The sequence below is a fragment of the Hippocampus zosterae genome, chromosome 17, assembly GCF_025434085.1.
Source record: "Hippocampus zosterae strain Florida chromosome 17, ASM2543408v3, whole genome shotgun sequence".
Taxonomy (NCBI): Eukaryota; Metazoa; Chordata; class Actinopteri; order Syngnathiformes; family Syngnathidae; genus Hippocampus; species Hippocampus zosterae.
In genome coordinates, this window is record NC_067467.1 from 6,491,387 (window position 1) to 6,601,758 (window position 110,372).

Consider the following 110,372-nt stretch of genomic DNA (forward strand, 5'->3'; position numbering starts at 1 on the left):
ATTTAATAAATGGTTTCATCTTCGTCACCCATGTGGAAATACATTCTCACATTCGGAGGAATGAAAAATCACAAGTGACGTTTCATAAGGGCCAATGTGTGGACCATCATCATTGGATCTTTTTTTTTTCTTCAAGCTCCACTAATTCCTCGTTGCAAACTCCCAACTGATGTTTTTCTGAACCAAACTAACAACTGCTCGCTCACAAACTCCCCTGTTGGTGCTTTCTGTCATGCCCTTAGATGCAGTCGAAAGTGTTGCCCAGCAGCTGCTCGCCAGCTCGATTCGACAGTCAGCGAGGCGCCTCGGTAAATGTCTTAAGATGATGCAGAAAAAGGTCGGGATCGCTGTCAATTCATTTTCTTTCTACACATTCTTGCACTTCCAGTACATGCATCCATTTTCAACACCGCTTATCATGAACAGAATCGCGGGGAGTAGCTGCAGCCTATCCCAGCTGACTTTGGGCAGAAGGCAGACTACACACTGAACTGGTCGTCAATCAGTCACAGGGCACAAAGAGGGACAAACAGCCCTCCCATACCCTCCCCCCAAAAAACCTGCACAAAAGGCAGGTGAGTGTACCACTCCACCATCAGCGACTACTTTCAGTACATTTTTGTTTCCAAATCAAATAATCTGTCAGGATTGTAAGAATGTATAAATAAAAAAATAAACAAACTCAGTCAGTAGTACTCCACAGGTGCCTGTTCATATCTTCATCTCCAGGAAAAAAAACTAACAAACAAGAAAAATTATTTAGTTTGACTTCAGATTTTATTTATCACCGACTACACACATCATTGACCACTTGACCCGTAATTTTCTCATGTTACACTTCAAATAAGTTCTTGTACTTGACATTAAACACCAAGAAATGTGAGTTACTTGTAAATATTTTGACCATGATTTTTTTCCTCTACGTTTATGGCTGTATCGTATTCACCTTTGTAGCTGTGATATGTGGCCAAGAACGGTGAAAGAAAAGGCTTTGGATTCGAAGCCTTCCCTGATGTTGTTTCTTTAGTTTTGTAGCGTTACAGAAAAATGTAAACACATTTTGCAAACAAACAAACAAACAAATAAATACATAACTTTAACCAATCTGAAAGACTGAGAATAAACATGTAACAATCTATTTCAATAACTATGTTAAGTTACAACGTTATCACAACATAAATGCAAAGTGAACAGAGGTTTCTGCATTTGCCGTTAAACACACCAGGAAGCTGCCAAAAAACATGTTGTTTGCACTTTTGGTAAGTACAGATTTATTATTATTATTATTTTTTTTTTTAACCAGCCAAAACAGTATTCAATGCTGAATGAGAAATAAACCGTGATATCCCACAGGGGTCCGTCCTCAGCCCATAATTATTGCCTCTAATAATGATGATTTTAGAGCATTAATAGGAACCAATCTTGCACTTTTCAATCCTGCAGCTTTCCACATCTTATTGTTCGGGTTGACTCGGGCTTGATTAGACCTCGATTCACGCGGTGATTTCCCATGGTGCACTGAGCTCTACCTGTTGACGTTGCGACCCGATTAATACTGTACATGACACAAACTCATAACACGACTTGTCTCCAGTGACATTTTGACTGAAGTGCAACAATGCTTCATCAAATCTCATTTGTTTAGTTACGACTGTTACCTTTCATGTTTTGGCCTGCTGATATAATTAACTTGGATTGGTGTGTGGTGAACAATATGGTAGAGCTGAATTGATTGTACAGTGATATGTACAGTATATATATATATACATGATTAAATGTAAAAAAACAAATACATTAAAATGACAAAAAGAATTGAACTTTATGCACCATAGTCACATAGAATAAAGTAGGCTTTTGTAGCATTTTTTTTTTCTTACAGTTATTGACCTTTCGCTAAGACCCATTCCGCCTTGGTAACCGTTGCTAGCATCAAGCTCTGGAAACTGACATTGTCTGCACTCCCTGGAGGAGCATTATCAAATTTTGGGGGTGGGGAAAAAAAATGACATTTTAGACTGAAACAGAAGGCAGAAGGGTGCGCAGTGCTTTATCAGCAGCTTGCAATTTGTCTGGGTTAGTCTGGGGTTTTGGAAGCTGAACTATTAAAAAAAATAATATATAAAAAAATATAAAATATAAATATAATAATATAATTAAAAAAAGGTTCAAATAAATAAAAATGTGGTCAAAATTTTATTCTACACAGTACGGTGGCCTAGTGGGTGATCTGCCTTTCAGTTCTGAGGTCGGGGTTGTGTGCATTCTTAGGGAGAGGCACAACTTGTTTGATTGGCTGGCAACCAGTCCGGGGTTATTAGGCTCCACCTTGAGAAGGATGAATGGATTGTGTTTGTGCCTTTTTTTAGGGGGTTGTGACTTAACAAAAGGTCAACTGCAATCCCCGCAGACTTTTGACATTCACAAAGTGACGGCGATGCCTCAGTCGTAGCGTCCTCTCATTTGGGTGATCTTAGCAGCCAGCAGTAGAAGCAGGCCGGCAGCCAGCTCCAAAGCGAAGGAGATCCAAGTCATGGTGAAGGACCAACCGAATGACACCTTCACATAAGCGAGCTCTTTTGGGTCCACGACGCGCTGGAACTCCTCCATGGCCTTGTTGGAGTATTCGATGTAGAGGCTTACCCCAGTCACGGTGAAGAGACCTGGACAGATGACACATGAACGATGGGACTCAACAGTACACTGCATTCCGTACAATAAACCCCTGCCAATTTGCACTTCATTCTTTTTTTTTTTTTTTTTTTAGTGTGAAAAATCACCTCTTCACATGTTCCCACCCTACTAATTGGTGTGATAAGACAATATTCAACCCCCAATCCTTTCCTGCTACATAAAATGCTGTGAATTGGGAATTTCTCCATTGCGAGACTAATAAAGGTATAATTATATAAAAAAAAGCTGCGCTGATCTAAAATCCAAAGCGCCATCTAGAGGGATCTGTGAATCATTACACTGGTTTTAAATGTCAGAAACAAGCCGGGGTGATTCGTCCATGCCTTGAACAGCATTCTTGACGAATCCTCCAGGACAGCAAACAGTTGGATCCCAGTTGGATGAATATAAATAAAAAAAACTTGTTTTTTTCTTCTCATTTTGCATTGATTATTCACAGTTTGCCAAATAGCAATTAGCCTATGATTACCCTTTCTTGAAAAACAAAACAAAACAAAAAACATATTAAGCCTATCTGTCCTCAATTGCAGGCTAATGCAAAACAAAAAGTGCCGCATTCATTATATGAGTGATTAGCTTTTCCATTAAGTCTGTCGTTTATCAGCGTAATATTGTCTCTGACCTCTTTTGATGGCTCAATTGTCTTGCGTGACAAATGAAGGTTGGCTTGAATGCAGAGTTAAAACTATTCTTTTCAATTTGCCATTAGGGGGCTATTTCATGTGCAGTGGAGTTGTAGGCAAATCATTCTGATGTAGCGCGTGCTTCTTGATTAAATTATAAAAATCAAGGAAAGCGATGATTATGGCCTCTCTGAAGGAGATAGAAAGCAAAATTTGATTGCGGTCAGATTCTAATGCAGCTCCTTCAGTTTAAGATGTTTTTCTATTTTTTTTTTTCAATTCCCTTTCAAAATACCTTCATGCAATTTCTTCATCCCGGGGGCTACTGACATCTATGAAATTAATTTTCACCAAGTACGAGACTCAAGGCTGCCTCGACTTGCAAAACGAAACGGTCTTGGTGACGAAGGCTACAATGACTCAGAAATACTTTCAAAGAGCTTTGGAGCCCGGATAAAAAAACAGATTCCGACAACAACGGACACAATAGATATAAGGTTTTTCATGACTATATTAGTAAACCCAATCAAGCGATCCTTACCAAATTTGAACCCTTTCGGGGACATGTTATCAAGGTTACAAGTTATAATTCATGGTGCATGAAAGGGTGAAAAGGCTTGCAGTCTTTTTGGTGCACGCTGTTCGAGATGTGCAGAGCACAGGCAAATGGGTGCTTTGTATGAAATGAAGTGTTTGTGCGCCGGAAGATGGCCAAGTGAAAAAAGCTTCTCTCTCTGACTGATTTGTGCATCTATGTGCAGTCATTCCCTCTCTCCCTCCCAACAGCCATTTCTCTTGAGTTCCTTTCTGAACAGTGTCTATACCATCCTACTCCGCCGCCGCATGAAGCCTTGCCAGAAGAAAGAAAGAAAAAAAATGGTTGATTGCTGTGGGAAACTCATTATTATATGACCATTTAGCAGCACGGCAGTCCTCGTTACCGTGTTTTGTTGTTCCGATTTTGCTTTTCCTCCAGTCGAGCCATAGGGCCCCCCAGCAAGAGCCAATCCTTTCATCAAAGATATTTATTTTGAATAGTCTGAGCAGGGCTGGGTGATCACTTTTAGTGATTAACTCAAATTTGTCAAGACACTTATGAATAAATAAATAAATAAATAAATACATAAATAAATACAAATTTTAGCGATGCTGATTACAAATGAATAAATAAATAAATGCAATTTGGGTGATCTCTCTCTCTATATATATATACGTATATAAAAACCTATGTTTGCTCAATCCAGCAATATAACACGATTATCGTTGTGAATGAGAGCGTGAATTGTTGCGATGTATATTTGCTCTGCTATTGCACGGAAACCACTTCAAGTCAGCTGAGATAAACGCTAGCTCACCTGCAATCCAAAAAGGGGCAAGCGCTATAGGAAAAAAAAAAAACAACAACTAAACACACGGATGGAGATTTCGATTATCATGTCAACCGAAATATACTTGGATGTATTAAAATGAAACCGGCATGCAATAAGTCAAGTCCAGTTGCCGTGTTTAGTGTTTGCAAACACAGATCGCGCTGTTGCCAAAGTGATTTAGTGACTCAATGCCTCAGTCAACCTGAATATACGCCACTTGTTCACGTTCACTCTGCCTGTAGAACGTACAGACTTTAGTGGGGGGGTATTGACAGGGCTGAAACGAGACTCTTGCAACCGCCTCAAGGAGAAAAAAAAGAAAATGACACCGTAGTGCAGCGCCGATGGTGGATTGTGAAGGTTCTTCACGTGTAGAAGCATTCGCCTCAGCCCATGCATTACAGTGCTAACGCTGGCTCAGAAGAGAAGAAAAACGAATCTGGCGTGTGGACGTACTGCAGATGAGAAAGTAGAATGCAGTTCCGGTCAGTAGCTTCGGGCTGCAGGCCAACGAACTGACGAGCCCGAAAATCCAACCAAACACCAGCAGCACCAAGCCCAGTGGCAATATGATGACCACCGCCTTGTGCAGCTCTGAAAACACACAATCACAACAGCACGGGAGTCCAATTTGCTCTCGGTGTGCAATCTGAATCATCGGGCTGTTTTTTTTAATGCTAATAATAGACACAATATGAACGCTCGAAGCAGAAAATGTGATTTCAATGGTCCAGTCACCCACTCTTTCATTTAATTACCTCTGATGGGAGTGCGAGGGTGAGAGCTCTGCTTTGAATGTCTTTTGTGGCATTTCGGTTTATAGTCAGTAGTTTTGTGCTGGTTTCCACAAAAGTAGTTGTGCGCTACTGTGATTGGTGAGGAGGGGAATGAACAAGCTCACATCTGAAATGATTTTTTGTCATTACAGTTCACTTGAATCAAGGCCAAATGTCGGCAGTGACTGACCACTTCCAGCAGGGGGAGCTAAGTAGAGCAGTACGGTAAATTGAGAGGGGCTGGGCCACATTATTTGGTGCCTCTGGCGTTCTCATCAGATTTACTCAGTCACCATGAAAATACAGCAGAAAAATAAATAAGGAGATGTTAATAGGAGCGGCAAACAAATAAAAAAAATAAATGCAGTCTCTTGGATCTTAAAATCATTCATTCATTCATTCATTCATCTTCCTAACCGCTTGATCCTCACTAGGGTCGCGGGGGGTGCTGGAGCCTATCCCAGCTGTCTCCGGGCAGTAGGCGGGGGACACCCTGAATCGGTTGCCAGCCAATCGCAGGGCACACATAGAAGAACAACCATCCACGCTCACACTCACACCTAGGGACAATGTAGAGTGTTCAATCAGCCTGCCACGCATGTTTTTGGAATGTGGGAGGAAACCGGAGCACCCGGAGAAAACCCACGCAGGCCCGGGGAGAACATGCAAACTCCACACAGGGAGGCCGGAGCTGGAATCGAACCCGGTACCTCTGCACTGTGAAGCCGACGTGCTAACCACTGGACTACCGGGCCGCCCTATTAAAATCATAAATAAAAAATATCCCTTGGGATGTTGGCCACCTCTGCTAAAATCAGCTACATCTTTCGCAAAAAACATAATTCAAGTCTACACCAGAAATGTACTTGTTCATAAATATAATAAGGATTGGGTTCAGTTTTTCATGAGAAAACAAAAAATGACCAGTTTGGAGGATGATGATATGTTTTCTTTCCTTTACATAATTTCATTCAATTTGCTCTGCAAACTACAGCATGTGGATGAAGGGCTTAAATTGTACTTTTTTTTTATGTCCACAAAAAGATACTTGACAAATTGAAAATTTTTGAACACTGTATATTCTATTCTCATCATCATATTGAATAGTTTTCACTTCTTTGAGATTGCTGTCCATCCAGTCATAACAGGGTAACTGGCCCTCGAACAAACCCTTGCACGTTTTTAGTGACAGAATTTTGTATTTCTCCCCCCCCCCCCCCTCCCTCCATTTTGTCTGCTTGCCAACAAAAAAATTGAAAACAAACAAAAAAGAAACATGAGCACTCACTGAGAAGGTGCCTCTCCACTTCAGACAGGGCGGACATGTTTGCCGTAAAGGAAGGGATGATCGAACTCTTGTTTGACCCTGAAAATGTTCCAAGGAGAATGCATTTATCGCATCAGCGATTGTGAGAGCCCAACGCAGCAAATGATATTGCTTCAATGGCTTCAATCGCTATCATTACGAAGAACATTGCCCAGGGGAGAAAAAAACAAAACAGATTTTTGTACGTTTAAGGCGACCTTGATGACGTCGATTCATGGTTCAAGCACCTATTGTGAATTTCAGCTCCTTGTTAGTGAACTTCAGTTGCGGTGTGAAAAAAGCTTTCAAGGTGAAAGGTGACAGAATGTTCTCCTGAAATTTTGTCCGAAAAGCCAGCGATCCCAAACATTATTGGGCATCGCATATTTTAACAAAATGAATCCGATATCGACATAATGATGATGAATAATTGACTTTTTAATGGCTTGTGTGCAAATGCTTGGCGTCTCGAGCCACCCATTGATTGGGTGTGACTGTATGAAATTGAACAACCAACCAAGAAATAAATAATAATTAATATATATTTTGCTCTATGGCCATTTATTTTCGTGCATCCACAAGTGAGATATATGAATTTTACCGGACTGTGACCTAAGATCGAATTCACATGATACCGCCCCCGACACTGGATTTCTCTGCTCATGACTTAGCAGCTAGACTTGGTGAAGCGATGCCACTTTCAAGTGACTGCCCACGTGGAAGCTCCATCGTGTCAGACTTAAACGGAAAGCAGAGCTGCAGCGTGAATGTTCAGTAAAGTTGGTGTTTGCTGCACTCATTGACAAGTGTCATTTTTTAAAATATCGTTTATATTTCTCCGATTGTCCACAATTTGTGGAGGAAAAAAAAAGTATGGCTCCTTAAAAGGCTTGGCTTGGATGATAAAATGGCTGTCTTTTAACCTGAAGGTTGCGACATGGAGACACAGATCATAACGTCGATAGACCGTATCCTGGAGCGAGACACTTAGCGCCTGATTTTTCTCGATGCTGTGTGATGAGTGTGTGTATGGGCTTGCATTTTCACGACAAAGTGTCTGCTTCTTCGGTGTGCTTCGAATTCATGAAGGATGAAAAGCGCTGTACAAAGTGATGTCCATTTAAAAGAAACAAAAACCCTGCATTCAAGGTTGTCGTCATGATATTCACTCATTCACTTTCTAAACCGCTTGTCCTCACTCGGGTCGCAGTTGGCACTTGACACGTTTTCTGGTAACGCTCTCAACCACAATGAAGTTTTTGCAGCCCATTTCATTTTGTAGTTGTGTTGGCAATTTCTTACTAGGATTCCTGTGGCGTTCGCACAATTGAGGAGGACCTGTAAGGCGAGATTAGTGATTTTCCATTGTTTGTTTTCGTCTTTAGCTGTGCCTTATTTTGATCAAAAACAATATTTGAAAAGCCACTGTTGTACACTGCCCCCATCCTACACATATAAGACACGAGTTTTTTGGGGTAGGAGGGGGGGATTGACATCCTGTTTTTAAGGTAGATGCCCCTCCTGACTCCAACATTCTGTATTTGTCTGAGTCTGGCCATCTTTCCCTCACAGGGGCTTTGGTCTTGCATCCAAGTACTGATCACAATTCAACTGTTTTCTTTCCGATCAAAACCAAATCAAGGATTTACATTAAAGCAACCCCCAATACAAAAACTGCTATTTTTAAAAACTTTAAAAGAAGGTGGGGTTTTTTTCTGACATGCTTTATTGCAGCAATCAATACGTGCACGTACCTTCATTAATTCTCCACAGTCCAGAGTAGGAACTCAGCTCCGCGGAGTCAGTGTAGTTAGGTTTATTCACATCGATAATGTACCAATAATCAGTTCCGATTGAAACGGCGAGGAAGCAAAAGCTGAGCAAACCCGAACAGCCGGCAGAGAGGACCACCAACTCGTACCCCATCGCGAAGATGACAATTATTCTAATACTCAGCACATTTTCTGCATTTGTTTAAAAAAAAATCAAACGCGTAGAAGCTCTCCACACCGCCCGTTCCTTATATCACTGTTAGTCCGTCTCGATCGCTCTTGAGTTTATCGCAGAATATTCGAAAGAAAATAATACTTTATGGTCACTTTCTCCGCTAAAAGATAACAACTGGAGATGCTTGTGTAAGTGATGAAGACACTGACGGGTGATTCACCCGCAGGCAGGGTGAACAAGCGCATGGGTAGAGACTTGTCAAGTGCTCCGAAAAAAGAAAACTCGCTTCCGGCTCTGCATTTCAAAATATAAGTCTATGTATGGTTTAGTAGTGTCATTTATTTTTGTACCTCCCGCTTCCGGTTTCGATGTACGCCATCTAACAATTCAAACGTAATCGTTGTTGAAAACGGAGTGTTTCTTGAAACGGCTTCCTTGCGATATGACGTGACTAATATAAACGAAGCAAACCCCACCATACACCCATCATAGTGCTTTTTAATCACACTTTTTTTTTTACCCGTTATACATGCCAACGGTGACGTAGCTTGCCAAGTCGTTTTCGGTTTCCAAAACTCACCACCTTGATTAGTCAATGTACCGGTAGGTTTTGTGTTTTTTGTAACGCACGCACCCGGTCCACTTGTTTGTTATATATGTACATAGTCTTATTTCTGTTGTTTTTGTTTTCCCGAGACAAAGCTAAGGCAAAGGATGGTGTAACACTGCTTTGTACGAGCAAGTGAAAAGAGGAGTAAATAGTGTAAATAATGCACATCACAATTAAACTACATGTCAATTGGCGGAACTCTGATAATCTATGAGGTGAGTGCAGATTTTTAACATGAAACAATGTAGCAGTACCAAAGTAGTGTCTTTTCACCTAAGTGACGTTGTGTATATTGACTCCCAATGTAGAAAGTAAGGGAGTAAGAGGAAGTCAATTGTTGGGAGAGGAAAGTGAGCGGGAGGAATTGAACAAACACGTCTCCAGTTGCGGGGTAACTTAAATGCACCTTTTAAATCAGTATTTTACAACAAAAGCCCAAGGATCTTGTATTGATGTGAGCAGGAGGAAAGAGAAAGTCTTATTTGTTTTCCCTTCCAAAAGGAAGACATCCGCCTAATGAGCAGTGCCAGTGCCTTTGGAGACCATTACAATCTTTTGTGTGCGTGTTTTGAACTCATAAGTTCCGACCACTTATCCAAAGAAGTGTTCCTCAGTGAGAGAAGAGACATTTTCAGAACAACCGGGCCATTACTTGAGGATATTTTGAACCCATTCAAATGTATTTCTTATGGAGCTCATGCAGGGAAATGAAAACCTTCCCTGCCAAATGGTTTTCTCATGCTGCTTTCTCACTTTTGAAGAAGAGTGGTGTGGAGAAAAAAGAGAAGAGTTGTTTTAGGAAATATGCATTCTGCTGTGAACGAAAGTGTTAATCCTGTTAAAGAAAAAAAAGACAAAGGAGCAAGCTTTTTGCCAGTCAGCGTGTTGGCGTTTAGAAAATTGTGGCCCTATGACCAGTCACTCAAACATGGACTTGCAAACAGGAGAGAAATGCTGCACTCTGGGGGAAGAGGGAAAAAGATGGCGATGCTGCAATTAAGCACACTGCGGTGCACATAGACAGTGAAATGACGGGAGGTTTTCTCGAGCTGTGTCCTGATTCCTCACCCATAGCGGGTCTTTTAAAATAAACTTTCTTCATCTTGGCAGGTTAGGTCTGGCGGACGCAACACGAGCAACAGCTCCTTGTTTAATTTGGGAGTCATGCATGATTTATCCTCCATTTTAAGCTGGCTTCCAAATTCTGGGTTTGACTGAGCCGTATATTCTTCTGCACAAATCACATGCTTGGGTTTTACCATTTTAGCAAGCAAACAAAAACAAGAAACTAGACCTGCACGGCTCCTTTTTTGTTCTTGTAAATTTAACCCGGGCCAATTTGCGGTTTTCGAACTAAAACTGCTGAAAAAAAAAAGTCTATTCACAACTGTTCACATTTTTGTGCCCTTGATGTTATGCCCTAGGTCCCTGATGTCAACCTCTTTTAAGCTGCCAGTCAAGGCTCCTTGTGGCGCTGATACCAGAGAACAACATGACCTTTGAACAACCTTTGAATGCCATGCAAAGAGAGGTCCTGGTGGCTGTTGGGAGTGGTGCTGTTAATGGCTGCCAGTGCCACCCAAGGTAAAATCTATTTTTTGTTTGTATTTAAAAAAAAAAGAAAGAAAAGAAGAGAGTATGTGTTATTTAGTTAAAATTGTAATCAAATGAAAAGTAATAATATGGTATTTTTAGGAGGTTGAGAAAAGCATATAAATATTTTTTATGCTTATTACAGTGCAGGCAATTTCATTAAAAAAATAAAAATAAAGTGCTGTAAGAGGAGAAAAAACGGTCGGAGTGTTTTGTTTTTGGAGTTGTTTCTTCATGATAGCATAGAAATCTGCAAATCGAACAAAATTCTTGGAAAAAGCACGCCTTGTATTGTCATATAATATGTGATGGCAGATGACCGGACCCCATTTCAGTCAGCATCAAATGATTCGGGAGCTGCCGAATTGGCACTTGATTTCCTTAACGCCGCAATCATTATGTTTTCCGCTCGGTCCGACTCGTTGTTGACCGCAGGCATTCGGGATTGGAGACTGTAGAAATTGAACAGATTGCTATTTATATTTGTTGGTCTCCTATCATTTTCCGAGCAGATCATTTCTTCTCGACACACCCCAGACCGGATGATCAGGTTCATCCTTCTAAAACATCCGGCCATCGCGAATACGCCCAAATTTGCCGGAGTCGTTCCCTCGCCTCGTTGGTAATCGATGACTTTATCATCACAGTCAAGAAATCTGCGGCTCGGCCCAACAATGGTTGGATTATTTTTTTCTTCACTTCTGCTTATACTTGTCCAAAAAATTCCTTTATAAATGTTGACAGTGGCGATTCATGATTGGACTCTAAAGCAATTACGCCCCCCCCCCAAAAAAAAAAATTAACCCCAATGGGAAGTGTTGTGTTGAATGCTGATGCATTGGGGTGACCTTTGAGGTTGCACTTTGTCACGATTCTTGCATTCAATTTGTCCATGGTGCGTATTTTTTGGCTTTACCGTATAAATTTAAAACCGCAGCCGTTTCAAGGACGTTCAAATCCCCTCAGTGCATCCGCTTCCACACCGCTCTGCCTGTTGTCGACGTATTTGTCGCTTGTGTGCTCTGTCAATATGTCAGGGCTGAGTTTGAGAGTTGATCGAAAAGATTTACGCGCCGGAATGGCTGTTTGCCTCCAGTCAACAATCCAGTTGACAATTTGGCTTGGGAGAAAGGTTTCTCTCAACAGTGAAGAGTTGTGCAAGGGCTACCTTTTTGCCCTTCTTTCAAAAGTATTTTGTAAGGATATCGTTTTGCACTTGAGGTAGCGGTGAGGAGGAGTTGTGTGGCGCCAGATGACCGGGCTTGGGGGTGGGAGGGCAGTGAGCGTGCTGAGATTCTCAACGATGCTGGAAATCATGCGGTGGAGGCTTGTCTCAGTCTTTGGAACCAAACTGTGTATGTGTGTGTGTGAATTGACTAAACTCGAGAAGGCACACACTGCCCCCCAGTGTATGTAATGGATATAAATCTTAGAAAAGGTTGCACACATACAGACAGGGCCTACGGAGGATTGTCTGTCACCCCGGAAAAAGAGCTGTAGAGAGCAGTAATGACATCCAGAAATAGTTCGTAGACACATTTAGATTTTATTCTGGGTACCTTGATTCCAAGAAAATAGTTTGATGGACAGTCTGCTCGTGGACATGAATGCACGCGTTCACCGTGATCGAATCTGTTGAACGCTACGCCCTCGAGTGTCACTTTTCAACTACAGTGCCAACTCCAGGAGGGGAAGATGAAAACGGTGTTCCACTTCACGGACGCTGCCGTTGTGCCATTATATCACTCTCTACTCACAAATGCATTTTTGCAATTTTTTTTTTTTTTTACCTACTACGAAGCCGTGAACATCTGAAAGTGCTATACAATGATCAGAATTTCTGATTGGTTTGGGGTGATTGGATTTTAGCAAGCTATTGACCATCCTTGAGCGTCGTCACTGTAGGCGTTAGGAAACTCTGCAATGATCGATTTGTGATTTTGTAAATTCGATGCTCCACTGTGAATGCACAATCCTTATTAGCATTCACAGAGATCGCCATTGTCTACCCAACACAATCAACCTCTCTCTCACAGTGCGGCATGGGCCCTTGTCGAAATCTCTCGAATCTCCTCAGGGGAAAAGCGAACGATGAATTTGTTGTTTTAACTTTTCATCGGCATGTTCTGAGCAACCCTTTTGGCGCTGCTGTTGCATCGAACGGAGAGGCGCCCCATCGGGAGTCTGCGATAACAGCGGGACGTCATGTCGGTCTTCTTCAGACCACAAACTCGACTCGGTCAACAGTGGCTCTTCTGGTTGGCGCCAAATTGCGTTCGGTATACTCCCTTTTCGCCTCAGTTCCTTCGAGATGTGATTCCTCAACAATGAAATGCAAATTTCGCCCATGCCGACGAGAAAACACTCTCCCTCATCAGCACCCGAACGCTGCCTATCCCTAACCTGCTCTAATTAGTCATAAAACCCTAAAGTGATTTACCGTGGAATGCAGTATAAGGCCCCAATGCAGAAACTTTATCCACTAGACACACACGCAATGCTTTACCTCTGCCTCATTTCATATGTTGCTGTTTGATATTTCTTCCCAAACTTTGTCCCGCACGTTTGGTATTTGCCCCACATCCCCCTCCCTCCCTCCCCACGATACCGCCAAGTTTGCTTTACTGTACACCGCTCGGCAATACAACTATACAGTCCATTTGCGCAAGTCCACTTCATTTGTGTCATACCGTGTTTTATGGAAGCTATAAATGGCCCATTAAAATAAATGAAAACTCCTTTGGCAATTGCCCGTCTGTCTTTAAAAACAACGGGGCATGACCAATTGCTCGGAGTGACGTTTAGGGGGCCACGCCTTGCCTTTGGAGCATACTCATGAAAAGCATTGGGCAAAAATAAAGGACTGTAAACAAGGGTGGGGGGCGGACTTTAATGCAAGGGTCGGCGAAACTAAAATCGTGTCTGTTTCAATATTGCGATGGCATTGGTTCATCACTTGGCTTTTACAAATAATATTTGGATGGCATTCAATACGAACTAGACAGCACTCGTAATCAGGATGTTTTCGTTGTGGGCGTCTGCTTGGACATGATGTACTTTTGCTGGCCTCGATTGAAAGAACATATTTGGATGAGCTATGATTATTCTTTTTTCTTTTCGCGCTCACATTGGCAATTACGTGGTCATTTGAAAGAGGAAACAACAAAATGAGGAAGCAAAGCTCTTCCGAAACGTCTCAATTTAAAAATGCGATTGGGCGTCTGGCTGCTGATATAAAACATGGCATGAAAATGTTAGCCAGCCAATCCACTTTGTGTGAGCTGACAGCAGCAGCTTCTTCATCTCATTATCGTCTTGCACCGCGTTAGGACACACAGACTCGATGAGGTTTTAGTACTCCCAAAGAGAAGATGCATCAACTAAAGTGCGATCGCCCATGAGCGTGCCTCCCTGGTCTCCTCGAAGGTACTTGCCGTTGAAACCTTTGATAGCTATCCGCCCGTGTTCCAGGAACTCCAAGAAAAAATCTTCAGCTTTTTCGCCATCTGAGCACACGAGGCCATTACTGGAGACGTACCAGAATTTTCCATTCACACCTGCCAAAACACGACAGCCGGTTCAAAAACAATCGTCCGTGGCGATCGAGCGATCGTCCGGTCGATTTTTCCGCCAACACTGACTTTTAATGTTGTAGGCGCCGTCGTTGAATAGCAGTGAGAAAATGTCGTAGACCGATCGGTTGGCATTGAGAGTGTTGGAGTTCTTGTGGTGACACACAAAGCCATTCTCCCCGCGGAGGATCAGCATGGGTCGGTTGATGAGCTTCATCAGGAACAATTCATCCTCCCCTCCAAGACCAGGACATAGCATACGGTTAGATCTCGACGTCCCGCAATCTAGTTTGAACCAAACTCATAAAAGCACTTACCTACAGCATCGCTCACTGCCGAGAGCTGCCCGTTCTTCTTTGTGCACACATACTTGCCATTGCTGGCCTTGAGAGCCACTCTGTGTCCCCGCCACTCGATATCAAACATTGTATTGATCTCTCTGGAGATATGGGGGGGGGCACAAAAAAAATCACAAACATCTGAAGATGAACTAGCTTCCCTCATTTGACTCTGAACGTCTTTAACTCATTCAGTACCAGCCAATTCTGGACCAAGTCTGAAAAGACGTTTAAGAACGTCTTTGGGAGTGAATGAGTTGAGAAGTGAAATTAAAGGTGTCGAGGAGTCATCCAAGTCGGCATTGGCTTCGGCAACTCACATTGAAAAAAAAAAATGGGCATCCCTCCTCTCACCTCGATTTGGTACTTTCCAGAAGAACGTTTGTTATGGTCCTTGATGTTGGACTCTTGTTTTTGTTCATCCAAAAGGTGTTAAGATGGTTCCGTCAGGGCCAATCGTTTATTTTCTATCTGACTCGTTCAGGGGAGCTGGCACCCAATCTGGACTGCTCGCCAAGTCAGTCACTCCTACTTCTTTTGTCAGCTGAATAAATGTGAGTTACCTGTGACGATCGGTCAAGTTGAATTCGCAGAAAATCTTTGACTCCCTGATGCAAAACTATTTGTAACAACTTTGGATCTTCTTTATCTGACTCTTTGCTATGTACGCGGTCGTGGTGGAAAAGTGAAGGGCCAGCATTGTAATCACCGCGCGAAAAAACTGTGGCTTTTTTTTTGCACAGTGATATAATAGTCTGCTCCAAAAATGAAAACAAACGCACCTCTCAAAAGCTACTTACGCTTCGGATGCAGTGGACTGGATCTCTCCGTGTGTCACAAGAGTCCAGTAGGATCCCCCGTTTGTCCTGAACATGGACTTTTTGCTCTTCTTGTCAATTTCCATCTGGAAAGTCTCCATGTCCGTCTCCGCATCCTGGTTGGCTGAAATGCTCACACCTGGAATCAAGAAAAGAATATTGGCCATCGTGTTGCTGTTTCACACCTGCCTAGGTGTTGCTTCTTCTTGAGGATCATGACTACATCGCCTCCAAATTCACATCCGATGCACCCTGGACTGTGAGTTGTTCTTTCAGCCGTGGGCAATCTTTCGCTCATTGATTTTTGCAAATTCTTGGCAGAGGCCGTTTGTCTTGCAGAGGCATTAAAAACAAAACGTGTCATCGTGTCACCAGTAGTGCACAGCATGCTACAGATACAGAATGTTCCACGTTTTATTTATTTATTTTTGGTCAGTGGGACTTCTAATTTGGAACCGTGTACAAATGGTCATATATGTTCAGGAATTTTAGTTTTTGAGGATAATTATTACTGTATTTTCCGCACTAAAAGGTGCACCTGAAAGCCTTCCATTTTCTTAAAAGCTCGCAGCGCCTTAAAATCCATTGCGCCTTGTGTATGGTCATTACGGTAAAATGTCAACCCCAAAATGGCTCCTTGCTAGAGACATGCTGACAACGCAGAGTTCAAACCTAAGGCGATCGGTTTCGCAGTTGAACACGGAAATAGAGCAGCGGCAAGAGAGTTCGTTAACGAGTCGATGTTATAACTTGCTGTTGGGTCGCTGCTTTATTAAATAAGTTTTATTGATATCTGATCGTCGCCATATAAATCGGGGTGTAGTGTCGTGTCGCGTTCTGTTAGCATTTCCTTGAGCGTAGCTCTCTAGTGGAGACATTGTAGATTGCATCTTATAATGCGTCCAATATATGAAACAATGACAAAACGGGCCATTCATTGAAGGTGCGCCTCATAATCCATTGCACCTTTGAGTGCGGAAAATACGGAACTGTAAGTAATACACATTCCTGTCAGTCAGCCATTGCCCTGGGAGTAGGTGGGGGTGGGTGTTTCCTCACTTGCAGCCAATCCAATGTTATATGCTTAAGCCTCATGAATTAGCTCTGTCTGCTTGGGTGTGTCAGGTGGTGGGGAATACACTGACAGACGCGTATAACTGAACGTTGTCTGCTGCAGGTCAAATTAGATGCCACAGAAATATCCTCCAACCTCTCTCTTAAGCCTGTTACAACCCTAATCCGCCACAGTCACCCCCCTCCGCCCTTCCTGCTCATTCGCTTGCTGTAATTCCTTGAGTGGTGAAATGCAAATCTTCGCTGCAGGGCCCACTAAGCAGCTTTCAGTGCCCTGTTCTTAAAAAAATGTGAAACCGCCGCGAGGACCAACACCACCGTTATAAACTGTCGGTCTTGGCCCGATAAATTAAATGGAGGGGTTATCGAAACATCAACCTTAAAATCTACTCCGGTTAAGATGCTCTTCAGCGATTCTCCCAGTTGTTGTAATTGAGTATGAAGAAACCTTGCGAGGGAAGGCGCCCTTCCATGTGATTTGCATGAGTGATTTTTACAGGAGATGCGATCAGATCACATCGAGCAGGCTGATACGAGCTTGATTTCACAAGGCGCGGCTGTAATTATTTGTTGCGGCCGCACTGTCGTGTTGTAGATCCGCTCTGCGGAACTGAGAGCCCCTCCTCAATGGATGACTGAAGAGCGAGTCGCGTCAAGGTTTAGGTTATTGACCCGTAGAGGACAATTTTGTCACCGCATAATTTCCTCATGGTGTAATCTTCAATGAGGACACAGCAGAGATGACAAAGCCCATTACAACGATTACCTCCACGGTATGGCTGACGACCATTCAGGGGCACGCGCACAAGATAAACTCGGCTTTCTATCATCCGAAATGGCGTCTTGATGTTACTGGCTTGTTTTTTGTTTGTTTTTTTTAAGTCATGTAATGCAACTGTCAGGGTTAGATTAGCCCCCGTGATTGATTGGCTGGCAACCAGTCCAGAGTGTCACCGACCTCTTGCCCCAAGTCAGCTGGTTTAGGCCACACATGACCTCGACCCCCGTAAGGATAAACGGCATGGATGGACGGACGAAGGTTTAATGACAACGAAAACGACGGCCCAAAAAAATAATTTGTGTTTGTATTCTGACAGTCTGGTTTGCTTTTCTCTAATCTTCATAAAACTCTCACAACTGCTCTTCAATGGCGAATTGAAAACGGAGTGTGGCAGGACGGCGAGCCTTAATTACATTGCGTTAACCACAGTCCGTAAAAAAATATCGAGTAGCGGGGAGAAAGTGAAATTTATAGCCAAGTGGACTGTGAAATCAATTGTAAGAAGCACCGTGAGAAATACCTTTTGTACAATCGCCACAAGAGTTCTCGCTCGGGCCGAACATCCGAGTTCAGTGGAACAAATATGGTGGAGCAGAACATACCAGCGTCATTTTCCTGAAAGGTTCTCGTATTCCGTCTTGTGCGGCATGAGGAACATTCAACGTTAGTTTCCACTGCCGTAGGTTGTTTTCAAAATTTAGGGGATTGTCTGGGGCACGTTCGCCATCATGTATACAGAGGAAAATAACCCGAATGCAGTGCGCAAATGTTTTCATGACCAGTCACATCCATAAATCTACCCATTAGTTTGCGTTTCCTTCATCTGATTTGTGTTTAAATTTTTATGTACTGCGTGTGAGCAATTACAGCCATGTCAATAGACCCCTTGTGCTTTTTCACGCAGACTTGAACACAATGCAGCTTAAACAGAATGTATGCGAATGGTGTTTTGGGGGTTGGCCCCGTGGGAGATTTTTGGCTAACATCTTGCAAAGAAATAACGTGTATGTTTCTATTAAACACCTTTTTGGTTTATTTCTCAGTGAATTAACGCCCTGCTTGTTTTTGTTAGTGTCTGCGTGGAACACTTCATGTTCTTGGGGCAGTTTCTGCAGCTTACATCTACAACACGGGCAGCAAGGGCTTGCAAAAGCCAACCAAGACAATAGGCTCTTGTTTTGGGGTTGTGGCCCTTGGAACTCAGATTACCAAAGGATCTGATTTTTATTTTTTATTTTTTAACCGTGGGATGAGTATATTATAAATATCAAAGTTTCACTCTTTTGTTTTGTCGTACTCGTTTTATTTTATAATTGAGCCTTGAGATGTTTTTGTATGGATCCCCCACTTTTGAAAATAATAGTCAAGTGAAAATGCGCTGCAAGTCTATAATGTTCCTTCAACCAGCATATCCAGTGAAACCTTTGAAACGTCAACTATGATATAGAAATACAATTTTGTAAGAACCCCCCACAGATTGTTTGCTTGGTTCATGCTCCACTTGCCCTATACTGACATTGTAATAAAAGCCAACATTCTATAAAAAAACAGTTCAGAGTGGGGTGAAAAAAAACATTCATTCACCCCACATTAAAAAATGATCGAAAGACTTTAGTGCAGAGTGAGTCGCTGGCAGCACTGTACCGCCGAAATGGTGTGAATTTCATTTTCGGGTATCGCGTCGCAGCAGCTACGTGTTGTTTTTCTCGACTGGCGGGCAGGAACGACGTGTCGTTTGTCGATTTACCTTGCTTGACGGAGACAAATCTTTTATTGGCAGCTTGAAAAACGACTTGCGGGTGACTTTCCTCAAGGTCAAAGAGCTCATCTTTCCCCGGCTTGGAACATCGGCCAGATCGCAAAGTTCCCGTGGGACCCACGGGGGTCAGATATTTGCCATCGCAGTCCTTGAAGGCCAGCTTGCCGGATTTCAGCTCCAGAGTGAAGCTCGTGGCGTTGGTGTTCTCCTTCACCAGTTTGCCGTCATTGCTGAGAAAACGGCTGTCGCAGGTTTTCAGGCTGTACTTGCCCTCCTGGTACACCAAAGTGACCAAGGAGTCCACCCCCCAGGGGATGTTGCTGTCCACCGAGATCTCTCCGTCGGAGGCCGACAGGTGGGCGTAGCGTTTCCGCGCCACGCTGAGCAGACTGGCCTGCGGGTGTAGCGCCAAATGGACGGCCCATAACTCCTGCTCGGCAATCACCTGGGCAAAGCAGGACAGGTAGTCGGCTGAGCCTCCAAAGTAACGCAGATAAGGTTCTGATTGCAGCGCCCAGCGACCATCGGACTGGGGCACAATCAGGAACCGGCACTCTGGTTCAGGACTTTCAGCCCCGCATGTGATCTTGCCGTCTTTGTCGGAAGCCAGGTAACGCCCCAAGTGACTGCGGAGGAACACCACCTGGCCGTCGTGTTCGTCTTGCTCCAGGGTCCAGATCTGCTTCTTCTTCATACTGGTGCCTGAAGCGTTCACCTTGAAGCCAAAGGCCTCTGCTGTAAGGTAGCGGTTTTCGTAGTTGATGAGCCCAAACTGGAGCTTGAGGGCTCTGTTAATTCCGTTTGTGGGCATGTTTGACCAAGTCACGCGATGAAATTCCAAGGACAAAGAACGCACAACAGAAAGAAAAGAAAACCCAGCAAGATGCTTAAAACGGGGGATATCAAAAACGGTTCCCCCGCCGTCTCTGAGTCATAGATGGGGTCTACTTATCTCCCTCGATGGATTGTCGAGTACGCCTTCGGTCGGCTGTCACTTTCTCTCGCCGGAGCACTTGCGCAGACACTCGCTCTCGGTTCCTTAATGAGTTCGGATTAAAATCAGCTGGACAAAGCACCTCAATCCAACAAGCTGCTGACGTCACATACTGGTTCCACCAACTGCAAATCTCCCCTTCTCACTCTTCGTCCCCCTTCAGGCCAACAACGTCACTGCACCTTCAAGCACTACGCCTCTCTCATTTCCTCTCCTCTCTTCACAGCCATCGTCATTTGTCCTTCGCGAGCACTTCCCGGCACTCGTTTTCCTTTGGGTGTCGTTCACTTTGTCGGTCCTGCAGCGCCATAACCCCGTCGGATTATCCTTGCTTAGACCTGCTGGCGAGCCGCAGCCTAATTGGAAAATGTCCAACGGGGAGAGGTGCTTACTCTTGATGGCTTCTGTCTCCTGCCATCGCCTTTTTGTTCAGTTGTTCCGATATCTACGACTTATTAATAAGGCATTAAGGCCTTAAAGTTAATACAATGGTTTCTTTATCGGCCACATGCCGTTTCAGCAAGTTTACCCGGCCCGGCTGAATGCCAAGTCTTTAGTTTGTGAGCTTAGCCAAGAAGAATTTGAATGGCACATATCGGAATGCACGCACCTCGCCTATTTGTCGTCGTTGCCGCCGCACTTTCTTTCACCTTGCCGCATTGTCAACTTTTATTCGACGAAATCCCGTCCCGGCACTTCTGTCAGCCATCGGTTGATGATAAACGGATGCGACTCAGTGGATGACCTTTGTCACAGTGCGCACAGAGGACAGCCTTTTGGCGGGGCGCGATCTGCCTTTTGTACTCTTTGCTGGTTCCTCACAGGGCGGGAGATTGATGGCAAGCCAAGGAGAGCCGTATGATTGATATCTTTGGCGTACTAACCCATCCAAAGCCGCGGTCACCGTTGTTTTTGAAACGGAGAACTACCGCTTGCGTACACTTCATGTAAACGGATAAATCTGTGCAAGAGGTTTTTAACACGATCATTTCGACAACATTCTAGGAAATCACAACGTCCCATCACTGCTGAGCTAATTTTAGAGCAGGTGCCACGCCCACGGTGCTTGGGGGGCTACCCGGTAACCCGTAACATAAAATAAGAACCCAGAATCTGTCAGCCATCATTGAGTGCTGATTAATGTTCGACACGGGCATTTTTTCATTAGCCTTCAGAATGAGAGTGATGAGGCCGTTGAAATGGAAATTAAATCGGGACAAAGATGATGTTTGTTCTAACGGTAGCAAATGTTTATTCTCATTCTTTGCACCCATTCACAGCACCATCATTGCATGATTGGGTCATTGACACTTTTTTTTTTGTCTCCACAGTGACTATTTTGTAAACATGATACCCCTTGTGTGCACTGGATGGCAGCATTGCAATACTTCTTCAATTTCACTTCAGTTTTTATTGGTTTTATTTATTTGTATTTATAGAGCATTTGTGGAGTGATAGGGTATTGTGTAATCATTGTTCTGCAGCTGCGGATGTACCCCGTCGCCGAAATAAAGACACTTCACATGAACTCCCAAAGCTCGATGATATTAATTGACGAATACGACAGCAAAGGGTATTTTCTCTCTAACTCCACACCTAGTTGCAGGTAGCTTTGCCCACGTAAGATGTAGTCTAAGCGAGTTTTCATTTTCCTTGGTGCGGACTGCGGAGGCCATCCGCCTCGACCGGTTTGGTCAATATGGAGTGATAGAAAACTTGACAGTGGGCAGAGAGCGAGCAAAAAGGATTGCAAGCCGGGATTAAGAGGCAGTGTGAACGCATGGAACGATGGGTGAACACATGCGCTGCAGATGGCAGTGTTGACCAACAAATATGTCACAGTGATTTCACAGCATGTCTGCATTGGCTGAACTGCTGACAAATGAAAAAAAAACATTTCCAAAAGATGAATGTTTTTCATTTTCTCATCGCTCTTCGGGGAGTTCCTCGTCTGGTTGAACACAAAACAAAAGCTGATTTAATTTGTTTGCGTTTAAAGATGGAGAATAATAACTCCCGGTCTATTTGTCCATGAAGAGGACAATATTTAAACATTTGTACAAGGGGGTGGGGGAGGGGGGGGGGGCTGACAAGAAGCATTTTGGCCGGACGCGCTGCGGTTCGTGTCACGTTATCCCAAACTGACAATGACGTTAATATTCAGCTAATGAGGCCAGCCTTTGCCTTGTCCTTCTGCTGCCCCCACTTCCTTTGCGCGTTGAGGTCGCCTGGCACTCCAGGAACCTTCCGAGCAATAACCTTACATCATTTTTACGGTGGCATTGTAGTGCTCGGTGGCCATTAGATGCCGGATTGCGAATTGTGGCTCAAATGTCTTTTCGCTTGTTCTGTGATTGATTGGCAACCGCACCAGGGTGTACCGCGCCTCTCACCCAAAGTCACGCGGGGCCGCGGACACGATACAGTAAGTGGTAGAACACGGGTTGGATACTTTTTTTAGTGGTTTTGTCTCTTTATTTGTAGAAAAATCGGACACTTTGCTTAAAAAATAAGAAAATGAAAATTCTACACTTTTCGCTGGCAAATACAATGATTGAAAGTGAAGCATACAGGGGTGGGGGTGGGGCATTGGTCACTTGCAAACACACACAGACGTACATATACACACTGTCTGTACACATGTTCACACAAAGCAGAGGTCTCCCCCGGAGGGCATGAGCATGGATTAATGTGCCCGGTCCGATTATTTCATTTGTAACTGTCCTGGGCCTTTCTCAGATAAGACCATTTTTCAAGTTGTCAACCATTAGCACCTTTCCCCGGCATCTATTAGCGCGCTCCGTTTAAAGGGCCAGCAACCGCCTTATGACTATTCCATTGCGAAGAAGAGTCAAAGTTGTCAAATGGCACAATGAACTCGATATAATTGCAAAAGACGACGGTGCGAGCGCTTTGAATAATTACAAACGCGACGATGCATGTAATGGCGTGACATCACCCTCATTGGAAAGCGTACCTTTGTCAACTCCGATGAGGCTAATTTCCAGACGGAAACCAATTATATATAATAGCTGTCTCGAAATTATTACATTGCGAGAAAATAAGAGGTTTTTTTTTCCCTTTCAAACGGTTTCTTAAAATCACACCAGGACACTATGATAGGCACGCCAACTGTTATTGCCCCCCATTCGGTTATCTTTCAAAAAAATAAATAAAAGAAGTCCGTTCTTTGGTCTCCTGTGGCTCTTTGGGACCTTCCAGTTGCCCCCTCTAAAACCCGGCCAAGGAAAACGGGCCATGAGACGCGCAGTAAAAGTAAAGCATAAAATGGCCGCATTGGCTTGGAATCTCCTTCCTCAGCAGCTTGCTGCTCGCTGACCTCATTAATCCAGGTGCTCATTCATCTACTCCATGAACCTCCCTCGGACCGTTAACGCCACAGCCCTCTACTGTGTTTGTCCGGCCTCAATCCCGAATCAACCCAGCGTCTGCTCGCTCACCGCCGCGCTACCCGGCGTAATTGGGACTTTACCGATGAGCCGAGCGTGGTTGGCCATATAAATGAGCCTTGGTAAATGTCATGCCTTTTAATTCTCGCTTGTAATTGCACATTTGTTTTGTTGGCTGTCATTTGTTTTAAGAAACGGCCATACTTGTTAAAGCCACACCCCCTCCCCTACCCCCCGCTTCCCTCGCTCCTCCCTTCCCCTTTCTTTGCGAGTGAAGACACAATATTGGGAGAGAAAAAAAAAGTGACAATGAAAACTGTCACAATTTCTTTTTACTCAATAAAAAACAAAGACTGTCAACGTCTTTCATAAAACGATACCAAAAACAACGATGATACAGATTTATCGGCAGAAACCTCGATATTTGCTGTGATTCATACTTGGTGAATTTCGCCACACCATCTTGACCTTCACGCGTCCATCAGACTCGATTCAGCGCAGACGTACCATTTCTTGCCAGTCATCTTCTCAAAACCATAAATTCAGAATCTGAGGCTTGTCGGCAGCCCCGTGTTGAGTGAGCTTTTCTCTGCAGTGCCAAAGTACGGATGTTGAAAGCCAGTTGAGACGCAGGGAAATTGCACGTTCACATTTTAGTCGCGTTATCCGCAAAGAGAATGTTGTTGAAAACCAGCTTGACCAATTGCGGGTTTAAAAAAAAAAAAAATTGTCTCTTGCTCTCTGCTCCAAAGTCCAGGCTGATGTGCGCTTGCATTCGAGGTAATTTATGCGCAAACGCATCTGGCGTGTCTCCACATGTTGGTTGGGCCACTTCATGGTTACACATGAACTCTGCCCAGCATACTTTGGCGGGGTGTACTGAAATGCTAGTTAATAGTCGGTTGTTGACCCTTCACCAAGGATTAGTTTAGTGACAGTTCTTCTCAAGATTGTGGTCGTGTGCACACTGCAAGCTTTTTTTTTCTGCCTCCCTGCCCTCCCTCCTCTAGATCAGGTTTGGCACTGCCTCATTTGGCCGTAATCTATGCTAACCAACTTTTTTTAACGTTTGACTTCAACCCTGACTCTTTAAAAAAACAGTCCAGACCATGGTAGCTTCAGGTGACAGCAAAAAGAAAAAATGGCGGGAGTGGGAGAGAAAAAACATCCTGCACGCTTCTCCCATTTAGTCGCGTTCAAGCCGTCTGCCTCCATGAACAAATACACGGAGGGATGCCATTTGTCCCAACACAGCCCTCAAACAGACTACCGACGGTTGTCTGAACAAATTGAACACATTTGTTTCATTGGGGAAATTTTCATGGAGCAGCTGGGGACATGTCGACGTCCCCCTGTTGTCTCTCATTCATCCCGCCCCCCCCCCCCCGCCCCCCACCCACCACTCCCACACTCTCCCTAAATGTGGCTTGCGTGTTTACAACAGGAAGTGCCTGGCGCCGTCTCACTTGGCATTGGTCGGTAGCGACTTGGCGGCTGCCGGAAGCACAGCATCATTCACAGTCCCCGTATCTGCTTCGCTTTAATTCATGAGCGACTGGGAGACATCCTTACTGTAATAATGGACTTTTTTTTTTTCTTTTGTCGTCGTTGTCGTTGTTGTTGAAGATTCCATCTGTTTTTGATTACATCCTGGCAGACCATGAGCCATTGGACAATTGAGCTGTAATTCCTATATTTGTTAATGGGCCCCGGGGTCCAGTTTTATATCGGGGTGAACAGCCGGTTGGCAAAGATTCTCAATTGTTGTATGATGACTGCTTCGAAACTGCCATGTAAACATAGTCCGGTTGATTTTGAACTAAATTGCCCCCCCACACCCGCCAAACAAAAGTAGCCAGATTTGCTAATATTCTTTAATGTATCCTCCAAGTCATACCACAATCGAAATTTCGACTGCAATGGAGTTACCTGATAAGCCGAGCTTCTTCTTGGTCTGGGTGCACATTGCCGCATCATCTGCTACTCCGCACGTTACACTTGGCTCTCCTTTTGAACTGCTCCATGTTTCATGTACCTGTCATAAAAAATAAAAAAAATAAAAAATTGCACTTGATGCATCTTCAGACGCTGCAAAACAAAATCTGTGCTCCCTTGGCCCTCAAAGCGGATGTTGCATGATGTGAATAGTGCTAACTTCTGGACGAGCACCCCAATGGTGCTCCGTCAAAGCGCTAAGCCTGCCGGGGCATTTTGTGCCAGTTAAGCTTTTATTTCCTCGAGCACGCACCACCTGTCAGCAAGAAACCCAAGTGCGTATGCATTTGGATTGGAGTGCGTTTACACACTGGTGCACGGCCGTTACAAGCGTGTCAAACGCTTTGACCGCCGGTTCGAGCCATGCGCTGTTCCAACTGAACGGAAAGGGAGCGGCGCTCTCTTATTAAGGAGTTTTCGGATAGTGTAATTGGATTCCCAAAGCGCCGGGGCCTTGTATATGCTCATTTTCGTGAGCGCACATGCAACTTTCCCAAGGGGGCTACCTGATCCTATTACATTATCCGGAGCACATCAAAGGGTTAAGAGCTGTCTGCTTCTATAGTCATTAAGCCCTCTCTTAGCCGCGGTAAATCAACGCTGTGCTGGCAGCAGCTGCTCTGATCACCTATTAAAACTTCCATAATGCGCCGCGCGTTCGGAGTGGGCCCCTTTAAGCCGACGCTGAACGTTGGACCGCAGAGGAAGCCCGACTTGAGTATCTGATTTGGTTCCTCCGGTCAGGATGGCCAAGGAAATCCAGAGATGATCGAAAAGTCCTGCGTTTAACTCATTCAGTACCAGCCAATTCTAGACCAAGTCTGAAAAGACGTTTAAAAACGTCTTTGGGTGTGAATGAGTTGAGTGTCTTGAACTTGTATTGGACGGAAGCTATTCTGCACATTCTTATTTATAGCTCAAGATGCCGCGCGATAAGATACTATCTGTCGTTTTAATTCTTTAAGACGAAATACAGTACCTTTGATGCTAGCCCTTTATACTTGAAGAAATGTTAGCAGATGAGGCTGTTTTTAACTAATCATATTTGAGGAAATTTGAGTTGTATTATTTTGTCCGGTGATCGAGTGGGCAGTGCGTCGACCTCACAGTGCAGAGATACCGGGTTCAATTCCACCTCCGGCCTCCCTGTGTGGAGTTTGCATGTTCTCCCCGGGCCTGCGTGGTTTTTCTCCGAGTACTCCAGTTTCCTCCCACATTCCAAAACCATGCACGGCGGGATGATTGAACGCTCTAAAATTGTCCCTAGGCGTGAGTGGGAGCGCAAAAGGTTGTTCGTCTCCACGTGCCCTGTGATTGGCTGACAACCGGGTCAGGGTGTCCCCTTGCCTACTGCCCGAAAACAGCTGGGATAGGCTCCAGCACACCCCGTGACCCTAGTCAGGATAAAGCGCATCAGAAAATGGATGGATGAATTATTTTGTCACACTCGTGTTCAACTGAGTTGACTGAACTGCTCAGACCAAAGTATGCCGTAGTACACTGCGCAGGTTTTTGGTCGCTTTATAAATGCAGCCCATTTACCTTTTAGTTCCCCGCTGTCCACATCAGTCCAGTTTGACCACCGGCCTGCTTGTGGTCTCGGTCTGGTCAGGAACACCGTGTGGAAATCGGGCCAGTTGGTCAACAGTTTGCCCCCACCGACGCGTGCACTCCGAAAGCCCAGTCTCCATGGAGACACAAACCGTGTATGAGCCTACCCTCAGGTGACTTCACAGTTCGCCCGTGCCTACTGAATTGGTCCATTTCGGTTTCATTTTCTTTCTTGTCCACATCTTTTTCCCTTTTCTTGCCTTTGACCCCTGCTGTTTAGCCGCAGGCTTTGAGGGCCGCCTTTTCTTTCTGCGCGTTTCATTCACTCACCCCGGCTTGATGTCTTCCCCCACTGACAGTTTGCCGGTGCTTAAATTCAAGAGCGGATATAAGCCGAAATTGGTTTTCTGTACATAACTGTTATCACAGGAGAGGGTTCGGGATTGGCCTCTGGCAAGGTTGCAGAGGTGTGTCAGCCGATCTCATCGCATAATACCCATGCATGCTGTTCACTTTCCTTTTCTTACTTTGACCTCACGTGTATGAATCTTCTTTTCAGCTCCTCACGTTGCTATTGAAGACGACATGCGTTTATAGCCGTGCCATGCACCTTAGGGTACACTTGATGCTCGATAAGTTTGTTTGGAATTGGCCCCAATGGATTTGTTTGAAGAAACAGCGCAGTGTCTCCAAAATGTCTGATCAAAGCCCAGCTTAGCAGCCCAGGGGCTTCAACTCATGTTAATAAGTTGTCCAAGTGCCAGTCACAAGGCTTATTAACACCTTGTATCTTAAGAGATTGTGTATTTTTAAAAGTAGTCGAGGCAGTGAATCGAATGAGAAACACAGATGCGTTCTTTTGGCAACTGTCGGAATAAGTCTTGTTGTTTTATAAGTCTTGTGGATACTCTTTAACATGCGGAAGTGTTTCTCAACCACCATCTGCACTTTTATTGTGCGGTTATCATTGACCAAAGGGTTTGGCTAACAAGCACATAGCCACCTCATCCATCCATCCAGACAGCCATTTTCTGGTTGCAACCAAGTCGTGCTTCAAGTTGTATTTTTGATGAATATTTTTCCATATGTAAGCAACAACGTAGAGTAGTGAGCCTGAAAATCCCATCTCCGGCCCAATCATTTATGCGCAGTTTCTTGTCCATGTAGCCACACCGCCTTGCGGCAGTCCACGGGTCGCCTGGGGCAAGGTTTCACTGTCGACTTACTCGGCACCAGCTGCGTTGACCAACAGAACAAAAACAAAACTGTAAAATATCGCATAAAACGACCTCATGACTTTCGTGGTGTGGCTCCAACGTTTAATAGGATTATATATTTCAGGGACATGTATGTAAAAATGACGGAAGCACACTGTATATTCAGTGACATGCAACTGTCGTTTGATAAAGTAGGAGTGTGCCATAGCGTGCCATCGCCCACATGATGACCTCAGGGTGAGAATAGCATGCAGTGTTACCGCGACAAGTGGAAACATGAACTGGTTTCGCGACTCAAGCAAAATCACACCGTCATGGAGCACATCCAGGCGAAGCGAAGCTCCTCACAGCTGGTAATGCGTGCCTCTAAAGTCAACCAATATCCTAAAATATATTGGGATCGTAATTTTGAGGCCGTATCGACCAACCCTACGACAAGAAAAACCTTAGTCCAAAGCAGACCTTGGGTCAGTTTTCATACGGGTTTGACAACCTCCTCTGAGAGTTCCCCTGGCTGACTCTTTATCCCGAATTCTCTCTGGCATTGCTGGAGACGATAAGCTTTATGACTTTTGCATCCGTGCCAGCGGAGGCAGGCAATCATTGCGGTGGCAGCGGTAATGGCTGTTGACGAGAGCCGTGCGGCAGAGCATTGTGGTTGAAGCGCCCGCTCTCCCCCCTATAATGGAACAGCTGTTTGGAGCGCGGCGCACCAGAACGAGTGAGCGCAGAGTAAATAGCAGAGAAGAGCAATGTAAACAGAGATGGGATGGCGAGAGCTCCATCTCGGCGCTCGCGAAAGTGGTTAAACACCCGAGGGAAACGCCAAGGTTTGGTTGTTGTCAACACAAGAATGCACCAAACACAGGGAGGTACGGGAAATAGGTGACATGGTAATTACCAGGACGACTTCCATTTGCAGTTGGAAGTCCTCGTTTTCGAATTATCGCACTGTACGAGTGTGTGGCTTCCGCGGAAAGCTAACGATTGAAGCGCTTGCACAATAGAAGACCTGTCACGATTGCTGTTCCATTTCAGCCGTGTAGGTGTCTTGAGTGTGTGTTTTAAACCATTCTCGAGAGTCAAATCAAATCGAGACAGGGTTGTGTCCTCCGCCCGTAAGCACATAACATTAATGCAGGCGTCAAACTCATTTTCGTCGCGGGCCACTTTGGCGTTACGTCTTCCTTTGGAGGGCCGTTACGAATAAATGTTTATGTAATCATCTCATTATTACTTGTACACAATAAATTGATGGCTTGCTAGTTCTGTAATCACTCAAGTCAATTTCCTGTTTGTTAAATTACATTTAAAGTTTCTTTTATTCGAGACATTAGGTCTCGTTTGGTGAAGAGCAAAACTCTTACCTAGCTGACAGTTTCTGCTGTCACTTCCACCTTCGTTGAACCTCTCACTGCTTCCTTGTGACGCATCTTAAAAAAAACTAGCTACTCATTTGTCGTTTGTTCAATTATCGTTCGAGTGTAAACAGGGTAACAAAATGATAGCTACATTTCAACGTTATCTATGACACAATCGCAATTGGACGTTTTGGTACAGACTTTAGCAAGGATCATAGAAGCAGACACACGAATGGCTTTTGCGGGCCACATAAAATGATGTGGCGGGCCGGATCTGGCCCCTGAGCCTTGATTTTGACACCCGTGCGTTAATGCAAACAACAACATTAACAGCAGAAGGTCAATTTTTGAGTGCGTTAAAGCTCGCGGAATGAAGAGTAGACCCAAGTTTTGAAAAGATAGAAAGTCAAAGCTAACTTGTTAATACGAACCAACAGAAAATCCTAACTTGACTGTACATTTCAGTTGTAACTTTTCACACTTGAGTTGTCAGGAGCACGTTTGATTAAACTGTTGCCGACCTCCAAAACAAATCCAGGCGTGCGCTTGAAATGTTAAAGCAAAATAACGTCACGCCAATGCTGAGTCAAAGCGGACGGTTGACGCGTTTGCCTTGACTTGTTTTAAACCGTTCTCCACTCTCATGGACAAACCAAGGCAACGTTTCAGCCGACTGTGGGCTGAAGGGAATCCTAAATACGCATCGTGATTTGCTTCCCTTTTTACATTCGGATAATACTGAAAACTTGAAGTGACAAGCACCAGCGCTCTTCATCTTACCTAACCGAATCTTTCGTGTAAACTGCGTTCCTTTTGTTTTGGCCCTGCAGTGGTGGAAAAAGTCTCACCGATTAGGAATTCCAGTCGTAACACTGCTTCAACTGTTGGGGCCGACACCATTTCTGACACATGCTGCTCCTTTTCTTTTATAGAGGCACAAGAGTTTATTGTGACACTTGATACATCCTGGCTCTTGTCGTCAGCCCAACTGGGATCTACCTCGCCAGTTTGTACGTATCTCTCTTACAAAGAGCAAAGTCATCTCTGATGAGATATACAGAGTTTCCAGCTGTCCGCCACCTGACCCCCTTTTATGACAGGCTATAACTTCACTTGCCTTCACTCTACTGGGTTATTGGACTGCTGAGATAACAACTGTGGCTGTTGGCACGCCGTCGTTTTTATAACAACGAGATCCAATTGTACACATTAGTTCCAGCCCACTCTTAAAAAGTGTCATAAATGATCAGCAAATGAAGTTATGCGTACTTGTTTGTTTTATCTTCACTTTGACTCATTCTAGAATCACGATAAAGGTTCACATTTGCTGTCTCTTCGTATGTGGAACCTCAGTCATCCCAACAACAGCCCGTGGTATTACATCAGAGTTTGTGATCAGCACATGGTGTGAGAAAACGAATCCAATGTAAAATTGCCAAAATCTCTCTTTTCATAACTGATACAGAATCTTTTCTGGAGACTAAGAACAAATAAAATGCATAATGGGCGATGGCTGGATTTTGGACACTGAAAGCACCAAGATTAAAACTCAGTCACTCCCAAAGACGTTTTTAAACGTCTTTTCAGACTTGGTCTAGAATTGGCTGGTACTGAATGAGTTACGGGTGGTTGCTTATTTCAAAATAAGTCCAACACGATCAGTTCCAGAATGTTGGTCACCCTCCATTTTGTTTGAATTTAGAACCAATTTTCCTTCAAAGCGAAGAATGAAGATTGAATGAAGAAGTGAACTCCGGTCTACGCAAGGATGGGCAACTTAAATGCTCGAACGAGGGCCTCAATTATTCGTCATTGCTACTGGGAGCTCACGTAGCACCCTGCACTTCCTAACCAGAACTATGACAAACGCGTCATTCCAAATACGGACAAAATACGTGGAAGCGTTCCAAATAGATGCTCTTCGTACATTTCCGTTCAATGTTTACTAAGGTAGCGCTGACAATATGGTTAGATTTGTGCTATGACGACTGCCGTGACTTTCGAATTGATACACTTAACAATGAATGAGCAGGGCTTTAGTGCCCTTTAAGAAAAGGGCAGTCAGCGCTTGATTGATATGTTTTTCCTGCTGCGAGAGCCAGCATCTTGTTAAGATCCGGCACCAACTCTTATACACACATCCACACACACTAATGCACACCAGGTTGCCTGTCCCCTTCTCAACCTCAACCCCCTCGCAGTCAGAGGCCAGACAGGGTCAAGCTGAGGGCGAGACATTTATGAGGTGTAGATATTTCTGGAAGAAAGTATTCTTCCCGTTGGCACTCTGCAATGCAGTCTGTGTACTGAGCAAGCTGATCCAGAGAGGAGGTACTTCTATAAAAAAGAAAATAAAATAAAAGGCGTGTTACTATAGGTAACAGTTTAGTGACCTCGGCTTTCCCATGAACATTCGTTGGGCGGTTTGCTTCCCTTATGACCCACATTTTCCAAATTAGATTGCAGACTCTATTCCTGGCTTGACTGTGTATCTCAAAGCACAGGAGGGGTAATGGGGCAAGACCTTTTCCAAACAAAGAAAGTTAACCTCATCATACTCGCACCGGCACTTATCACCCCCTGTCCTCTTCTCCTCTCGTGCCTGCACGCTCCTCAGGCAGCAGAGGGGCACGACTCTCACATGGGGCAGCGGCCATAGTCAACACAAAAAGGTTGTGGTAGCAAACATTCCTGTTTGTGTTCACTGGGCTGTTGTTGGAGATGACTGATGTATCCATTAACCTCTGGTGAGGGCGTTTGGTGGGGGGCCGGGGGGAGTGGCGATGTTGCTCCATGCAGGGCGAAAACACCCGCAGAGAATGCCATTGACCCATATTGTTTCTCCTTCGGGCCCTGTTAGCAGTTCATTTACTCTGTGAACAGAGATAAACGTTGACAAGGCTGATGGGGATGTATGCAAATGTGGATGTGGAAATTCTAACGCTTGTCCAAATTTCAGTTTGACCAAATGTAAAATATTCAAATTTGGGACATTGTCACTCACTGTCGTACTCGGCGTATCACATGAAGGATCAGTGCACCGCAGTATCAAAGTATCTTTATTAAAACTCATTCAGTACCAGCCAATTCTGGACCAAGTCTGAAAAGACGTTTAAAAACGTCTTTGGGAGTGAATGAGTTAAAGCATAAGTATGTTTTGGGGGGCGGAGGGGAACTTTTGCGATTTAAAGATGGCGTAAAGAAAAATCAGAGAACATCCACCGGAAGTTAGCATCAAGTGTCTCCCATTGAGAGCAGAAAATAGCAACTGCCTCAGTGTTGATAGAGGGAGACTGTGGGTTTATTATTGCTCCCAATGTGAAATGTTTAGAAATCAACAATTCAGAACCCAACTCTTAAGATGATGACTCTGTGGTTCCTCCCTTTGTATCAAAAAGCTAAATAGACATTTTTATCCCGTATCTAATGCTTCAACCGTGTCCACTGCCCTGTGTTTAAAACGACCACTTTTTTTGATGAAATGGATTATTTTTTTATATTCTGATTAAAATGTAAAATATCTATATTTGCGATCATGTCCTAAAAAGTGCATACAAAGGATCGCTACCTTTTGCCATAACCTCACATTCTTTTTGAATCTTGGCAAGTGTACGCTCTAGCCCTGAATGACGAAAATGCGCATCAACTGTATCTCTGAATCAGTCGGCATCATATTTACAGAGCTTGGCAGTTAAAGCCAGAAGGCTCTATCTGATGCTGTGACAGATCTGTCTATTTACCGTGGAACTCTACCGCTCGGGCAAACTTAGCTCAGCCCCAGACACTTACACAGAAAGACATAGCACGACAAATAAAATTTGGCAGGCGAAGGTCTTTGCGTCTGATCAGTGTTCTCCAAGTGAATCCGAGCAACCTCAAACTGTTCAGTGTTGTACGCGTGGTGGGTAAGATAAGTTGACGAGGGACAAAACCAAAATAATAGACGTAATTCACAGATATTTGTGGACGAGAACAATCCAGTGTTTTTATTTTGTTTCACTGTTTGGCCTCTAGAAGACCACTTTTATTTAAGAAATGTGAAATGCGACATCACACCGACTTGGAAAAACAGTGTCACATTCTCATAAAGCGCTCTTTGCGTTCAACAAACAGCAACGTTGACATGAAAATAAATAGTGTTGGCGAACAAAAATCCACCTTTGGGAATACAAGAGTCAGGATTGCATATAAAACAAGACTAATGTAGACCAAAGGTACTTGGCACAAATTAAATAAACGTAATTTTCAGATTGAATGAACTTAGTCCATTGCTTTGTGAATCTGATTGTCCTTCACAGTTAGTATCGAGTATGTGCATGTACTGTACAAAATAGACATGATATTCAAACTGAAATAACATTTTTGAATGGTCAGTCTCATATTTTGTCAGTACCTGGACGTTCATGCTCATGCTCCCTGTTTGGCTTTTTGATGTTTTCTTTTTGTTTATTTTTTTTTCTTTTTCACGAGATAAAACCGCGGGTACATGTGCAAGAAGCCATTGTCACGATGCAGAGCCAATACACACAGTGGAGGAGTATTGTAGACGATATCAGTGATTTCTGATTCAAATTCAATACAGGTGCTTTACACATGATAAATTCAAATAAAGATACTAAAGCCACTTTGGTATGTTTTTAGGATGAAGCACATTAAATTACATTGTTAGAAGACCCAGTCTTGTTCTAAATTCATTTGCGTGGACATGATTAGCGATGACACAAATGTCATTCATATCTTAAATTATTACGTATGATTGCAGTCCACTGGGATCTGCCTTAAAAACCAGTTGAGGATAACATAAATAAAAAAATGATAGGTTAAGAAAAATTAAGAACAGTTAAAAAACAGAACATTTACAAAAAAAGCCACTTGACCTCTTTTTTTTTAAACAGGACGACCGCAAATCTCTCCGAGAGCGAGTCTTGCCCTGTTGTACACCAAATCCTTCAATCTTTGTGCTCTGTCTGTTTCGGTCTCAGCAGGGTATACACAGTGCAACAATAACATCTTCAATCATGAGTTCTCAAAGCAAAAGGAAAGAAAGGAGGGGAGAAAACCCAACAACAATCTATACACATATAAAAATAAATCAATTGCAAACATGGAAAGATAATCTCATATATACAATATAATCCTGTATAAAATAGTTTTTATGTACATATCGACAACGGGCAACAATACAATATTCCATCTGTACAATCTGTACACCTGAACAATGAAGACAGGTGAGAGGTACTGAAGTGTATGGCTTGGTTTGGATCAGTTTCAAAATATTTACAGACATCAACTTCACACATTTTTAATTTCCCTGGAATGACGAGGCTTTGGGAGAGTCCTATGTCTCGCTTTCACTTGTTCGTTCTTAATCTAATTGGTCCTTCGAGACCAGTGTGGTCTTTGTGGTACTTGGCCCAGCTCTGTTTTGGTGACTCATGATAGAGGCTGGGCCTCTGGAACCGTTAGACCAATGGAACACCAGTTATTAATGGCTGTGATGCACAAAAAGACCCAGAGTTCAGCCATTCCACTCAAATGGTCCAAGTTTTCGAAGTCTCCTCCTCTTCCACGAAGGTTTAGACATCAATGGTCTCCAGTGTGTAGTCTCAGACAGCCGTAAACCAAGCAACACGTCACTTTACAACCTGGGGGCGTCTTCTATGTAAAGTACTGGACTTTGATATTTCCGACCGAGGAATTCTTCAGTAGTTTCCTCACAGAGGTTCAGCACAAGATTGAAACCCCTTCAGCAGTGACCAGCTGCCCAGTGGTGGGGTCATATGTCCCAGCCAGGTAATAAAGGTCTGACGTGGTACTGTTCGGCTTCGGATTGCGTGCCAGACTCTCATATTCCTCCTGACTCACTACCTGGCACTTATGAGAGATTGTCTGGACATCGTTTTCGTCCTCATGACATGACTGGTAGAGGGCATGCTGGATGGGGAAAGGATTCAAGATCGGTGACATGAAAACCAAGACATTGAGGGAAAATGCCTTATTTGAATGTTCAGTATGCTAGGAACGTCTGCTTACCGTGCCGTCTCGCTGCCGCTTTCCTTGCTTGGTCTCTTCAGGGTGGTAGAACCACTTAACTTTGACCACCATGCTTGATGTCCAAGACTCCCAGAAGTTCTCGATTTTACCAATGTATGGTAGGTTAGGACGTCCTGCTGAGAGGAACACGGCACAGTCTCCCACTTTCACTGCTTCTTTTCCTCTCACGATGGCTTTGTAGAAAAGCTTCTTGGCCTTACCTTTTAGGCCTCGCCTCTGTGGAAATGCAGGTATTTCAACAATCTTCCTTTACGATGACTATGTACCTTTTTCACATCCCCCTAAAATGACTGCGACTGGAAATTATAATATTCTCACCTGTGTCGGGCTGCCAGACCACCTCCACATCTGGCGGCCCACAAGGAATGCAGACATCTTAGGCCTTGGAATACATGAAATGTCATCTGGCAGAATTCTCGGTTTCTTCACAAATTCTCTCGATGACTTAGAAATAGAACCGTTGCAGTCTTTCATCTTAAGAGATTTACTGTTGGAGACCTGTTCATCAGGCGAGCCTTTGGTATTGGAAACAGCCAACGCTTTAGCCACGAATGAATGTTGCCTTGAGGAAGTGGAGGGTTCACTGGGTTGCAGGAGTCCCCGGTGAGGAGACAAGCAGTTCTGTAGCATTAATGTCGAACTTTCCTCATCCTCTGAGCTGTAGGAAGAGTCATTGTCCGAGGAACACAGGCTGGAGCTGGATATTGAGCCTGATGAAGAGGAGCTCGATGAACCAGAAGAAGAGGATGAAACTGAGAGATGAGAGAGGAAATGCCCGGCTGTCCTTAGACCTTGTGAAGCTAACGCAAGTGCAGCCCTTTTCCTCTCCTGCTCTTCTTCCTCTTCATCATCCATATCAGAGTAGGAGCTATGACACTCTCTGTGTGAACTGAAGCCCACGTCTCCATATTCACCGAGATGCAATGAAGGGGACGGCTTTCTTTGGGGTGCCGTTCCTTTCAGGAGTTCGACCCTAGAGTTGTCACCCTTTTTGTTGTCTTTAACAAGGAGGACCGGATGTGAGTAACCCTCCGTCTTGGGCATTGCACTCACACCGGAAGAGCCACCTCGTAGCAACAAAGCCTTGCTGTTCTTGGTCTTTGGGGAAGTTACTCCTTCGTGATCTAACTTGACCAGAAACTCTTGTTCAGACTTCTTTCCCTTAGATGGTACCAACTCCTCTTGTCTGCGTTTCTGCCCATAAACCCCACTTTTCGGACCGACAGATAAATCTGGACGTGATCCTGTGGGCTTGGTACAGAAGGAGGAGTAGCCATTTGCTATGCTACTAAAGGAGTCCACCTCAAAGAAGCTACTGCTGAAAAGCCCTTTGGATTGGGTGGAGACAAGCGGTTGGATCTGAGTCGAGGCAAATGAATCATCCTCCCTCAATCTCAAGGCCTTTCTCGGTGTCCCATTAAACTGAAATAGATTATGGGATGTTCTCTTCCTGCTGCCGGTCAATGAAGGCCATTCCACAAAAAGAGAAGCATTTTTATTGGCATTTTCAGCCAGCTGTTGTTGCTTTTGCTTTTTCCCAGATCCCTTTGGTCTCCCTAGGATGAAAAAAACAAAATTGAAGTATAACTGTATCATGTGTACACTGACGGGGCTGTAGGTATCTGCTATGCAATTTTCTGTTGGCATTATCTAAGTTTCCTTGAAGATTTGGACTAATATGGCGTTTTAGAAACAGGATGAAAAAAAAGACAAAATCTTACCCGGTCTTCTTTTTTGGAGGATTAGCGGTTGTTTGCTTTTGACCATACTAACAGTGTTGAGTCTGTCACTGGATACATAATTGAAACTGGGGCTTTTCTTGGCCTGACTTCCACTAGGTACATACACAGCAGGAGGTGTCTCCTCACCTTAGAAATGATATTTTTAATTAGATTTTTAGCATTTCTTTACAGATAAATATCATGTACAGGAGCATAGCAAGGAAACACCCACAATGTATTTGATATCCCGGTGGCAGTAGGCGAATATTTGGTACTGATATCTTCCCTCGGTCTCCGTCATCAAACTCTACCATTACTCCTGGCTTTGCCTCTTCGGTTGAAATCCCTGCTAGAGACAAACGTGCAATTCACCAGAGAGTGAAGAATTGAGATCCACAGGATACCAATGGGGGTTGATGTCTCACCTCTGCGAACATAGCCTGGGTACAAGCAGCGTGAGCGTTCACTCCAATAAGCGCACACCCTGGTTCCATCATTTAGCATGGCCTCTGACTCTGGGCGTACATCGAGAACCTGACATCCAGACCAAAATGCTATTAGGGTTTATAACAAGCTGTGCAAAAGATCAAACACACGTGTTGAAGCAGTTTGCGTGAACTGCACCCAAGTTCCTGCGCATCCATCGTGCTGCAATTCTAAGCACTGCTTACTGCATGTCATGCCAATGTGCCAGTCAGCGCTGAAAGGAACGGAAGCCTGGATGTAGTAAACCCTGACTTGCTGAGTAATACCAAAGAAGGCCTGAATAGAGAGCTTGTGATTGCTGGTTGCCAGATCCTCCTTCCAACAATGCAGGCAGCCCTAACATCCGCCTCTCACTGGGGGCTCTTTCAGGTTGCTTTCATTTACTGTTGCCATGACGAGAAACCCTTTTGAAAGATGAGGCATGGTTGTGAGTGTGAGCGTGTGTGCGAGAAGGAGCTCGGTGAAAATTGTGGACGATCTCTCTTAAGATCCAACCAAGGATCTTATAGTTAAGTTATCATGGCTACTGTGACGAGAAAAGCGTCCAATCTATGGGCATATTGTTCCTCACCTCTCTCCATATTAATTTGTCGTAAGACAAAGATAATAAACCAAGGAACACAATTATTTACAGGCTGAAGGTGAAGCAATGAATGTTGTATACGAACTCACAGCTTCCCGAAGCAGTTGCTCCAATGAATAGATCTTTGCGCGGTTTCCTCTCTCCCCATCAATCGTAACACTGAATCTGGAAAGAAACAACATGTATGGATTATTTTTAACCTGTTGACTTGCCATTGCTGCTTTTCTTGATATGCTTAGCCTTTATAACTCAATGTTCAACTCAAACAGGCAAAAACCCACTGCTTGTGTAATTCCTTACATATCCGGGAAATCCATGGTGTGGATCCTGGCAGCATAAAGAAGCTCGTCTTCCTTTGAGACCAGTATCTTCAGTCCATCCGTTAAGAGTTCTTTAGCCAAGACGCAATTAGGAACTGCCAACAATAACACAATCATCCCAATAAATATTTGAGCAGCCATAAAAAACAGTTGTGAGATACGGTTTGTAATTTAGTTTACCCTCAGGGTTCTTGTTGCATGAATCACTGTTGTCATCCTCCTCCTCTTCCGAAAAGCTGCTACCATCCATCTGAAATCCCTCATCAGCCGCAAAGCTTTCCAGCAGCCGACTAACCGCTCGACCCTTTGTCTGTGGATCATTGAGTAAAAGATGCCTGAATTCATTATACATTTAAAAAAAAAAATGTGACCGTTCAAATTCTTCCGTCATTGGTACCTGTTGCTCTTTCGCTCTTCTTCCCCTGCTGCTGTCCTCACTCTTTGTCACCTGGGCCCAGCTATTTCTCTGCTAATGGACAAGATGAAGGTGAAAAATTCAGACTGTGCTGCAAATTCCGGTAATAGGACAAAGATTCTGAAAATATATGTCACTCTTAAAGACAACACAAATGATTGCCTATAATATCGACCACCTCCCCAAACTTGCCTTACGTTACCTCTTGAAAAACAAAATCACCTGATCCAAGAATGAGAAACCTATCATGGCATTTGTGAAGACATTAACAAATCCATGCAGCCGAACCCTGAACCTCATTGCTAACTAGATTAGCATTAGTTCCAGACACCATCTGGGCTCGACATCATTAATATTTATCGTCAATGCAGTCTTCCAATACATTTGTTCAGCAAACATGGTATTTTGGTTTGGCTTGCATTTGTTCAAGGGCATCTTTATGGTTTAAAGTCCTTATGCGCGGAAATGTAATGAATCTACATTATTATTATGTCCATCTGTGAATAATTAGTTTGTGCTAACCTTGTTAATTGTTCCTCTCAAGACGGTACTCTTGCGTGTGGCCCTCTTTAACCTCTCGCTGGTTGTTGGAAAGGTAGGCAGCCCCATGCTACGTCGAAAACGGTTGCCCCTTTTGCTGTGGCTTCCCCACCGAGGCTCCTTGGACCTCGGTGTGCACGGTCGGGTCACCCCCTCTGTTTTGTGGTCCACCTGGCGAATTTTGACCGCACTGGCCGGGCTAAGTCTAGCGGGGTTCTTCTTTCGTACTTTGACCTCCCCTTCTGCACCAGAGAGACTGTGAGAGCCTGTGCAGTTCAATTACAGAAACAGACACTGTTAACAAGCCATGACTAGAAACACAAAACAGATGCTTCTCGTGAAGATTTCTTATAAATCCGCCGTCAGCCTTACCATAAAGCTCCTGCCTCTGTTTTTTGTTCCTGGCTTTCTGATTGGCCTCTAGTTTTACAATGGACGAAGGACTTGGACCTGTCACAGAGGAGCTAGAAGTCACATCTCTGGGTGGTGGTGCTTGTAGGTCTTGACCTTCATCGCTGTCTTGACTGCCTTCATCATCCTCCTCTCCTGATATTGAAAACAAGAATACAGAGTGTGAATTCTTGGGTTAGAAAGTCTGATTATCTGGAAGATCTGGAAGGAACACTTCATTAGCATTCAACTAAATGTTGGAACTATTCGTTGAAATTATGTATTAAGTGATTTGCCTCGACGGTATTTCCCGCTGTTAACCCACATGCAACAGAAACGTAATACGACAGTGATTGGGTGTGACTTTATGTGTGCGTGTTTGTCACATAGCTCCCCCTTGAGCCAGCCAGTCTCCCAGTCTCCAGGGCTGTCAAAGCCTCTCACAGGCAAGTGTCCACATCTGCACACGTAGCACAGATCAGCCAACAAGGCGGATCACTCAGGTGTCAAAATGTCCGTGCGCGCCTTGTCTTCAACACAAGGTGTTCCTCACCTTTTCACCCACATCTGGTCGCCTTCAGAGTGATTTACCGATATTGAGTCTCCCAAGCGTATACAGTGCATTAGCACTCCTCTAGGTCTTTGGGTTTACAGTGGTATTTTAGTGTTTAACCACCCCCCAGGCCGAAATTGGTGGCTGTTCGTTGCCTGTCACTTCTAATCAGAGGTAGATATTAGCTGTGTTTGTTTGAATGTTTCACATTGCAGGATATCAGCTTTTCATTCCATACTTGTCAGACAGTTCATGTTAAAAAAAAATAGACATGCGTGTGGTGCATCTGCAAGCAAATCTAAACAGCAAGTATAGTTTTGAATGATGCCCGCATATTCTCATCTTACCTTGTTCTGAGGAGTCACTCTCTGGATTTGAACTTTCTTCCAATGACTCGCGTCTTTGTCCACGGTGAACCCTCGCTCCGGTCTTGCTGTTATGAGTGGGATCATACGTTTCTTTCTTCGATCCACGGTGTACCTCCCCAGGCCAGCTCTCCTGGGGACCACTGTCCACACTTGCTGCTGAGAAAGTTGGACAACCCTTCTGAGATCTAGCTTCCCTTACAATTAGGTGTGAATCAAAGAATGAAACAATAGGAAAGCATGTACCTGTGTCGCTGTGTCCCCCAGACTCTCGTCTGTTGCCCTGGCTTCTGTGTCCATGCTTTGAGTGGCAAGGTGAAACCTCCTTGTCCCTGTAGCGCATCCCTGAGAGGGTCTTTTTACCCTGGCTCTTCTGTTTGAGCTGTGCCATGTCGGCGACCAGCTTAGAGCCCAGTACACTTTGAGGACCACTTTTTTTGCCACTTTGCGCTTTTATCTGAAGAGGGTAATGAGACCTTGGTAAAGCTACAGCAAAAACATCAGAGACTGTATAAAAGGTGAAAAGGAATATTAAGTGCCCAGGTGTAAAATGCATTAACATGAAGTCCTGAGGTTTTGGCTTTAATTAGAAACAGAGCTCGACAAAGTAATATGCAAATAATATAGTGGGCCTCTTTAATTTTGAGAAAGGAAAATGATTAAAGGATGGTGGACAATGGCCTGACCTGTGTACTGCCAAGTTGTTCAAAGGCTCGACTGGACAGCCTCTTCTTTCTTCTCTGGCTGTCTCCTCCCCCTCCTAGTTCCTCAGGCGTCAGTGAATGTCCTGCCACCATCAGCCTGTCAATCAAAACAGGGGGAGATGATTTCATTTGAGAAGGATGCCAGTGGTTTGAAAAAAAAAAAAGAGAGATGGGAGCGAGGCCATCATATGGAAAAACAATTAAGTCACCACCCTGTGAGATTTAATAAGGCTTCTCTCTCTGTACGAAGCATAGAGAAACATAAACGTGTGATAGCCCCACATCTGCGGAGTATTGTTGGAAAAAGTGGGCACCTGACAAGCATGCTATGGTTGTTTGATGGGAGATTGGCACAAAACAGAGTATGGAGCACGTCAACTAGCATTGACGGTTTGGGCAAGTGATTGGAAGTAATCACATTTATACATAGCACTGTTGTCTCCAGTGAAAAAAAGTGCATTTTCATATCTGTCCTGGACACTTTCACCAGCACGAAGCAGCATTACCGATCAACCACTTCAATTGCCCTTGACTGGCGCTCTTGTACGCCTGTCCATAGACCGCACTGAAACATGCTCAAACAATAGATTAACCTCCGCTCTCCTATTGTGTGCACAGCCTGTGACATCCCTAACATTTACACAGTAGAAAAAGCTTGGATGCCCAAAGAAAAAAAACCCTATAATTTATATGCACTATACAATTCAGTAGCCGCTAAAATCTTTGATGAAATCCATCCATCTAATTTCTGCACCGCTTATTCTGTGGGCTGTAGTCTAAAGGCAGACTACACCCTGGACCAGTTGTCAGTGAATCACGGGACCACTACGAAATGTGGTTGAGTGGAACTCAATCCTAAATGGCAATGGCTAATTGTAAATATCACACAATCCGCTGTGTAGGCCATAACTGTATGCATAACGGCACACAAGAATAATCATTTGTATCGTTGTGTTTGGTGGATATTTGGGGTTGAGAATGACTCACATCCTTCATTTTCAGTGACCAGATGGGAGCATTAATAGCAAATCTTTTAAAAACTTTGAGACACGTGCAGATACAGTATATATATATAATATATGGGTGAGTAAGCAGCCCTAGTATCTCGTAATCGGAATGTGGCCTTCGCAATCCATAACGAAATACAATGAATGTTGTTGTTGTGTAGTGGGGACTGCCAATAGACTGACAGTACAGTGTAATTTGTCTGAAAGAATGCTCCCCACTGCAGACGAACGTCTGCCGCTAAACCTGACGCGATGAACGACTTATATGTTGACTTTTCCCACTGCGACTAAATGATCAGCTGATCTGAAAAGCTGTACAACAATACTCACAAAGGACACCAGTTCTAGCTTCGGCCTCGATCCCTGTACTTGATTTACCCCATTGCCCTCAGTCATGGAACCCAAACATCAAAACGGGCTATGACTCATTCAAGAACACAACAGTGCGCAACTATGCTGTGCTACAGCTCGCAAAACACCCAACAACCCCATGGCATGTTCAGTTGTGGCCACCCTCCCTCCACTGCACCCTGCTGCAGGGCCGTGGCCCCGTTACCCTTTCACTTTGGCGTCACTGTCACCCAGCATCAGCGTTTCCCTTCCCCTCATGTCTGCACTGGCCTGGTGAGGGGGCAGGGGGCACACGGTTGAAAGAAGAGTGGAGGTGACATTGCAGAAGGGCAGCTCAGGGCATTGCTGTTGCCCGGAAACCCCAAGAAGAAGCCTGAAACAAGTAACTGAAGCCTGACAGTATCTCCCCCCCCCCCCCCCCAATTCTTTTGCCGTAACGGGAACTACACTACTTAAAAGGTCTCATATTACCAAAAATGAAATCAAGTAAAGACCCTTTCCTCATGTTTAATATTTTTATGTTGGAGATGCTGAAATTGAACTTGAATTGCCCTGCCCATTTGCCTCTTAAAACTTTGAGAGCTGAGCACCAACACGACATGACCGTCATGTTATCCTCCAGGACCCACATTGACCCTTTGGGTTTGGATGACAGTGAGGTGCCGCATTCCTCGTGCAGTTCAAGAATACCAGGGAATTCATTGTACTCTATCCACCCCTTCAACCCCCACATTACCCCGAACCCAACCAAGCATTACAAACACTCCAATAATGCCACGCAGTTTGAAACCTAATGATTAGTATTTGCAAGTATGTCCAAACATAAAATATTCTGCAAATAGCCATAAGCACAGCTGACACAGGTATGCTGTTAAAGAATTAACACCACGGTTAAGAACTAAGTGTATTTTCTTGAATGGTTCGTTTGACTTCTCCCTTATCCCTATTTAATGCCACTGAAAGGTATGTAGTCGGAGAGATGGTTCAGACGTGTACATACTTGACTTTTCTTTGGCCCTCAGACGACACTGAGCTTGTTGCAAGGATGGGTTTCTTCTTCCTGGGTCGTCCCGGTCCTCTTCGTGCTGGGCTACGTGGCGTTTCCTCTTTTCTGTTTGAATGCACATCGAAAAAATGATGTATGTATTTTTAAAAAAATGTGTATAAATGTTCAGAAAGGCGGTTCCGACTCACTGGTGATCGTGTTTCCTTTGTAGCTTAGCCAGCTCCCTTTGCTTCTCTTTGTAGTGACGTTGAAGCTCAGCCAACTTGACACGCATCTCAAGCTCAGGACCGTCCATCGTTTCCATGCTGCCTTTAGCTTGGCACACCTGGAAAGTGTCCATTGTCTCTTTTAACATTCATCTCTATTTTTGCGAATGAAACCCCAAAGAAGAGGTTTGGTGGCCAAATAAAAAAAATGCATTGTTACCGGTTCATTGCGTGGTGTCCAGCTGCATTTCCTCCGCAAGTTGAAGGTCCTGCGGGCTGGGAATTGTCGGCCTGAACATGTAGTGTTGTCCGCTTGTGAACTCATCTCCAGTGATCGGGCTGTCGCCAGAGTTGCGAGGCTATGGAGGTCAAACATCAGCAACTCCTCCGCTAGGGAAGAAAAAGATGAGGTTGAGGCTCCGCATTGAGACAGAAACCTCAGAAACCATTTAGAGATCTTGCAAAATTATAATAAGAAGAACTGGCATTTATCTGGCTTTTACACAGAATCCAGCGCGTCCACCTTTTGCATTTTACATCACACCCAGCAAAGGCAGCTTATTGCCGCAGCTTTCCGCTTTCACACAGCAATAAAACATCCCGCAGTGAGACTACAGATGCCGGGCAATGTGATGTGACATAAAATACTTGTCGTAGTGACAATAGGACAGGAGAAAATTAGTCAAAGGATATAGCTGGCCGTCTAGACCGAGCTTTAAGCAAGGAGAGAAGAGCTGATTCTCTTTTTGCATGTATAAAATTTTAAAGATTGTTTTTTGCTCATGTTGTGTTTCGATCGGCTTGCTGTGACTTTGAACGCTGTCAACGGCGCTCGCTTCACTGACTCCAGATTCAGTGGATGAAGCCTTTTAAAAATATATATTATTATTATTTTATAAAAGCCCCATTTGGGAGTTGTTCAATGCATTAGGATGCTGTGGTAAACACAAAACATCCTTTGCTTGAATTATATAAAACACATGGCACATTAGAAAACAAGGAAGCTTTTAAAAGGCACTTTCCAACAATGACTTCTAATTAGCAAGGCAATGCTCCGGGGTGCTGAAAACACTGACTGCTTTTGTGATTACACATTGGGTAGTGTTGTCGACGTGGTGGAACAATCATTGGGTTTCTTTTACTGTATAAGATGTGTACTGTATCCAGTGTGGCTACTGTAACCGCTGCTGCCTCCACCTCCTCCCTTTGGTCCAGGACTCCCTTGTTGATACAATAGCAATCTGTTCAGTGTTAATTCATTTACTTTGATGCCTTGTGGGGACAAACGAGTAAGTTCACGTGATGCGTTTTGTGTTAGGATAGAAGATGTTCAGGTCAGGAATAGAGGTGATGGTTGTATGTCAGGACATAAATGGAAATGAAAAGCAATGTCACTGCTTTGTGACTGAAAGTTACGCAAGGGCAGGTGTAACTCAAATAACATCTTTCCTCAAGGAAAAATATGTGGGGAAAGAAAGAGGTGAACACCCCGTCTTACAATGTTCAACCCTGTCCTACTACTTTCTTCTCTCTCCCTCCAGAGGCTTTTGCATCGTAAGAGCAGCCTTTTAGGAAATAAAACTGCCTTTTAGTGCACCAAAGAAAGGAACAGCAAGCAGGCATGCGGAGGACTTCCCGAGGGAGATTTCACCAGAGGCTCTAGAGATGGAGAAGAGAGACGAATCTAGGAGAGGGAGCGCAGAGCAACTGAGGCTACCCCGGAGGGGGAAGTGGGAGGTGGTCTCGTTGGGAAAAGAGGAGTCTACTGGTTGGAGTGTGTTAATGGTGACAAGAAAAATGCTTTCCTTACCTTGGCTTTCCCCACTGCTATGCCTTTTCTGTTGTAGCTCCAGGTCAGCCACCTCACTGAGAAGCTCCATTCCCTTGCATGGGTTGGTCTGAGATGGGCTGACTGATGGAGCACTGAAAGGGAGCAAGGGAAACGGGGGTACGTCTGTGCAGAAAGCTGCAGCGATGAGCAGCTCAAGGCTCCAGTAGCAGGGCACAAGAGGTTTTGGGGATTCAGCAGCAGTTGTCTGGCTCGGGCTGTGGGCGGACACCGCAGCAGGGGAAAGACATGCCATTTCCATTGAGGCGATGTCAGCGGCCATCTTGTTCCCCTGCTGCTGTTTGGTGTCGTTTAGTTCCGTGGATGCGCACTGCTCCTCAAGGGCTACCGGAGGTGTAGGGTTTAGCTCCACAATGGTGCCCAGGATGGGCTTCTGCTCTTCTGACATAGCATGCTCCACCTGGCTTTCCTCACCCAGTGGCTCATCATCATCATCCTCCAAGGTGATGACAGTCTCTGACCTTTCAGGTTCATCCATGCACAGGGGCAATGGACAGGAAGCAGCCTCGCACACGGGGCTGTCAGCAGGGGGGCAGACAAGCATCTCTTCCTCGGCGGCCCCCTGCGTCTCCACCTCATTCTCCCTTGTTACATAGTTAGCTACTGTAACCGCTGCTGCCTCCACCTCCTCCCTTTGGTGCAGGACTCCCTTGTTGATGCTTCCCTCATCACCCTTCTCCATTTCCTTTGGTGCCAGTGGCTCTGGGAGTGGCCTGATCACCGCTTGGCAGTCCATCCCTTCCCCGAGGCTTGAGAGAGGCTGGGGGGCATGCTCACAGGGCTCAGATTGGATCGCTTCCAGTTCGGCTGGTTCTGCAAGCTGAATATCCTGGGGAGAAGGCCCGTTTCTGTAGCCTATCGGAACAGCAGAGTATGTGTATCCAGGCGGCAGGTCTTGTGGGAGAAAGAGATTTTAATTACTTCACTTACTTCCACCAGAAGGTTATGATCTCATCAGTTTGTTTGTCAGTTTGCAGGGTGATGCCAAAACTAAATATTCCACAAAACCTTAAGGAGCAGTAATGCATGAACCAAGCAAAATCCTTTTACATTTCAGTTTGGATCTGAACAAATTACGGAATTCATTCCCGCTTTTGTTAAAATTGTAAAAGAGGATGCGTGTTGGCATTTCTGAAGGTGTACAATGTAGCGCTGATCCAAATTGCAATAGCTTGGCCTTGACGGAGGTTTGCACTCACATGAAGCACACTTTGGCAACCGATAAACGGAAAGTAATATAAAGTATCTGTCTTAGTCTGATTTACCGCAGCTGTAATATGTTGAAAAAATAAGCCTCGCAAGTACTTAAATTCAAACTTATAAAAGACAACGCCTGTATTGCCTCAAATACCGCATGCACTCATGAATTAAGTTGAAACTCCTTTTGACACTTCAAAATATTTCCATTGTAATGATTGTGCTTACGCTCACCCGGCTCCAAAGATTCTGGGTAATCTTGCAGGGGCTGGCCCTCCCCTCGCTTATCCTGGGGGTCAGCCCCCTTGGGCATCTGGGACGTGGCTGGACTAATGGTCGGAGATTGAGGGGTTGTAACAGCGGGGCTGGGAACAGGGCATGGTGTGGAGGGAGTGCTTTTGGGATGTGGGCGCATTGAAGGGGACTGGCAACAAGGGGACAAGTGAGCAGTGCAGGCTCCAGGGGGCGAGGTGTTCCTTTGAGCGGGGTTGTAAGAGTAGGGCTTGGATGGTTTTGATGTCCTTGGTTTTGGAATGAGTTCCTCCAGGTCAACAGTGGATTCATCTGCCCTTTTCTGCATCTATTGGGGTTAAGACGAGACATTATAAAAGACTCAAACTCAACTTTATAAAATACTTGAAAAAAGACCATAGCTGCATACAAAATGCTGAACATAAAGTAAAACATTTTCTGACTTTATGGCTTTCAGTGGGTTCGATTAATTCTTGTCAATTCAACACATTGATTTCCAGTCACCTGTGCAATGTGGGGGGCGTGATGTTGCATATCCATGCCGTGAACACCTTTGTGCTGTTGCTGCTGCTGTTGCGGTGGATGAGGCTGCGCATGCGTTTGCGGCGACTGGTGGCTTTGGTGCTGATGCTGGAGCTGTTGATGCTGCTGGAGAGCGTACAGCTCCTGTTGCCGTAGAAACTGGGATCGAGAGTACACTGTGGGATGCTGCATGTGGGAGGCTGGGCCCCGGGCGCCATACACTGGGGGCCAAAGCCCTGGCTGTTCCATCACATCTAATGAGAGCAGGGGAATGACCGGACAAGAGCAACAATCAGTGTCCTGCCAACCAGGCAAACCATATTCACTCTGTACTCAGCTGCAGAAGGGAAAATAGTACTGTATGTCATCACCATATATGTATGATATCAAAGCAGACTTTTTCAAGATGGAATGAAGGTCAAAATGCAAGTGTGTGTGTGTGTGGTATGTTGCTGAGTCAGCAAGAGATGAAAGAAAAGGGCTCTTGAGGACCTACCGAGGTGGTGGGGTGCAGGATGGGCAGGGGCATCCGTGGGCAGGACCACCAACTGGGCAGAGGGATCCTGAGGCAGAGGCAGGACCGTTTGGAGAGGGCCTGGCATGGCTGTGGAGAAACCAGGGGGAAGGTTCTGGTGCAGGGCTGTATGACCAATACCTGCTTTAGATAGAGGATGGTTATTCTGTATCAAATCAATCCCCGGTTCCTGAAATGAACTCAACAATAGGCTGGGATTTTACCATAAGAGTGTCCTGTCATCCAAAGGGATGGGCTTCCAGTTCTTGGCATCCAATGGTGGTGAGCAGAATGTGCAGCAGGGTCTGCTAATTGGCTTGATTGGAGGGAAGTCCCGCCTGGGACCATAAGATGAGAAGTGAGGTCCCCGTGACAGCTGTTGGAGGGATGAATCCTTGAAAACTCCACCCTTTCCTTATTATCTCTGCATTGGGATATCAGAGAAAGGCATACATAGGGGATTGCAAATCATAGAACAATCCACAATCTGTAAAATAAATGACTTAAAATGGTTTACCTGATATATACATCCCGATCTCTGTCCAAAGATGTTAGCCCTATCTGTTCCCCACTTATCATTTTCCTCTCCTCTTCAGTAGTTGGATCTGAGGGATACATGGTGTGAGCTGGTCCTGTGAGACAAACATTACCTTAGAATTAACTACCTCTGTTCAGCCTTGTGTGTCAAGGAAAGCACAAATTCCCTGGTGCCTCCCCTTTTCTCAAAACCCAAACTTAACCCACCAGAGACTTGGCACGTTTATACTTCAACTCAAGACTATTCCAGCCACTCGGCAGCAGGGGGAGTTGTGCCCAGCGTGATGCTATCTTTGGACTGCAATTTAGATGTGAATTACATTTTATATTTTCTTTCGAGCTCTTCCACTTGCTTTTCTTTCATTTAGAACGATTGGTTTTGTCTGTACATGTGCCTTACGTATATGATATCAGTATAAACAGTTGTAGCTTGAACTGTGGATTCTATATGAGCTGTTTGGAAGACAAATGTCTGAATCAAGTTGTTTTAGTCCACCACCTCAATGGGAGAAAATCGTTTACAAACCTCATAAAATCATGAAACCTATTCCAACTTAAAGGTACTAATGGAGCGGACTAATGCAGAGTAAGTGGAGTGGAACTGAATTTTTTAAAAATGCAGTTCTAATAATTAAGGAGTTGACGTTTGACAGTACCTTTTACGGTGGGATGCACCCTGCCATGTCTGCTGCTGGAATGACCGTCTGATGAACGACACGAAGGTTCCCTTTGTCTTGCCACAGCTACTGCAATTCCAACCGGCGGTTGCCGCACCTCGCCTTCTCCGTGGCCAGCTTCCCCGATATCCCGATGTCGTCCGCTGTAATCAGGACGCTCATTGTCATTGACTGGGCCCTTCCTTGATGGTAGAGTCTGTTTGTTAATCTGAAGGGCACAGCTTCCCCCAGCAGGCCCTGATTTCAGACTTCCAAGACCGCCAAAGGGGGTTTTCTGAGAGAGGAGCTGCGGTTGTTGCTGGTTGCTATACTTAAGTAAGCTTTTCATGGCACTGCTCTCTCCCCGAGTTGAGCCTTGGGGCTCAGGTTGTTGCTGTGGCTGCTGCTGTTGCTGACTGACTGGAGGTGCAGGGGTTGGCTGAGGAGGTTGATTCATTCTCTGCTGCTGTTGCTGTGAATGTTGCATAGTACTGCTTCCTAACTCCATGTAGGACTTTCTCTGTTCCTCCTCATTGTGTTGCATGTGGTGAGTGGGTCTCATGGACCATTGTGGCACAGTGGGCTGCTGGTGGTGCTGCTGCCCGCTGTTGCTGCCGTAACCGTAAGCTGACATGTCCATTTTTCGTTTCATCTCCTGAACCATCCCTTGGTTGAGGTCCCCCGAAGTTGGAGCATCTGGGCCAGGTCGTCCATGCTGCTGGTGGCGAATCCTGGCTACTTTTTGGCCATCTCTTTGTAAGGAGCAGCTGCCACCAGAAGCGTTATGCTGACTCATGTTTTTGTTTCCAAGTGGAGAGGAATTTGGTGGCGGTCCTGGATGGGAACAGTCTCTGTAAGGTGAAGTGTTGACAGAATGCGGGACAGGGTGTCCAGTCTTGGGTCCCTGGGGCAATGAGGATCTGAACATTTCCATGTCAACGGCACTGTTTACACACTCAACACTGCGTGAACGTCCAACCTGGTGCTGCTTCTGGGGTTGCGGAGGTTGTTGCTGTGTTTGTTGTTGAATAGGTGGAGGAAGCTGAGAGGCTTGGAGATGGTGATGGTGAGACTGCATCCAGTCTGGAGCCTTCTCTGTCTTTCTGTATGCATGCTGTTGCTGTTGTTGTTGCTGCTGTTGTTGCTGTTGCTTTCTATGCCAACTACTGTGGTGTCCGCCACCTGCATTTTTGTCCATGTTTTTGTCCTTGCTATTTCCGCCTCCACTGCCTACAATCTGGCAATCGGTGTTCCCAAGTTGGAATGTCCCACCATGTTTCTCCCCTGCATCTGCCACAGATGGCACAAAGGTAGGCCCTGTGACTTTAGGTTCCCGCCCTGTATTTGCTTGCCCCCTGTCATGTGAGGCAGGGTTACCTAGTGCGGCAGGAGGGGGTGGACAGAAAAATTCCGGGTGGTGGTGAGCATGGTGGGAAGGATGTGGATGGTGCGGGTGACTCGGGTGAAGCTGAAGGCAGTGGAAGCCTCCTGGGTGTGCATGTGTATGTGGGTGAGTGTGCGGGTGTGGATGTGAATGCACCCCTCCAGTCGAACCCAATTGTAAGGGAGGCGGTACAGGGTAAGACAAAGAGTGGTGGAGTGGTGCCTGGCCCCTTTCTAGGCAGTCTGAAGGTTGTTCACTAATCCGCATCTCCCCACTTATTCCTTCTTTGGTGCAGCGGCTATTCCCACTCGAGCTCATATGTCTGCCATGACTGTTCCCTCCACCTCCAATAGTTCCCAAGGGTGTGCCCTCCCCTCCACAGCTGGAAATGGACGTTTTTGGTCCAGCTACATTTCCAGTCTCTCCATTTTGCATCTTGCCATTGTGCAAGCAAGCGCTCAACGGCTTGCCCATAATTTGTGGGTCCTTGCTGTATTCCATTGGGAGTGACGCCTTATGCCTCTCCAGGGCCCGGCTGTTGACCTCCTCCAGAGGCAGCGGATGTTGGGGATAGTGCGGGTGCTGCTGATGGGCGTGGGAATGGTGGTGATGGTGGTGTGTGGGCAGGGCAGACTGGTGGCTGTGTTGCTGTGGCTGTGGCTGCTGCTGCTGCTGCTGCTGTTGGTGTTGCTGTTGCTGTCTTTCCTTTGCCTCCTGTTTGCTATTCGACCTCTCCTTGTCTTTGACAGGTCCCACCCCCCTCTCCACAGTTCCCTCTTTAAGACTCTTAAGCAGACTCGCGCCGCCACCTGGATCTCTTTCTCTGCTGCAAGGCCCCTGGGAGAGTCCCGAGCCTGCCCTGGACATCGGTGGCAGACTGTGATTAGCTGAGATGAGAGGTGGCTGTGATGGTAGACCTCGAATGTAGAAATTCTCTGTGACCGAGAGCAAGATGGCAAAGACAAGTCAAATAAGAAAGAGATTTCATGGAATTACATGATTCGTATCACCGAACATGTCCCTGGGCATTCCTTTATAAATACCAATGTCAGATGCGGTACAATGTACTGTAGATTCAGTTTACTTATTATGTCTGCGTGATTAAATCCTAATCATCTGCGCCTCACCTTTTTGAGTGTCATAGAAACGGTGTTGACCATAGAGAACTCCGCCGTTGGCATGGTGATCCAAGTGGCTCATAGGAAGAAAAGTGTGTGCCAGACTCCCTGAGAATCTGGGATACCCTGCAGCGGCTGAAATAGATAGCACGGCAAGGAGTGTAGATAGCAGATAAGACAGGGCACTGAGCACCATAATGCAGTTATCCGCACAAACTCGACATAATCCTCCAGGTCCCATGCAGCTGGTGGTGTTCATACGCAAATAAGTAGTGGCTCTTGCCTACCATGTTTGCCTTTCCCGCTTGAATTTAGATTGCAGACGATACGCAAAAAGCTCACGCTTGAGGATTGTGATATTTCTTCAACATATGGCTATTTGTCTTTCATTCTCCCAAGAATGTCCATGACACCTTTCTCCATCTGATTCACATTCTGTTTGCCCCCATCCTGAGCTGTATCAGCTTTCGGATCCTGTATAATATCAATGTGATGCTTGTATTGCTGTGCCCTTGAGAGACTTGAATCTACTAAAGTTCAATCAAAGGCAACTGGACTTTAAGACTGTTCCCTTTTTAAATCCAAATGGGTTCTTCAGTTTGGAATTTCCACTGGGCCAGTACTGGTTGATTAAAAACAACCATTCACCAGATACTTCAGAACAAAGAAGTCTCTTGTGACCAACCTGATCTTCAACAATCAAGGGGAAGTTTAGTTACCTATGGTTTAAGGTTTGGGAATTACCAAGAACTTGATGACTGGAAAATCTTCATAAATGGTGACCTGCCATAGTCTGTCAAAAATCTGTTCTTGTATTCCCTACGACTTTGTTGATCTTAAAACGCAATGCACAGGTAGATGGACGATGGAAGGAGCGGGAGTATGAGGAAGACTCGGGTGAACAGGGAGGGGAAACATGGTTGTTACAAGCTAAATGAAAGACAGATGTATTTGTGTTGGCAAGTGTGCGGCCTGATCCTGGAAAGCGCAGATGCAGTACACTCGGCTTTGTGTGTGTGCGGCGGCATGCTTTCTTCAACACCCCCCCCCCCCCCCCCCCCCCCGCCCCAACCTTCTGCAGTGTTAGATGTCTCACTTTTAGCTCTTGGAACAATGGGGAAGGTGCTCGTGGTGGCTTTGAAAAGGGAGAAGTGGCGTCGTGGGCTAAATGACCTCATCTCCAAGCAGCCCCTGTGACCTCCCATCCTAATTAATGAAATGCGCAGAGAGGGCAAACGGGCCTACAATAACACAGGAGGGGATGCTTTCCACAGAGGGCGCAAGGGTGATAATTGCACACTGTAGCCTCACTTTCTTTCACCTCTTTATTTTTTCCATCACTCTTAGTCTTCCCCCCCCCCACACCTCCTCATCCCCATTTGTCTCTTTCTTCGTTGTCATGATTAATAAGCATATAAATTTATGCCAGTTCATCTACAGAGGAAGGAGGGGGAATCCTTTTGTTGAAGAGAGAAATGCAGAGAGAGCTGTTTGGCGAGTCTTTATCCAAGCTGGGAGAGGGGCTTTTTGCAGTTTTTTTCTTTCTTTCTTCTTTGGGGAGAGTGAGTGTGACGATTGAGTGTGACGATTGATGGCGTAATCCCTTTTCACAGCGTGGTCTGGCTGTGCCCGATAATGCCAGCCTGCTCAATTTCAGCATGCCCTCCACTGGGGCGGCAAGTGTGTGGGGAGGAGGGTGGGGGGGGGGGGTATGCCGGGCACGGCGTCGCTCATTCAGCCATTAATCTGACCAGGGCAAGGGAAGATGCTCCTGCTGCTGCTGCTCTTGCTGCAGGCGACGCAAGAAGGGTGTTAGCGCTGTCTGCTGACTGCACAGCAGCTTCGCTGTCTTTCTCTCCCTCCACAATAAACAAGTCAGGAGCCACAGAGGGGATTTCGCTAAGCGCGCCATCGTTTTCAACGGGCAGAGCAAGAGGCAGAACTAACAGAGCCCAGGGAGGGGATCTCCAGACGTTCCAAAGGTATTTCTCACAGCTTGGTGGCTTGAGAGAAACCAAATGACCAGGACGAAGAAGGGCACGGGGAACGACAGCCAAATACAGAGGAAAATTAGGGCCACGTGTTTGTCCTTGCTTGCTTTAACTTTCCATTTGTTTTTTACAAATGAAGGCCTTGATCATTGTCCAGCCTTAAAAAATAGCACAAATTTGTTTGTTGCATCAAAGTCAGCCAACAAGAAAAAATGATAACTGTTTACGGTTTCATTTTGGTAGTTTCCATTCAGAAATTCAGCTTCAAGCTAGCTTTATAGACAGTGGTAGCTCGACCAGTTTGAACTTTTTCAGATACAGGCCGTACGAGTGATCTTAAGGTGCTCCACACCTCCAGTTCAATGTCAAACTATCGCAATTAATGTGCAGTCAGTCAATGGAAGTACGTTTATAAACAATGTTAAAAACATTTGACTTCCATACAGTTGAATAGACTCTGATAAACAGTGGAACATAAAAGCTGATTGTTGATTTTTTGGTGGGATTGTAAAAGTTGACTGTCAATAAAGCCGATTGTTAATGTACAGTGGGACCATGAAGGTTGAACACAATCTACTCTTGGATCCTGGTCGACCTCGAATCGCTTCATAATATAAAATAATTTGACACCCTAGGAAACGAATAGAAATTGTTTTAACTTTTTCAGCATTCTCAGCAGTCATGCAATTGTGAAAATCAGTTTGTCTCATGCATATTTCATTGAGATTTTGTTCCACTGGGGCCTTTGAATTAAGAGTTTCAACTATTCTCTCCAAATTGTTTCTATTTACTTGTGCCGCTAACAACGCCTGGGATGCCTCAGGACATCGCTGCAACAATTGGGGGCGAGGAGGAGCGTGCCGGGTCGCCCGTCAGCTCGGCTAATTGAGAAAAACTGACAGAAGCGTCAAGACACAGAAAAGGGAGGAGAAAAGATGCAAAATGTTTGGTGGGGGAGGGCCAGCACGGCGGTGCATCACTCCAGGTCTGACTAATTGAAAGGAAGGGATGCAAACCAACTCGTGAGAGTGGGGTAAGGGGGGGATTAAAGAGGCAGGAAAGGAACAGAGGCGACTGGGGAGGGGAGGACGGGGGGTGCGCTGACATTTAATCCCACAAAAGCAGAAAGCAAGCTACTGCTCACAGACGGGAAAGATGGACAACTGAAGATAGGCTGAGAAAGACGAAAGTAATCCAAAATGGATTAGACAGGTGTGTGGAGGCAATGGAGCGCATATCTGCGAAAGGGTATGGCGCTCAGATTATTGCTAGCAAAAAAAAAACGAAGAGGTCGTTTGGATCCGGTCCAGCTGGCCCGAAGCCTGCAAGGAACCCCGAATTTCGCCTTTGAATCGATTGCCAAACGGAATCTTTGAAAAGCACACGTGGTGCTTTCTGTGCCACACTCGCCCGCCGCGTTTCTTCGAGACACCTCATTTACATTTGGACTTTAAAGAGCAAAAGAACGAAAACAAAGCAAAACGGCTTCCACGCTCGGATTAGGATGGAAAACGCGGTGAATAAATCATGACATCAGCCCTTTCAGCGTTTTCCGTACTGAAGGGAGGGGAAAAAGAAACTTGTGGCAAACAAAAAGACTATCAGATCCGAATGGACTGAATGTGAAACTAATTCAGGCAGTAAATTGAAATGATTTATTTTGCTCGCTGCGCCATAATTGTTCCCATATTTGTCATCGCTGTGGCTTTATTTGATTAATATAGCAAGCTCTTTTACAGTGAGCTAAATACGAGTGCTTGTGATTGGCTGACGAACAGCCCGGGGAGTACCCCCCCCCCCTTCCCCCCAAAGTTAGCTGTGATAGATTCCAGCTCATACGTGACCCTGATGAGGACAAGCACCACAGAAAATGGATGTGTAAGGAGATAGACATGAAATCTTAACCTTGATGATTAAGCGTGTAACTTTGCTGAACACGAACACACCTTTTATGGATGAGGCACTTGTCGTTTTTCAATCATTCTAAGGTGACTCCACGGTACAGAGTATGTCGAACTGTTCAATCATTTCTTCATTTTATGTACTTCACAACCACAACAAAGCAGTTGATGTCACAGTCCACATGCGCATTTTATCGGCTGCGAATCGCTGCCAGCCAACTTATGATCGGCGCCGCGTACTGTATCAGGAATCGCGACGAAAAAAGATTCCGTCTTTAAAGACGTCTGTCCGTCCGGGTTCCGTCTTTAATCACAAATTGGCCCAAATTCAACAGCGACTCGATGTCTGGTTGGCGATTTTTATGCCGGCCTAAGCAACCCACGTGCAGATGTATTTATAATTTTGTCATCTTTTATGCGTCCTGGGTGCATTCCATCATTACAACTCACAAATATTCCATATCGTATAACTTTTATTTCTCTGTGGCTCAGCGGGGGTGCCACCCTAACGCCATTCTGACGTTACTGTTTTTAATAAGCAGTCAATAAATCCACTGAAAAACAGAAGTGGTCCAAAACGGTTTTCTCATGCACATCTGCACCTAATGAAATCCTATACATCTCCATTTTTTTAATCGGCTGTAGAGATGATCAAACCGGAGATATTTTTCTTTTACTCTTAATTCGAGGAAGTATGCTTGCACTCGCGTGTATGCAGGAATATGTTAAAGTTACACCCACGCCAGTGGTTTGACGGCGGGGGGTCTTGCCGATGCCCTTAGAGAGGAGCCGCATTTGTGCGGTAATTGTTCCGTTCGTTTTGATGACTTGCTTTTTATGCAAAACACGCCAAAAGACAATATGCAATTATCTTGAGGGGGGAGCAGCTGAATGCGGCTGATGAACAGTCTGGATTCAATCATACACTTAGTGCGTTATATGCTATTAAACTGCAATACAGATAATGGCTTCCATTGCCTACCGAGTAATAATCCTGCCCGTAATCACCTCCATTACTTTTATTAGTCTTGGCATTATCATCATCATCACTCTTATTAATATTGGTCTACTTTTCCATAGGAATCAAATATCTTGTACCATCAAACAGTGGAAAGAAACACTCAATACACATAACACTTGTGTTTAGGAAGGCAGTGTATTTTTTTTTTAATGTTAAAATCCTTATAACGGCCTGTATTTTCATACGTGCATAGGGAAAGTGATTCTTTCTTTAACACTAAATTCAAATATATCTTGAATAACATACAAAGATGCTTGAAGATTTTGCTTTCCTGTGAGTCGGTGAGCCAATATTTATGGAAGTGTTGCACTTTCCTAAAATGGCAGCACAGGGGGCTCACGGTTAGCATGTTATGGAGTTAGCCTGTTCTCTCCAAGTTTGTATTGGTATGCATCCGGTAATCCAGATTTCTCTGGCATCCGTGTTGGGTTCATTCAAGATTCTAAATTGTGTGAATGTGCGCGCCTGACATACACGCGTCTCTGTCAAAACAGTCAGCCATCCTCCCTGCTTCCCCAGCTGCTCGGGAACTACCGGGGAAACGCTAAGCTAACTTGCTAACTGACTATCTAGTGTGGCTAAACCCTGTTCTTCCACGGTGCAGAATTGCTTTTCTCTCTCTCGCTAATCCTGGCTTCAATTGCGAGTAAGACACACTTTCTCACAAGTACCAGGAGGACCAAGAGTAGCTGATTTTGAGAGACCCCGAGCAAGAAGAGAAAACGGGGGAAGATGGAGTGGCCCTGCTAAACGCTAAGCTAATATGAAACGAAGAGTCGCGAACTATCAGAACAAGTTCAACAGAAGTTACATCAGAGAGTTTAGAAATAAAATAATACAACAGCTCCACAAATTCTCTGATAAATGAACCAGGACTTTACTGCATACATCAGTCAGGAGAAGCCTTTATGGTCCGAAAGTCTATTATTATTTTGTACAGTGAATATTTAACATCAGAAATGTTATTTGTGTTAGTGTAATTTGTACACTTATGTTTGTATCGCCATATATACGCCCACGGTGAAGTAATACGATTTATATCGCCCAACCCGAACCATCCCTCTCGCCCAAAGTCAGCTAGGACAGGCTCGAGCAGCCTCACCCGCAACCCGAATGAGGATGAGTGTTCGAGAAAATGGATGGATGAGCGGTTTCTGAGAACTGCTTCACATCTGTGTTGCATGGAGTCAACCAACTTCTGGCATAAATTCCAGTAAAAGCTATTATAAGGATTGTGTTAAGCACACTGCGATTATATCGAACATACACATCGCTTTTGTGGGTTGCCACTGATCAGCGGTCGCTTCTCCCCACTTCAGAGTAATTAAATATAATTAAAAGTAAGATGAGTGAAATACTACAAACTCACAGCCTCTGCGCAAGTCAGTTGCTCCATGATCACATAATCAACAACAGATTTGTCGACTATCACTGGAAGGCAATAGAAATAGAGCAGAACCAACAGATTTGAAAGCCAAATAAGGTTGAAACAATGTCAACCTCTAAAGTCACATCACAGTAGGGTACGAGTATTTGATATCTGGCTTAAAAAACACAACATAAACATTTAAAAGGACGGAAGAACGGAATGCACACCCCAAAGTCTGTTTTCAGGCTTGATGTGAAGAGACTTGCCTCCCAGGCTCAAACGGTAAACCTTTGCTCGGCACGTTTGTAGTTCACGGTGCACACACTGTTCACTATTTGTAACTGTTGCTACAGACCGCAACTCTATACGTTTGGAGAAGAATGTTGAAACCACTTATTTCCTTCCATTTTTTTTTTTTTTGGGTGGCGCTTGTCCTCATTAGGGCACCTATGGACAAATAAGAGAACGCATTGCCACGTTTTTCTGCTCAAGGGTGAGAGATGAGTCATATGTTAATGAAGTAAAAAAAAAGGAAGGGTGGGGGGTTAAAATGGATATGTTATCAATAGATTTTGTTTGTTTTTTCTTCTTTCTTCTTCTACCCACAATCTTGCTGTTGTAGACTGTAAATTTCCCCATTGTGGGACAAATAAAGGCTATTTTATCTTATCTTAGATCTTTGTTGAATAATTAATCCATTGTCAGTATTTTAAGTATTGAATAATTTTGGACTGAATTATTAAATGCCGTTGGTTCCTTTTTCTTTATTTTATACACAATTGTTTTTGTGTATTCTTTAATTACTTTTATTACAAAATTATTTTAAAATGTATCTGATATCTGACTCGTTTTTAAATGTCATTTCTTTATTACATTAATAAATTACATCGTGCTATATCCATTATTTTGTCCAGTTAAAAAATAAAATAAATACTAATGAAAACAAATAAAAGCAATACTAATGAAAACAACACAACTGTAAACACATTTTAATCAACTAATATTAAGGACGAAAAACTGCTTTATGAATGCGACGTCTTCTGGGACATGCATGTTTTTGGAATGTGGGAGGAAGCAGTTTTCATTTATTCCACAGTTGAACGGCTATTAAAATGTTGCTTCAAATCGACAAACCGTTTCATTCGACCTTTAAGGATTTAAAGATCCCACTCGATTGAAACATTTGAATTCCCGGAACATTTGAGCGAGGTTACACAGAAAGCATGTGTTTTCATTTGCCCGACTTTGCACGTGCGACGTGTGCACCCCGGTCTTGTCTTTTTGATGCTGAGCATTGGGAGGGACACCAATCAAATCTTTTTACTGGCCCAAATTTACGAGTGCTGCTCCAGAGGCGTTGCGGCTGACGCGCTGCGAGTACCACAAGATTCCTTGGCTGAACTTTTGACTCTTGTGTCCCCTGGCCAGAAACTGTGACACAAGCGTTCCGGCCTCAACATTGTGGTCCCAGCCCGATTTTAAGATCTGCTTGGTTTTAAAAGAAAAACAAAAAACAAAAAAAGCAAACCTAGCCTAAAAATAAAGAACAATGGCACGCAGTAGGATTGTGATTTGTGGGATATGTTTCTTTTCCGCACGTGTATTTATAAGATACCTTCATGCGAATGGGAGAACCAGATTTGCGATGCGCTGGAATGGGGTCCGCCCCGGAAGGAGGGAGAGGAAGGCGAGGAGGGCGGCCGGGAATGGTGAGACGGGTGGGAAGGGGGTGAGCCTAGACTGCTGGCCAGAAAGGTCCCCATGAAGGAGGCGGAGGAATTTCCCATCAATCCACTGCCTGTATGGAGGAGACAAAACAGTCTTTGATATGTTGTCAATTGGCGTGAGGAGAAAGAAACACCTGCCGCCGAAATATTTGGAATCTTAATCAAGTGTAAATATACCAACAACAAATAAATATAGAACATAGACTATTTTTGACAAGTACAAACCGGAAGAAATGAATCAGAGTAATACTACGGGACAATCTGAGGAATGGTGACCTCAGGTGAATGGAGACGAATGAAAATACGAAAGCCAGATTCTGACGAGGCCTTGGATTGGCCACTCGCATGTATTGCGAATAATGTGCCTCGTATGAGAGAGGAAACATACTGCCTTGAGGCCATTTCTTATCGACACAGGCTTTTGGCTCCATAAGCGTTTGAAAAATGTTTTTTTTTATTTTATTTTTTTAGAAAATAGCAAACTATGGCCAGGCAGGAGAATACTGTAGTGCCAGACGGTGACCTGAATGTACTGTAAGGAGACGATTTATTCGGAAATTCACACCAAAAAAAAACAAAAAACGCTCCATGTAGATTCAGAGGCTGCCTGACTTCCACTATGTAATAATTAAGCATGGCACATTTCAACACTGCCCCGGGTAAGGGGTGAATGAACGCACAACAATGCGTGCGTGCGTGTGTGTGTGTGTGTTATGAGAGCGTAACACTCTCATGCGCTCTGACACAAGAGTCGCGGACCTCTCTCCCCTCACTCCACCGCTCCCCGTGGGCACACAGAGGTCTCATCTCACAGCTGAGCACACACTTTTCCAGGCTCGCTCCCTCTTGCTCTCACACACTTTCGCCTCTGCTCCCCAGTGTGACACACACACACACATTCTCTCAGTCCCTCTATTATATCTCAAGTCTCTTTTCCCACTTATCTCATCTTCTGATTTCGCAGCGGGGATCCAACAATCCCCCCCCCCCCCCCCCCCCACCCCTCCTGAGTTAAATTTAGACGTTCTTTCTTGGTCCCATCTCAATACGCAGAAATACACCTGTGGTGGTATGTAAGAAGCATTCCAATCTCTCCGAGCCCAAGTTATGTCATCCTAAAATCGACTAGGCCTTAACGAAGCAGTTCCCAAAAAAGACATTTGGTTCCACGAAGGGATCCAAATGCACTAAAATACATCTATTGCCATAACATCAACGAAACTGGACAGAAATGAATGAAAAGGCAACAGATGTGCGTCCTTAATTTGTGTCACCAACATAACTCCAAGCATTTTTCTCTGTGCCCCCCCCCCAACAAAATCCCCCAAACAAACAAAAACATTCGATGGAGCCACATTAGTGGCTCTAAGTTTTGCTAAGAATACAATTTGATATTGTTTATATCATTATGTGCTTTTAACTTATTAGTGGGGGAAAAAATAAAAGCAACATCACTGAAAAAGATGACATGACGGGGGAAAGACTTGACTTTGAAAAACACACCTATATATATGGGGGTCGGGTTGGGGGGTTCAGTGTTTAGCGCGTTGACCTCACAGTGCAGAGGTTGTGTGTTCGATCCCGGCTCCGGCCTTCCTGTGTGGAGTTTGCATGTTCTCCTGTGTGGCTGTGTGGGTTTTCTCCGGGTATGCCGGTTTCCACCCACATTCCAAAAAACATGCATGGCACGCTGATTGAACACTCTAAATTGTCCCCAAGTGTGAGTGTGAGCGCGAATGGTTGTTCGTCTCTGTGTGCCCTGCGATTGGCTGGCACCTGTCGAATGTAAAGCATGACACCATGAAGTCGGAAAATACGTCTCTGCGATAATGGCTGAAAAATATTCTCACAATGTATTTGATATCAGTGTTCGTATCAATATTGAGAACTATAGAATTTTTGTTTTTTGCCTTAAAAAAATACAGTATATTACATGGATTAAAGCTATAATACAACCATCCAAAGTAAAACTACTATTCATATTTTTAAAAAATGGGCCAAAAAAAATTGGCCCAATGCTTATTTTTATGAAGTGCAATGCAAATCCAGTGGGCACCAAAACAAAAACATCAAAGGGCCTCATCAGGAGTGTGCTGCGTCGCACTCTAATACGTTCTACCGTGCAGCTTCTGCTTTACAATTGCATTACCGCTTGTTCCACTGGTGAGAAATGATTCTTGTCTCCCAGTTCCTCACGTTTCTGACGCTTAGCATCACATTAGGCCTTGTTCTACACCATGATGATTCCAGCAAGAAAGAAAAAAAAAATCCATCCCTGGCTGCCTGGAACTGCGTGTTTAACAAGACTGCGATGAGTAATTGACCAATTGTAACAATGCAGGAACATGAACGATACTGTGGGGCTTGTCTATTATGCATTGCTGGGCAAAACGCGCTCATTAACCAGTGCTTAAATTGCTTTTCCTTTATTTGCTCACGACCTCCCACCAGAGTCGCGCGACCGCGAAGTGGCATGCTTATGTATGAAAACGCCAGTCATGCACACGTTTGTCTGCCACATGGCGCTGGAAATGCTTTGTGTAAATCATAGTGGAACTCAAGTCGACGGCGTTGCACGAATCCACAATTTTCTGCATCTCATTTCCATGTAAAGGACGCACACAAATCTGAATGTCAATTCAAATTTCTATTAAATTGCATTGAAAAGAGAGCATTATTTGCCCTCGGGGAGCAATTCAATAATCTATCGGAAATTATAGTAATGGCTTTTAAATTCATGTATTTATGGAGCACTCTTGATTTTGTTTCCTGGCAAGGACGGGAGAAATTCCATGTTGCAAATCCCTTTCCACGAGTGTGTTTTACAAAGAGATTTTTTTCTTCTCCTTTCTACACAGAACACAGTAAAGGAAAGGCGATTGTGCTTTAACACGGAGATGGCATCCAGGAATCGGATGAAAGACCAGCGTCCATTGTGAAGTCCGAGGTAAGATTTGGACACTCTTGTGTGAAACCTCACTTCACTCCATTCTTAGATCGACCATTTGCTCATTCATCCAAGGTGAAATATTGGCGCAGAGACTTGGCGCCGTTTTGTACAAACCACACCTGGATGAATTCTGTCTTGAACACGCTGCACAAAAGGGGCGACTCTTTTTCATGATTGCTTTTGCGGTATTCAGCCGAGCTGGAATAGGTGTCGAGGTGACGGGAGGCATTGTGTGGCAGCCTGCTGACACGCTACAATGTCATCGCCTTTCTGGTTTGTACCCCCCACCTTATCGCCTCCATCTCCGGTGCCACCTCAAATCACCCGAGTGCCTGCGGTAAAGCCCTGTCACAGCTCCAAAGAAGACGGCTGGGGTGGGGGTCGAGGACAGTGGAGGGGATGGATTATTGCCAGCATGGTTGCCAGGCACGCATCCATCTCGCATCATTCAGACACCCACAACTGCCGTACGACGCCGCTATCCACCGTATATACACTACCCTGCCCCGTTTTCTGCTTATTTCCCCTCTAGGTACCCAAGCCAGGCCTCCTCAGTGCCTGCGGCGCACATAAATCAGCTAATCCTCTTGCATTATTAACAGCGTCGCCCCGGAGAGAAAGAAGGGGGTTACAGAGACATCGGGAGTGACAGCGAGGTCTTTTTGTGCACAGCAATAGAGAAAGGTGTCTCTGCAAGGATGACAAGAGAGAAAACATAGTAAAGGGAGTGTCTGGATGTCAAGCAAGGAGACATTAGTGGAAGAGCAGTACTTGATGTAAAAAAATCGCCCTTTTCTCAATACCGGATTGTAAATAATCCAATCCGTGTCATGACACCGTGTCCTCAAATTAGAATCGTAGAAGGTCCAAGTGCTGGTCTTGAACCCTTCTCGTGCCATTTCGAGTCCTTTTAGGCACTGATGTCAAAGTCAAAGCCCGGGGGCCAGATCTGGCCCGCCACATCAATTTATGTGGCCCGCGAAAGCAAATCAAGCATGTCAAGTTCCACGATGCTTGCTAAAGTCTGAACCCAAATGTCAAAGTGTCATATGTAAGTCAAGGCCACTCCTATCCTGTCTGGAAGAAATCAAAACCTGGATGGCACAAAATTTCTTGAAATTCAACGAAAAGAAGACAGAGGTGATATTGTTTGGTCCCAGTGGCCTTAGACAGCTGGCCAAAATAAAACCTCTCCTCTCACATGAACACTTTGAGACAGTAATTCATGCCTTTGTCACATCCAGAATAACATCTGATATTGCAAGCATCTTTCCCTTGCCAAACCCTTAATTACAACTCATTCCCTCCCAAAGACGTTTTTAAACGTCTTTTCGGACTTGGTCTAGAATTGTCTGGTATTGATTAATGTAAATATGTCTTTGGAGGTCATCAGAACTTTACACACGTTTGCTGAATCAAGGAGCCCACCGACACCCAGCCAGCACCGTGTCGATGTTCTATTCTGAGCTCCAGTTCTTGAGTGGTGCCAGCCGAGCACTTGTATAGGCACCGATTTGGTGCTCATCCCTCACAGCGATGGAGATAAATCCCATTCAGGAATTTAGGGGGAAGGGAGCATTTCATGGGATGTTCACACCTCCTCGCCTGAGCTATCCTGAATCGTATGTGCAACACAAACGTCTGAAGGTGGAGCTGTTGAATGGATGGATAAGGGACAATGAAGCTCAGTTTGTTCCCAATCACCCTCACACATATTCATAAGGAGATGGACTTGAGACAACCCCCCCCCCCCCCCAACAGCTCGGAGTGAGCAGCAGGCAGGTAGAATAAAGGCCCCATCCGTTGTCATGGGAACACAAGAGAACCAGAGCTTTAGGCAAGGAGACTGAATGCTCACGATAAAATGCGTTTGGTCAGTGCGATATCTCACCTTAAAGCTTGCCAAAGAGACCCCTCATTGCTTGCGTTATTTTTTTCTCCTAAATCGAATCGGGTTTCAAACTGAGGCCTTCAGGGACAAAGACGCCGTCATCATTCTTCAGTTTGGGTCACTAACCTGCTTAGGTGAGCATTATCCCCCATTAATCTCACCGTGAGGTGAGATTACCAATTTTTTTTTCCTTCCTGTTTTGAGAAATGAATACATAACAGGATGCCGAGGGATTCGTGTGGGCAAACGGCTGAATAGACAACAAGCAATCGACTGCCCAGAATTTTAATTTTTTTTCGATGTTGGGATTCTAATCAAAATGTGGGCGTCCTGTCGTGCCTCTAAATGAATGTATAACAACGAGACGATCATGAATTGTTTGCGTATTGAGCCGAATCATTGTCGTTTCTGCAAGATGGCCGCCTGAGGGGGGCGACACAAACGGCCAGAGATGTGACGCTGGCAAGAAATATTGGAGCTGTGACGACAACCGCGATCGGCGAGCGACCAAGGGAGGACGTTACAAGGTAGAAACACACGACAGTTCTCCTCATTCACACTTGAAACAGGAAGATTCATTGAAACAAGACCGTCGCCAAGGTCGAATCTTAACAAAGCGTCCACCTCTGCGTACCCAACTGCTACTTATGCTTGGATTTTGGATGATGAATATGTATACTTACAAAAGTGACAAAATCATTTCAGAAAGCTCAGCTTTTCATTCAACCATCTGCACTCTATTTGAATCCGTTTATTCTTGGCGCATGCCCCACCCATCCACAAAGTCTCATGAAAATCGGTTACGTCGAGGTTGCCAACTCCAGCCAACTCGCAAACGAAAAGTCCAAAGTGTCGAGCCTCCTCCTTCCAGCACGGCTCCCAAAGGCAACTCTCTGTCCTCCGACACGTCCCTTTCCTACTTCTTGTTTTTCCACAAATGATTCATTCCGTCCGTGCGCAACAGCTGTGTTTGATGTTTATCCGACAAAGCCAGAAAAAATTGTTTTCGATATCCAAACCGTGCTACGGCCAATAAAAGGACAGGATTCATCCTCATCAAGTCAATTCCATTAGCTTCTGTTTTTAAAAGAGTCGTACAAAAATTGAGCCCGAAAAAGGGTTTACTTACCAAGTAAAAACATCTCGAAGGTTTTGGTCAGATACTTTCTCCCCACAGTGTGTTGTTGCTCATCTGACTTCCTGTCAGTGTAGTCCTCGTTGCTGGCCCAGGTCTTGAGACGTCAAAAACTTTCCGCTTACACCTCATGTTCCATAATCAGTGCAACATTTTCGGGACGCCGAGGACCGGATGGAACTGGGTAACGACTGCACACATCAGTGGCCTCAGACCGACTGCATACACCGCCAAGCAGGGCCGCTGACTAACCCGGCATCGACTTCCTCACAATAAAACACATCGGATTGAAATGGCTACTCAAGTAGAAAGGGGGTGGGGGGGGGGTGTATTTCCTACGAACAGTCATCTTGAAAACATTAACTCAATTGGTAGCCAGATTGCCTCGCACAATTGTCACAGCCGTCTTTGTTCTAGTATCTCCGGATCTGTTTTCCTCAGCTCTGATCAAAATTTGGAGGAAGCCCCCCCCCCCCCCCCCCAAAAAAAATATATACACCCGTACATTAGCAGCTTTTGGCACCTTTACGTATGGGCTACAAAACACAGGAGCAACGTTTCCGAAGGGTCAAGTTCATTGAAGTCCTTCGGTACGTTATTTAAATATCAGAGACAGCTGTGGCCACCCCCCCCCCACCCACCCTGGCCCACCATTCCCCCCCACCGGCCCCACCCCACCCGCCCACCCCCGCTATGTTGGAAACACAAACCAGATCACGGTTTACCATTTCAAAAACGTGGAAGGGTAGAACCCCCTTTCAACCCTACCTCACCCCCCCCCCCCCCCGCCCCAATATGTTTTTTCGATCGGTTGTGTTTAGATGCCCCAAACACGAGGCCCGAACATAAGAAGACCTGTTGGAGGCTCGTCCCTACTCCAGTTGAGCGAGCAGGCGCTTGAGTCCTGGAATCGGGCCCAGCGCAAAGGTGGGTGGGTTGGGGAGAGGCACGGGGGGGGGCAGGGGGGTGTTGCCAGCAGCGCACGCCTCCGACACTCACCACGCAGCATGCCTGTGGACTGAGTCTAGTGGATGTGGTCAGCGTGTGTGGGGGCGGAGAAGAAACAGGAGAAACAATTGGGAGAATAGAAGGTGTAGGAAAGTGAGTGAGATTTTCTGTCCTGCGAGGGGGGGGGGGGTCATCCAGATGATGGCGAAGGGGGAGAGCGGAGCCAAGTGTAGATAGTCGTGTCAGGGACTTTTGGGGAGGGCTGCGTTCCTCGGTCAGCTACTCTCTTGTGATTAATGGCAAGCAAAAGGCATGATGAGATTGGGGTTTTTTTCTCCACCTCTACCTGAAGCATCATACAGAGATACAAGTGAAGAATGCCTCAAAAGGTTGTGCTGAACCATCATATCGAAAAGACAACGGCAAGATATGTCCATGCCAAGGTAGCAATAAGGAAAATAGGTTGGAAGTTAGCATGGCGTCACCACGGAAAAATATATTCGGCCTCTATTTTGCCAGAAAGAAGCATTCTTAAAGCTGGGGAGGTTTTTCCAACCCGTACAAACGTTTCTGGAGCTGGATGAGTTCTGATTTTGTTTTGGGGTTGTTGTTTTTTTCCTCCAGAGGATGTTTCTTTCTACAGTCTGCTAGAGAGGAAATGGCTTTTCTATGTTGCTTATCATGTCCGAGGTCGCACGAGAGCTGGAGCCTCTCCCGGCATACCTCCGGCATGACAAGAGGCAGATCAGATTTACACTTTTGGGGCTATTCGGTTTTGGGGGTTTCAGAGTGTGGGAGAAAACTCATAATTCCACAGAGAATGCTCCGAGATGAGAATCAAACCCAGAACCTTTAAATTGTGCGGAATACCGTGGACTGTAATTCCTGTCGGTATCGTACGCCGGGATTGTTGTGGCAGTGATAGACCCAGTTCCTATCGTAAAGTGATTTTTTTTTCTTTTTTGAAGGTGAGTGTAGTTTTAGCTCGTCTCTTTGTGACGGTGCCGAGTCCATGAGAAAATAATCGTCACGCGTTGAGTCACCGGCCTCAACTGAAGAGAACAAGTAGACATTCCATGCTGGGACGGAGAAGGGAGTGGGAGGACAGATTCGAAACAGCAACAGGATGAGACCAGGACAAGGCCCATTACCTCCTTTTTTTTTTTTTTACCCCACCCACCCACACTTGTTCACTCACATTTCCCACACCCACCTCACAGATTTGGTTTAATAGCTCAAGCAAGAAAAGCGAGGTCTCCACAGAGAGCCGTGTAACGGTGCCTTCATGAGAATGTTTATGATGTCACAGGAAGTAGATATTAAACCAGACCTGGGTGCCGTACTCTTGGTCAACGCTCATTACAGACTGTTGACTCTCTAAGCACCTTCGTTCCATTCTACTTTATGAAGCCACCCCCCAGCCCCCATCCTTGGCTATTAAAGCCAAATCTAAAGTGTCTGTCTCTCAGTTAAGATAATATACAAGAAGTCTGGTGTCTCATCCCGCTTTTTGTATTCAGAGCAGTTCCATACCTCCTGAAGGAAAGGAGTTCCATTTTCTACCTGTCCAAACGTTTGTCGAGCAAGCTTGTTAACTGACCTATTGTAACGTGAGACGCTTTTACAGGCCTTTCCTCCGTTCCGGATCATTATTCCCGAGGCATAAAATCACCATGATCATAGTGGAGCTCATCCATCTCACGCACGCATGCTAAACATCCGCTTTTAAAATTGTGATTTCTTTCTTCCTCTTGCCCCGACACACACTCACACACACTCACACTCACAGAGCAAGACACCCAAACATAAAGACGCCCACAGCTGCACCAGGGCATCTCTCAAACAATCCAATCTGTTTTCTTTCCCATGATGTTTCCTATTGGCGCAGGGAGGAGAAAATCTGATTTACGCCCCCACAGGGCCAATGCAGTTGCACTGATATGGAAAATGATTTCAGAGCTGCTTGAGCCCATAAACATTATTTTGGTCGTCCCCCAACCCCTCCTGTTAATGACACATTTCTTCCCAGCATTGTAGTAGGGGTGAGTGTTCAGAGAGGAAGCGGGGAAGAATCCTCCGGGGCCGCGCAAACACCGGGGGAGTCCTTCACCCTTTAGACTGTTCACTGACGTGCAAGACTTCTCTCACTCTGTTTTTCATCCACACGCACAGCTAATCAAGCATGCATGAGCATACATTGTCAGGGGCTTCAGATAAAGGCCCCGCCCCCCTCCCAAAAAGTTATCCGAGAGCCGATTAAAAAAAAAAAGGGATTTCTCGGCTCACGCTCTCTCCAGAGCTATCAGCCTGCTTCCTAACACACTGCATTTGGCTTCGGGGCTCAAATCAGCCCGGCTACAATTGTGTCATACAGACCACAAATCTTTTTATTGGTGTAATGCGGCAAGCGCGGCGACTCCCCTCTTGAACGCTTGGCTGGGATGAAATGCACACTCGTTGGGGCGAAGTCACAAACACCTCGCCCGAGGCGTTTTGTCAACAAGAAAGACAACATTGTAGCCTGGAGTCCAAAATGCAATGTTATAAAAAAGACTCCTGTGGGTCCAATGGCAAGGCACTAAAACCTTGCGTTTGGCACCCATTAAAACATATCTGCAGAACTAAATTCACGTTCGAAGTGAATGTTTCCGCTTAGCTAGCCAGTTGTTCCACACAACGCATTGCTAACATTATTCGTAGCGTCATTTAGAAACAATTAAACGCCACTACTGACAATAACTCTTTCATTACACAAGGCGTACTTGTACGTCTTTTTAAAATTAGGCCCCGCCTACCAAGGACGTACTTGTAAGTCTAAGTCTAAGTCTTTTTTTTTTTGCGTCATAGAGAGGAGGAGGGTCTCATGCAATCTGTGAATTAGGAAAAGCCGTTTTCATTGTAAATGATGTAAAAAGAAAAGCGACCAGTAGGTGGCAGTGGTGCCTCACGTGCTTGAAATGCATGCTTTTACAAAAAGCTGTTTTTCTCCGTTTTTTTGCCTCGGAATCGCCTTTTTCATGAAACTTTTCCATTTTGTACTGCGGATTGCTGAAGAATGGAAGAAGAGATTCCAAACTTTATTTTGGTAGGCTCCGTGTTTATAAAGCATTCGAACCAAATATTCCGTGGGCCTTGCAAGATCAGTCAAAATCCAGTAAAACGCTAGGATGGGGAGGGGGTAGTCAGAAATGTTTTTGGACTGGTGTCATAGTTCTCTTGTTGCACTGGAAATATCGTTAGCAAAAGCGACCGTGTGTATCTTTCGGCTGAATCCGTTTTACGCGGCCAGGTGATGCGCGCGCACACAGTTCGATTTAAACACGCGCTCAGCACTATTTTCACCAGACGGGTCTCCTGTTAAGTTCTGAACTTAATTGGTTAATTGCGATGTGGTTGAACTGAGCAGTTTTCTCCCTTCGCAGGGGGTGATAATAAGGCTGCGCTATTCCACGCTGGCGCAGTCTTTCTGTAGCGATGAGACATAATGATGGCATACAGGAGGCAGTGAAAAAAAGGATTTGAGTGGGGAGGCGGGGGGCGGGGGGGTGGTTCAGAGATTGCTCCCTCGCGCCGCACATATGCTCGTGCCACATCAAAGCGGCTCTTTGACGGCGGCGTCCTAGGTGGTCCGGCCTCCCTTTTCTGCTCGATGGATCTGCTTTTGTTAAAGCAGAGCGCGGCTGCGGGCGGATGGTACCCTTGCGCCACAATCTCGTGGCTTCTGTCAATCTCGGAAGTCGGCTTGCTTAGTCGACAGTGAGATAAATGCACAGTCAAACGCCGCCGCTGTCATATTGCCGAAGGCTTGACGGACAACAACATAACATAAATCGGCCAGTATCGAGATTCATCGGCGGGTTTCTGGACAGTCTTCCCTGTTTTCGCTTTCATCGCCCCCCCCTCACCCCCCACTGTTCTCACTTCCTCTTTACCTTGATCTCTTCCCTCAGCTCCCATCAAGTATGTGCTTCATAGCCACCTTCTTTGGTCATATGTTGGGGTTTTGAAGCACTTTCTCGACATGCGGTTTGAGCCGCTTTTGTTTGTCCATCAGTTTTCCCCTGCGAGAATAATGAACCGTTTTTTTTTTAAGGGGAGTCAAACATTCAACTCTCTATACCCTCAACCCTAAATCAGCATCTTAGCTGGACATTTGGGAGTCATTTGAAGTCGACACTTTCACGTTCTGTCCCCATTTGCCCTTAATATGATCAAGTCTGCGAGTGTATGTGCAAGAGAAAAGAAAGCCCTGGCTTCTCTCCATCTGATGCGACCTGTCGAGGCGCAGAGACGGAACAAAGGAGATGAAAGCGAGCTAAAAGCCGTCGAGCAGCCAGCCCAAGGACTTGCAGATGCCCTCGGTGTAATTAGAGTTCACGCGGAGAACAGAAGCGAAATATTTCACTCCTCTTGCTTCTTGATAAGCTTCAGACAAAAGGAGAGGAGGTGCCGCATCGCCAAGGGCGCATCGCGCGTTGAGTTACCTTGCGAGGAGCACTTGTGCATCTCTTTCTGGGAAAGTACTCCAGCAAAACCGGCGCAGATAACGCATTATTCTCACTGACGCGGCCTACGCTCAAAGTGCATACAAGGTCAACCAAATCAGACTATAAAATTATTTTGGAAAAACATTCACCCGGCAATGTGGGGGCCAAGCAAAACCGTAGCTCGCCCAAGCGTGACATCTGCAGGAGCATATTGGACGAGGATGTTGGGACGAAATGAGCGGCCTTAACGGCCAAGAATGGGACAATGGCGGCGTCCGAGGTCCCAAGTAAGGAACAGGCATCATGACCAACCGCACGTGGTTACCATGTACAGCCAGTCGGCTGCACAGCTACCTTTTCAGTCATCATCTTTTTTTGATCAGTCCCTCACAGTAGCGAGACGGGTGGAAGGGTGTGGGGGGGGGGGCGTCTTGCAGCATCTGTTTCCTTCTATTGCTTGTTCATTAAGATTCATTCGTAAAGTGTGTAGTGGGAGAAAGACAATCAGCCGGTCCACCACATTAGCAATCGGATCTAAAATTAAATCACACCACAAACGACAACGTTAACTCTCGCAAAGTGTTGAATGACTTTGATATCAAGGCTGAAGGGAGCTCTTGTGCCAGTTTTGTGTGACGTTCAAGTGCAAATTTCAAAATGGCATGATCTCTGGAGCATTCCGTTTTAGCAGCTGGAGATCTGGCCCTGGCGAAATTGTACACGTTACTCAGCCTTTGGGCCTGTGGGATGCCTGGCCTGTACATGTTGAGGGGGGGGCGGGGGGGGAGAAAAAAAAGAAAGAAAAAGCTATGGAGATGGAGCGAGAGGGAGGAAGCACATTTGCAGTAAGCGCCAGCAGCTTTCAACAGGTTATCACAATGCAAACAATGCAGCCAGAGGCTACGATGGTGGAGGGAGAGGAGGAAGATGAAGAGGAAGAGGAACAGAAGAGATCAATAAAGAGGAGTTACAACCAGGGCGATGAGTACAAGAGCGTCGGCTGACATGTTTTGACACTGAAATATAAGCATTTGACACAGGTACTTGAACCAGTGCCACTTTTCCGTACCCTCTCCTGTCTCATCGCTTTCCAGACTGAGCGCAGTGGGTCTTTCACCCAGATTACCGAGACCCTAAACACTCCATTAATTTGAGAAGCTCACAGTATGAGAGCGTGCAAGGCCCGTGCTCAACCTGGCTCGATTGCATATTTTTGTTTAAAAGCCACACCGATGATCGCCAACAGCCTTGTAATGCCATTAGACACATTCCCTTGTGGTGTGCGTTATGTGTGTGTTAGTTTGTCTTACAGTATTTGTTCTGGCACTGTTTTCGATTGTGGGGTCGGGCTTTGCGCTCCCCAGATAAGAGAGCAGTTATGTCAACAGTGGGTGCTGTGAAATAGGCCGCCTGGTCATGTTGACATTCTACAACACTGCTTGTTCACCCTGACCACAGACATCAACTGTAGCCTCTCGTGCGCTAATGACCAGAAGAAAACTGACCGGTACTAAATTTCTGCTTGCCGGGTGAACGAGGAGCTTTTGGACAAAATCTGGTTGTCTCATCTTTGGAAGCCTGTTCCGAATTTTTGTTCCTGTGAATGTTTTTCTGTGATGAAAAACAATCATGACTCTTTGTCTATACCGGGGGTCTGCAACACGCGGCTCTTTTTAGCGACATCTAGTGGCTCCCTGGAGCTTTATAAAAAGGTTTTGAAAATGGAAAAAGATTTTGATAGTTGGCTAACATAGCTCAAATTGATAGAGATAGATGTTGCAGCTCCGAAAAAGGAGAGCTGTGGTGTTGGTTTTTTAAAACGTACACTTTATTTATGCTTTTAAATAAATCTCGACAAACACAGACACGTCTGCGTCCGACTCCGTGCCTTCTCTCTTCTCGTTCGACTCGAGAGGCGTTCAAAGACAGCCTCCGAAAAACGGAAATTCATGATGACTTCACTGACACTTAGAAAAGCGAAAATAATGCACCAAAACAAAAAAAAAATCAAGTGAGGAAATCACAAAATAAATTCGATGTGGGCGTTTGTGAACACACAACAAAGGAATGAATAACATAAACAATTCTGAGACAGTCCAGTCTCCTCCATACATACAGTATGTGTTTCCTTCATTGTAAGTTTTATAGAAGGCTTTTATTTTTTTGCGGCTCCCGACATATTTGTTTTTGGGGGGGTTTTTTTGTCCTATGTGGCTCTTTCAACATTTTGGGTTGCCAACCCCTGGCCTATTCGCCGTCCCCCCCACTCATCAAGTTTGGAAGGTCAGCAGCTGTTTGCAGGCATTTCTGCTTACGGTTGCCGTGCGATGTTTCTGGAACTTGGGAGGGAACATGGGATGACTAATGAACCCCCCAAAAAAAAAATCATTTCAAGCCACACAGGTGAAACCTGCCACAGCATGAATGTGCATACTAGGCTAAGCATGACTGTAAAGAACCATCGGCGCGGCATAATTAGGGCACGAAGGGAAGCAGGTTAATTGACTTCTTTGAGAAAGAGCCTGATTTCTATCAGCCAGTCCCCAGTTATCTGAGTCTTCTGAGCTTTCCTGAAGCGCCCCCTCCCTGATTTATCTCTCACTTGCCCACTCCAACCCACCCCCTCCCCGGCTTTGAAGGAGGTGAAACCCCAGCCGCCCCTGGCGTGCCCTCAGCAGGACTGGGAAGACTGATGCAGATTTATGGCCAGCACCTGAGCGAGTAAGGTGCACGGAGGCACATAAACACACCAGGAGTGCACAATCACGCACATTAGGCTCTCGACTGCCGCTGACCTCGCCAGGACCCCTGCGTGCTAATGTATTGACGACCAGCTATTAGCGGCAGAGCTATATTCGGCGCATAGATTCTTGAGTATTACAACACGGGGTTAATCGAATGAAATGAAGACGGAAGGGGAAAAAAAACGACTGTGTTTGTTGCTGTTTTTGTAGTAGGTCTGTGGAATTTTCCAGATGTCAGAGATCACCATAACTTTATGACTTCATGCCCAAGGGGGGGGACTGGTAAGGTTGTGGTTAGCGTCATCAACCCAGTCCTGCCTTGATGGATCTTGCTTTGAGCCATTGGTGGGATCCCATATCTGATTCCACTCTCTCCAAATTGCTCGGTGTGATTGACGAACCAGTCCAGGGTGTCGTCCACCTTTTTCACCCTTTGTCAGTTGGACAAGGCTCCAGGCCTCTGTCATCACCTTGAAAAGAATAAGCGATACAGGAAATGGATGGCCGGACCACATTTTGTGTATCGGGAAACAGTCATGGCAGAGCGGAAAAGGCTTCTCCACAAATGTTTAGAAGGCAAGCTATCCAAGACTAAAGATTCGGGGAGAACCGATAACACTTTTGCACCGGGCTGGTGCCAGGCCTGGTTCAGCACTTGAGCCAAAGTGAGCGCCCGTTCTTCAATTTTTGGTAAAACTAATTTCTGTTCAGACGAACGGCTCTTATTCCATCCCCGAGGTTCACGCTGCTATTCAAACGCCATTTGACAGCAATCGCGAGCGCTAGTCACAGATTCGTTCGGACGTTACGCTGGTGATGCAACGCTGGCTCTCAGGGTTGGCTTTCTGCCAGTGGGAGGCCACAAACACCAGTACCAAACCAGCACTGGCAGCAGTGCAGTGTGAAAAGGGAATCACCCAGTCTCACCCCACGAGTAGTCGCCAGATTAATGAACAGAGATCTTCCGATAGCTTTCTTCCTCAATACTGGATAGACTAACATTCCAAAACTAACAGCGTTTCATCCTCGTGTTTTTCTTTTTTTAGTTCCAACAATTATGCTCAAACCAGCAGAAAGATATCTATCGTTCCGCATCTAAAATGTGTGCATTTCTACTCAAACGTGTCCAATCGTGGGGGGTTTTTTTGGCAGAAAGAACTTGCCTTCTCTCCGGCTGCGACTGCTCCTTTTCTCTGCAAAGGCTGAAAAATTTGGGCGGCCATTGCGAGCGCAAGCAAGGGGGAGACCAAAAAAAAAAAAAGCGGGAGTGGGGTGATGAGGAAAAAATGAGATGAGAAGTGACAAATGAGCGATTTCCTACCCAAACCCATAAATCAGTAGACAGAGGCAGGGGCAGTATGAGGTCTCCCTTTGGAAGGCTTAATCTTCTCTCTCATGCAGACACACAACTTTGTGCGCACACGCACAAAAACCAACGAGCGCCTGCGCGCAATCGTTGTCCAGATGGTGCGCCGGTATAGCTTTGCTGTTTGCAAATGTGGCGTTTGGCGTGGCTGACTGGCACAGAAGTGCGTCCTGCAAAATCCCTTCAATGTGGCTTTTCAAAGCGGCACATGTGCTCAATTATGTCCCGTGTCTTCTGTCACAGGAAAAAAAAAAAGGCAGAGTGAAGGCCGGTTGGAGGACTATTGGCAACCTCGACAGGTACACTGAAAATCGCGGCAATCTGGGTTGAGCGTTGTGGGGACGAGCGCACTTTTTGTTGATTTGCCGGGAGTGCAACGATCCACTACACCTCGCGGAGTTAGGCAAAGTAGCGCTGTTGTGCGCGCATTCAAAGTGCAATCGCTCGACTGGCGGGCGGTAACTACGGCCTACGCGGAGGGGAGCTATCAAGCCTCACTCAGTCTTTGGAAACTCGAGCCCCCTCACAGGACAATCTGAGGCGGATTGATGGGGGTCCAAAAGGACTTAGGATCTGCTTTCATTCTGAATGTTCTCCATCTGTTCGCTTGGAAAGAGAACCCACAGAGCCGGGGGTGTGTGGGGGGGGGGGCTCTTTCGAATGACAGATGAGACGTAAAAAGTGCGCGCGCGTGTACTGTAGACCGCGTGGCCGTATCGATCCTCAAAGCAGCTCCGCTTTTTGAAAGGAGATCTGTCAAATGGGGATACAAACTGAGAGCAGGAACGGTGTTAAGACGATGCCATTCTCCCCGGTCGCATTTCTAAAATAACAGCAAGAATCGACACTCCGCTTTATAAGCGGAGCATCCATTATAAGCATCCATTTCCCGATCCGCTTTAGCCTCACAAGGGTCGCGGGGGACACCCTGAACCGGTTTCCAGCCAATCGCGGGGCACACAGAGACCAACAACCATCCGTGCTCGCACTCATGCCTAAGGACAATTTTAGAGTGTTCAATCAGCCTGCCGTGCATGTTTTTTTCGGAATGTGAGAGGAAACCGGAATACCCAGAGAAAACCCACGTAGTCCCGGGGAGAAAATGCATTTTCCACACAGGGAGGCCGGAGCCGGAATTGAACCCGGTACCTCTGCACTGAGACCACCGGGCTGGCCTTTATAAGGTTATATTTTTTTTAAAAGCATCACACATAGAGTGGATTGTGAAAGTATTCAACCCCCTTGAACTTATTTACCTTTTGCCACATTTCAGGAGAATCCACACCAAGTGGGGCACAATCGTATCACTAAACATCACTCGGAACACACAGTGCCCACTGTCAACGGTGGTGGTGGTGGCAACGTCATGATCTGGAGCTGCTTTTCGAAATAATCTCTGCTGTCTCGGTAAATAATATGAAGCAAGTCCTCCCTTGCGGAGAGGCCTCGTAAAGCTCTTGTCTAATTCCCCCCGGTAGCCCTTTCAACACTCCGACTACCTAAGACCCATGACTACCTAAGACCCATGACTCACCCTCGGAGGCAATCAGCAGCAAAACAGCGCACATGATTTCTGGCCCGTCTAACCTCGTGTACCTCGTGTAGAAACAGAAGATGGGGGACCTGAAACTGCCTTTGCATGCGACATCAGGGGAAATGGCCCAGTTGGCAGGCGATGCACACCCGGGAACAGGTTACAGGTCCAACGCAACCCTTTCTGGGATGCTGGCCCGAATGAGGACAAGTAGTGGAAAAATGGATCGCGATTACAACGGCGACAGGAGCCAAAGCGGCTTCGAGTCTTGACTACCGCGATACCATTTTTGATAGCGGTCGTCATTGTAAGCTAGCCCGCCAACGTCTCTCTCGAAAACCAGAGGCAGGCCTTGGTTTTGCATGGTGAGCAGGACTAAACTGCGGCAAGCGCGGTTTGAACTTCCCTCGACTTCTATCTGCCTGCGGCGTTCCGATAAAGCGTTTAATCCGTGTTATAAGCATGTAGCGTTTGGAATGGAATACAACACGCCGTAGGCTGCGGCAGAATTCGGCACCTGCATCGGTGCCCCGTCCCACCCCCACATGCTGCCCTCTGAGCCACCTCCCTCTTTCCTTTTTCCACCACATGCCAAACGCTTTGCAACGCTCTTTCCTGTGGCGACACGCACCCGTTAATGTAACACGTGCAAAACCGAGCAACACACGCACTCGTCCCGTAATGCGGCGGAGACATTTGCTCCGGATTGCGATAATGCAATTGAGGAACATGCCAGGCGCAGTTACCACACACACACATAGCCGCCGCATGAATGTAAGCAGGAAAACTGCACACAAGCATGGAAAACCATGCTTCAATGGAAGTTTAATCACAGATCCACATGGCAACCACCCACACGTGCCCCCGCGATTATGCGGTAGAACCGAAAGGCATCCAGCAAGCATTTTGGCGGCGTTGGGAGCCAGCCAAGCGAGGGGGTCTGTCAGAGCATTAGCCAGCATGTAATCATTGCCCAAACTCACAGCAATTAGAAGTGGTTCTAATTCTTCACTGGAATAATTGCCTTCGCCCGCCACTAATAGTTTACTTTTCTTGAACAGCTGACAGAGCCCGACTCCGGATTCCCGAGCGCAGACATTCGCAATACACATTAGCGCCGACGCGGCCGCTGCTGTAGCTCGTCTGTCAGTGTGCGAGATCAAGATGGATCCTGGGAATTGTCCCCGGCCTTGTCCCACTTGTGCCACATCAATCCCATGACTCCTGACGAACACAGCGTGTTCGTGTGTGTGTGTGTGTGCCCCCTGCCCACCACCCTCCCCATCCCTCTCCTAGTGCCTTCAGGAAGCAAGTGAATGGTGCAACAATTACAAAAATATTTACAAATGCAACAAACGTTTCCTCCCTCGCAAGACCTTTTTAATGGCGTATCCTTGAAATAATCCTGAAATTGTCGCCGTGTTTGCATTAGACATCATCTGCAAAAAAAAAGCTTTTTGAGCGAATTCCAAATTGGAGCTTTGGACTTCCTTCCATCAACACGAAAACTCTGGACTCGCATAATTCAACGTCTCACATCCGTATTGTATACATACTGTCGTTCAAATCTGGTTGCGGTCGGATAAAATCTCCAGGATGGACAAAATGACACCCAAATGACTTTCGGTGTGAGTTTCTGAGACTTTTTTTGTGGGTCTCAAAATGATGCAAATACCAAGCAACGATCGTGTCGTAAAATGATATTGGCTTTTGGGGCTAGATATTTTTAATTTGGAGAGCAATATCAAGCCACGGGTTCGTGAGAATTTTGGTGGGTCTCTGCTTGTAAGATATGCCTTTGAAAAAAAAACAGGCGTCGGGGCCTTCATTTTCTCAGGAAATTGGCCACTCCAAATAAAAATGGCGCCTTCAGTAAAATAAAAAATCTATTACCATTTTTTTTGATTAACCCACGCCCCATAGCAAATATACATTCTCACCAAGAAGTGTACACGTGCAAAAAAAAAAAATGCTGAGACGAGGAAAGCCTTCAAAATGGCAAATTATCTTGCTTGAGCGTAACAATGACGGAGAACTGAGGCATTTTGTAAACGTCTCTCTGTACGGGAGGTCGGCGTGGGATGCGAGCCAGTTCTGGGAACACGTTTCTTCAGGAAGACTGACGTAGCAGAGGGATCGTTCCCTACTGTACTTGCCTGTCACCCCCCCCCCAACCCACCCCCCGCCACTGTTAATCAGTGGCTCCTCCTCGACATTCCCACAATAGAGCTATCATTAAACCCGTCGTGTTACACTTTGGCTTGACAGTGCGCCTTTATCTCTGCGCAAGCTTAATTAATTTGCTCGCCATAGAGCCGAATGTTGCAGAGCGGCAACGGTGGCTTGTGCTGAATGCGAGCAGCCGTTTCCATTGTGTGTATGTGCGCGTTTGTGTGTTCAAGGTGGGGGGGGATGGGTACACCTGTCTCAGGTTTCATCCGGCCGGCTGAGCGTGTTGCTGAGGCAACTCGTTTGCCGTGTTTTAAAACAGGCGATGTAGGTCAGTTGCCGTCGTGTGATTTAGAATGCTGAACCATGATCTTGCTTGTGATATCGGCTAGCATGATGTCATTGCATCGCAGTCAGTGTCACGCGCCGTGAATTCCAACAGGATGTTTCAAATTCTCTCTTGGTTCTTATCCAAGGTGTTACAATTCATGTTGTTCCCGCTCCATTACTGTTATGAAGTCATTATAAGTGTGGATTGGACTGCAGCAGGTTAACTAACCCGGTGAATAATGAATTCTGCCATTGGTGAGAAAGTACCGTATTGGCCCGAATATAAGACGGTGTTTTTTTGCATTGAAATAAGACTGAAAAAAGTGGGGGTCGTCTTATATTCGGGGTCTAGACATTATACCCATTCACGACGCTAGATGGCGGCAGATATCATTGAAGTGAATGTTGAACTTGACTCCCCAGGCCAAAGTCAACCCCTGTCACGAAGAATAAAAATAAAAATAGCGATAGCACGAAGAAGAAAATTTAAAAAATAGCGGTAAGAAAGAAAAGAGAAGAAAATAATAGAAGAGATAACAGGAAATGGAGAAACGTAGCGAGAATCTGGAGAAAAGTGAGTCGAAGATGGGCTGGGTTAATCGGCAGCTGAGGAGAAGTTATGATGTCATTTACATTTCAAAAACCAGAAGCCATTCATTTGCGAATGTGATTGCACTTTAGTTGACATATTTAAATGTTCAGATATTAAGATTTAAATGAGGCAAAATAACTTTTTCTCTCAAATATATTGTTAGAATCATTTGTTTCATATGTACTGTAATTATTTTCTGTATCGAAATTAATTTGGTGATTAAAAAGTCTTTTTTCAAACTTAAGCCTTGAAAAAGAGGGGGTCGTCTTATAATCAGGGCCGTCTTATATACGGACCAATACGGTAACCCGAACTAAGCGGCGAATGAGATTGGAATGAAAATGACGTCTTGACTTAACCCGACCCCGCCTCCTTCAAACAAAGCTTTGTCTTTTGCCATGGAGTGGGTGGGGTGGATTGAAGTCAACCTGTAAATTTCCTGCCTTGTGAGTTATATCAAAAGCCTATCGGACGCCGAAGGAAACGCTGGAAACCGGGACTTGTGGTGTGAGGTTTCACGTCAGACTCTCGTTTCTCCTGCCGTTTTGTGTTGAACGCAATTTCTGTTGTCCGACAGAGGCTGAAAAAAAAATCATATTTTGGGTCGGGTGTAATCAGCTGTTTTTTGGATGCGGACGGAGCCACACAGGGGCTGGGGTGGCGGTGCCAAGTGCTTGCTCCCGAACCCTCAGGTAATAAGAGCCACTCAGCTGCATATCAGCCAGCAAGTTCGAGGATTAACTCCCACTGCCCCCCCCCTCCACACCTTCCGTCTCTTTTACGCTAGCTACATTTTACACAACTTAATCCCTTGCTTCAACTCTCTCCCTCCTTTTGTTTTGATTTGGCCAGATGAACGGCACTTTCGGGCGGGTCCGCGGAGAGAGCTCGCCAAGGGGGGGGGGCAGAGGCGTCGAAACAACTCTTCTCCGGTGGCGATGGCCCCCGATGAGCGTATTACCCGGGCTAATGTGAGGGGAAACGATATCGCCTGGCTTTCTCGTAAATTTGCACATTGATGTTACTCGAGGACAAGAGGGCTTACGATCCAGGGCCAGGCCCCCCCCACTCACTCCGCCTACTATTGTAACTGTACTATGAGCCCTGCAGACTGTCGCTGCGCTGAGGCTATGAGATAACCACTTCCCATTGTGAGAAAAGGCTGTCGAAGCTTTGTTCGTGCTCCCCCCCCCCCCCCCTCTTTCCCGCTCTCTGGTACAAATATATAAAAAGCTTCAGCCGCGATTGCAGAAATAGTTCTGTCACTATAATTAGATGTAAACAGTCAAACCAGACTCTCAAGCTCGCTCTGTCTCACTGGCCCCACGGCCTCCTGGGAAGCAAGACGTGTTCGTGCGTGTGACAACCGCACGCGCGCGTGTGTGTGTGCGTGTGTCACTTTGCCATGCACCAGCGAGTGTATGACAGCATGTGACAATGCTCATCCAATCTCGCTTTTTGCGCCGCTCCCCGTTCCGTCCTTCTTGTGAAAACACACCATCTCGCTCAGCCCTTCCCCAAACTCCCACACCCCGACCGCGTCTCACCGGAGAGCGGGGGGAGGTCAGCGGGCCGCGCTTCGGCGAGCCGAGAGGACGAATGCGCGCGGCGCCGGCAGACAAACGCACATCTGTTGCTGAGCGGAGCGTCGTTTAGCTTCGCATCGTCGCAACATGCGCTGCAGTCGCAGAGAGGAGATAGTGTAGCCTAGTGGCCACATGGAAAAAAAAGAAAATAAAAAGAAAGAATAGGTTCAAGAACTGGTTACGGGTGAGGACAGATCAACAAAGCGCATGGCGAAATGAAAAGAGTTCAGTTTGTAAAACAAGCCTTTTGACATAAAAATGAGACAGGCAGGGAAACGTGAGTTTTTTTTTTAATCAAAGTCATCAGGAGCAAAAGAGACCAGGACAGAGGAGGAAGAATGAAAACCGAGCAACAAGTCCCCTTTGGATTGAGGATGAGGCAGCTGGTTGGAGCGTCTCTCCTGAGACTTATTAAAATGAAATTCCTGACGCTAATCTTTGTTTTTCTCACCAATGGCCTGACACGTCCTTAAAGTAGCATGCGGCGCGGATATTTAATAGCAAATCTCTGCATCTGTTTAGCGGCACGCCTCGACAGCTAATGAAAGGTGGCCCATTACTTGAGTCGAGCCGCGCACACCATCTGCATTTTCTGGATCGTAGTCCCCCCCCCCCCCCCGCACCCCCACCCCAATTAAAATACAAACGGCTCCGAGCGGAGAAGCATGTACGAGAACACGCGGCGCCTTCGCTTGGGCACAGACCTCCGCCAAGGCCTTCCATCCATCCATCGATTTGCAATTGTTGCTAGTTAGGCTTGTGACACATGCTGGAGAAGCCTGTCTTGGTCACATTTACCGTTTGGAGTCTTCGTTGTAGTCAACACTCATGTTTATGGAACGGAGGAGGAACGTAATGAATTCACCGTGCTTCCCCAAGCGAAAAAAAAAAAATCCATAACTCGGATCACCAAACAGGCCTTCATTACACGCGGCCCGATGATTCACGGCAGTTCGTACAAATGTCGGGCTTCGGTCAATGAGATTGAATTCGGCTCGATTCAACTCTTAACACGTTTGCCCTGAGAGCAAGTTGGTTGTTATTGTGTGCGTGTGGGTATTCGACATTCGTCCCGGGTTATTTCTATCCCGGGGCATTGAATCGATGGGAACTGGAACGCTCTGTTGTTCTTGGAAGATGGTTCGCCTTTCATCCGAGAAGGCTCCATCAATTTAAGACTTGGTTCGGACGGGCCAGGCTGGGCTGGTGTCGAAACCCAAATGTTTACCCAACAAGTTGGAGGCATCCCCCCGTCACTAATTTGAGATCGTGTCAACGCTGTGAGCCAAACCTTGGTAGCAGAAGGAGGTCATGGCAGGGCTCCAGATTGCCCCTCAATGGTGGCATTTATGTGTCATGTGTGCAATCGGTAAGCGTGGCATTTTTAAAAACAAAAAGCTGAATGAGAAGAATGCCGAAGAAGAAAGTCCTGCAAGACTGTGACGTGATTCGATTAAAACAATTACAATTTACAATTATAGATGTAGGACTACCATTGGCTGAAATAGAGAAGAGTGCAGGCTCGGTGGCCAAAATGCAGACGACTACATGTGCACAGTAAGTCAGTGAATGGGGGGGGGGGTGTCATTGAATGTGCATAGTGGGGGTAAAAAGAGCATGCTGAGATCATTTTACTTATAAAATTTGTACTGGTGGCTTGGTCGGGCCAGCGACAGTGAAATTCGGTTGGCCCGACACAGTTGCATGGTGGCCCCGGGCCATTGAGCCACTGTTAATGTCGGACCTTGCATATATCGATTAAATCCGTTTAAAAGCAGCCCGAACCGCCTCACCTGTTTGCAGTTGATTGACAAATTTATCTCTTCACGTTTGTTTTTTTTTTGTGGTACCAATCCCTTGCTAGTCACTTAAAATGAACTGATTCTATGCTCAAACAAAAATCTCGAAACTGGCTAGACCGTCCATGGCTCAACAATAATATTCAGAACCGCAGGATAGTCGATTTTAACCCCAAATGATCTCAACTGAGCAGCCGCTACATCGTTTCCCCTTATCCAGATCCTGCCCCAGCGATACATCAAGTTTTGCGGCTACGTCGGTTTTGCTTAATCCCGCAAACAAACAATCTAGCAGGCAAACATATGGCCACCAAAACCTCCCAAGGAGAAAGCTCTCCGCAAACACATGAACAACTGCAAGGCTCCTTGTATGCAAAAGAAATGTGACTAGTTTTTTTGGGGGGGGGGCTGTGTCCCTTGGTTGGTGGCCTCTAGTCATGCTGTATTAAAAGCAGGAATCCTGACGGGAGAACTCTTCCTCCCGCAGATCCAGCGGGGACAGACTTAGACGTTGGAGGGTTAACAATGCACCTGTCTGGGTCTCCAAACCAACCGCAGGGTGCCTGGCTCAAATCAGGCTGTCTTGGAGAGTGCGCATACACACACACACACATGCGTGCAAACCCCAGCGTGTTGTTTCTCGCCACAAATCTGCCGACAACAATGGGGCACAACGGCTCCCTTTTTGTTCCCCCTCACCCATCGCTTCCAATAATACATTTGAAATTAAAAAAAAAAATTAATCTGGATTTTCTGCATGAGCCGTTAATAATGCCCAACAGCTGTCACATGCGACGCGGCCGCTCGCTGAGGTGGGCTGCACAATACAAATCAGAAAAGAGCAGTATCAAAAACAAAGCAATAAAAAGAAATATGATCGTTACTGGTTATTTCCAGTTTTGTTGGTCATGCGAAGTGAACAAATACTTTGGAAACCCAGCTGGATTCTTCTCTTTCTCTATGCCGAGCACAAAAATAGATGGTGGGGGTTTTGGTTGCGAAATTGAGTGCCCCGAAAGCTGACACAAGAGGCCGCTCGGCCGTCCGCCCCTCTCGTCCTTTGTGTTTCGGCGCGGCGTACACACCCCGTGCTTCGGGCCAGAGGGCTTTGTGGCACCGCGCCACGCGGTGTGGTGTGGGTGGCGTAGCATTTGAAGTGCCCTCTCGGAGGCGGCGTGGCCGTTCGCTGGCCAAAATCCTCTTTTGCTTTTCCGCCCGCTCATGATGCGCTTGCTTTTTTTGCAGGCTGATTTTCTCATGGATTCAAAGTAAAAATGGGATGCAAAAATTCTATACATCCCTTTTACCCAACAATTTGGGTTACCCGCAAAATTCTCATTGGGGAATCAATCCGTTCAACTGAACAACATTTCCACGGCAGCATATTGAACCGAATACTGCTCGTTGGAGTTCCTCCATTTGAGGCTCATGTCATGCTGGCCTCTTTTTGGACAGCAAACGAGTCGAAACTGAATCAACAGCGCCTCTGCTGGTTGCACTCCCATTTTGACCTATCGCTTCCAGACGCCATTGTTCAACAATCAATCCCGCACAAGGGATTATTATGGCCATTCCAAATCTTAACGACAACATTCAGGCATATGCAGGCGGTGGGAATCGATGAAGTTGTCCAATTTGGTGGCGATCTGATGTCAGAAGACGTTTCGGGAGTTGGAATTTACTTGGATTCCAGTGGGAGTGTCGGGGAGACGGTGGCAACACCAGCGAGGTGCCCTTGTTCCCAGGCTAGACTTTGCAGGGGGGGTGATGCAATCTCGCAATAATTCCCAAACGAGCCTCCGACTGACGTTGGAGCCAACGCGGAAGGGCTTCCTTGTAGTTAGAGCAAAATGGATTTTGGCTCGAACCCGACGCTCTGTCAGTGTGCTTCCCCTTGCCGTTGCCACAGCGGGATACAAATGGCATATTCGATATAAATCTACAAAGTGCCCTATAGAAATGAATGAATGACATTCCGAGTCGTCATTCATCTTCAAAAGGCTATCGCCATCCAGTGTGACGGACTGCGACGCTCAAAGCCAACTACATGTTTTGAATTGAGCGCATGCTTCCATTACGATTATTACTTCACATCGTACGCTCAAGGCGATTGTTTTGAAAATGGGGCTGGGGCCTAATGGGGTAGTGAACCCCCCCCCCCCCCCTGAGCCAACAGATGGAGTCACTCTCACCATCACCTACAGAACTTGACGTCACTGTTTGAGATTGTTTAGCCTTGGCAAAGGTCTACGCTCTACCGAGGACCTCTCTTGTTTTTTTGGGGGCGCGGTTTTTTTTCCTCCCCAAGGGAAGTGAAACTGAAAAGACGTGGCGCGAATCTTTCCCTCCCTCATTCAGCATGTTGCCAAACTTGAAGCGGACCTTTTTTCAATTGGTTGAAAGTCGACGAAAATGTGCGATTGAAGCTCTTTTTCGGTGTTTCAACAGCTGGAGATGATCGGTTTTGTCAAATGAGCTCATTGTATGAGGATCGTTCAAATGTAGCCAGTTGGTTAATTATCTCTCACCGTGAAGTCTTGGTAAATGAACATTAGATGTCCATACTGTCACTGTCCAAAGTCCAAGTAAATATTGATTTTTAATTTTTGCGGTGTATATGTTATGCTACCTGTGTGGGGATCGATCAATAATATAAATTGGTGACAAAATATTACACTGACCAAATTTGGACATTCGATATTTCTGACCAGCAGCAAAAAAAAAAAAAAATTGTGGTGGCTTTTGGGGAGCCCAATCAAAGTACAGCCAGAGGCTTTTTTTGTGTTAAGTTTAAAAATACTGTACTTTGCATGCCAGGCCAGTAGGTGGCACAATCAGAAGCCATCTTGTGAATACCCCTGACGCCATATGATGAGACGGCCAAAACGATGCGTTTTTCTATTTTTTTTTTTTATAAGTTGTTGTAAACAACTCGACCGTCCCCCCCAACCCCCCCCCCCCCCCCCCCGCCCCACTCACTCGGCTTGATTCTTTTTAAAGGTCCGGGTCGTAAGCGGCCCTTTTGCTAATCCCTCCAGACACCTGCGTTTGTCTTTGAAGCGTCCTCAGACCCACGGGATATTCCAGCAATGAGACGTTCAATAAAAGTCTCCGTAAAGTTATTTATTCCCCTTTGCTTCAGAAAAAAGGTGGGTGGGGGCTGGGGGGGGAGGAGAGAGAAAGACGGCAGACAGCCCAGCTAACCTTTGAAGGGGGAAGCTGCTCGGACGTAAAAAACTGGGAGAATGACAGGGACATCCTACAAGAGAACAATAAAGGGGGTGGACAGGGCTGTTTTTTATCTTTAACAGCAGCCGTAAAACACACGCACAAAGCCGGGCCGGCCAACAATGGTCCGAGCTGAGGGGACGGCGGCTCGAGCCAAAGTGGCAGGAAGACGGCCGCTTCCCAGACACCGGGCTCTTCCTGCAAAGAACCATTCCGGGGGGCGAGCGGGGATGTTTGCGGAAAAGGGAAGTGAGGGGAGATGCAGAGGAAGTGGAAGTTTGAGCGTGCGGGATGACACAAATCTGACCTCTTGCCGTAGATCTTCCCCCCCCCCCATCCCCGCCCCACAGCTGCTTTCACATGAGCACACCTCCGGCAAGGCGCGGCGATTCAAACAATATGGCTGAAAGAGGAGCTCCCCCGCCCACCCCCTCGCTCCCCCCACCCCCTGCCATAAAGGCCGGCAGTAAAGACCGCTTTTCGTGCGTCTCCGCCGCAGCCAAGTGCAAACTGTCCCCCAAGTCAACAAAAGATAGCGTTACCCCTTCCACAGCTTGTCGACGGACTCGCTGAATTCGAGCCCATTAAATGACTTGACAGCTCGGCAAAAAAAAAGTTGATCAGCGGTCACGTTCGGGAAAGTGCAACCGTAAACCGGCCACCTGGCATGCGTCTCAAACGCTCCTAAAATGAAAATGGACTGACAAGGTCGCAGTGTTTTTTTTTTTCTTCTCAAAATCGGAATTTCTGATGCAATCTGGTGGTTTAGAGGAGCTTCGCTTTAGCCCACGGGTCAAACCCGATCCAGCACGCGACATCATTTTTTTGTGGCCCGCTGTAACAAATAATGTATCTACTTCATGTCTCTTTGCTGAAAATCTGTCCCAAAACATCATTTTTTTCTTTCCTTTTTGCAGCTATTATTTATTGAAATGTACCGTACATAATAACAAAATAATACATTGTGTATGCACTACAACCAGACGATTCATCAAAATATAATCGTGGTATCGTTTTTGGCATCTCTCAATCTTTAAAATATTCTAATCAAATAACGACAATTGTGAAAGAACCCTGAATGCACTATATAAATCAGAATGTATTGTATTGTATTGTATGTTCCTTGCGTAGCAAACATGCAGCGTCTGTGATTCTGCCGTCTCAAAGCGTCCATTCAAGCTGATAAAAAAACACCGCAGCTGTGGTTTACCGTAAAACTAAACCCACAGCAAAAACAATTCCATGCATTGTGTATTTATATGCAAAACATATTTTTAAAACATCCCATTGAAATATTAACGGGATACTAACATCAACTTTGCGAATCGTATTCCTTCAAATACGACTAATGATTTTGTGTAGATTCTCACCAGCAATCGAAATTTTGAATCGCTGCAAAACTTGTGGCTGATGGTCGTTCACTCACGAAAACTGCTTTTGGCGCCAGTTGGAGATCAAGTGGTCCGGGAAATGTATTTTTTGTCGGGAAAACTTGCGTGTGTTGTGGTGACAGAGACTCCGCACGCTTTGCTATTTGATCCTCGGGTAAATGGAATCATAAATATAGTTAATTACTACCAAAAACCCCGACACATACCTCATACTGCTTCATACTTTATCGGTCGGCTTGCCAACAGCGGCGGCCAGCTGAATCTCTTGTGCTTGTAAAATTTCCACATTTTTGATTGGTTGTTCCATCCGTAACGTCAAACCCTCGTTCACGGGCGATTTGAATTTTGAATCGGAACAAAACTAGTATTTGACACTTGGCCACTTGTGAAAACATGTTGTTGAACGCCATGTTGCTCGATGTGCGGCGGCCCCAGACTGTCCTCCGCAGCGTGAACATTTTTGCGCGCGTAATGAAACAAATAATTCCGTTTATAGGAGCAACACTGTATGCTGACACAATCTTATCACGGACACGACGGCTCACCTGATCACGATCATTGAAATATTCATTGTGTCTGTTAAATATTCATGTCAACCAGTATGCAAGTTAGTCCCCCGGGGGGGGATCCGACGCACTCGGCAAACAAGATACTCAGTCAGGCTAACGTTGCTAGCATAAAAGACAATGGACGCGGACGTTAATGACTTAAAACGGACATCCTACCCGAGAGGTTTTGTTTCTTTGAGTTTTTGAACACGACAATTTTCAGGGTTTTGATGTAACTACTTTTAGAATGCTTGTCATGAGTTAAAATTGTCTCTCTATTGGATAAAAAATGCTATTGGCATGTTAGCGGGTGGCCAGAACATCAGTTTTAGCCGGTGGGGGTTTGCTGCCACGGACACCACCGTGATATAAGTGTTGCATCGTGGTTACCGGATTGTTTTTACACAGCTACCAATCATCATTTCAGTTTGTGATTCCTTTTAGCATGAACAGTGGATAAAATATAAATTAGCGTACGTACATACGTGTACATAAATAGCCATTTTACTCTGATGACTACACGAGAACAAAAGCCTTTTCCAAAACGTAGCTTATTAAAAGTTGTTTTGCCACCTGACAACATTTTCATGTCGTCTCTCCTGGTGTCTTCTTTAGCTTTAAAAAAATATATGTATTTGAGATTAAAATGTAAATTGCCATGCATCAAAACCATAAAGCAAGTTGGGGCTCTGGGCCCACTTTAGTATTGTTTCAATGTGACCGAATACTTTTTAAAAATCGGCACGTAAAAGACATTGAGGGAGACGTAAGCCATCTCTGATTCCACTTTTTGGAGAACAAGTTCCGCACAACCCCCCCCCCCCCCCCCACCAGAACTAACATATCCTGGAACGCTAGATATAAATTTACCATACGTCACCCATAACACAACGAGATAAATACCCTGTTCGATAAATACGCATAAATACCCTAACCTACATTTGCACCGGTTTTCGCATGATTAGCAAACCAAACATAAAGACTAACAGCCCCACCACCCTTTTTTTTAATGTGGCCCTCGGCGGGAAAGTTTAGCACACCCCTGCCATGAAGCATCCATTTTAACACTTGAGATCTCATTTTAAATACGATATAATAAATGTCACATCGACAATAACTTGACAATGAATGTGGTGGTGTAAAAAGGAAGGAAAAAAATCATTTCTCTTTTAAAATACGCGACCGTCCTACCAAAATTCCAACAGAATAAAACGCAGACCTGAAAATGTGCCGGGAATCGAACAGATTTTGAGGGCTATATGAGATAACGTTCCCTCCAGTCACACCCCAAAGTGACGAGAGCGGAGAGAACAATAAGCCACCTGTGCCTTGACTGCGCTGGAGCGATGGCATTTTGCAGTCTTCACGGCGCAGCACAAAAGATAGTCGCTCCATCTTTTTGTGTGTGCGCGCATGCGGCGAAAGCAAACACGAACGGCGAAGCGATGAAAGGCTCATAAATTCTCGACATTCTTCATCATATATATAGATTTTTTTTCTTGCACGAATGACACGACTATATTTTGCAAACGCATTCGGAGTCTTCGTTTTCTGCTCTTTGTTATCTCGCCCTCCCTTTAAATCCAACCTGCCATTGAAAATGACTCGAGCTATTCATTGGTAACATGTGAACAAATTGAACACATTTTCATCCATAAATTAATATTTCTTTTGATGTTTTAGTGGGTGTCGAGATCACTCTCAAAACGAGTCGAACTTGAATGTCATGAAGAAATGTAAACATGGCAATAGTAGCAAAAATTGTAGTAACTCCAAAAGGATCATAGTTGCATGTTTTTTAAACATAGTATACACCGAGAATTTTTTTTTAAATGCACAACGATCATTTTTGATCCATTTCTCATGAGTTGAACTCAGAAATCTAAGATGTTATCTAAGAGGCCTCTTTCTCACGTTATTTTGTTCCCAAATCGGTCTGAATCTGTCAGCGCTTCTCCTTCACGAGATCAAAATATGATGCAGATAACCTCTCGACAACCAAAGCGGCCAACCATCAATCTAAAAAAAAACAGCAACACTACCATAAATTACTTCCTTTTCTTGCAATCAGGTAACTCAAATAACCCCCCACAAAACTTCATAATTGCATGATTTCTTAATGTATACGATGAACAACAAAAAAATGCACCACTTTTGTTTTATGCTCATGAGCAGATCTAAAAAAAAATGGATGCACACAAAAGGCCTCCTCTCCAACATTGGTCCCCAAATATGTTCAAGTGACTTTGCCGAGATAATCCATCCACCTCATGGGTGAGATGGATTGTTAGCATCCATTAATTAGCATCATGCCAAGATGCTAATTAGATGCTTACTGCACAGGTGTGCCTTAAGCTGCCCCCTCCCCCCAAAAAAATGACACTCTAAATCGTGCAGTTCTCTTCAGCGAGCACAATTTCCTGCTGACTGCAAGATCATGAAAAGCGGGAGCAAAAAGCCAAAAAAAATTTTCCTGTTCAGGATACACACATATAAAAAAAGACCAAAAAATGGGAGTGTCTCTGCAGCCGCTTTCTAAATGATAAATTAAAGCAGTGTCACAAATGTAAATACTCCCGAGTCACTTGTCAAAGCTGGCGCGTGCACCGCCAACACATTTGCACTCCGGCGCTTTGAAGGCCAACGCAGGAGGACGCCGAGGGGGGGGGTGGGGAACCACCCGACCCCTGACGCAGATTCCCCACTCGTCAACCCCCACCCATCGGTGCCCCCCCCCCACCCCCGCCGCACAAAGCCGCTCACCCACGCAGCCCCACGTCCCCGAGACGATGGCACCAACGCAAAGTGACAAAGCGTCGTTTTGCATGTGCGGCCGCGACCCTCCACAACGCGTGCCCAAGACGTCTTGTCAACAATGAAGGCCTTGATTGTCCGCAAACACAGCACTTGATCCTCAAAACCGTCATTCAAAGGACAGACAACAACACTGCCGTAATTTCTTCATGTTTTTATGGGGCGGCGTAGCAGAGATCACGTAGGGCGGAAGCATCAATATTCTGCGGGTTGTCGAAGGATTGGGGGGAGGAAGGCCTCGTGAGCTATTTGTTATGGGCTCGCAATTTGTTTGCGTAGGCTCTTAAATGTGATCAAAATGTGGCCTTAAAATGTCTTTAATTTGATCTCAATATGCATGCAGATACTCTACAGTAATGACTGTAAAAAAATATCCTTTTTGCATTGGTATCGTATCACTTCCGGCGCGGTATCGACGCGCATATCTATATATATATATATATTGATATCATGGCATATCGTCTCCTGTATCATTCATTGTGCAATCGCTGTATGGTCATACTAGTATCAAATATCTAGTATCATGTCTTACTGCGACACTTCCCACCGCTATTAGTTTTTCAAAAGACTAAAAAGGTTGCTAATGAAAATCGCAATCAAAAAACGACATTAAAGAGCATTAGTGTGGTATAGTTTTAATTGTCTTATTGTTGGGGGTTTTTTTTGGTAGTATCTCACCTTCATATCTAATTCAAGCGATATTGATTTTGTAAAATGTTAATGTGCTAAACAACCCTCAATATCCATGTGTGCGATTAAAAAAAAAGTATTTAAATATCACGATGGGTATCGTTTATAAGTCAATCGATGTATCGTGATACCACTGGTGTCAAGCAATCATGACTGCTGTGATTTCCACTCCTTTTAACCGGGTGTCCACTGCTGGGTTTTAAAAAGTATTCAAAAGGCAGTAAAACTAAATTGCAAAAATGAAGGCCATTAAAAGGAATGGCATTGCATTTTTATGAGGTATTCCATTTTATTTCTGTGTTGAAGGGTTTATCTTTCAAAGTTGGCCTGCCTGTTTGGGTTTCAAAAAACATTTTTTTTAAAAAGGATATAACATTTAACTTAAGCACTCGAACCTAACTAATTGCTTGAGATACCTTTGCAACCATGATAAACTTTACAAAATAAACCGATGATTTATTAGCTGGTATTTTGAACGGTTAGTGTCAACAGCCACTCCCTGCGTGCATCGATGAAAAATCATGACTTAAAAAAAAAATCAGCAGATTTACACTGCACAGAGCCACGCGCGCACGAATGCGAGTTCGGAACGGGGTGGGGGACAAACCTGAGTGTGGAGCCATCGGTATGTGTGACGGGTAGTACTTCCCCGCGGGGAAGTGACCGGTGTGCTGCACGGAGCTGTGGCCGGAGGGGGCGATCCGAGAGGTGGCTCGGTGCACCAAGGCGCCCCGCTCCGTGAGGAGGTGAGCCGGAGCCGCGAAGTCCCGTCCTTCCATTCCCGACAACGTCCAGTAATCCGCAATCCGGATGGGGCCCGGTGAAAAGAATCAAACGCAGTCCATATAATAATCCTCTCCTGCGGATCTGTGTGTTGCATTCAGTCGGTCGCGAAGCTCGTGGAGCCGAAAACGTCGCTCCGGATCATCTTTTCTGCCCAGTTAAAAAAAAATAAATAAAATGAAATCGAAATAATACAAGGCAAGCACAAAACAAGACATTAGTGCTGCTTCGGTGAATTTAGACTGCTTGATATTCTCTCCCTCTCCTTTTTTTTTGAGTGAAGATCCTAAAGGGACCTGCTCTCACGAACAAGCCGATTTTAACATGCCTCCGCCGGTCAAGCCTCCCTCCACTGATCGCTGCTACTTCCAGCCGTTTACTCACTCGTTATTCGGGACTAAACCAACCAAAAATTGGCAAAAATACCGTCATCTCTTCGTTTTCGACGTGCATCATCCTCCTATTGTCTCCACTATGCTGATTTAATTTTTTCATTTTGCACCCCAAAAAATGTTGGGGGGGGGGGGGGGGGGGAAATGCATCGCAGCCATTAAAACAGTTAGTTGGTTCCTAATTACAAGATTTGAGAAAAGATCACGTGAAAAAGAAGATGCGTGACATTTAAATTCAAAGATGCGTCATCAAGCTCTCGGTGCATGCATGTGTGTGTGTGTGGCGTGAGTGCAACCATTATCGTGCACTCGCACCGTGCACACGACATTCACATCGGGAAGTCAAGTGAACCACATTTGCTCTTATTATTAATAATATTGGACATGATTGTCCAACCACGATGTAAAATTTAGATTAAATTGCAACAAAAAAATCACTCCCACAAAAAGAATCACATTTACATTCATAAGATCCAATTTTGCACCCAGAAGGAGGGCAACATTACATTGAATTAAATCATATCATATAAACATTTCTTGTCATTTACGGGCCCCTAAATCCCTGCATGCAGACCCCCCACCCTACATGACCTCCTCCCATGCATGACACATACGCAAGCACACACACACACATGTTCACCTACACACACATTGGTCTCGTGCCGTGTGCTTCGTCCACAACAATAAAAATCTCCCACCTAGCCGAAAAGATGATGAAAGGCAACGTAGTGGGCTACTGTGCAAGCACATGTGCCCTCTGTGCGCGAAAGAGTAAGAAAATGGCTACTGCAAACAAGACAGCTGAGATTGTAATGGAGGTGAAGGAGAAACGAGGGGGGTGGGGGGGGCACACATCGGAGGCGAATGGCCGCCCGTCAGCTGCCTTTGTCTGGGCTTTGCATGCAGCCATTAGCCCGCCATGCTGGTGCTTCTAAACACGTCATCGACATCGCTGCTAAAAACGCCGTTTAAATTGCCGCAAATTTACCAAAGACTCGTTTTGTTGTTGTTTTTTTTTTATTTCCTCCGCGATGTTTAGTTTTGCATTGAATGTGCAACTCCCGTGCGTTGATAAAAAGTGCAATTTGTTTAAAAGCGTGCAAATAATCAACGCGGTTTAACATAATTGTTAAAATTACAGTCATTTTGAGCACGGGGGCGGGGGGGATTGAGGGTGGGGGGATAAATCAAATTATGTGGTAGTTTGTTTTGCATTCAATGGCTCGGACCGAGCTGCGGAAACGGGCGACCCTTCGTGACAAAGCCGCCCGGGAGGGAGTGAACCTCGGCCCGGGGAGAGCCAAGAGCATGACTCGCTGCTCCGATTTCGACTTCCCGAAGCACACCAATGGCTAATTTTTTTTTGCACATTCAACCACTATATTAATTAATTAATATTTGGTTAACTTACAGATATCTTACGTTCAATAAATAGATTAACTTCAAAAACGTAACGCCGGCAATAATAATTAAACACACGGTGACAAAAATCAGATTTTAATCTCAACGTCAAGAAATTCAAACAATCATAATAGTGACGTATTACGGTGTAAGGTAGGCGATTTTCAGATCCTTGCATTAATTCATATTTCCCCCCCAGTCCGAAGCCCCCAAATGCTGTTTATTTTTGACTATTACGCATCACGTTTCCATTTGAGACAGATTTTTAAAAATCCAGTTATACAATCAAACGGCGATATGTCTTCCCTGTATATTTTAATTCATTACATTCCATCATATATAGATTTTTTTTTATAAAAGGCACTACTTACTGGCATGTTAAATTGCTGCATACGAATGAATTAAAACCGCACAAATCACTGGAGGTGAGCCTGCAGGAAACAGTGCGACGCCCATTGAAAGTCGCCGTGAAACGGTCAGATGCAGCTAGGCCGGCCGAGCGGCTCCGGTATGTCCATGAGAGCCTCGGAGTCGGGATGCAGCGGGGACTGGGACGCTTTCGGCCTGGCTCGATCGCGCCTCCGACCTTCCAAGCGGCGCTTTTCTCTCCCCGTGCCTGGCGCCCGCGCGCACGGTCAACACGCGCTGCCATTGGTGGGATACCCGCATGCTAATGAGTTGCGAGGCCTGCGATTGGTCAATGGCGTTGACCAATCGCGCGTCGATTTGACTGCTCGACACGGAGGGACGCGGCAGATTTAAAGCACACGATGCTTTTGTTCACAATGCCCCGCTTGCAGGACAGGGGCGTGCAAAGCACAGAGGTGCCAGGGGGCCAACGCGTGAGCGTAAAACCCCTTCCAAAAATGACAATCGCTGGGCCGGGTGTTGATATGTAGCTAATAGCAGACATTTAAAGTGCCTTTGGTGTATTGACCCGTATTGTTTTGTGTTTTTTGTTATTGTAAAGTGTCCTTGGGTGTCTTGAAAGGCGCTTATAAATAAAATGTATTATTATTATTATTATAAATGAATGCCCCCCACCCCGCACTCTTAATTGGTAACACTCTAATAAGAATGTAATAAGTGTATTTTTAACGATAAAAATCGCACTCTACTGCATTTTCCTTTATACAAACAGTACTTCGGAGGAGGTAGTATCAAAACCTACCCCGACATAAACGCGAGAATAACACCACGGAGCAATGTTGAAATTTAACACCCATCTCTGACCCTGTTGTAATGAGATCGATTGTGTCACTATAAGTCAGACCACATGTCATCCTATGGATAAATGCCAGATTTTGCAGGATCTTGGTGTGAAAAGAAGCTATTCAATTCCGTCACACGAGGCCGCATTTCATCTGAAAAGGGGCGAAAACCCAGGTCGTTTTGGCCGCTCCTTGACATGACAATAGTGTTGTCGAGGCCGAACCTGGAAACAATGAGAATCTTATCAAATTGCAAGTATTTTGTAATGACTCCATTAGCGTTTCTATGTGAAGGGTGCTGTTGAGCGTGGGCGCGCCCGCGTGCATCACATTCGAATGTCAATGACAAAAGAAAGCCCTGTTGTAATGTTCACGCGATTGCATTGAAACTCAAAGCAAATAGGTGAATCGCCGCAAATTCACGGCTGGGCGATGCGAAACTCGTGTTTGACTCGGCAATTGGTGGCCGATGAGATTAGAAACCAATGAGTCCGTGTTAAATGTATGAAATTGATTTTTCACAGTAATTTATTGTACTGGGCTTAAAAACAAATACAGTGGTACAGCTACTTACAAAATTAATTGGTTCTGGAAGAAATTTATTCACTAGAAAATTAGAGACGCGTTTTCCATGTAAATGCCCTAATCCGTTCCAAGCGCCCCCAAAATTTAGACAAAAATATAAAGCATAAAAATAAATCAAAATATGTAACAAATACACGTTCCAATTAGATTATTGCACAATAAATGAGAGTTGTGCACAATGTAAAAAAAGCAAAGAATAAAGACTAAAAATGTCTGAAGCATACATCAGCATTGTGAGCGACCGCCCAACTACTTAACAAGAGGCAGTATTTTCCTGTCGAGACGTTTCGTAATTTAAAAGATTCAAATGAAGAGACATTCGTAAGTAGAGGTACCACTGTAAATGACATTGATTAGTCGATTTTGACTTTCATCACATCATCGTCTGGGGCGTGACAGTTGCTTTCAACACAATATGTAGCTTCACCGTTTTTGAATTATTTTGCCAACAAACTAATGAACTTTTAATCTGCTAGGGGTATGCTGAGACATACAGTATAAGTCTTCAATTCGTTTCAGTTTCAGCACTCGTACTTCGTTTGTAAAGGGATTTAGTCCACAGTGATTTCGGAAGCCGCGACGCGAAGGCAAGTCGCCGAGTGAAGCAAGGCTCCAATCAATGAGTGCTATTACAGCAGGACCGTTGTTTGTTTGTTTTCGCACGGCGTCATACGTACCCGCAGTCGTGTTTATGTTCCATTTTACATGACTTTTATGGTGGACGCTTACAATTGCACGGTACTTTCAAATCAGCATTTAGTGAGCATAGGTAGCAATCACTGGCGGGTAAATCAAGTCAAACCAGATGTAGTTCCTTCTTTTAAAAGTCTTGTCTGACTTTTATTCATTAAACCCCACGGAAAAGTCTTTCTACACATCACATTTCTGCTTGTTGGATTCTTGTGAATGGAGCCTTTTAAATAGTGATATATTATTGCATTTTTGACACGCAGGTCTAACCTGGAGTGCGAAGTCAGCCAACGTAAGCACGGAGGGGATTCAACATAAATATAATTTACAAATATGGGCTATTTAACTGAAACGATGTCAAAATATTAGGTGATACATGTTCAGCTCTTTGCAGCTTAAAACACATTTCCAACAATTTAGCCCATGGTGGGGTGGGGGTGGAGGTTAATGTCAATGATAAATTTCCTTTTGGGAGACTTTGGGAAAACATTTTTCCTGAAGCCAATTTTGTTTCTTGAATCATCTAATAAAACGTCATTCATGAAATAAATAGGATAAATATACATTCATCCATGCATTTTTTTATATCGCGTATCCTCATTAGGCTGCGCCATATATATTTTATATATATATATATATATATATATATATGATGAAATATTTAATCGACAACGAATCGATTGACAAATTATTTGTTTTTTGTACATCATAACATCGTAAATGTATGTACGTATGTATTAACGTGTATTTATTTGTTTATTTATTTTTCGTATGACAGACGTTTCATTAGACCGACTTCAGACGATTGCATGACGTTGAATATCTCGAAACGAAAGCGCCCTTTTGTGTGTACGTGTGTGCGTCGGCGCTGGCGATTGGCTGGCGCGCCTCCATCGTATTGTCAGTCACCAGAGTGTAAACAAGCCTCTGATTGGCTGATAGCCAGTACGCGTTGGACTGCCTGCAACAAAAAAAAAGGCAATAACTGTCCGGGCGGTTTCAAGGCGTCCCCTGGGTAGATGATGAAAGAGGATAAGAGGGGACCTGTTTCAAGGCGCCCCTCCCCCAAACCCCAACCCCTCCTTAGCCTCCAAAGCCGGACCCCCGTTGGCCCTGAAGCCAAACGAGCCAAGCGTGAATCAAAGGGAATATACTGCAGAGCGAGAGGGGGGGAGGGGGGTAATGATAGCGTGGATATTAGCAATAATGGAGCTGTTCCTGCCACCGAAATCATCACCGAAAATCGTTGCGGCTTTTCGCGGATCGTCGTTGTCGTCGTTGTTTTAAATGAAGACGACGCGCGTGGAAACATTTCTGCATGTTTTCGCGTGCGGCTTGCCTGCATGAGGTTTGTCGCAGGGGGTTGGCTGGTGCGGTCGAGTCCAACAAGAGCCAGTAATTGCTTGCAAGTAAATAATTTGCACGGTGAGTTTGGGAAAAGAAAACACACGGACGACATAATGGCGTGTGATGCGTGCGTGTGTGTCGAGCGTTTAGCCTCGCCGTTTCTCCCATTGTCAGCACCCAGTCATTGTCGCTAGAAGTTGGGGACTACTGTGTGTGTGTGTGTGTATACATATATGTACATATATATCTCTCTCTCACACACACACACACACACATATATATATATATATATATATATATATATATATATATATATATATATATATATATATATATATATATATATATATATATATGGATTAGCCTTTTCAATGTCAAATTTTTAGCCTACATTTTTGTAACCTGAAAGAAATTTACATTTCAGATTACGTGTCATTAAAATGTTCTTGACAAAAAAAAAGGATACCAAATATTATATTCCACATTTATTTACGTTTTGATTTGACGTGACTCTTTTATTGGCTTATTTTGGTGACATTTTGTGCATTTTTCACCACGTACACATATTTTGAGGGATTGAAATAGAGTCAAAATAATACTCTATATGTACTACCAAATAAACATTTATTTTCATTTCCCCCACCATTTATTTCATTTCTATACAACCTTTATTTATGAATACCCCCACTAAAAACAGACACAGTGCTTTATCAATACACACATTTTGAGAAGGATGAAAAGTCAATCCAGTGTTGTAATATGATTACCAAACACTAAAAATATGCGTATTAATCAATATTCCATTACAGATATACACTGTCAATTATTCAAACCCATATTTAAAAGTAGGTGTGGACAGCTACCAAATAATTACAAATGTAACATTTCCTCCCAGATTTATAACACTTTTATGTCACACTTATTTATGACTGTCCCAGAGATAAAAAAACAAAACACTGCACTTTATGAATTTATACACAGATTCTGAGGAAGGTGAAACATTAATTATAAATGTTATACGATAAAAGTAGAGGTTACACTCGACTGCAAATGTGTGTGTATGTGCCACACATTTTCAGTACTGCTGATTAGAAATCAATCATTGAAAATGAAGGTTAATTTTGGGGGCCAGGGTGGCGGTGTTGGATGATGGAAATATAATTTTTCAGGCTTCCAGTGTGAAATATTTCCAAAATGGCAAATCCACATTCACTCATGCCAGTATCTTGCTCTATATACGGGATAGGCTGTGTGATAATTAAAGCTGGGTGAGTGACTTGTAAAAGGAAAAAAAAAATCTGTTTTCACAAGGAAGACGATTGTCCTTGATCAATGAAGTGTTGATGATTGACAGCTGCTTCCTCCCGCCCACAAACACACGACAGACGGGCCCTCGTAGATATTCGAAATGGGCAAACCGTGCAGCCCTTTTGCCTTTATGTCCTCAATAAATCAAAAGTGGGACACCGGAGCAGACATTTTTATTCACAATGCGGCTTATCTTCCGAGGTTTAAAAAAAAAACAAAATAGTAATCCCAAAAAAAGGATTAAGCGTTAAGAGCCCCAAACCATTTGATGACATTTTGTGGATCAAGGCTTCCGCTTTTATTAAAAACAAACCCACACATTTCAATCTTGCTATGCCAGTTCGGAAGTATTTGATCCTATACCTCTCCTATTCTACAAACTCGGATAGTTACCGAAAGATCCTTGCAGCTGACGGCGCGTATTTACTCAACTGCAGATGGAGGAGGCCTTTTATTAGTCTATAACAACTCATAACAAGTGAATGCGTTGGTTCAAGTCAAACAAAATCGACCAGAGCGGAGGAAGAATCGAGGCAGACTGAAGGCAAATGTTGCCTTGATAGGTGCTGCTGTTTTGGTTAGCGAATGGGCTCAGCACTTTCATATCCGTGTGGCCTCTATGTAGTTTTTACCCATTTACTACTGGACGGTGCAGCCAGCAACCAATTAGCAGATTTTTTTAACCTATTCTTTGTTATGCACTAAAAAACTCACTTATTTGCAGTTTCCCCCCCTCAGGCTAATATAAAATCATTTGGGTGTTGAATTTACTTCATTTTATTTGCTCAAGTGGCTGCACACAACCGAATTGTCTGAATTCAGATACACTTTTTTTTAAAGTAGATGTGTAGTCTTCTTTTTTAAAAAAATGCACCTGAACCCGTATGATTTTATTTTGCGCAACAACTTGACAAAAATAAATGAAGTCAATTCAACACAACATTAGTTTCCAGTGTAGAGTTCATAAATTTCATTTTCGTCTGAAACATCTTTACATGTTGCTGCACCGTTTGTGTTCCAATATTAAAAATTAGAAACGATCATATGGTGACGGACAAGGCTGCTTACCAGCTCAAGCATTTTGTGTTCACAAGACAAAGCTATTTGTTCCCTTCAAAATACGGTCTGTGATCCTCATGAACTCATCAGCTTGAAGCAAGCACACGTTCACTCATTTTGTGAGTATGACAGGCTGCTGAAGTCGTCTTGAGTTTTGTAGTATCAACTCCAGAACCACTCGGCCATCGCACAGTCGATACGTCATCTACAGTATTAGATAAAAGCCTGTTTTGTTTAGTTTTTTGACATTTAGGAACGATTCAAACTCCTTTGCCCGGATTCCTCTTTTGTCTACTTGAAACTAACGGCATTTTTCTTGACCTCACCACAACATGTCAACTTTCCCTGTTCTCCTGCTGCAGGCCCGCAGCGAGCCTGTCAACAGGTTCTTGCATTCTTGCATCTGACGCAATTTTACTCTCTGCGGAGGGGAAAAGAGTTGGGGAATCCCATTTCCTGTTTGTCACAAAAGACAGAATGCTCTCGTCATTCCAAGGTGACAGGGTACTGCAAACATACTGCTATCATGTAAACATTTTCATAGCGTAATCGTCAAGCGTCATCTTAACTGTTAGTGGTTTCTCGTTTCCGCAATTCATCATCCGTGTTTTGTGAGGAATTTTTGTGTACTCAAATGCTTCTGAACTGGCTTTTGGGTTAAGGGGTTACAGCGCCACCTGTTACTTTTTTTTTTCATTTGGATTAATGACTGTGGTGTGGACGGTGATTTTTGTGCGTGCGCGTGTGTGCGCGCGTGTGTGTGTCTGTGTGCAGACATAGAGGAAAGCCTCACGTCCCAGTTTTTGCGCAAAAGATTTATGCCTTTTGAATCTTGTGGAGCGTGCTCGGATTATACAGCCCAACACAAACATTGGCTAGATTTTTTATTTTTTTTTCAGACAGAATCAAATTTTCTTGGAGAACAGGGGTGAGTGAGATTAGTTTTTCTTTTCAAAATCCAGATTGGGGATGAGGTGAAAAAAAAACGTCATTTTTTTAATGAATACTGATACATTTTTAATTAATTGAGTTTGTGACTAAACCAATCAGCACCAATACAGAATATGTACTGTAAATTTAATTTTACTAACATTTATTTTATTTTCAAGAAATCATCCATTCATTGGACTATGATGAGTTTTTTTTTTTGTTTGTTTTTAAACCCGAAAGCTGGAGTCCATTTTTGAAAGTCTTGCTAGCACGAATAACAAATTGGGAGCTTGGTTACGAGTCCGAGCTCTCGTGATGACACCATCGAAAACCAGTTTGCTTCTTTGCTTTCTATTCTTCATCGTGTATACTTTAACATATAACAATGCTATTAATTATGAAAACCACTGAACAACAATATTGTGTTTTTTTGGGGGGGTCTGGATTGGATTAATTGCATTTTGATTCATTTCAATGGGGGGAAAAAATGCATTCCGGAAACAGTAGAACAGTGTAAGTGATGAAGTGCCTTGAGTAAGTCATGTGATGGCGCTACAGAGGCGATCGCAGCACAAACGTCAAATTGTCCCGCCGTCCTTTAGGTCACCGGCCGACATCTGCGGCGAGGGGATGTTAGGGCGACACTGCGGGGGGTGGGGGGTTGCGTGATGCACCCGTGATCATGTGACAACTAAGACCCCTTCTTCTTCTCTGAAAGAAGAAAAGGGGGTTTGTTCCCGCCGCGGAACTTCTTGCTGCCCCAGCTGTAGGTTCCGGAAGCGGCGCCCGCCCGCCGATGAAGTCCAGTCAGTCAAATAATAGCTCGGATTTTTTTTACAGGAGTTAACTTCTTTTTACACTTGGGAATAATAATGTGATTTATTAGTCACCTCTGTTTGAATTTCTGATTTTGAACATTTTTTTAACCATCAGGAAATATTCTTTTTTAATTTGTCATTTAGGGGGAAAAAAATTAATTCCATGTTCAAAAAATTTGACATTTGGCGCATCTAAAATTAAGTATAAATGACACAAAAATACAACACCATGTCAACACGCAAATAAAGAAAGCTTAAAAAATAAGTAATTTAATACAAGTTCAAACAGATACACAGTGTATTACGATCGATAATAAAGAATTTGCCATGTCTTTCCACCACTGAAGTAATGCAGAGTAATGATTTTTGGCGAAATTAAAAGGTTGCCTGGTAACAAGACGTCTAAAAAAACCAACCAAAAAAAGAACTCAAAAGAGATTTTTGGATTCAGATATTGCGGCGTAGCAGGCTAAAAATGCCTTGGAGGAGAAGCGCCTGGCTTACGGCGCACACACGCAGTGGTTTATGTTGCAGTGTACGGATGGTGAAAAACACGCCAACTTCCAGTGTGTTGGGCTGTCCTGCTCCTCCAGTAAGACAACAAATGTGTTTGGGTGACTTATATGTTGTTTTTGCATGCACTTGCGCAATGAAATATGTTCTGTTAACCCCTTTGGTTGTCACAGCTTCTGGCCTCTTCCTTTCACTGGACCTTGAGGGAGATACGGTGCCGTGAAAAAGTATTTGCCCCTTTCCTGATTTCTGTGTACTTTGCATATTTATCACACACAAAGGCACACAAAAATTTATTAAGGGCGCAAACTGATGGTTGGATGTCCTCCTTCAGGATTTTCTACGCATTAGCCCATCAATCACAGCAAGTTGTCTTGGTCCTGAGGTAGCAAAGCAGCCCCAGATCATCACACTGCCACCACCATGCTTCCCTGTTGGCATCATGTTCTTTTTAATCAAATGCTGTGCCATTTTTACAGGATATCAGACATGACTTTGGCCCGTGCACGAAGGGAGTAGAGATTTGAATAATGGCAGAGTTTGTTTTTCAAAAGCAAGAGAACATTGTACTTGTATTTCCCTTTGACAGTAGGTTCTCTGTACATTTCCATTTGAATGGCAGGTTTTGTCAAACAGAAAATCAAACCCAACGTGACCCCAAAAAAATCATCACTGTACAGGACAAACTATCATTCTGAATGAATAAAAACGAATTAGTACGCGCATTCGCAGAACGACTTGAACTCAATTCAAAGGCTTGTCAGCCAGGCGGACACGTCGCACGTTCCTGGCCAAAGGACGCAATCACATGTGACTGAGTGACTGGCTGCACACGCTCATTAGCGTCATTAATCAGCAGAGACGGAGCGGTTTGGAGATATGACGGAGATGGACGATGTTTCGGGAATATGAACATTCGGAAAATATTTCTGGCTCTTTTTGGGGGATTCATCCATTTATGGCCTGTCGGTAATTATTACCAGCTTGAATCCTCACTCTCATTTGTCATATAAGTAACTGGAAGGCAGTGGACTCAGCTCATTCCCTTGTGTGTGTGTGTGTGTGGAAGGGGAATAAAAAGGAACCTCTGTGGCTCTTTGACATTTTCTCACAGTCGTTTGATTGTGATTCGGAAGATTTCTCTTCCGGGGGCTTCCACTGGCTGGTCGTTGCCCTCCGTAATGTGCAGCTAATGGGAGCAGCTGAACCTTGAACCAGATCTGTGTTGCTGCTTGTTTGGTGGAAGCGGGAGAGGCAATACCCGCCCCGCCTCCACCCCCCCCCCCCTCAAACCCGAGCAAAGCGCAAGGCTCTGGTGGTGGCGGTGGGGTGGGGACAGTGGTGCATGCTTGGTGAAGGCAAGCTGTTTGATCAGCACATATTTTTAATTGGCTTCAGGCACCCTGGAGGGTCAGCATTGCCAAATGCACCTTTCCGAATTCCAGGCGCATCATAAAAGATTAAATGAGACTTGTGCGTGCGTGTGTGTTTCTACATGTGCAATTCTTCTTCTTAGTCATATCGACGAGGCTGGCCGACTCCTGGAAATGACACAAATTTCAATGAGATTCGGCACAAATGTCGGAAATCGTCTTTTACCCGAAGCGCTACGTCCTTTTGTTAAAAAATGTGTGTGTGTGCTGAGTGGGTGTGCGCACGGCGTGATTTTAACAAGAAGCACTTTGTCTTATTTGATATAATTGATGTCAGAGACTCGGCGTGACTCCGCTGAGGATTGCTTTTCAAAGGCGCGAGGGAAAAAAAAAATAACAAATGATTTCAAGAAATGTTCTCTGTAATTAAAAGAGGACGTTTGTTAATTATGGTTGAAATTGGCGCCTAATTAGTCGAACAGTTGATTGTTGTGTGTGTGTGGGGGGGCGCAATGTTTCATCGTACGAGAGGATTCAGTCACCAAATTACGTTCGCGTTGACTTTCAATTTCAAACTCGTCGTTCCGTCGGAAATAAGAATTCATTCCAATTGTTGACGGTAACCGGCGAAATCAAAAGTCACACTTGAACATTTTTAAAGAATCTTCGCCATCCGACCAAATCGGAATAATTATAAAGAAAAAAAAAAGAATCACCTCGTACCGTGTATAAAATGAGGCTTCATCGCAGATAAAAGTCAAGATGTTGTGTTGAAAAATGGATGCTACTTCGTCACCAACAGCGTGCTCGCGGGTAACAGGTCGCCCTCGTGGCTAGCATGACTAGCCCGCAAGCTAGTTCTAAAAATAGTCACATGGCTGGTATTTAATTTTGTGTTGCTATTGTGAAAAAAAAGTTCCACTTACCAGTGACCTAAAGCTGTTCTTTTTTTTTTAAAGTGTTAGTGTAGATTTGACAATGTGTTTTTCAAAACCTAGTATAGTTATAAGTTCAGTCTTGCTGCGCATGCTAATGTTAGCATCTATCTGCGTTATTTTACAACCTTCCCGTTCTGAGCTTCCAGGCTGGAATTTCAGGCTTTCCTGCATGCTTGCATGTCGTTCCCGTTCTCGCGCAGATTTTTTTTCTGCTGATATTCCGACTTCTGTCCACCGTTGCGCTCTCGCAGCGCACATGTTTGTTTGAAGACTTGACGTTAACTATTGAGAAGTTCCACACTTTGGAATTGGATACCGAGATGATTCTGATCGGAGGGTTAGATTTCCGCCAGATGCCCACGACCGGCGCTTCGCCCCAAAGAAATTACGGAACGGCTCGGATATGATGAGAGAGAATTCATGCACGGGGGGGGTGAAACACAGGTTGGCTAGGACAAAGCCAACCTGTGTCACGCAGTCATTCAAATCATATGACAGTGGAAAAACGAGTTCTTGGCTTCTTTTAAGTCAACAAACGTGACCCAAGTTTCATGTCCGTAGGGAAAACATGCCAAACAATACAACGCATTAATTTGTAATACCTTTCATTCATTCCTCTATGTCACAGAATTCAGTTCAGAACACTTTGTACTAGTTTGTAATCGGACGTGCGACGTGTCACCAGACACGGCAGCTTTGTCATCCGGCGTAACATCACCACCGCTCCTCGGTTTTCCATTTCACACGCACACGTCAGCTCTTCCGCCTGGTTCTTGATTCCTTTCCCCTTTGCTTTCCAGTTTTTGCAGAAACACGAAAAAGGCTTGTTGGAAGCGAAATATGTCACTGTAGCTAATGTCTACCCAGTTTCAGTTGCGCTCGTCTTCATTCGGATACCAACTGTTGTCGAGACACATGCTTGGTGTTTTTTTTTAAATTATTATTATTATTTTTTAATGTAGCCAGTTATAATTTGTTTTCAGAGCCGCTGTGTTAATTTGGATTTGCTTTAGCGTCTTCAAAAAGCCTTCGTTTTAGTTTAGTTTCAGCATTACCCGTAGTTTAAAGAAAATTGTGTACAGTATTGCCTGTGTACAGGTTTAAAAGAAAAAAAACGTCATCCTAAGTATTCTGTTGTATTATTCTAAAAACAATTTTGATGCGCAATGACGACATGCATGCATAATTCATTGACTGACAGTATTTCGTGTCCAGGGGCATCCATCTGCGGGTAAAAACCAAATCAAGCTAAAGTTTCACCAGATTTGTTGCCGATATATATATATATATATATATATATATATATATATATATATATATATATATATATTTTTTTTTTTTGAGCTGTATTTTTTTTTCCAGAACATTTTAGTTTCGCTCCAGACTGCCCCCTTCCCCTTCCCCTACTTTGACCAATATCTCTGCTATTTTAAGATTTTTCACGAGAATTAGACACATTCTCCACTACAACGTTGAGTGTGAAAAACCGCAGCAGTCGTGCATTCACACCGTGACAAATTCCACAAATTTTTGTTGAGACGGCGTGTAGAAAATGCTGGTTTGGACACAAGTAGAAGAAAAGTTGATATCCTATTGCGGGTAGCGTTGGAGGCTTATGATTTTAAATGAAATGTTCTCCCTCATTAGTGACTCTATATTGTCCATAATATGAATGGTCGCTTGTACCGCGTACTGTGTACTACACTCCAAAGTCAGCAGGGATCGGCTCCAAATCATCTGACACTCTAGTGAGGCCGAGCGCTCGAGAAAATGGACACAAGTAGGGAATGCTTTTGATAAACGGCAACGGAATCATCCACGTAGCAAAAAAACGATCAAATATAGCCGTTGGGTGGTTCCCTCACGCACAAAAAAAAAAAAACATTGCGAGGACCCAACATCTTACGGAAAAAAAACCGCCCTATTTTTGGAGAAGTGTATTTGTGGAACAGGACCACTTGCTTAACGGATAACAGAAATGTGGCTGAGGCAAGCGAGTGAAAAATGGATTTGGGAGAGATGCGTTTGAGTGGGGCGCCTCCTCCTCCTCCTCTGCCGCCGCCGCCACCACCGCCCGGGAAAAATCCATTCATCATTTTTTCACGTCTCCGTGTCACGGCTTATTTTGGCAATAGACACGATTGTGGCAATGATGACACACAGGATTGATGAGGTGGAGGCGGTGGGTGAGGGGGGGGTGGGGGGGGTGGAGATGGTCGAAGCAGATGTGGAGTGAGATGGGGCGCGGACGGGATCATGGGGGGGTGGGGCGGGAGGCCGGTCAAGGTCATCATGTTCTCCAATGCCCCCATTACCAACATGCACTCAATGGAGGCTACACACACACACACACACACACACACACACACACACACACACACACACATCAAAACATCCACATCATGAAGTGCAGCACTTAGATTATTTATACTGACCACGTGACGGCAAATATCAGGAAATTCTTTTAGGAACAACAAGCAAAAACTCGCCGGCGGGGGGGCATCACGGGCTATAAAGTATGGAGGACATTTGCTGTCTATTTGATGGATTCGTTTCTTTTCACCAAACTTTTGAGGCTGGGAAAGTGATGATGCCATCAAAGTCTGACGACTAAAAGACAAGTCTTGAAGAGAAATAAAAGCACAGTTGGAGATGAGGACCACAATGCAAAAGATCTGGAATATTTTTTTTAAATGGTTGTAATGTTTCAAATAAAAAAGACAAATAGCTACGATAGTTATTAAATCACCTTATTATCATCTTTGTGAAGCGTTGCCCTTAAAGTATCTTATTCTAAATGTTTATTTGATAGTATAGCGCCAACATATTTTATCTTTCTCAGATGTCGGCAGGGCATCAAATTGCCTTCCGTCAACGATCCTCGCATAATCCGACATCGACAGCAAGGAACAATACTGATGTAATTGAACAAAAAAGGCTTGCACCGTAATTTTACTTCCATCTACGTTTTGTCACAAAAGTGAAGATGACGTTTAAAAAAAAAAAAAGAAAAAAAGAAAAGTAATTATTTTCCTTTATCGTGTTTACGTCAACACCACACTTGTTGTCAGCTGCCTCCGCTTTATGACAGCCCAGACGTATGACAAACCAATGGAGCCCAGATACTTCCATCCATCCATTTTCTGATCCGCTTTATCCTCACGACGAGGGTCGTTGGGCGTGCCGGAGCCTCTCCCGGCCGTCTTCGGGCAGCAGGCGCGGTACACCGTGAACTCGTTGCCGGACCCAATTCTAGACCACACAAGCGAACAACCATTCGCCCTCTCAATCATACAAATATGACGTCACGTCAATATTTTATTCCCTATTCTGAGCATTTGTGGGTTAAATCTTGTTTGTATTTTAACTCGCATATATTTTTATATGAACTTTCGGGAAAAAAAACAATCAAACGTTTTAAATTTATGATCTCACATTTTGTATTCCGCACGCCCCCTGGTGGCCAAACTCCCCTTTGCCAGCCAGTCAACTGGAAACGCATGAAAAAAAAAATTCAGAGGGAGTAAGTGAAACCAAGCGGAACTAAACGGGAGCCGTAAGTAGTATCAAAAAAGGTGTTTCCTAGCCTGGCTCCGCTAGCTGCGAGCGCGGCGCTTCGTGGTCGTCTTCTTCCCCAAATGCCCCTGGTTGTTGATCACAACCAGGTGGGTCAGACCGCCATGTGCTTTCCATTTGTGCAGGATGTAAACGCGTTCAACGAGATCCAAATGTGTATGCCAAAAGTGGCAGGGGGGGGGGGGGGAGTGGCAGACGTTTAAAGGTCGTTAGATTACGGGCGGGATTGAGAATTAAAAAAAAAAAGTCACTGGCTGGGATTGAGCCATTAAATTGGGGGATGTGCGTTTATTGATGGGATGTGACTGCGGTGTTCATTAAACAGCTGCCTTCGCACAAACACACGCGTATGTGTGCAGGATAACGGCAGTAAGTTTTAAAAGCTAAAGCTCAAAATCCTTCTGGTATCCTGAATTTCCAAGAAACTGAGAACGCCACACATTCGATTACAAATCGAAACGTGAATAAACACGTCTGTGGTTTATTATTTCTTGACAGGAAGTCACGGAATAGAAAAGTCTGCGTTGTTTTTTTTTTCTGTCGAGCGAATCATGAAATTGATATTTATTGTTTCTGAGATGCCGCTTCACTTCTGTGTTGCATGGCGTCCACAGAAAAATAATTTTAAAAAAATTAAGAAGAAGAAAATCTTATCAGCAGTTTTTATTCCCAAGATTTCGCTGTCCGACAATCTTTTAATGAAGGTTTAGTTACACAAGCG

General features: G+C 44.9%; 3 protein-coding genes and 1 long non-coding RNA gene across 8 annotated transcripts; 1 reads left to right on the top strand and 3 right to left on the bottom strand.

The window, feature by feature from the left end:
* Window positions 1–1,406: 1,406 nt before the first annotated feature.
* Window positions 1,407–8,952, bottom strand: LOC127590151 (transmembrane protein 235-like). 2 transcript variants are annotated; one of them, XM_052049601.1, is made up of 4 exons: window positions 8,521–8,948; window positions 6,749–6,826; window positions 5,141–5,278; window positions 1,407–2,660 (listed from the first exon to the last, which is right to left on the bottom strand). In XM_052049601.1, the coding sequence occupies exons 1-4, from the start codon at window positions 8,690–8,692 to the stop codon at window positions 2,440–2,442; spliced, it is 609 nt and encodes a 202-aa protein (XP_051905561.1). In that variant the 5' UTR covers window positions 8,693–8,948; the 3' UTR covers window positions 1,407–2,439. The 2 variants fall into 2 exon arrangements, with proteins under 2 accessions (XP_051905561.1, XP_051905562.1); XM_052049602.1 differs by lacking the exon at window positions 6,749–6,826 and having other exon boundaries at window positions 8,521–8,952.
* A 1,803-nt stretch (window positions 8,953–10,755) lies between these two features.
* Window positions 10,756–65,893, top strand: LOC127590157 (uncharacterized). The gene is made up of 3 exons (XR_007959555.1): window positions 10,756–10,907; window positions 63,384–63,465; window positions 65,816–65,893. It is a non-coding gene; the product is annotated as an uncharacterized LOC127590157 (long non-coding RNA).
* Window positions 13,788–20,528, bottom strand: LOC127589243 (fascin-2-like). Its single transcript, XM_052048323.1, has 5 exons — window positions 19,247–20,528; window positions 15,627–15,783; window positions 14,806–14,927; window positions 14,558–14,725; window positions 13,788–14,473 (listed from the first exon to the last, which is right to left on the bottom strand). Exons 1-5 carry the CDS (start codon window positions 20,067–20,069, stop codon window positions 14,268–14,270), a joined length of 1,476 nt encoding a protein of 491 aa, XP_051904283.1. The 5' UTR covers window positions 20,070–20,528; the 3' UTR covers window positions 13,788–14,267.
* Window positions 33,744–95,923, bottom strand: LOC127589228 (BAH and coiled-coil domain-containing protein 1). Of its 4 annotated transcripts, none has more exons than XM_052048291.1 (29): window positions 95,675–95,923; window positions 93,335–93,660; window positions 60,414–60,596; window positions 52,526–52,651; window positions 50,015–52,333; window positions 49,339–49,453; window positions 49,046–49,245; window positions 48,804–48,962; window positions 48,290–48,561; window positions 47,768–48,113; window positions 46,298–47,230; window positions 44,708–44,877; window positions 44,470–44,606; window positions 44,276–44,386; window positions 41,900–42,014; window positions 41,460–41,673; window positions 41,196–41,372; window positions 40,278–40,451; window positions 39,888–40,171; window positions 39,348–39,419; window positions 39,131–39,260; window positions 38,931–39,045; window positions 38,720–38,795; window positions 37,987–38,095; window positions 37,794–37,910; window positions 37,562–37,708; window positions 36,159–37,396; window positions 35,820–36,056; window positions 33,744–35,720 (listed from the first exon to the last, which is right to left on the bottom strand). In XM_052048291.1, exons 2-29 carry the CDS (start codon window positions 93,504–93,506, stop codon window positions 35,511–35,513), a joined length of 8,658 nt encoding a protein of 2,885 aa, XP_051904251.1. In that variant the 5' UTR covers window positions 93,507–93,660; window positions 95,675–95,923; the 3' UTR covers window positions 33,744–35,510. The 4 variants fall into 4 exon arrangements, with proteins under 4 accessions (XP_051904251.1, XP_051904250.1, XP_051904249.1 ...); XM_052048290.1 differs by having other exon boundaries at window positions 37,794–37,907; window positions 41,460–41,670; window positions 48,804–48,965; XM_052048289.1 differs by having other exon boundaries at window positions 37,794–37,907; window positions 48,804–48,965.
* Between the last annotated feature and the right edge of the window lie 14,449 nt (window positions 95,924–110,372).

Coding starts and splice junctions, on each gene's coding strand:
- LOC127590151 (XM_052049601.1), bottom strand. CDS start 8,692: ATGGGGTACGAGTTGGTGGTCCTCTCTGCCGGCTGTTCGGGTTTGCTC. Junction 6,827..8,520: donor ACTGTGGAGAATTAATGAAG/GTACGTGCACGT, acceptor GAACATTTTCAG/GGTCAAACAAGAGTTCGATC. Junction 5,279..6,748: donor AGTGGAGAGGCACCTTCTCA/GTGAGTGCTCAT, acceptor GTGTGTTTTCAG/AGCTGCACAAGGCGGTGGTC.
- LOC127589243 (XM_052048323.1), bottom strand. CDS start 20,069: ATGCCCACAAACGGAATTAACAGAGCCCTCAAGCTCCAGTTTGGGCTC. Junction 14,726..14,805: donor GGCAGTGAGCGATGCTGTAG/GTAAGTGCTTTT, acceptor CTGGTCTTGGAG/GGGAGGATGAATTGTTCCTG. Junction 14,474..14,557: donor CGGCGCCTACAACATTAAAA/GTCAGTGTTGGC, acceptor GTGTTTTGGCAG/GTGTGAATGGAAAATTCTGG.
- LOC127589228 (XM_052048288.1), bottom strand. CDS start 93,506: ATGGAAGGACGGGACTTCGCGGCTCCGGCTCACCTCCTCACGGAGCGG. Junction 49,454..50,014: donor GGTGCATCCCACCGTAAAAG/GTACTGTCAAAC, acceptor TTTGTCTCACAG/GACCAGCTCACACCATGTAT. Junction 40,172..40,277: donor ACAGAGGCAGGAGCTTTATG/GTAAGGCTGACG, acceptor TGAACTGCACAG/GCTCTCACAGTCTCTCTGGT.